Source organism: Dendrobates tinctorius, unplaced genomic scaffold (assembly GCF_039654945.1).
Source record: "Dendrobates tinctorius isolate UK_male_01 unplaced genomic scaffold, ASM3965494v1 ptg000121l, whole genome shotgun sequence".
Lineage (NCBI taxonomy): Eukaryota > Metazoa > Chordata > Amphibia > Anura > Dendrobatidae > Dendrobates > Dendrobates tinctorius.
The window spans coordinates 7111588-7243185 of NW_027361789.1; the positions used below are offsets into that span (position 1 = coordinate 7111588).

At 45.2% G+C, this 131598-nt stretch overlaps 1 protein-coding gene across 1 annotated transcript; it reads left to right on the forward strand.

The window, feature by feature from the left end:
- Nucleotides 1-35758: 35758 nt before the first annotated feature.
- LOC141046841 (phospholipid-transporting ATPase VA-like) lies at nt 35759-121348 on the forward strand. Its single transcript, XM_073541494.1, has 2 exons — nt 35759-36411; nt 121104-121348. Exons 1-2 carry the CDS (start codon nt 35963-35965, stop codon nt 121339-121341), a joined length of 687 nt encoding a protein of 228 aa, XP_073397595.1. The 5' UTR covers nt 35759-35962; the 3' UTR covers nt 121342-121348.
- Nucleotides 121349-131598: the final 10250 nt, after the last annotated feature.

A 131598-nucleotide genomic window follows, 5' to 3' on the forward strand; every position in this document is an offset into this window, starting at 1 on the left:
GTCTTCCCCTCCAAGCTTCCAGAGACAGACTAGACAAGAGGAACCTGTGGGTGAAACAACTCAACCACCTATGACTGTCCAGCCATCACCTGTTCCACAGTCTGCCGATGCGGCCTCCCGTGCAAGATCCAAGAGGTCTAAAAAGAAGAAGCGGTCCAAGTTGCAGCCGGAATCTGGCCTCTGCCCTGTGAAGCCTGTACTCCAGAACCCTGGGCCAGTAGAAGAGGCTGCCCCTGGTGAGAGTACTCCCTCTCCATTAAACTCTTTAACTGTTTCTCTGCCTTCAGGGAGCTTTGGTGTGTTTAAGTCGCCAGTCTTACAGAGTCATTGTGTGGTCTCTGTCATACAGCTCCAGAAGCCGGCGAGGGAGTTGTCTCGAGGTGGCCGAGCCCTATTGGAGAACAGTCTAGTCCTGCAAGGACAACTACAGCTCCAGGTCGGAGCTTTATACATGAAGAAGTTCATCTTCCACTTGCTGATTGGTATGCCCATGCATGGGTCATTCTGATCCAGAGATTCTAGCACCCATTTATGTCTGGAAACCTAGCAGGGCACCGCGCTTGAAACAATCAAGTGACAAGAGGTGTCTGGTTCCCTTGCGTCGCATTCAGTCAGCAAGGTCGTCTTCTTCGCCTGGTTTGCTAGTCGCCGAGTCAAGGTGTGAGGATGCCTCTGAAGAGGGGGAGGCGGTCTTAGTCTCCTCACACATCCCCAGCGACTATACCAGTGTTCTGCTCCCAAGAGCACCCCTGCTGCTTGATTGTCTTCCCCAGGATAAAGGGCTGAAGATGGATCCAGAGTGTATGCCTTCAGCTCCCCTGTGGCCTAGAGGTGAAGGTCCCAAGACAGAGCTTCACTCATCCTCTAACCAGGAAGATGTGGTCCAGTTTTTTCAGGGTAACAGGCTGAAGTGGCTCCCTGTATGTATGCCTCCAGCTTCCATTTGGCAGGTGGGTGAAGAGGTTGGAACAGTGACCTACGTATCTCCGTTTCTCACCAACCGGGAGGAGGAGGTCCAATTTTTCTGGCATGTCGGGCTGAAGTTGGACTCAGTGAAGGTGTCTTCTGTTTCTAGCTGGCCGGCTGATGTAGGGGTCAAGTCTGAAGCTTCCAGGTCCCTGCCTTCTGCCAATCAGGAGGAAGAAGTCCTTGTACCCTCTGTGTTGGAAGCTGTTGGGCACCAAGAAACTTGGCACTCGGTGATTCCGGATGACACACCTACTTCGTCTCACCAGAAAGATGCCCTGTCAGCCTGGACTGTATGTGGTCCCATACTCCTTCTTCTGGTCATTCTGGCAGGCTTGAGGAAGAGGGGCCGTAAAGGGGGGTACTGTAACAACCCTGCTGGCATCACTGCATGGCCTCCCATCCCCCGCACACCAACTTACTTTCTTCAAGCCATGCTGTGAATTCTGTCTGTTGCCAGCCCTGAGCTCCATGTGCTATGCCTCTTGTTTTCCTGCTTGCTCTCCATGTTTCCTGACTGTGTGTATAGGGGGCGGCGCCTGAACTCTCTGGTTCTTATGCAGTCAGGGTGCACCTGTGTAATATGTCCCTGACGAATCGCTTAGAGCCCTTGACTATTTAGTTTCGCCACACCCACTGACCTTTGCCTGTGCAATGTCTAAACTCAGTTAGCTCCTTGCTGCTGAGCTAGCCAGGCCGTGTCCTATGTCTTGCCTTCTCTGAAGGCTCTTACTGCATATTCGTGTGTCTTGGTACCTTGCCTAGCCTTTCTCTGTCCGCCTGCCAGGAGGGAGAATATCCTGGCCCTTGAGTCTTGTTCCCAGTGCCTTGTCTGTTCTCTGTCCGTCTGCCAGGAGGCAGAATATCCTGGTCCTTGTGTCTTTGTCCCTGTGTCTCTGTCTGAACTCCGTCTTACCTCTGTCTGTCAGTCTACTTGTCCGTGGCTTCCTTCCCTGCGGTGTCTTTCCTTGTGTCCTCTCTGTCTGTGCATCTGCACCCTCGCAGCTCTGCCTGTTCGGCTCCCTAGCCGCTCTGCCTGTTCGGCTCCTTAGCCGCTCTGCCTGTTCGGCTCCCTAGCCGCTCTGCCTGTTCGGCTCCCTAGCCGCTCTGCCTGCACGGCTCCCTAGCCGCTCTGCCTGCACGGCTCCCTAGCTGCTCTGCCTGCACGGCTCCCTAGCCGCTCTGCCTGCACGGCTCCCTAGCCGCTCTGCCTACTCCACACTCCAGCCTATATCTGTACCTGCAGCTCCTGTGTGAACAGGTCCAAATACTGTTCCAACATACACCACTCCTTCCTGCCTACACCTCCTGTGTGAACAGGTCCAGATCCTGTTCCAACATACACCACTCCTTCCTGCCTACACCTGCTGTGTGAACAGGTCTTTACCTGTCCCTTCTCTTACCACGCCCACCTGTCCTGTGTCTCAAGCCGTCACCTACCTGCTCTGTGTCTCCAAGCCGTGCCCGCTTGCCCAGTGTCTCCAAGCCGTGCCCGCTTGCCCAGTGTCTCCAAGCCGTGCCCGCTTGCCCAGTGTCCCCAAGCCGTGTCTCCAAGCTGTGCCTGCCTGCCAGTGTACCAAGCCGTGCCTGCTTGCCAAATGTCTCAGCCTGCCTGTTAGTCACACCTGTCCAAGTGACTTGTCCCCGAGTGGGATCAGCAGCCACAGCCAGACACCACCCTGGAGTGGCACCCGACAGCTACCTGCCGCACATTCCTGACCTCACCATCAGAGGCTCCAGTGAAGACCGAGGTAGCTGTCGTAGTCACGCCCCTTCCAGGGTAGTCTGGTTTGTGGCACAGTGGGGCCACAACCCCCCGGTTCACGCCATCCAGCCAAGGCGCGAGCGTGACACAATGGGATATATACCAAGATAAAAAATGTTTTGGGCCAATGAAAATGTCACGCTGTGATGATATTCAGTAAGGAGGAGAGGCCTCAAACTGTCCCTGGAGCTGGGACCCTAACTATCCCTGTCCTGAAGGTCCTCAGAGACCCAAGTCTCCGACCTTACTATGCTCCTGTAAAAAATCCAATCTGTCCCCTCCTCCACCTCTTAGGCATGGGACAGAAATGAAAGGTAAACCAGACCCAAGGCAAAACAGGGATAACAGAAAAGCTCTATCATTCAAAAGCACAAAGCAACAATATGGATGAGAATAGGGAAGAATAAATTAAATGGGGAAAAGGGAATAGGAAATAAACACACACATACAACAGCAAACTACAGAACACCACAACTCCAACTCCAAATTTCAACTACTTAGCATTAGCACATAAAGATGAATCTCCAATAGCAACAACACACTCCTATTCAGAACAGAGCTTTCACCAGCAGGACAGAGAGAGTCTGGCCAGGTCTTATAGGGAGAGTTAAGGACCAGATTAGAAGCAGCTGAAATGGAGCTGTAAGTTTCTGACCAGCATAGAAAGGGTTGTTAACCTCTTCAGCACTAAAGGAAACTAAACTAATCTAATATGGCATCTAAATACACAGGCTCAATGAAAGATCTGCAATATGCAGTGATCTTCTTCCCCCTAGATGTCCCAGTTTGGCGTGACATGCTCGAGACAATGTAATTCTGTTAGGACTGTTTTTATTATCAGCGTGGCTTTCTGTTGGCCGTACATGTGTACCAACTGTGTGTTATTGGTGTGCCATCCGTGTATTCGTGAGTACCATCTGTGTGACATCCGTATGTCGTGTATGTGCCATACATATCACAAGTACTGGAATAGAAAGCAGAATAGAAAGGACAGATTTTTAAGTAAAAAAACACACACACTTAAAAATACTTTATTGAAATAAACACTCCCAGACACGTTTCCTGGTTTCCTTTATTAAAAAAAAATCCCACGTAGGTCCGACGTAGAATAGCGAATCCGAAGAAGTCCAAGCGAATCCAGTGAAGTCCATCATATCCTCTGTACAAAGCCTGTGAAGCCTGACTCTGATGCTCCATAATCTTCGCAAACAGCCACTGTCGAGTCACGCTGTGCTGTGTGAGACCAGAAGGCTCTGAACAGCGGTGACATCAGTAAAGTCACACTAATCAGAGTTACACTGAACTCTGCGAGATCCGGCGACTGTGCAGAGCAGTAACGTTAACTGACGTCACCACTCTTCAAAGTCGACAAGTCTCGTGGAGTGCAGGGTAACCCAGGAGTGGCTACTGCTAAAACTTTTGGAGCCTCAGATCGAGGCTTCAGACAATGGATTCGGAGAATGTCGTGATAAGCGCTGGACTATGTCGGACCTGTGTGGCAATTTTTTTGTAATATATTGGTGAACGATGGATAGTGTCTTGTTTTTGCGCCTCTCTTTTTATGTTTTTCAGGTTTCTATTTGTAGACTACATTGGATTTCCTGGACTACGTCAGACCTGCATGGGATTTTTTTTAATAAACTGGTGAACCAAGGAAAAAGTTGTTTTTTTTGTTTTTTTTTAATAAATCATTTTTGTGTGTGTGTTTTTTCAGTTTAGTATTTATCAGGATCCTGTCAGCGCTGGCGGACTGCAGCGGCTATGCAGGGTCACTCACCCAGACTACGGAAGGGCCCGGGGTCCGAAACTGCAGGGAAAATTCTGAGCACAGGACCTGCAACACTAAAACCACAGGGGGGGTGGCTTAGCGTCCTGCTGCAGTAGATGACTGTAGGATTCTATTACAGGAATCCTGGAGAGAAGATTAGGGGAACAAAGGTCAGACAAGCGGGGGGTCATACACAGAGAGGGCAGAGTGGTAGCAGAGGAGCAAGCCGAGAATAGTCAGAACGTAAGCAATGAGTCATACACAGAGATAGCAACGCGGTACAAGGGAGGCAGTCAGAGAGTAGTAAGGTCCAAGGCAAAAGAGTCATACACGGGAATAGCAGAGCAGTACAAAAGGAACAGGCAGAACTCGTAACAGGGACAGAACCGGGTCAAAACCAAACAAGCATAAAGTATCACAGTCACAAAGCACACCAGGGTCACAAACACTCGGCCAAGGATCTGAGTATAAGCAACGAGGAATGAGTCCACAATGAGGCTATAAAAAGCCTCCCACAATCTCAGAGTGAGGCCGTCCAGATTAACCTCTGAACTACCTAATCCCATGAACTAAGCAGATCATGACAGTATTGTGTTAGTAATGGGGGTGTCTGATACAGACTTGTGATGACCGAGCACTTAAATGCTTGAGTGCTCGGTATTCGAATAGAGCAGGTAGGATGCTTTAGTGGGCTCAACTCGAGTAGCTAGTGTAATGGAAGTCAATGGGAAACTAAAGCATTTTACTGGAAAACCCTAACAGGAGTGCTGGGAAGGCAGGAAAATTGATCAAATGGTTGGAAACAGCACTCAAATGGATTGGGAACAGCATGGGGAAGATGCCTGGATGTATCTCTGACTCCCCAGATCACTTCTGGGTACAATGTTGTCAGAATATTACAACACCTTTTTAGACTGACAATAAAACATACAAAACCGAAGAAAAAATGGATTTTACAGAAAAAAATGTTAGGAAACATTCTTTCCTGTACAATGACTTGTATATAAGGCAAAATTTAAGAGGAAAAAAATCGCCTCCTCCACCACTTAATAGCTGGGCCATCTCTCACCATATTTCCCCGTTGCCTATGACTAGAGTAGATGACACCGGTAAATGTAATTTTAACATTTTACTACCTTATCTGGTCATGTGGTGTTTGTGAGATGGTCAGAAACATCCTGTTTAATTTATGAAGGAGGGACTCTGAAACTCACAAATCCTATTCAGACAATACAAGAACTGCCAAAGATTAGAAGAAAAATGGACTATGATACACTCTGTATTAGACATAAAGGAGGGCCTCATACTCATTGTACTAAAATTGTTAGGTAGTGGGACACCTAGACTCAAAGCCTATGCCCTCAGTGCAAGGCCCGCCAAAAATTAGATGGAGGGACTGCAATACACCCTGGAAGACACATTGAGGAGGGCCTCAGAAAATTTTTTTCACATTTTTAAGGAGTGGGACTCCTAGACTGGTAAAGCCTATGCACGAAGTGGAAGGGCTGAAACACATTTACTCTAGGGGGTATGTAAATATATGTGTAAGAGAATTGTAGAGGTAGGTCTGACACACATCCTGTAAAAAAGTAGGAAGGAGGGCATCATATACACCCTGGAAAAATTAAAAGTGTGGGTCGTATGATGAGCCTATAATATTATGAGCGAGGGCCACTTGTTTATACTCTAAAAATTATGAGTGAGGGCCAACTGATGACCCTCTAAAAATTATGGGCGAGTGCTTGTTTACCCTCTAAAAATTATGAGTGAGGGTGGCATGGTGACCCTGTCAAAATTATGAGTGAGGGCCGCCTGTTTACCCTCTAAAAAATGAGTGAGGACCACATGATGACCATGGTAAAGGGGGAAGAGGAAGACAATAAAAAACCATGAACCTTATATCCTTTTTTGGGTGGGAAGGAGTGCACAGCAATGCATTAAAAAAAGGACCATTTGAATTGCCTTTATGTTCTGCTGCTGTTATCCAGTGGGGTTGAGAAGTCTGGGCAAATCCAGGCCTTGTTCATTTTGATTAGAGTTAACCTATCTGCAGGGCCGGACTGGGACTAAAATTCAGCCCTGGCATTTGAAGTTACACAGGCCCACTAGTCACATGGTGACTATATAATATCTTTGTACAGTGGTAGTTTACAAGAAGTGAGAGGAGATTAACACGACTATATAACATGTAGTCACAGCTGTGCCCAGTATTTCAGCTCAGTCCTATTTATTGCTTTTAGGTACAGTACTCCTCCCAAAGCGCTGTCCCCTTTTGTATGCATGATTACAGAATTCCTGGCAGAACTGCTCTCTATTGGGCAACCAGACCCCCTGGTCATAGCCGCCCCTATCATACCTCCCAACTTTTGAAGAAGGGAAAGACGGACAAAGACTGCGACCACGCCCAACCACACCCATTTCACAACTAGTCACACCCATGTCCACACCTAATCGCACCCATTTAGCACTGCTGATCACACTGACTGGTACTGAGGGCACAGTGGCTGGCATTATGGGCACACTGACTGGCACTAAGGAAGAGAGAAAACAGAGAGAGAGAGAAAAAAGAAAACAGAGAGAGCGAGAAAGAAAGGGGAAAGAAAGAAAGAACAGTGAGAGACAAAGAAAGAACAGTGAGAGACAGAGAAAGAACAGAGAGAGAAAGAAAGAGGGGAAAGAAAGAAAGAACAGAGAGAGACAGAGAAAGAACAGAGAGAGAAAGAAAGAAGTAAAGAAAAGAAAGAAAGAACAGAGAGAAAGAGAGGAAAGAAAAAGAAAGAAAGAGGGGAAGAAAGAACAGAGAGAGAAAAAAGAAAGATCAGAGAGAGAATGAAAGAACAGAGAAAGAAAGAAAAAGAGAGAAAGAAATAAAGAAAGATTCTACAAAGATACTATAGCAGCCCGGCTCCCATTGTAGTGCCCACCTGAGCCTCCCGATGCAGGACCTATCATGATCCGCTCACATGGCCGACATCCCCGATTCCAAGGCGATCCTGCTGTCTGCGCTGTCGGAGGAGGACACGGTGATGGATCTGAAGCATTCCTGGTTCCGTCACAATCTCCTCAAGAAATTATCTCATTTCCGGTCAGCTTCCAGCACATCACTTCAGGTGGAACGTCATGTGTGTGTTTTAAAATGCTCCTCGGGGCTCCGCCGTGTACTCCTGTGTCAGTGGGAAAAGCCCGCTTTGTATGCTTTGTACACACTTGGCTCCGCTCCGTACATCCCGTACACATATGACTCCACTCCATACATACACGGTTCCACTCCGTCCACCTTGTACACGCGTGGCTCCTCTCCGTACACCTCGTACACGCGCGGCTCCTCTCCGTACACCTCGTACACGCGCGGCTCCTCTCCGTACACCTCGTACACGCGCGGCTCCTCTCCGTACACCTCGTACACGCGCGGCTCCTCTCCGTACACCTCGTACGCGCGCGGCTCCTCTCCGTACACCTCGTACACGCGCGGCTCCTCTCCGTACACCTCGTACGCGCGCGGCTCCTCTCCGTACACCTCGTACACGCGCGGCTCCTCTCCGTACACCTCGTACGCGCGCGGCTCCTCTCCGTACACCTCGTACACGCGCGGCTCCTCTCCGTACACCTCGTACACGCGGCTCCGCTCCGTACACCTCGTACACACACGGCTCCGCTCCGTACACCTCGTACACACAGGGCTCCGCTCCGTACACCTCGTACACACACGGCTCCGCTCCGTACACCTCGTACACACACGGCTCCGCTCCGTACACCTCGTACACACAGCTCCGCTCCGTACACTTCGTACACACACGGCTCCGCTCCGTACACCTCGTACACACACGGCTCCGCTCCGTACACCTCGTACACACAGCTCCGCTCCGTACACATCGTACACGCACGGCTCCTCTCCGTACACCTCGTACATGCGCGGCTCCTCTCCGTACACCTCGTACACGCGAGGCTCCTCTCCGTACACCTCGTACACGCGCGGCTCCTCTCCGTACACCTCGTACACGCGCGGCTCCTCTCCGTACACCTCGTACACGCGCGGCTCCGCTCCGTACACCTCGTACACACGGCTCCGCTCCGTACACCTCGTACACACGGCTCCGCTCCGTACACCTCGTACACACACGGCTCCGCTCCGTACACCTCGTACACACGGCTCCGCTCCGTACACCTCGTACACGCGCGGCTCCTCTCCGTACACCTCGTACACGCGCGGCTCCGCTCCGTACACCTCGTACACACGGCTCCGCTGCGTACACCTCGTACACACACGGCTCCGCTCCGTACACCTCGTACACACACGGCTCCGCTCCGTACACCTCGTACACACACGGCTCCGCTCCGTACACCTCGTACACACACGGCTCCGCTCACCTCGTACACACGCGGCTCCTCTCCGTACACCTCGTACACGCGCGGCTCCTCTCCGTACACCTCGTACACACACGGCTCCTCTCCGTACACCTCGTACACACGCGGCTCCTCTCCGTACACCTCGTACACACACGGCTCCTCTCCGTACACCTCATACACGCGGCTCCTCTCCGTACACCTCGTACACGCGCGGCTCCTCTCCGTACACCTCGTACACACGCGGCTCCTCTCCGTACACCTCGTACACACACGGCTCCGCTCCGTACACCTCGTACACACAGCTCCGCTCCGTACACCTCGTACACACACGGCTCCGCTCCGTACACCTCGTACACACACGGCTCTGCTCCGTACACCTCGTACACACAGCTCCGCTCCGTACACATCGTACACACACGGCTCCGCTCACCTCGTACACACGCGGCTCCTCTCCGTACACCTCGTACACGCGCGGCTCCTCTCCGTACACCTCGTACACACACGGCTCCTCTCCGTACACCTCGTACACACGCGGCTCCTCTCCGTACACCTCGTACACACACGGCTCCTCTCCGTACACCTCATACACGCGGCTCCTCTCCGTACACCTCGTACACGCGCGGCTCCTCTCCGTACACCTCGTACACACGCGGCTCCTCTCCGTACACCTCGTACACACACGGCTCCGCTCCGTACACCTCGTACACACAGCTCCGCTCCGTACACCTCGTACACACACGGCTCCGCTCCGTACACCTCGTACACACACGGCTCCGCTCCGTACACCTCGTACACACAGCTCCGCTCCGTACACATCGTACACGCACGGCTCCTCTCCGTACACCTCGTACATGCGCGGCTCCTCTCCGTACACCTCGTACACGCGAGGCTCCTCTCCGTACACCTCGTACACGCGCGGCTCCTCTCCGTACACGCGCGGCTCCTCTCCGTACACCTCGTACACGCGCGGCTCCGCTCCGTACACCTCGTACACACGGCTCCGCTCCGTACACCTCGTACACACGGCTCCGCTCCGTACACCTCGTACACACACGGCTCCGCTCCGTACACCTCGTACACACGGCTCCGCTCCGTACACCTCGTACACGCGCGGCTCCTCTCCGTACACCTCGTACACGCGCGGCTCCGCTCCGTACACCTCGTACACACGGCTCCGCTGCGTACACCTCGTACACACACGGCTCCGCTCCGTACACCTCGTACACACACGGCTCCGCTCCGTACACCTCGTACACACACGGCTCCGCTCCGTACACCTCGTACACACACGGCTCCGCTCACCTCGTACACACGCGGCTCCTCTCCGTACACCTCGTACACACGCGGCTCCTCTCCGTACACCTCGTACACACACGGCTCCTCTCCGTACACCTCGTACACACACGGCTCCTCTCCGTACACCTCATACACGCGGCTCCTCTCCGTACACCTCGTACACGCGCGGCTCCTCTCCGTACACCTCGTACACACGCGGCTCCTCTCCGTACACCTCGTACACGCGCGGCTCCTCTCCGTACACCTCGTACACACGCGGCTCCTCTCCGTACACCTCGTACACACACGGCTCCTCTCCGTACACCTCGTACACACACGGCTCCGCTCCGTACACCTCGTACACAGCTCCGCTCTGTACACCTCGTACACGCGGCTCCTCTCCGTACACCTCATACACGCGCAGCTCCTCTCCGTACACCTCGTACACACGCGGCTCCTCTCCGTACACCTCGTACACACACGGCTCCTCTCCGTACACCTCGTACACACACGGCTCCTCTCCGTACACCTCATACACACGGCTCCTCTCCGTACACCTCGTACACACGGCTCCTCTCCGTACACCTCGTACACACAGCTCCGCTCCGTACACCTCGTACACACACAGCTCTGCTACATCCACACTGTAAATCCTGACCCCACACATACTTACCTCAACCAGCACCATGACAACAGCAAAGCAGAGTCTTGCAGACGGTAGAGGCAAGGCTGTGCGCACAGGACCTGTGATGAGGTCACAGGAGGGGCGGAGTCAGGGGTGATATGATCGGGGGTCTGGACAAAGGCTCCTGATCATGTGACCCCCTGACTCCTCCCCTCCTGTGATCTCATCACAGGTCCTGCGAACAGAGCGAGCAGGCAAGCGAGTGCGACGCTGTGAGTGGCTGCGGGGGGAGGGGGTCTCATGCTACGGCGAGGATGGGGTGCGTGGGGGGGCGTGGCGGCTTATCTCCCTGCAGTGCGGGAGGAACTTGAATCTATCACCGCCGTGCCCGCAGAGGGCCGGCGGCAGGAGCCACAGTGGCCGCAGCAGCTGGCAAGCGGCCCACGTGACAGCGGCCCAGCGGGAAAATGCCCGGTTGGTTATATTGCCAATCCGGGCTTGCCTATCTGTATTTTCAGTTGACAGGCAGAAGCACCTATCAGTTATTATGCCCCCAGCAGCACTAAAAAAAACGCTCTAACAAAACACTAGCAGCAGGGCAGGCCAGCACCTCCAAGGTGTAGAGGAGCAATTCATGCAATGTGTCCAGCTTGGATACCCAATGTGTACAGCACAGAGAAATCATGGAGGACACTGGATAGTTGGCTAGGTACTCTTTTACCATCTTCCAAAACTTTTCCCTCCCTGTCAGACTACACCGCACATCAGGGCCCGGGCACTGGCAGGGTGTAAGAAAACTGTCCCAGACCCTTTACAGTGTTCTCTTGCCTCTGTTAGACCTGATGTGTGTCTCTCTCATCTCTTCTCCTTGATTGCTCAAGGAACTATGACCTATGCCTTCCCGCATCATGTTCCCACATGCTGTATGCATCCATTAGCCCTCTGTGTCTGTACTGTCACACACTTAACATTATGGCTGGTCCATACAATCAGGGCAACTGTTACCACCCACCTTTCGTGTCTACCTCTTTCCTCATAGACTGTAAGCTTGCGAGCAGGGCCCTCATTCCTCTTGGTATTTGTTATAATCTACTGTATGTGATTATTGCTATGCTGTAATGTCTATTGTCTGTACAAATCCCCTCTGAAATGTAAAGTGCTGCGGAATATGTCGGCGCTATAAAAATAAAATTTATTATTATTATTATTATTATTATTATTATGCCTCCAGCATTATCAGATGGCATTTTTTGTACTTATTATTCGAATAGGGCCTTCTGGTATTGCACCATTTAACTAGCCCTATCTGCTGCAGTTTTCCTTGTAGAGTGGGTCGAGAAGGATGAACAACCAGTTATCAGTGTTGGCCAAAATGCGTATAAGGGTCATGAGGGTCATGGGAAAGGCAGCAGAACATAAAGTCAGCCATGTGAGCCAGACTCGCAACAGGGAAGACTTCTCTGTCCTCACCAGGAGTATGACTATCCATCTCTTCCCCCTCCACAGGCAACCATCTCCTGTTTCTCCTCCTCCTTCTCAGCCTTCTCCTCCTCATTATCAACCAATCCACATTGAGAAAATGAGATGAGGCTGGGCTGGGTAGTATCACCCTGTGTACTTTCTTTCTCTGTCTCCTCCTGGTCCACATGCAAAGCCTCCTTTTTAATTGTGAGCAGCAAGCGTTTGAGTAGACACAGAAGCAAGATGGTTATGTTGATTTTGATTATCATGTCACCGCCGCTCACCATCTTGGCTGATTCCTCAAAGTTTTGTACAACCTCACAGATGTCAGACATCCATGCCCACTCATCGGTTGTTATGTGTGGAGGCTGACCAGAATACCAACGGGCATGTTGTAGCTGGTATTCAACTAATGCCCTCTGCTGCTCACAAAGCCTTGCCAACATCTGTAATGTGGCGTTCCATTGCGTGGTCACGTCACACACCAGTCAGTGAGCTGGCACTTGCAATCACTGCTGCAACACTGTCAGACCAGTGGCAGCTGTGGCTGACTTGCAGAAATGGGCACACACGCGGCGTGCCTTCACAAGTAGCTCATGCAAATCTGGGTAGGTTTTCAGAAACCGCTGAACCACTAAGGTGAGCATATGGGCCATGCATGGTATATGTGCAAACTTTCCAAGCTTCAGTGCCGCCATCAAGTGATGGCCATTATCTGTCACGGATGTGTCAGAGGGTGCAGACCGTTGCATTGCATCTGTCTGCAGAAGATCTCAGGCTGGTTTCACACTAGCGTTTTAACACACAGCGCATCGTACACTAACGATCGCACGCGCAATTGTCCCCTATCTTTAAAATGGCGGGCGCACTGTCCAGCGATTGCACACATGCCTCAGAGTTTGAGTGCGCTGCGCATTTTCCAGGTGTGCGATCAAACGCGCCCGACGCTACATGTTGCATTTTTTGTTCCTGCCCACGTCGTTAAAAAAAAATCGCATGCGCACGTCAGCTCATGCAATGCGCAAAAAATTAGCATTAGAGTCTATGGTGGCGCTGACGTGTTCAATAGTGTATGACTTGTGTATTGTCATGCGGTATATTTCATGCTACACTCTTGTTCCTGATTATACTTGTGTGTTTATTGCAAGTCATATACTTGCAGTAAACACACCAGTATCCTCTGGTTCAATAGTGTATGCTTTGTGTATAGAATTATTTAGGAGGCTGCATTGAATGTTTTACATGGTCACTCAGGTTTGTGTGTTTCTACAGATGTCATTGCATTGTCTAATTTTTTAATTTTTTATAATTTTTTCAACAGTGAACAAAGTCCGCACACATTGGCGCTCAATGAAGGACCGCTTCAACACTGATGTTCGGGCTGAGGGACAGGTTTGCAGTGGCTCAGCGGCAAGGACAAGAAAAAAGTACCGCTACCATCGCGCTTTGGAATTCTTACGACCGGTCCTTGCCACCAGAGTGTAAGTATATAATGTGTTTTTTTGTTTTTAATTGAACTAATTGGTGGTTTTATATTCCACTGGTGATTCTTCATAATGCATGATACTACTGTAATGTTTTACTTTTGTTTCCAAAGCACCTGGAGCAGCACCCTGCAATCTGTCCCTGGAGCGGTTCTTCATCGATTGACCTCGGACCCGTCCCAGCCATCTGACAGCCAGGAAGCAAGTGGCAGGTCAGCAACACAGACAGCTGGTGAACAGGAAGCTGGTCAATCAGGTGTTCCCCTGTCCAAGGTCTCTGCCACTGGTTATGCCGGCACTACGCGCCAGCGGCAGAGGGCCTCGGACAGGCCTGTCTTGCCCGAGTTCATGCACATGAGCGAGGCCTTTCATGCCAGTCTCAAGACGCTGCCCGAAAGAGTGGAAAGTGGTTTCTCACTAATGGAACGTGGTTTTAACCACATGGAACACCTCATCCACTCTTCCGACCAGCGCCTTGAACGGCTGGAGGCCGACCTCAATAGACCAGCGCACCATTTCTTTAGTAAAAGTGAACGGGGCATGGCGGATCACCTTAGTCCTGTGCAACAGCTGAATGTGTTACACACCTGCAACACTGCTTTCTTGCAGGCTATGCAGCAGAATCAGTACGTGCAGCAGTCAGTGTTGTCATTCCCACCTGTGCCACCACAGTCTCGCTTCACCACAGTACCGACTTCTGCTGCATATCACTACACGGCCACATGCATTCCTAGCCAAGCCAGAAACCACTATACAACACCAATGCCGAGTGCTGCTGGTCACTCCACCCCCGCCACCACCATGTCAAGCGCTGCGCCTGTCTGGAACACCAGTACTGCCACCGTTACCTCATCTTGGCGCACCACAAGCGCAAAATCTGCTTGGTCCACCGCCACCTCTTCTCCTGTTCGGAGCACAGAGTGTTAGGGCTGGCGGAACGCACCAAATTATAAAGTAGTAGTAGGTGCGTTCGAAGCCCGGGTCCACCGTGCAGAGGTGGTACACTGCTGCTAGACAATGGCGGAAGAATAGAGCGGCGTGAAAACAGTCACACGTGGGTTACGTCACCCAGTGTGAACAGGAGTGGACTCTGTTAATTCACAGAGCTGCACAACCGCTGAACGTGGATGCCGGAGCCTGTTTAGCTCACAGAGCCCGGCCAAAAAGCGCACAGCAAACGGCCACAGAACTCTACCCCAAGGACACGGGGTTAGAATCCCTCTAGGCCCACTGAGCGCGTGGCGTCACTGCCACGAACGCCGCTATAGACGCTGGCTATGGAGTGTGGAGCACTTGCACTGAGGCGTGCCGAGTCACTGATGAAGACTAATGCCTGACTCCGACTCTGACGTACCTACACCTAAGCCTGGGCGCTAGCAGGCTAGGCTGCACAACACATGCGTACCAAGGGTAGGGGTTTCATAATGAGTCAGTCACCAGAGACATTCATACGTGCATACATCACTCACTCCTTATAGTCTGAAAATACAGTCTATCCTAGCGCATGGCCGAGCGGCCATGCGACCCTTTTATAGCCGCGAGCATCCGGGACCTTCCTGGCTTCTCAGATGGGCCAATCCGAACAGGAGCAGGACCTGAGCACGTGACCTTCGATCTCCAATGGGAGATCACTCCACGGGCATGCTCAGTGGCCCGACATGAGGACTTAGTCCCTGGAGAATCTCGCTGCTGAGCAGCATGTATTGCCATAGCTGAGCCAGAGGTGGCAGCAGCAAGCAAACCCACGGAGCTGGTCTGGGCAGAGCGCCGGGACCGACGAGTTTGCTGAGCAACCTCCTCTGCGGCTGGAGAATGGGAGACCACCTGAAGTAAGGCTCGGGATTCCTGCTGTGCAGCGACAGGAACCCGACGCCTAACACAGAATCACCATCATCTCCAGATCGGAGCACTGCCACTTCTCATCATTATGAGAGCACCGGCACAAATCCTCATAATTCAAGGAGCACCTCCACCGCTCATCAGAGGAGCACTGCCACCACATCTCATAGGAGCACCGCCACCACTACTCTTCACAGGAGCGTCGCCTCCTCATAGCACCGCCAACACTCCTCATCAGAAGAGCACTGCCACCACTTTGCCTGATAGGAGCACCGCCACCACTTCTCCCACCAGAAGCCCCGCTCACACTTCTCCTTCATTGAGCACCGTCACCACAATTTATCCTTCAAGGAGCATCACCAGCGCAACCACTGAGCAGCCTAGGGGAGACCCACATTTCATATTTTATTCTTCCAATTCACGGTCCACCATCTCTAGTCGGTCAGCCAATGTAAGGCGATCATACGGTGTTCGGTCCAGGCAGGTGACTCCTGCCCCAAAGAAGAAGAAACAAAAGACTTTGTTAGTCAGTCCCCCCTCTCCTTCCAATTTTTCTCAAACTGCCTCCGTTTCCATCCTTGATCTACCTTCCCCCAGTACTTTAGTAGCCCCTTCCCCTAGAACCCCTTACTCAATTTCCAGCCGTTCCTCGTCTCTCCACACCCCCAAAGTATCCCACTCTTCCTCCAAACGTCCTTCAAAAGGAAAATAATTTTATTTTTGTAAAAAAACAATAAAAGTACTATTTTTATGGTTCAAAAAAAGGTTTAAATGTGTCTTTCGCCGCCTACACAAACTGCGGCGTACACACACTGCACCATACATTTGCCGTTTTTGTCAACACATAGCTCCACTACGCGTGTCAATGTTTGAGCTATGTGTAGTCAAAAACTCTAATCTATATGACTTTTATTTTCCACAACAGTCTCTTCAGTAAGGTAATATAGCACATACTGAATAGAGGATGGAGTTGAGTGCAAGGCCTATCTATTGTTACCTTTACTTGTATCCTAAACAGTTAATTGACTATGGTGTGTTTTAACATCATTTAACTTTTTGGGATACAATCCAAGGTTATTGTAGCTATACCATGTGTTGCAGGTGACCATGTAGATTTTCTTCTCTTCCATATTGCTATTGCTGATGCAGTCTATGATGGGTGGAAACTGCTTCTCCAATCCCCCAATATATATATTTATTTATATAATTACCTTGTAATGTTTTCATTTCCTGTTCTGTCCAGATGTCACGGTATCCCAGAGTTCCAAGTGGAGGAAGTTTACCGACCGCCATATTGGGACACCCAAGTGATGGGTGTCTGTTATGATTAGGTCACCGAGGAGGATAGCCGGTGAATAACCTAAGTAACGAGAAAACCAGAAAGGTTGGTAACTAAGCGGATTGCAGACCCCTAAAACTAACAACACAACTAGAATTAGCCGTGGGACGTACCTACGATGCCCTAGATGCCTCGGCACAGCCAAAGAGTTAACTAAGCCTAAAGCAAGAAAGGAAAGGAGAAAGCTAAACTGCCCCGGAGTAGAACCCCAAAGGAACAGATAGCCCCCAGACATATATTGCCGGTGAGACAAGATGAGGCACAAACACAGGCAGAAAATAGAGTAAGCAAATGATGGGGCCCAAACTGTCTAAATAAAACAGGACAGGAAAGACACTGTCTGCAATCACGCAAAAAACCCTAAGAAAAATCCTACACGTCTGATATGCAAAAATACTGAGGCCACACGACCTCTTCCTCACTAGATCAGCAATCTGGTGTGAACTGGAAGCAAAGCAAAAGATACTGATATAATAGGGGACTAGCAATACTGAACAAACTGACATAACCTGTGGCATATGGAACTGGGTCCAGCACTGGTCCCAGCAGGGAACAATGCTGAACCCACACAGCAGAGCAGAAAGCAGAGAAAGGCAAAAACTGGATCAAAGATTCCAGCAAACAAATAACTTATCTGAGCTATTCAGGACCAAGCAGGGGTAAAGCGGACTTCAAAATGCACAGCAAGAAAACCAAATCACCAGCAACAACTGAGAGAAGCTTGCTGACTAAAATCTTCCCAGTCTGTAACACCTGGCCTCCAATCATCGTCTTCAGGTGATTGACTTCTGTCAACCAGACCAGCTCCATTACCCGCAGCAACCACCAGAGGGAGCCCAATCTCAGAGGTCAGGGCAAGAGGTCACAACAGGTGTCTCAATATGGAAACTGCTGCTGGTACCAACCTATTGCGCGGTACCACCAGCGGAACACCATCGCACCACACACATACACACGCACTCCATATGCCTTACGCACATGTCATTGAGACACATATATATATATATATATATATATATATATATACACTGCTCAAAAAAATAAAGGGAACACAGACAACAGAATATAACTTCAAGTAAATCAAACTTCTGTGAAATCAAACTGTCCATATAGGAAGAAACACTGATTGACAATCAATTTCACATGCTGTTGTGCAAATGGAATAGACAACAGATGGAAATTATTGGCAATTATCAAGACACCCTCAATAAAGGAGTGGTCCTGCAGGTGGGGACCACAGACCACATCTCCGTACCAATGCTTTCTGGCTGATGTTTTGGTCACTTTTGAATGTTGGTTGTGCTTTCACACTCGTGGTAGCATGAGACAGACTCTAAAACCCACACAAGTGGCTCAGGTAGTGCAGCTCATCCAGGATTGCACATCAATGTGAGCTGTGGCAAGAAGGTTTGCTGTGTCTGTCAGCGTAGTGTCCAGAGGCTGGAGGCGCTACCAGGAGACAGGCCAGTACACCAGGAGACGTGGAGGGGGCTGTAGGAGGGCAACAACCCAGCAGCAGGACCGCTACCTCCGCCTTTGTGCAAGGAGGAACAGGAGGAGCACTGCCAGAGCCCTGCAAAATTACCTCCAGCAGGCCACAAATGTGCATGTGTCTGCACAAACGGTTATAAACCGACTCCATGAGGATGGATTGAGTGCCCGACGTCCACAGATGGGGGTTGTGCTCACAACCCAACACCGTGTAGGACACTTGGCATTTGCCACAGAACACCAGGATTGGCAAATTCGCCACTGGCACCCTGTGCTCTTCACAGATGAAAGCAGGTTCACACTGAGCACATGTGACAGACGTGACAGAGTTTGGAGATGCAGTGGAAAGCGATATGCTGCCTGCAACATCCTTCAGCATGAACGGTTTGGCAGTGGGTCAGTAATGGTGTGGGGTGGCATTTCTTTGCAGGGCTGCACAGCCCTCCATGTGCTCGCCAGAGGTAGCCTGACTGCCATTAGGTACCAAGGTGAGATCCTCAGACCTCTTGTGAGACCATATGCTGGTGCGGTTGGCCCTGGGTTCCTCCTACTGCAGAACAATGCCAGACCTCATGTGGCTGGAGTGTGTCAGCAGTTCCTGCAAGTTGAAGGCATTGAAGCTATGGACTGGCCCGCTGTCACGTGTACCCGTCCTGTGAGACACGACCTGCAGGCCGGTAACTAGAACAACAAGACATGGCACGTGGGGGAAGGGGAAACAGTTACAACGGTGGGCCCTGCGATAGGAAACGGGGACCTGGAGACCTCCTGCACTCCCCTGAGCCAGTGTCTCTACACTCCTAACGATCGCTAGGCCGGTTCCACACTGGGCGCCGATCAGGATACCTGAAATCCCTAGCACACCCTACACCTATCCCTTGCTAGGGAGCTGGGTGGTGCAGGCACTGGCCCCACCGCTGTACTAATACACTCCAGGGAAAATACAAACAGGGAAACACCACTTAGCTTTGCTCTGTTGCTATTGCTCCCAGCAACAGAGTCCACCACCAGAATGCAGCTTTCCTCAGACTAGCTGCTACTTCTCCAAGCTTTGTCAGAGCTTCAAGGAACACCTCTGTAATTCCTTCCTTCACCAGACTTTACACCAGAGCTCCCCTGAGCTGCTCTCTGTAGTTCCTTCCTTCACCAGTCTTGGTTGGAAATGAGCAATATCACCAACACCTGCTCATAGACCATGTGACCCTATATAGGAAAATGGAATGGTCAAATCATCAGGGACCAAAAGCTGCTATAATCCCAGTGACCACCGGGGGCAAAAGGCAAAGCAAAGAAAACATCAAGTGCAATGACCCTAACGGCCACCGGGGGAAAAACTAGAACTGAAACCACCACAGTGCAATGACCCTAATGGCCACCGGGGGCAAAACCAACTCCAAGCACACAGCTTAAGGAAAAAAAAGGTTACTAGTGCTTTTTATCTGTCATGATCCAGCATGGATCATGACACCCGCCCATTCCCCAGACCTGAATCCGATTGAGCAAATCTGGGAAATCATGTCTCGCTCCATCCACCAACGTCACATTGCACCACAGACTGTCCAGGAGTTTGTGTATGCTTTAGTCCAGGTCTGGGAGGAGATCCCTCAGGAGACCATCCGCTGCCTCATCAAGAGCATGCCCAGGTGTTGTACAGTAGGGAGGTCATACAGGCACGTGGAGGCCACACATAATACTGAGCATCTTTTTCTTGTCATGAGGCATTTCAACTGAAGTTGGATCAGTCAGTAATTTGATTTTCCACTTTGATTTTGAGTATCATTCAAAAAAGAGATCTCCATGGGATATTCATTTTGATTTACATTGATAATTGTTATGTTTTATGGTTCTGAACACATTCCACTATGCAATGAATAAAAATTTGTAACTGGAATTTTTCATTCAGAGATATCTAGGATGTAGTATTTTAGTGTTCCCTTTATTTTTTGAGCAGCGTATTTATATTTCAGAGTTCTACATAGCATAATAGCCGCTAAATCAATTGTCGGCTTCTGTAAAATTAATATAAAACCCGACATGAAATAATCGCACAAAGTTTTTGACAAAATGTATTATTCTGCTAATCCAAAAGAATCCCTTGTTGTCCTGTAAAAATACAAAAAAAACAACAATATCCATACCTCTCCGCCGTTCAGTCAGGTCCCCCGCTGCAATTCATCACAAGGGGTTAACTAGTTTACAACGGGGACCGGTGCTAATGTTACCGGCCCTGCTGTAAACCACTGGAGAATTAATGAATTCATCTCTGTGCAGGCACTTCAGGTGACCGGAGATGAACTAATAAGAGTGGGAAAGTTTCTGAACTTTTCCCCACGCTGTCAGTTCACCTCCGGTCAGCCGGGGACTCGGCATAACCTCAGTAAAGTCAGCGGTTGTCAGTGAGGCTGCACGGAGTTCCAGCCTGGCCTGAGGTGAACTCAGGAGAGTGGGAAAAAGTCCAGAAACGTTTCCACGCTTATTAGTTCATCTCCGGTCAACCGGGGTGCCTGCGCAGAGATGAATGAGTCCCCGTTGTAAATTAGTTAAGCACTTGTGATGGATTGCAGCAGGAGACCTGACTGAACGGTGGAGAGGTATAGATATTGTTGTTTTTTTATTTTATTTTTTTTTACAGAACAAGGGACTCTTTTGGATTAGCAGAATAATAAATTTTGTCAAAAACTTTGTGTGATTATTTATTTAAAGGAATTTTTAAATAATGTATGTCTTTTTTAACCCTTTAATACTATAGGATTAATAATGGAGAGGTGTCTTATTGACACCTCTCCATTTTTAACCCGGCTTAATATCACCTTTCAATAGCAAGGTGACTTTACCCCATTATTATTAACCAATGAGCCACCGCTAAAGGCAATGGGAATAGAGAGGCTAAGTGCCAAAAAAGGTGCATCTTATAGATGCGCCTTTTCTAGGGTGGCTGGGGGCAGATTTTTTTAGCCGGGGAAGGGCAAAAATAATGGTCCCTCTCTCTAGGCTATTAAAATCTACCCTCACTCACTGGCTTTCCCTCTCTGGCGGAGAAATTACCGTGGGAGCCCACACAAATTTTTTCAACGAATTTACCCATTAATTTAACACCTACGTGTCCAAAATTTTACACACATACCCTAATCTAATTATTAGTCAAAGACATATAAAAAAGTAAGTGAAATGAAATGGTTTACTCTAAACATGTAAACCATGTGTCATTTCATGTCGGCTTCTGCATTGATTTTACAGAAGCCGGAAATTGATTTAGCGGCTATTCTGCTATGGACACATATACACAGTGGGGAAAAAAAGTATTTAGTCAGTCAGCAATAGTGCAAGTTCCACCACTTAAAAAGATGAGAGGCGTCTGTAATTTACATCATAGGTAGACCTCAACTATGGGAGACAAACTGAGAAAAAAGAATCCAGAAAATCACATTGTCTGTTTTTTTTTCATTTTATTTGCATATTATGGTGGAAAATAAGTATTTGGTCAGAAACAAGCAATCAAGATTTCTGGCTCTCACAGACCTGTAACTTCTTCTTTAAGAGTCTCCTCTTTCCTCCACTCATTACCTGTAGTAATGGCACCTGTTTAAACTTGTTATCAGTATAAAAAGACACCTGTGCACACCCTCAAACAGTCTGACACCAAACTCCACTATGGTGAAGACCAAAGAGCTGTCAAAGGACACCAGAAACAAAATTGTAGCCCTGCACCAGGCTGGGAAGACTGAATCTGCAATAGCCAACCAGCTTGGAGTGAAGAAATCAACTGTGGGAGCAATAATTAGAAAATGGAAGACATACAAGACCACTGATAATCTCCCTCGATCTGGTGCTCCACGCAAAATCCCACCCCGTGGGGTCAGAATGATCACAAGAACGGTGAGCAAAAATCCCAGAACCACGCGGGGGGACCTAGTGAATGAACTGCAGAGAGCTGGGACCAATGTAACAAGGCCTACCATAAGTAACACACTACGCCACCATGGACTCAGATCCTGCAGTGCCAGACGTGTCCCACTGCTTAAGCCTGTACATGTCCGGGCCCGTCTGAAGTTTGCTAAAGAGCATTTGGATGATCCAGAGGAGTTTTGGGAGAATGTCCTATGGTCTGATGAAACCAAACTGGAACTGTTTGGTAGAAACACAACTTGTCATGTTTGGAGGAAAAAGAATACTGAGTTGCATCCATCAAACACCATACCTACTGTAAAGCATGGTGGTGGAAACATCATGCTTTGGGGCTGTTTCTCTGCAAAGGGGCCAGGACGACTGATCCGGGTACATGAAAGAATGAATGGGGCCATGTATCGTGAGATTTTGAGTGCAAACCTCCTTCCATCAGCAAGGGCATTGAAGATGAAACGTGGCTGGGTCTTTCAACATGACAATGATCCAAAGCACACCACCAGGGCAACGAAGGAGTGGCTTCGTAAGAAGCATTTCAAGGTCCTGGAGTGGCCTAGCCAGTCTCCAGATCTCAACCCTATAGAAAACCTTTGGAGGGAGTTGAAAGTCCGTGTTGCCAAGCGAAAAGCCAAAAACATCACTGCTCTAGAGGAGATCTGCATGGAGGAATGGGCCAACATACCAACAACAGTGTGTGGCAACCTTGTGAAGACTTACAGAAAACGTTTGACCTCTGTCATTGCCAACAAAGGATATATCACAAAGTATTGAGATGAAATTTTGTTTCTGACCAAATACTTATTTTCCACCATAATATGCAAATAAAATGAAAAAAAAAAACAGACAATGTGATTTTCTGGATTTTTTTTTCTCAGTTTGTCTCCCATAGTTGAGGTCTACCTATGATGTAAATTACAGACGCCTCTCATCTTTTTAAGTGGTGGAACTTGCACTATTGCTGACTGACTAAATACTTTTTTTCCCCACTGTATATATATATATATATATATATATATATATATATATATATATATATATATATATATATGCAGAGGTGTAGCTAGGGTTTTGGTTCAGGGGGGGCGAAACTTCTGAGTGGGCCCCTAACCAGGTAACCTTGATTACAACTCGGTGACGCACCTAAATAGTGGATGTAGGAGACGACTGCGCCGTTACTGAAAATAATCTCTATATAAAGACTAACATGGATATTACCACCATATGGTCAGTGGTAAATACCAGTCCTACAAAACATACAAGTGATTACTGCCCAGTTATAGTTGGTGACTTACTGCTGACGTTCTTTCTGATGTAATCGTTCACTTTTCACGTCTTTTCCATCTGGCTCAGACCGACATGACAGCTCCTTCAGCTAGGATTCAGCTGCAGAGAATACAGCAGACACGTTTCACTTCTCATATTCCAGCCCCATCACCATGTATCCCCAACCTGCACAAACCCCTCATCCTGCTGATACCCCAATGCTGAGCCGCTGCTGCCATATGTGTCCGTATTACTACACCTGATACCCCAATGTTGAGCCGCTGCTGCCATATGTGTCCCTATTACTGCACCTGATACACCAATACTGAGCTGCTGTTGCTGTATGTGTCCCTATTACTGCACCTGATACCCCAGTGCTGAGCCGCTGCTGCCGTATGTGTCCCTGTTATGAACGAGTCACCGTAGGAGGCAAAAACAGAAATGCTAGCTAAGTCCAGAAAACCAGAGAGGTTGGCAGCTATCGGATTGCAGACCCCTGAACCTAGCAACTAGCAACTAGCAGTAGCCGTGGGGGGTTCCTACGATGCCCTAGACCCCTCGATCACAGCCGGAGAACTATATAGCCTAAAGACAGAAAGGGAAATCTAAACTGCCCCAGAGCAGACCCCAAAGCAAAAGGCAGCCCCCAACAAATAATGATGGTGAAGCAAGAAGAAAGAACACTAACACAGACAGAAAGATAGACTGAGCAAAGACGGGGCCCAAGCTAACTAGATAGGAAAGGACAGGAAGGCTGCTGTCTGCAATCCGTGAAAAACCCTATGAAAATAAGAGCCAACCAACTGACAGTGAAAAAGGCCCTGAAGACGCTAGGCTTCAAAAAGCTATGTCAGTGCTCAGGAATATTCTGAAGACAGAGCAACCTGCAAAAGAAGATTCAGCTCACCCCAGCAGGGAATGGCAGAATCCAGAAAAGCAAGGCAAACAAAAACAAAACACAAATGCTAACAGGCAAAGCAGAAAACTTAGCTTTAGAGGAGCAGGAATCAGACTGGTCTCACAGAAGTCCACAGAGAAGTCACACGCAGGGCAGAAGGGCGTCGGCAGCCTTATATGCAGTCCGTGACTCCACTCAGCCAGTCATCATAATCAGGCTCAGGTGCCTGATAATCAGGCTCATTACCTTCCTTTACCAGAATAGGGAGTTCACCAGTCCTCAGTGACGAAGGGGAAAATGAACTCACAACATGTCCCTATTACTGCACCTAATACCCCAATGCTGAGCCACTGCTGCCATATGTGTCCCTATTACTGCACCTGATACCCCAATACTGAGCCGCTGCTGCTGTATGTGTCCCTATTACTGCACCTGATACCCCAGTGCTGAGCCGCTGCTGCCGTATGTGTCTCTATTACTGCACCTGATACCCAAATGCTGAGCCGCTGCTGCTGTATGTGTCCCTATTACTGCACCTGATACCCCAATACTGAGCCACTGCTGCTGTATGTGTCCCTATTACTGCACCTGATACCCCAGTGCTGAGCCACTGCTGCCATATGTGTCCCTATTACTGCACCTGATACCCCAATACTGAGCCTCTGCTGCCGTATGTGTCCCTATTACTGCACCTGATACCCCAGTGCTGAGCCGCTGCTGCCGTATGTGTCTCTATTACTGCACCTGATACCCAAATGCTGAGCCACTGCTGCCGTATGTGTCCCTATTACTGCACCTGATACCCCAATACTGAGCCGCCGCTGCTGTATGTGTCCCTATTACTGCACCTGATACCCCAATACTGAGCCGCTGCTGTTGTATGTGTCCCTATTACTGCACCTGATACTCCAGTGCTGAGCCGCTGCTGCCGTATGTGTCCCTATTATTGCACCTGATACCCCAATACTGAGCCGCTGCTGCCGTATGTGTCCCTATTACTGCACCTGCTACCCCAATGCTGAGCCACTGCTGCCGTATCTGTCTCTATTACTGCACCTGATACCCAAATGCTGAGCCGCTGCTGCCAAACGTGTCCCTATTACTGCACCTGATACCCCAATACTGAGCCGCCGCTGCTATATGTGTCCCTATTACTGCATCTGATACCCCAATACTGAGCCACTGCTGCTGTTTGTGTCCCTATTACTGCACCTGATACGCCAATACTGAGCTGCTGCTGCCGTATGTGTCCCTATTACTGCACCTATTGTGTGGTTCTGTGTGACCTCTAAATTCTAAAGCAACTCTCTAGAATATACAGTAGTAATGCTGGGTGCATGTGCCCTAGAAAACAGTGCCCACATATTGTCTCCTAGAATGTAACATTGCCCTGTGTGTGCCCCCTTGACAGTCACAGTAACCTGAGTTCCCCTATAACAATAAGTGCCTACTTTACATTTAATAATGTCCTGAGTCTCCCCCCTGTACGGCTCCCCTATACAAAGTATAATGCCCCTTCACTGTATACATACTGACCCCTTAATATCCCCCAATGATGGCTCAAACACTGTATGATGGCCCCCTCACTGTAATCCCCACACTCTATGATGGCCCCCTAGATAGCCTCCATATAGTATAATACACCAGATAGTCCTCAATATAGTGTAATGCAGCCCCCATAGGCAAACTCTACAGTATAATGCAGCCCCCCCATAGGTAGACTGAATAGTATATTGCAGCCCCTCCCATAAGCAGACTGTAATATAAGGCAGCACTCCCCCCATAGGCAGACTGTAGTATAACGTAGCACCCCCATCCCTTATAGGCAGACTGTAGTATAAGGCAGCCCCCCCATCCCTTATAGGCAGACTGTAGTATAAGGCAGCACCCCCCCATCCCCTATAGAAACAGAGAGAGAAAGAAAGAAAGAAAGAAAGAAAGAAAGAAAGAAAGAAAGAAAGAAAGAAAGAAAGAAAGAAACAGAGAGAGAAAGAAAGATTCTATAAAGATACTATAGCAGCCCGGCTCCCATTGTAATGCCCACCTGAGCCTCCCGATGCAGGACATATCATGATCGGCTCACATGGCCGGTATCCCTGATTCCAAGGTGATCCCGCTGTCCACGCTGTCAGAGGATGTTAGGAATCTGGGTCCTTCTATGCCTATGCAGCAACCCAGATTCTCACATTTATCTCCAGAGGCTAAGTCCTTTCTCCCAGCTTCTGAGCATGCTCACGGGACGAGCTCTCATTGGAGTTCAGGAGTCAGGTGCTCAGGTCCTGCTCCTGATTTCATTGGTTCTGCTCTGGACTCTGGAGATTTCCGGAAGGTCCCGTACGCTATAAATAGTGCGCATGGCTGTTCCGTCATGCGCTAGTATTTTCATACTGCTGCTGTGTGTATGGTGATGGATGCTTGGACTGGTGACTGACTCATTAAGAAACCCCTTCCCTCTGATAATACATGTGAGAGAGTGTGGGATTCAGTCTCTAGCAGCGCTAGCGCCAGTGCGCTCAAGCCTCACCTGTTGCAGCAGCCTGCGCCCTGCATTGCGCCAGCGTCTTTGCAGCACTTCTCCAGCAGCTCTGTTCTTGCCGCGCTGCAGTTGCAGCCCAGTGTGCGCTCGCGGTTGCAACGCCGCTGCGTCAGTTATCGGTAGGTCTAGACGGAGTCAGGCCTGTCACTCTTGGCAACTCCTGTGACCCTATACCACGTCTGTCAGGCTGAGCCTCTGTGAGGTTAAAACAGACTCAGCGTTTTTGTATATGTGTTTTGCTTGCAGCTCTGTGTGTGAAACAGACTGCTTCAGCGATTACTTTACGTATGTTTATGCTTGCAGCTCTTTAAGTACAACAGAGCTTGCTTTTGTGCACCAGGCACAGTTTTACCCTGTACACATTACCGTCCTTGTGCTCTGCCTCTTTAGCAGCGGTTTCTTCATCTGCCGCACGGTGGACCCCGGGCGGCGAACACGCTTTATTTATATTTTTATTTAGCGTGTTCCGCCGACCATAACATAATACTAGCGCCAGGGTCTGGCTAAAGATGGCAGACCAGCAGCAACTGTTGCAGTGCGTGCAACAGCTCGAGGCTCGCTTGGCTACTCTTGAGAGGGCCCTCACAGCTTCGCAGGCCACAGATGCTGCTGTCCAGGCACTTACGGACGCGGTAGGGCATATGTCCATGTCTGCCCTTGCGCCGACAGTTACCCGCCTCCCGCTGCCCGGAAAATATTCTGGGGATGGCGCCTCCTGCAGGGGTTTTATCAGCCAGTGCTCGATCCATCAGGAGCTGCTGGCTGCGCAATTCCCTACAGAGCGGGCCAAGGTGGCCTTTATTTTATCCCTACTATCGGGCAAGGCGCTGGAATGGGCTACGCCACTATGGGAGCGTGGTGACCCGGATGTTCGGACCGCGGCTAATCTGCTAACAGCTATCAAGCAGGTGTTTCTCGGTCAACGGGTGACACACGATACCTCTCTCCAACTGCTTGCCTTGTCTCAGGGATCACTCTCAGTCAGCCAATACGCCGTCCGTTTTCGGACACTGGCGTCTGAGTTAGAGTGGTCTGACAAGGCTCTGATCCCAGTTTTTTGGAGCGGATTAGCAGAGCACGTGAAGGCTGCTCTCTCCACTAGAGAGATTCCTACCACTCTGGAGGAGATTATCTCCATCTCCTCCCGTATCGACCTCCGTTTTTCGGAGCGTGGTATGGCGCGTGCTCACTCCAAACGGAGAGGTACTCCGGTTCCCAAATTTTTTGAGCCCCTGGACCTGCCCGAGCCAGAGGTTCTACCTCCCGAGCCCATGGAGGTGTCTCGTGCCATTTCTGAGACATGTCCGGCTCAAGAGTCCATATGCGGTTGTCACCATCCACTCGCTGCTTCCCAGGAAGACAGCGCCCCGCAATGGTCTGACTGTGAGTCGGTAGGCGAGACTTTTGTTCCTCCTCGCCAGCAGCCTAAAGTTCTTGCGTGGGCACACGCGCCAAATGCGGATGGTCATCGTGGCTATATGCAGACCACAAAGTCACTGGCCGGTTCGTATTGGTGGCCGCACAGGGCTCGGGATGTAAAAAAGTTCATTCGGGCATGCACCCTATGTGCTCGGGACAGCCTTCCCGAATGGAGTGTGGCTACATCCGCCGATACACGGCGGCGTCTTCCTAAAACTCCCGCTCCCATTGTCTCCCGGGTGTCCCTCTTGAGACCTGGCGACCTGGCCTCCGCTGATACCGTCCGCGTGTCCCGGTTTTCGGTTTCACCTACCGGGACATCAGGCTCGCCTTTTGACGAGTCTGAGGTTTGTGCCACTGTCAGGCACGGGCTGGTGGATCGGAGGGTTCTGGGGGGAGGGGGGGTAATGTTAGGAATCTGGGTCCTTCTATGCCTATGCAGCAACCCAGATTCTCACATTTATCTCCAGAGGCTAAGTCCTTTCTCCCAGCTTCTGAGCATGCTCACGGGACGAGCTCTCATTGGAGTTCAGGAGTCAGGTGCTCAGGTCCTGCTCCTGATTTAATTGGTTCTGCTCTGGGCTCTGGAGCTTTCCGGAAGGTCCAGTACGCTATAAAAAGTGCACATGGCTGTTCTGCCATGCGCTAGTATTTTCATACTGCTGCTGTGTGTATGGTGATGGATGCTTGGACTGGTGACTGACTCATTAAGAAACCCCTTCCCTCTGATAATACATGTGAGAGTGTGTGGGATTCAGTCTCTAGCAGCGCTAGCGCCAGCGCGCTCAAGCCTCACCTGTTGCAGCAGCCTGCGCCCTGCTTTGCGCCAGCGTCTTTGCAGCACTTCTCCAGCAGCTCTGTTCCTGCCGCGCTGCAGTTGCAGCCCAGTGTGCGCTCGCGGTTACAACGCCGCTGCGTCAGACGGTTATCGGTAGGTCTAGACGGAGTCAGGCCTGTCGCTCTTGGCGACTCCTGTGACCCTATACCACGTCTGTCACGCAGAGCTTCTGTGAAGTTAAAACAGATTCAGCGTTTTTGTATGTGTTTTGCTTGCAGCTCTGTGTGTGAAACAGACTGCTTCAGCGATTACTTTACATATGTTTATGCTTGCAGCTCTGTGAGTACAACAGAGCTTGCTTTTGTGCACCAGGCGCAGTTTTACCCTGTGCACATCACTGTCCTTGTGCTCTGCCTCTTTAGCAGCGGTTTCTACATCTGCCGCACGGTGGACCCCGGGCGGCGAACATGCTTTATTTATATTTTTATTTAGCGTGTTCCGCCGACCATAACAGAGGACATGGTGATGGATCTGAAGCATTCCCTGAAGTGCCTCCATGGTTCCGTCACAATCTCCTCCCAAAATTACATCATTTCTGCTTCCAGCACATCACTTCCAGTGGAACGTCACGTGCAAGTTCTAAAGTGCTCCTCGGATCTCCGCCGTGTACTCCTGTGTACGCGGGAAAGTAAGCTCCCGGCCGGGACAGCGGGGCAGACTCTCAAAATCGGGACTGTCCCGCTATTGTTAGGTATGCTCCCCACCATACATCTTGTACGCGCACAGCTCCACACACCTCTTACGCGGTTCCGCTTTGAATGCTTCGTACACACACAGCTCCGCTCCGTACACCTTGCACACACATGGCTTCACTCAGTACACACATGGTTCCACTCCGTAAACCTCGTACACACACGGCTCCGCTCCGTACACCCGACACACACACACGGCTCCACTCAGTACACACATGGCTCCACTCAGTAAACCTCATCCACACATGACTCTGCTCTGTACACACACGGCTCAGCTCTGTACACTTCGTACACACATGGTTCCGCTCCGCACCCCTATACACACACAGCTCCGCTCTGTACATCTTGTACACACACGGCTCTGCTCCGCACACCCCATACACACACTGCTCCGCGCACCCCATAAACACGCGGCTCCGCTCAATACACCCTGTACACACGCGGCTCCGGTCCGCACACCCCGTACACACGCGGCTCCTCTCCATACACCTCGTACATACACTGCTCTGCTCCGTACACCTTGTACACAAATAGCTTCGCTCACCCCATACACACAGGGCTCCGCTCCGCACACCCTATACACACGCGAATCCGATCCTCCGTACACCTCATACACACACATCTCTGCTCCGTACACCTTGCACACACATGGCTCTCTGCTCTGTACACCTCATACATGCATATCTCTGTTCCTACACCTTGTACACACACGCTTCGCTCTGTACACCTCATACACACATGGCTCCGCTCTGTACACCTCATACACACGCGGCTCTGCTTCTCCGTACACCTCATACACGCATATCTCTGCTCCGTACACCTCGAACACACACAGCTCTGCTACATCCACCCTGTAAACCACTCCTGACCCCACACATAAACTTCACCTCATCCAGCACCTTGACAACCAGCACAGCAGTCATTCATAGAGGCCCCTGATCATGTGACCACCTGACTCCGCCCCTCCTGTCACCTCATCACAGGTCCTGTGCTCACAGAATAGCCCGGCAGCAATGTCATTGCTGGCAGTGAGGTTGGGGCCCACTGCTGGCACCGGGGCCCCCTGCCTGCTCAGGGGCCCATAGCGGCCGGGCGGCAGAGTAGGGAGATTGATTCTCCCTGCTCTGCCACAGAATGTAACTGTATGGGAGCGCTGCTCACGCCGATAGTTACATAGTGTAGCTCCGGGTGGGCCCCCTCAGAGCGTGGGGCCCGGGGCCACCGCCCGCTCTGCCCCCCCAGTAGCTACTCTACTGTATATATGTATTGTATGTGTCTACATCTATTCTTTATTAAACATGTCAGTGTGATTTTACGGTATCGCAAAATGAATTGCCGGCTTTTGATAAAGGACACCGGTGTGTATTTCTCGCAAGTCACACTTGTAGTCCGCATGTAATCCGTTTTTTTCTCGCACCCATAGACTTGCATTGGTGAGTCTCGGCTGAGAATCGCTGACAATTGCAGCATGCTGCGATTTTCTCAGCCCGTTTAAAATGGGCGAGAAAAAAATCTGATGTTAGCTGCCCCATAGATTAACCCCTTAATGACTGCCGATACGCCTTTTAACGGCGGTAATTAAGGGTACTTAAACCACAGCGCCGTTAATTCACGGCGCTGTGATTTAAGTGAATAGCGCCCCCCAGTGTCGGATTTTCTCCGGGGTCTCGGCTGCCAGGGGTAGCCGAGACCCCAGAGAACATGAATCTGTCGGTTTTTACCGACCCCCGCTTTTGCGATCGCCGTTATTAACCCTATAACGGCGACCGCAAAAAAAAAAAAAAGCCGCGATTTTACATTTAATTTCTCTTTCCTCTGATGTGATCGCACATCAGAGGATAGAGAAATAGGGTCCCCGATCCCCTCCCGGTACCTCTCCCTTGTCCTCCGTCCCCTCCCGGTGGTCCCGCGCCCGCCGGCGTCATCCGATGGGCGCCGCCATCTTGAAAATGGCGGGCGCATGCGCAGTGCGCCCGCCGGGAATCTGCTGGCTCCGGCTGGCAGATTCCATTCATTATTTTGATCACTATGATAAACGATCATAGTGATCAAAATAATAAAAATAGTACATAACCCCCCCTTTTATCACCCCCTTATTCTGGCACACATAATGAAATAAAAAAAATATTTTTTTTTTCAGTTTTCCATAAGGGTTAGGGTTAGGCTAGGGTTAGGCTAGGGTTAGGCTAGGGTTAGGCTAGGGTTAGGGCTAGGCTAGGGTTAGGCTAGGGTTAGGCTAGGGTTAGGCTAGGGTTAGGCTAGGGTTAGGGTTAGGCTAGGGTTAGGCTAGGGTTAGGCTAGGGTTAGGGTTAGGCTAGGGTTAGGCTAGGGTTAGGGTTAGGCTAGGGTTAGGCTAGGGTTAGGCTAGGGTTAGGCTAGGGTTAGGCTAGGGTTAGGGCTAGGCTAGGGTTAGGGTTGGGCTAGGGTTAAGGGTTAGGGTTGGGCTAGGGTTAGGGTTGGGCTAGGGTTAAGGGTTAGGGTTGGGCTAGGGTTAAGGGTTAGGGTTGGGCTAGGGTTAGGGCGAACTAGGATTAGGGTTAGGATTAGGGATTAGGGTTGGGATTAGGGTTAGGGTTGGAGCAAGAATTTAGGGGTTTCCACTATTTACCAACTTTGGGGGTCTAAAAATTGGGGTCTAAAAAATCACTTTTGTGGAAATAAAAAAGACTTTTTATTTTCACGGCTCTGCGTTTATAAACTTCTGTGACGCGCTTGGGGGTTCAAAGTGCTCACCACACATCTAGATAAGTTCCTTAGGGGGTCTAATTTCCAAAATGGGGTCACTTGTGGGGGGTTTCCACTGTTTAGGCCCATCAGGGGCTCTGCAAACGCAACATGATGCCCGCAGACCATTCCATCAAAGTCTGCATTCCAAAATGGCACTCCTTCCCTTCCGAGCTCTCCCATGCGCCCAAACTGTGGTTCCCCCCACATATGGGGTATCAGTGTACTCAGGACAAATTGCATAATAACTGTGGGGGTATGATTTCTCCTGTTACCCTTGTAAAAATAAAAATTTGGGCGCGAAAAGATCATTTTTGTGGAAAAAAAATGGATTTCTTATTTTCACGGCTCTACGTTATAAACTTCTGTGAAGCACTTGAAGGTTCAAAGTGCTCACCACACATCTAGATAAGTTCCTTCATGGGTCTAGTTTCCAAAATGGAGTCACTTGTTGGGAGTTTCCACTGTTTAGGCCCATCAGGGGCTCTGCAAACGCAACATGATGCCCGCAGACCATTCCATCAAAGTCTGCATTACAAAATGGCACTCCTTCCCTTCCGAGCTCTCCCATGCGCCCAAACAGTGGTTCCTCCCCACATATGGGGTATCAGCGTACTCAGGACAAATCGCATAAAACTGTGGGGGTATGATTTCTCCTGTTACCCTTGTAAAAATAAAAATTTGGGGGCGAAAAGATCATTTTTGTGGAAAAAAAATGGATTTCTTATTTTCACGGCTCTACGTTATAAACTTCTGTGAAGCACTTGAAGGTTGAAAGTGCTCACCACACATCTAGATAAGTTCCTTAATGGGTCTAGTTTCCAAAATGGGGTCACTTGTTGGAGGTTTCCACTGTTTAGGCACATTAAGGGCTCTCCGAACGCAACATGGCATCCGATCTTAATTCCAGTCAATTCTGCGTTGAAAAAGTCAAACGGTGCTCCATCCCTTGCGAGCTCTGCCGTGTGCTGAAAAAGGGGTTTACCCCCACATATGGGGTATCGGCGTATTCAGGAGAAATTGTACAACAAATTTTGTGGTTGATTTTCTCTTTTAACACTTGTGAAAATAAAAAAAAATTGGTTCTGAAGTAATTTTTTTCCAAAAAAAAGTTAAATGTTAATTTTTTCCATCCACATTGCTTTCGTTCCTGTGAAGCACTTAAAGGGTTAATAAACTTCTTGAATGTGGTTTTGAGCACCTTGAGGGGTCTAGTTTTTAGAATGGTGCCACTTTTGGGTATTTTCTGTCATGTACACCCCTCAAAATGACTTTAAATATGATGTGGTCCCTAAAAAAAATGGCTTTGTAAATTTTCTTGTAAAAATGAGAAATCGCTGGTCAACTTTTAACCCTTATAACTTCCTAACAAAAAAAAATTTTGCATCCAAAATTGTGCTGATGTAAAGTAGACATGTGGGAAATGTTATTTATTAAGAAATTTATGTGACACATCTCTCTGATTTAAGGGCATAAAAATTTAAAGTTTTAAAATTGCAAAATTTTTTGCCATATTTCTGTTTTTTTCATAAATAAACACAAGACTTATCGAAGAAATTTTACCACTAACATGAAGTACAATATGTCACGAAAAAACAATCTCAGAATCAGCAGGATCCATTAAAGCGTTCCAGAGTTATAACCTCATAAAGGGACAGTGGTCAGAATTGTAAAAATTGGCCTGGTCATTAAGCTGCAAACTGGCTCTGTCGCTAAGGGGTTAACATTGGTCCGAGTGCAATGCGATTTTTTAATTGCATAGAACTTGTCCGTTTTTCTCGATAGTGTGACGCCGGCCTAAGGCTGGTTTCACATTTGCGTTAAAACAACGCTGCGCCCTGCGTCGTTAAGCCCCGCCCCGAGCCGGCTCCCTGCCCGCCCCATCCGGGATCACCGCCTACTTTCGCATTTGCACGCATGCGATCGGCGCACCCTATCTTTAGCATAGGGTGCGCAGATCATGCGCTGCCAGAGTGAAAGTAGCGTGCTGCGCACTTTTGACGGTGCGCGCCGAAATGCAGCATGTTGCATTTCGGCGCGCACGGCGCACCGTCAAAAGTGCGCAGCACGCTACTTTCACACTGGCAGCGCATGATCTGCGCACCCTATGCTAAAGATAGGGTGCGCCGATCGCATGCGTGCAAATGCGAAAGTAGGCGGTGATCCCGGATGGGGCGGGCAGGGAGCCGGCTCGGGGCGGGGCTTAACGACGCAGGGCGCAGCGTTGTTTTAACGCAAATGTGAAACCAGCCTTGGAGTTCTAACTGAGCGTCATCCGTTTATTACTATTACATTGCTAAGAGTCATTGCATAAAAAATATCAGACGGTTTATCTGCTTCAGTAAAAATAGAGAAAAAAAAGGACGCACCCAGGATGCAACGACGATGGCTCCTGAGAAAAATTGCTGCTTCTGTCAGTAACACCCTCACGTATGTGTAAATGGAGCCTTAGGGTTTGTTCACACTGAGTCTTTTTGCTGCGTTTTCGGAGTGTAGGCGTTTTGAGGAGGATTTTGAAGCGACTTTGGCCAATCCCGGCGCTGTGCACCAAATGCAGTACTATGGTGACACAGCTTTCCATGGAGCAGATGGGTGGCGGTAACTGCGCCTCGGCCATTTTGGCGACGCTGGTTGTGACTGTCGGGGAAACACAACAAAATTATATGGCAAATTCAGAGTGGTAGAAAAATGGGTGACTTTTAAGCTATTTTACGCCCGCGTTAGGATCTTAATGAACCTTCCCGCTGGATCCACTTCTAGGATTCGCTACATTTGGGGTCTCCTCCTCACTGAGGTGATGGAACGAGAGCAATGGGGGAGGAGACCACTGTTCCGGCTGCAGGTGTAATCGGAGTTGTCACCTTGTTTTATGTCATTTGTCACAAACTACAAAGAAATGATGGCTAAAAGAAAAGAACATCACAAAAAAATGCTCTGGCGGTAATATCCTCCTTGGTGTAAGCCCACCCTGCAGGCAGCGGCCACGGAGATAACACTGGTGTGTGCACGGTGCCGGTCGCCGCGCCACCATCTTCCCAGTCAGGGCTGTGCTGGAGCGGAAGCTGGGCGGCCGGCTGCCATTGGTGACGAGGCCGCGCTCCGCTCATAGGGAGGACGAGGGCGGGACTTAGAGGAACACTCAAAAGTTTGGAGACGAAAGTTCAAAGCGGGAACCCGGAATATCAGAGGAAAAAAACCCAAAACAACGGGTGATGCGGCGGCGCCCCGTCACGTCACAGGCGGGAGGATGAGAGCCGGCCGGCCTGTGTCTGCAGCGGGACATGAGGGAGCAGTAACTTGTCCTCCGCCTGCCCAGAGTTCGTAGGAGGATGCAGGCGGCCGGAGGAGACCCAAAGTGCCAGGTGGCAAGAGAGGAGCAGGGCACCGTGAGGAGGAGGAAGAAGCGGAGGAAAAGTAAGAAGGAGAACAAGGCGAGGACCGTCCGCTCCAGTCTGCTCTATGAGGCGACCGGCAAGACGGCGGCGGAGAACCCCAACCGGCAGCACGCGGGCAACGCCATCAAGACCACCAAGTACACGGCGCTGTCCTTCCTGCCCAAGAACCTGTTCGAGCAGTTCCACCGCCTGGCCAATGTCTACTTCGTGTTCATCGCTCTGCTCAACTTCGTGCCCGCGGTGAACGCTTTCAAGCCGGAGCTGGCGCTGGCCCCGGTGCTCTTCATCCTGGCTGTCACCGCCATCAAGGACTTGTGGGAAGATTACCGCCGCTACCGCTCCGACAAGGAGATCAATCATATGGACTGCCTGGTCTACAGGAGGTGAGTGGTGGCACTGGCAGACTGGGAGGGCACTGGTCTGTTGGTGGAAGATGAGGATAATGGTGGTTATACTGGTCTGCTGGATGTGAGTGGTGGGAGATGGGCGATGGTGATGATATCCAGTTCTTCTTTTCAGTGATGTTGATGATAATAGTGCTGGTGGTGGGAGATGAGGATGAAGGTGAGTGGTGGGATATGGTCATAATGGTGGTGGGACTGGTCTACTAGAGGTGAGGGATGGTGGTGGGACTGGTCTACTAGATGTGAGGGATGGTGGTGATACTGGTCTTACTGGTGGTAGATGGGTGATGTGGATGATTTACTTCTAGTTAGTGATGAGAGCTGAGGGATTTGACTTCATGGTTTCTTCACATCTTATGGTGATTGTCAAGATGATCAAAATCCCATCAGTATGTGTAATATTGATTCTTGACAGATCTAGAACTTGCATTAACGTCCTGTTAAATTCTCCGATTGAGCCTTTTAGTCAGTGACGTTTTCTAAGAATTAATTTCTCAGCAGTTCTCTTGAGTGATCTTAAGGCCGGGATCACACGAGTCTCCCGCATCAACACCCGGCGCTGCCGCTGGCACTCAGGATCGGAGCTGCGGCTCCATGTATTTCTATGCAGCCACAGCTCCGGTGTTGATGCGGGAGACTCGTGTGAGTTTCACACACGGTAGTGTGATCCCGGCCTAATTTTCCACTTTAAAAAACAATTCCTTTCGATGGAAATGTCAGAAGCTTAAAGGGAATCTGTCACCCTTTTTTTGACCTTTCACCTGCCGGCATAGACATCGGGGGCTTATCTACAGCATTCTGCAATGCTGTAGATAAGCCTCAGATGTAACCTGAAAGAGAAGAAAAACACATTATATTATACTCACGGAGGTGGGCGGTCCGGTCCGATGGGTATCGCCGTCCCATCCGGCGCCTCCCTTCTTCATGCGATGACGTCCTCTTCTCCCGTCCTGTAATGGCTCCGGCGCAGGCGCATTGCTCTGCCCTGTTGAGAGCAGAGCAGAGTCCTGCAGTGCGCAGGCGTCGGGAGAGGTCCGGCGCCTGCGCACTGCAGAATTCTGCTCTGCCCTCAACAGGGCAGAGCAATGCGCCGGAGCCATTACAGGACGGGAGAAGAGGACGCCTGCCTGCAGCCACTCGCGGCCGTTGCAGCTCCACTCCCGTCAACGGCTGCGGATTGTCCACTGCCGCCTGCAGCCGCCAGCGCCCCACTCCAGTCCGCAGTAGGGGCCGGCCCGTCGCCCTCCGCGGGTCCCCTAGTGCAGCCGCTGGCTGCGCCGGTGGCCTACCAACCGCCACTCAGCACCGCTGCTGCCCTCCCCTGTCTGGGGGCTGCGGCCTCCACTCTCCCACTCCCAGGCGGTAACCCGCTGCCTCCGCTGGGGGGGACATTCTGCCAAAGAACTCTTCTAGGGCCTGTTGTGCCCCCTGCTTCGTCTGGGTGTTGGAATGCCAGATCCTCAGCGGCTGGGCCCAACGCTGCGTTGCCGGAGCACCACCGAACGACACGCCGAGGGACGTCAGGAAGGCTAAGTGACACATAATAACTAAGGACCCGTAGTCGGCCATACCGCGTCCCTATAGTGACCGGCCTTTGCCAGAGTAGTCGTGTTCTCCTAATCAGTGTTTTCTTGTATTTGGTCCCTGCGAGGACAATTGTTATTTTGTTTGGTTGCTTAGGATAGCCCTACTGTCATCTATCTATAAAAGTTACTACCTAAAGTTTAATCCGTCTCGCGTCTTGTCACTGCATCCCGCGTACCTGCCATCACCACAGAAGCGCCATGGCAAGACAAGACACCTCATGGGATGTACCATCGACAGATAATGGAGGTGGCTGACAAGGAGAAATCCAACCAATGACTGGAGAAGGCTGGACTCCAAGACAGGACAGAGGCACTAATCATACACCCTTGAAGGCACCAACTGTAGTGTCTCATTCAATTTTTGTGAACAAAGTATAGTTGTGATACTCCTACACTCATAAAAGCTCTGCATGCAGTGCAATGACTGCCAGTAATTACAAGTAGGGTCAGCCATACACCCTTGAAGGCACCAACTGAAGTGCCTCATAAAAAAAATTGAAAAAAGTGTAGTTGTGGTACACTCATAAAGGCTTTGCGCCTGCGCACTGCAGAATTCTGCTCTGCCCTCAACAGGGCAGAGCAATGCGCCGGAGCCATTACAGGACGGGAGAAGAGGACGTCATTGCATGAAAAAGGGAGGCGTCGGATCGGACCGCCCACCTCCGTGAGTATAATATAACGTGTTTTTATTTTCTTTCAGGTTACATCGTAGGCTTATCTACAACATTACAGAATGCTGTAGATAAGCCCCCGATGTCTATGCCGGCAGCTAATAGGGGAAAAAAAGGGTGACAGATTCCCTTTAATGGGATGGTTGTATGGTCTGTGTCTACAGCAATAGCCTGTGAAGGCTGGCAGACTGCATTTAAAGGGGAGCTCTCAGCAGGATTTTGTTATGTATTCAGAGGACAGGAGGAGAAGGCAGCCGAGACACTGAATTCAGCAGTGTATCAATTAGGCTGTGTGCTTTTGTTTCCATACAATGAAGGTTTTATTACCAGTAGATTATTACTGCTTGGATCAGTGTATGTGAGCCCTGGTCCAACCACGCCTCCTCCTCTGATCAGCAGATCACTATCATTAGACAATGTACCTAGAAAACTGTGGTGTGAGCAGGGACAGCTTTCTGAGCTCTGCTACAAGAAATCTGAATGTGTCACAGCCCTGGAACCAGGCTCACTTGTGCTATATTAAGCTATTCTCAGATTAAATGGCAAAAACCTGCTGATAGATTCCCTTTAAACCCCTTCACGACCTGTGCCATACTAGTACTGCGGAGGTCGCTTCCTTTCCTTTGATGTGGGCTCCGGCGCTGAGCCCACATGTTTATCGGGATATGTCTGCTCTTTTGAACAGCTGACATGTGCTTGCAATAGGTGCAGGTGGAATCGCGATCCACCTGCTGTTATCAACTAGTTAAATGCCGCTGTCAAACTCTGACAGCGGCATTTAATGCGCACTTCCAGCCGCCGGGCCAGAAATACGCACATCGCCAACTCTGTTGAGGGCAGAGTAAAGTACTGCAGTGTGCAGGCGCCGGGAAAGGTCAGAGAGGTCCAGCGCCTGGGCACTGCAGTACTCTGCTCTGCCCTCAACAGGGCTGATAAAGTACGCGTGTGCAGGAGCCGAGGTAGAAGCAAGGAGGAGGACATCTTGGTATGAGGATGGGACGGCGACACCCATCGGACCGAACGCCGGGGTGAGTATAATCTCTCTTTTTTTTTTTTTTTTTCTTCTTTTTTTTTCTTCTTATCTTTCAGGTTTCATCGGGGGCTTATCTACAACATTACAGAATGCTGTAATGCCTAATGGCGGTGGCTGCAGCTGATAGGCCAAAAATGGGGTGACAGATCCCCTTTAAATTCTGCGCCAATATCACGGATTACGGCAAATCCGTGCGGCAGGAGACGACCCGCGGCAACCGTCGGGAGATCGGCTAGCGCTGCAGATCTCCCGACGGTAGTGGTGGTGTGCGTCGTTCGAATTCCACACCAACTCGCGGCCGGACTACGCCGGTCGCTGATTGGTCGTGGCCGGCCTCAACCAATCAGCGGCGTGGGATTTCCGTTACAAACAGACAGAATTAGACGATTATATAGTAGATATGTTACTTGCATTTTTTAAAAGAATATGCTGTGTCAAAAACTCATCCTAGGAACAAAGCCTATGAAGATCAGGATTTCCTTAAATGAAATGTGTTCTCCCAAGAAATACTCTTCTCTACAACTGTCTTTTAGGTCACATATGCAAGATGGTGGTCCACTACCTCCAACTCTCACTCTTGTCACTCATCCCCTTTTGCTATCGAAAAATTAGATCGCATTTGGCTGTGAAGGAGAGCCAGATTTTTATCTGGGAATAGGACCCCTAGCTTTTAGTAGTGTTGAGGGTCCAATAGGCTTGCCCCATGTCAATCACACTTGTATAAACCTGTCATTTCATAAAAAATAAGTTGCGGGAAAACCCCGTTTAAACCTTTGCGTTTAAGGGCACCAAAGACCCTAAGAACCATTGTATGAAAAGTTTCTGGAGAAGTTTCTGTACGCTGGAGTGAGCTGTACAAGAGACCCAGACCTGCGTAGATTCCCGCTTATCATGCTTTCCCACATGGTTCTCAGCTGACATTCAGTTATACACTGCCTTGTGGAGCTCAGCTGTGTGGGGGTTAAATAGAAGCCCATTCTAGTCCGCCTCCATGTGATCTGGAAACAAGAAGCTACTTAGTAGAGTCTGCCACGTTTTTAGCCTTGCTTCTAAGTACTGTGCTTCCCATTCATAGGAGAAGGGGAGGGACATGGGCAGTGCCGCCTCTTTCACCCGCTCTCCCTAACCTTATTATTCTGTATACTAGTGCCAGTCTGGGACAATGTTTGTTTTTTTGGCTGGGGAGGCTCATTCATGGCCTTTGGTGGGAGTCATATTATCAGCAGCACAGCACGTGTAGGTTTTGTTGTGTCACTCCCATCCTGTCTTGACAATGCATAGCTCTGCAAATCCTATAGCCGGAGGGCTGTGAGCCCTGTAATAACAAATGTACCTTTCCCTATTGTGTATGTACTCCTTGCTGTGGGAATGGGTGTGAGATACTGGGACCTCACAGTAGCATCTGACATCTGCTTTAGATTGCTGTCCTGTATTTCAGTGGAACATTTGGTTCTACACCCATTCTGGTGTCCAGGAGTGTGTGCCTGGGAGAGGCTGTCTGATCGCCAGCTCTTAGAAATTCCATTTCCACTTGTTTGATCCAAATGAAACTTGGCAGTTTTAGAGAGATTTTCCAGCATCGCAAACTGGTGTTTAATGCATCAACAAAATCATCTTCGAGCTGTGAGCCTGTCAAGTGCAAAGTGATAATTAGCTACACATTACTTACTAGAATCTACCATACTTATGACTACGGTATTCTTTGTGTGATGTTTTCTCGGCTACATTTTTGTAATATTGCTTTCCGACTGGTTAGTGACATATTTATTCCGGATTAAGATCTAACAGTCAAATGGAAGTGTTTGCGAACGTTGGTCTGATTCACGTCCTCATAGCAAGTGTATTTTCTTGTTGTTCTTATTCCAGGGCTACATGGTGACTTTGGCGATGGCATTTACCCAAAGTTTGCTAGGTGGTGCTACACCCTGACGCATTAAAAGTGAAAGGATTCACACTTTGACACCTACAGTTCCACAACACACAAAGTTAAAAAAAACTTTTTTTTTTTTTTTTAAACTTGCTTGTTGCACTACTGTATGTGTTGCAATGCGATCCCATTCACTTCTGTAGCACAACGATGTAGCATCACCACAGAGCGAACTTCGGTCATGCCACGCTGGTGCGATCAAAGTTGCTGTGTAGACCAGGTCTATGTTCACACGTTGCGTTTTTTATGCAAATTTTCACCTGCATTTTACAGTATCGGCATCGTGTATGAGATTTCAGAAATGTAATGCACACAGCTTGGTTTTCTTGTCTCCAGTATTTTGTGCAAAACCTTGGGGTTTGCAGAATGCAACATGTCACTTCTTTCAGTGTATTTCACCCATTGAATGCAATGGGTGGTGCAAAAAACGCTGAAAAGAGCAGGTATCTGTTTTTGGTGCCAAAACCTGATGAAGTAAAAATCGTGTTTTTTTTTGTTTTTTTTTTGTTTTGTTTTTTTTATATGCGCTAAATTTTATCAGCATGCACAAGAAACAAATGTACCTTGATAAAAACGCAGCAAAAAAGGAATAAAAAATAAAAACTAAGCAAAACCTACTTTTAAGCAGCAAGTTTTTTACTGGCAGGTTTTGCCTGTGGAAAAAGAAACGTAGTGTGTGAACATATCCTTAGAGCTTCAAGTACCTGCCTCATTGCCAGTCTCATGACCCAAGTTAATGGCCTCATAAGCATACATTCATACCCACATCCATAAGACAAAAAAAGAGAATACAAGTGCATGAACTAGCCCTTTTAGGCTAAGTGCAGACGTACTTTTCAGCCCTGCGGATTTTTCCGCACAGTATTGAAGAAATCCGCAGGTCAAATGACCTGCATTTTTCCTGCAGATTTCTTCCTTTTTTTCTTGCGGTTTTCCCCTGCGGATTTGGAGAATGGAGCAGGTGGAAACCCGCACAAAAGTGGTGACATGCTGCATATTTTGAACCACAAGAAAACCGCACAAAAAAATCTGCAGCGTCTGCACAGCGTTTTTTTTTTTCAATTGACTAACATGCTACTGTACATCACATTGTGGATATGCAACGTTTCTGCACGGAATAATCCGCTGCGGATCTGCTGGATATCTGTATCGTGTGCACATGGCCTTATTAGGATTTAGTCCATCAACTGAAGCTCCTTGACTGTTGCATAATGTTGTGAGCTACTCACACAAGGATGCCTTTAACTTTAGAATATTGCAGCACTGTCTTGAAAGTTATATTAAGGAACTGGAAAGCAGATTAGACTGTTCTCATCACATTTTGTAAATTTGGTTTATGCAACAGAAAAACTTTCCCATGTACTGAAGGTTCATTGGTCCCCCTGTAACATGTGTGATCCCTTTGGCTTGCGAGTCCTCTGATCGCTTATACATTCAAAATATGATTTTGGCCTAATAACATCTTTTGACAAGCTGTTACTTTCTGCTTCAGGCTGGGATCACACATGCAAGAAGCTCAGATGAGTCTCACTTGTTAATACCCGGCACTGACGCCGGCACTCCGGAGCGGGTGTGCGACTGCATGTGTTTCTATGCAGCCGTGCGATCCTCTCCGAGTTTCTCGCATGTGTGGTCCCAGCCTCATAGTAAAACTGGGACTGACTCTTGCCTACATAACAACCCTGCCCTAGTTTCCCTGGGGTAACAGCTGCTCTATGCAGTGGGAGGTTGCAGGTGAATGTGTGTGCAGCATGGTGGCTCAGGGCTTAGCACTGGTTGTGTGCAGCGTTGGGTTCCTGAGTTCAAATCTCAGCAAGGACAAAATCTGCAAGGAGTTCACGTGGGCTTCCTCCCATATGCCAAAGATATCCAGATAGCAAAATTGCTGTAGATTGTGAGCCCCAATGGGGTCAGCGATGATGATGTGTGCAAAGCGCTGTGGAAATTAGTGATGCTATACAAGCAAGTTAAATAATATGCACATTTGTATCTCTTATGACTTTTCAAATGACTGCCTGACCACATAATACATGAGTCCACCAGAGCGAGAGCAATGGCACTCCCGTCTAGGAGATTGATATCCCCCTAAAATGTGTACGGAGGTTTTAATGAAATCGGAAGGTATGGTAACAATTAGGTGTGCCGTGGTCTTTATACACTAGTGTAAATGAAAAAACTGCAAAACCACATACTTAAATACCAGTGACATTACCACAGTTTTGTAGTCCCCACTGGGAAGAAATGCAATAAAAACTTTTTTTTTTTTTTTTAACTATACGAAAATTGTATATACCACGTGGAGTATTTATTTTTTTCATGGGACTCAATGACAGACATTTGGAACTGTATAGGCGTAATGCTGGATATATCGGAGATATATATTCAGCAGACAGTTTAAAATATCCCGCAAAATGGAACCTGGTCTGGAACAGAGCTGGGCAGAGTGTGTGCCTAGTTTTGCAATTCCTTACATTTATTATGAGCAATGTGATATATTATTAATGAATAACTAAGATATTAAAATATCACAGAACTTTGTGATAAATCTGCCATTCTCGGATTGGATTGAAATGAAGCCCTGTGCTAATCATCTGGCTCCTATAAGGTAGTGTGATGTGTGTCCCTTCTATTCTGTTTCACTTGTTTGATATTGATGGCTCTTTTTTTTGTCTTGTGTTGACTGCAATTTGCAATTCTGTTAAGAGTGGAGACACCCATTGCTTGTCTGGTTTATGTAAACAGGCTCATTGTCTCCTGCACAAACCTCCTTATCCTAAAGCAAAACATGAAACAGATAATAGTCTAATTGGTAGCTGTCCCTGGTTAGATAATACAGTACATATATAGGTTTGCTGTAACTGGTTAGATAAGCAAACATGATCATTGTTTTAATAATAAAGGTTCCTCATACATGTTAATTAGCTGATGGCTCTTGGGGTCTATCTCTCCTGATTTCCCCCATACACATGAACATTCAGCTCTGCCTAAGTAAATGTTCACTTGTTTTCAAAGGGGAGAATGGAGAAAGTGGCTGACAGGGTTCTGGCAGTGACTTATCTCCTATTTCTAAAAAAAAAAATTGGGCATTACAGGGGTTGTCTGGTCTTAAGTTACTGATGATGTGTCCTAAAGGTCCCCATACCTTTTCGACTAATGTCGGATGATATTGATGGGTTTTAATGTTTCTAGGGGCATCGGCTCAGATTGTCAGGGGACGTGTCTATCGGACACGTCTGGTTTTGGACTACCAATTGCATTATATTCCAGTATTTGAGCCCACTTGTCAACCAGCGACTTTTTCATAGAGAAGACAGGAACTCTCAGCCAAACGAGCACTACTGTGTATGGGAAAGTCGTCTGAGGTGGCTGACCTTTATTTGTATTGAATAAAGGTTATTTGTAATATTCCTAAAAAAAATCTTTCTGGTTATGTATCTTTTTTAGGTAACTAAAATAGTTAATAACATTTCCCACATGTCTACGTAATAATAATCTTTATTTTTATATAGTGCTAACATATTCAGCAGCGCTTTACAGTTTGCACACATTATCATCGTTGTCCCAGATGGGGCTCACAATCTAAATTCTCTATCAGTATGTCTGAAGATAGAGTTAAAATTTGATCAATAATTTCTAATTTTTTTTCAACAAATATTGCAAAACTTTTTCTATTTTTTTTTTTTGAGGAGGGGGACCGCATCATTTTTGAAGTGACTTTGGGGGGGGATTTATTTGACAGAAAATACCCAAAAGTGACACCAGTCAAAAATGTATGCATTGTTGAAGAAAAAGATGAACTCCTTACTTTTTTAACAAAATGTTTTACTTTAGCCACAATTTTTTTTCACAACTGTAGCAGGAGTAAATGGAGCCCCAGATTTGTAGTACAATTTCTCCTGAGTATACAGATAACCCATATGTGGGTGAAAACTACTGGTCGCACTGCAGGGTTGGGAAGGGAAACAGCACCATTTGACTCCGGCATCGAGAGCGTGATGCCATTTCACATTTGGAGAGCCCCATTTGGGAAACTAGACCTCTCAAGGAATGTATCTATTTGTGTGGTGGGCACCTTATAGCGTAGAGCCATGAAAATCATTTTTCCCATAAAAATGGCTTTAGACCACAATTTTTTTTTATTTTCACAAGGGTGACAGGAGAAAATAGAGCCTGAAATTTGTTGTGCAATTTCTCATGAGTACACCAATACCCCTTATGTGGTCAAAAATCACTTTGAAGGCACAGTGCAAAGCTCAGAATTGAAGCAGCGCCATATTAGAGTTCAGAATTTGGTGGAATGATTTGAGGTGCTACATCACATCGGCAGAACCCCTGAGGTGCCAGAACCTAGTAAATATGCCTGTTTGGTTGATATTAGGAATGCAAGCCCTGGACGGGGATCACTACAGCAGGATGTTGCTACTAGCAACCAGGAAAACTGCTGTAGATAGGAGGGAGATAGGAGTGCAGCAAAGGCAAGACAGATGTTGGTGGTAGGGGACTCTATAATTAATATGAAGTAACAAATATACACTGGCGCTTCCTAGTGTGCAAAGGTTGGATATATATATAAAAGGTAACCGCTGCTGGTAAATATATATTGGGTCTGTGCACACCCAAAAGAACAAACAATAGGCAATAGAACAAAATACCTGCTCTGGTTAACTATATCCAAATATAGGAATACTAGACGAATCCCTTTAAGGGACAAAAAGAGCATAAATGAAGAATCAAAAATCAAATGCAGCATAAAATAACCTTGATAAATATGTATAATAAGAGCCATCAATTAGGTGAATGTGGGTTAATATGCCACTTACTTCATATTGGTTGTAGAGCTGCAAATAGATCCAGCGTGTGCCGCATGGAATGATGGCTGTATCGCGGTAATGGGAACAGAGACGCGACACCAAGGAGGCGTCCCTCCTGTAGATGGTGGTGTGCACGCGTCTCTGGGGTTAACAGCCGCTGGATGTAAAAAAAACAATGGCGCACTCCGGCCAAGAGGCGTCGCCGGCGTGCAGCGGCTGGAGCAAGGGAGGGGAGGTCAGGTGACGTCACCGGAGGGAAAGGATGGGAGCGCGTGCAGGCCAAAATAGATGCCAACGCGTTTCTAAGGTCTACGGACCTTCTTCATCAGGGCTCCTGGTCCTGGTGCACATCAGTACCAATGACAAGGTGAGAGGGAAGTGGAAGGTCCTTTAAAAATGATTAAAGGGAACTAGGAGAGATGTTGAAAGCCAGGACTTCCAAGATGGTGCTTTCAGAAATACTGCCGGTGCCGTGAGCGTTACAAGAAAGACAGCAGGAGCTTAGGGAGATAAATAAGTGGCTAAAGCTGGAGTGAGAGAAACAAAATAGGAATCTTGTGGGTATGATACCTTTTAATGGCTAACAAATAATAGTGAATGTTGTTACAAAGCAAGCTTTCGGGACTGCTTATGTCCCTTCATATCCCTTATCCCCATATGTCCCTTGATATCAGCCTGATGAAGGGACATAAGCAGTCCCGAAAGCTTGCTTTGTAACAACATTCACTATTATTTGTTAGCCATTAAAAGGTATCATACCCACAAGATTCCTATTTTGTTTCTCTCTCTGAGAGCACTTTATATATTTTTTTCTACTGGCTAACACGGTACCAAACCACTTTTTTCATTTTAAAGCTGGAGTCACACATAGCGACTCACCAGTGATCCCGACAACGATATCAACGTGTCAGGATCGCTGGTGAGTCGCTACATGATCGCTGGTGAGCTGTCAGACAGCTTCACCAGCGATCAGCACAGCGACGCCGAGCGCGCGGCATCGCTGTGTACGTTAGTTACCAGCGCGCTGATGCAGGGAGCTGGTAACTAAGGTACACATCGGGTATCTAAGGGACGTGCGTCCCTTGGATACCCGATGTGTACGTTAGTTACCAGCTGATCGCTGGTCTCCCGCCTGTCACACGCAGCGATGCGTGCTGGCCAGCGGGAGACCAGCGATGGAAGAAATGTCCAGAGGTTTCCAAGAGCGATCAGCGATACCGGCAGGGAGGCCGATCGCTGTCAGACACAGCGATCTCGCTGGTGAGATCGCTGTTGTGTCACAAAACTTGTGTGACGGGGCCTTTAGAATTTGGTGCAGTAAGGAAGGGTTTGGGTTAATGGAGTACTGGGCTGACTTCTCTGGCTACAGGCTCTACTGTAGGGCTGTGCTGCACCTCAATGGTGAGGGTGAAGCTGTGCTGGGGGGGGGGGGGAATGGTCAGATGGATGGAGTAACTTTTAAACTAGAATCTGGGGGAAGGGTTGTTGTGCTAATAAGGGGATAGAGTAGATAAAGAGAGTGAGACAGTAGGGGTCAGTGAGGATTTAGGAAAGGCTAGGATATGCAAGGAAAGTAGGGAGCTGAGTAGGAGTATTAGGCCGCGGTCACACTAACCGATGCAAAATACGATCCGTAGTTTACATGCGTAATACAGATGAATGACCCCTAAATAGTGCTCCGTAAGCAAGGTGTGGTCGCGTATTTTGCACATGTCAGCATCCGAAAATAATCCGTATGGCATCCATATGCCGAGATTTTCTCGCCGGCTTGCAAAATGGACATATAATGGAGCCCTATGACAGGGTTTCTAACAGAAACGAAAGAATAGATTTAGACACATAGAATGCATATACATACATGTCATTGAGACACATATATATTTATATTTCTCAGAGTTCTTCATAGCAGAATAACCGCTAATTCAATTGCCGGCTTCTATCAAATCATTCTCCAACCTGACATGAAATGACACATGGTTTACATTCAATAAATCATTTCATGTTTTTTTTTATATTAATTAGATGAGGGTTTGTGTGCAAAATTTGGGAGGCATAGTTGTTATTTTAAAGGGTTAATTCGTTGTAAAAAAATGCGTGGGCTTCCGCAGTAATTGCCAACCAGAGAGGTTAAGCAGGTGAGTGAGGGCAGATTTTAATAGCCATGAAAGGGACCATTGTTTATTTCCCACGGTCATTAGTTCATTCACAGATCAGCCGGGGGACTCCCGCTGACGTCACTGAGGCTAATTCTATTTCTATAATTATAAACAATATTTTTCTGTAGTTTTGTTGGCTCTGGTTGACAGTATCCTACAGGTTTATAATTGTAGACATTGGGGCTTATGGAAGAACTGGAGACTCTCGAGTCTTCAATTCTTTCATTATGGGTTGGCGGCTGCGCAATAACCAGTTGGACCTACCACCACCACGTCAGCTTCCAGTCTCCAATCAAGAATCTGTGCCTTATGTCCTAGTGGGGGTTGAGGCCTTTCAATTAGCCAGGCATGTAATGAGGCCATATCCGTGAAGAAACCTGGACCACCGGCGCAGGATCTTTAACTTGTGCCTATCACGTGCCCGACGACTGGTGGAGTACGCCTTTGGCATTCTTTGTGAGAAATGGCGGGTGCTCCAGTCAGCCATTCAGCTGAGTGAAGCGAACGTAAATGAGGTCATCAAAGCTTGTGTGGTCCTACATAACTTCACTAGATTTAATGATTGTTCATCATCTGATGTTGGTGAAGGTGTGGTGGACAATGGGGATAGGCCTAGCCCACATGTGATCCCTTTACGTCGTCCGCTCTCATGACTCAAAGTCCGTAATGTGTTCACACAGTATTTTGTTTCACCTCAGGGTGCTTCTACCTGGCAAGATCAGGCTGTATCTATGTTGTAATGTTCATATGTGTGTCTATATAAATATCATTTTTTTTCTTTAAGTTGTTTTGTGTGTTCAGCTTTGCTTACAGATTTTTTTTTTTTTTTTTTTTTGGGGGTTCCTTAAGGAATTAATGAAAGAAGAGTCAAAACTTGGCAAATTTAAACTTTGTATAAAGCCAAAAAGTAACTGTTTGATACTGAAGACCATTTTTGTGTCTCATGGCTTTTTTGGCCCTAAAAATTGGCCACTTTTTTGTCACAAGATTTGTACAACCAAATATAACAAAATCAACATAAATTTGCTAAAGCAAAAACAGAGAAATATAAAATTATTTACAATTCTTGGTATGTTGGTGGAGGTGAGGGGGGAGACCAGCCTCTTTGTTGCTGGCTTGGGTGACCAGCTTGACCATCACCCTGTTGGGGTGCATAATCTAGGCCCTGAGGTAAGATGTGGCCATAAGGATTATGCTCCTGGGGATTATGGTAGCCACGTGCATCATACCCCCCAATATGGCCATGTCGTCCAAATCCAGGTTGGGGCCAGCCTCCAACACTGGGTCTGTAAAAGTGGCCATATTTGGCAGGTGGGTTATAGGCTGCCATTTGGCCCTGTTGTGGCCAAGGTTGGTTGGGGGGGGGGGGATAGGTTGAGGTGTAGGCACCCGTGGAGGAGGTGCCTCAGATCCTAAGACAGCATGCACATCTGGGTGAGGGGGTAAGGCGGAGAAGGTTACGGGGTGAGAGCTGCCACCTCTCCGGGAACTCAAATACCTCATATGGCGTATTGGGGTGTGTGCATGCATCAATGAGGATCTGAATGGATTCTCGCACACGTAGCCTCACCTCACGGGGTAGGGGACGGAGGTACCGGGCTAGACTACAGGAATATGCCTCTTCACCCTCATCCAGGGCAGCCCTGGACAGGTAACTGAGCACCCCCTTGTCACCATGCCTCTGGGTATCAGAGGCAGGGATCTCTCGCCTTCCTCTGCCACGGCGGGATATGGTAGCAGGCTGGGGGGAGCCCTCCAGACGTACAGTAGGGCTGCTGCAGTTGCCTGGTTCCTCAAGGCTGCCGGGTGCTGGTGCAGCTGATGGGACAGATCCTGCTACAGGAACTGGTGCTGGTGGAGCTTGGGGGTTGCAGCTGGAAGACTCAGAAGATGGGCCTGCCACCTCTTCACCACCCCCGGCCGGGTCTATAATGGCCTCAGAATCCGACCCTGTCTCCCTCTGTGAGGTTGGACTGAGTTCTGTTAGGAAATGTAATAAAAAACAAAAAGATTGGTGATCTGATCCTAAACACCATATGTGTAATGTGGTGTGATGTATGTACTTACGGTCTGAGATCCATAATAGGAACCAAAAAAGCAAGGCGGTCAAAATTGTACTTCCGCTTGGTCGGTGCTGTAGTCCCACTCCTGGCCCACTGCTGACGTTCCCGCCGGTACTGGTCGCGGATGCTGCACCAGCGTCTCATCACATCTTCAACTGCAATTTGACAGAAAAAAGTCTTATTACATTGCTGAAATTTGTCCAAACAGTTTCTCAACACTTCACATAGTCATGTGGCCTAGTAGAGTGTCAGTTTAAAAACAAATTCTCTCTTAATAATAATAATAATACATTTTATTTCTATAGCGCCGACATATTCCGCAGGGGATTTGTACAGACAATAGACATTACAGCATAACAATAATCACACAGATTATAACAACTACCAAGAGGAATGAGGGTCCTGCTCGCAAGCTTACAGTCTATGAAGAAAGAGGTAGACACGAAAGGTGGGTGGTAACAGTTGCCCTGATTGTATGGACCAGCCATAATGTGAAGTGTGTAACAGTACAGACACAGAGGGCTAATGGATGCATAAAGCATGTGGGAACATGATGCGGGGAACCTGGTTATGGTAAAACTTTTGGCTGTGCCACACAGGGATAGATTAGGTTAATGTGTTGAGGCAATAGGCCAGTCTGAATAAATGCGTTTTCAGGGCACGCTTAAAATTGTGGGGATTGGGGACTAATCGTATTGACCTGGGAAGTGCATTCCAAAGAATTGGCGCAGCACGTGTAAAGTCTTGGAGACGGGAGTGGGAGGTTCTGATTATTGATGATGCTAACCTCAGGTCATCAGCAGAACGGAGGGTGCGGGTAGGGTGGTATACTGAAACAAGGGAGGAGATGTAGGGTGGTGCTGAGCCATGGAGGGCTTTGTGGGTGAGGGTAATAAGTTTATACTGAATTCTGGAGTGGATGGGTAGCCAGTGTAATGACTGGCACAAGGTAGAGGCATCGGTGAAACGATTGGTGAGGAATATGATCCTGGCAGCAGCATTCAAGACAGATTGGAGAGGGGAGAGTTTGGTAAGAGGGAGACTGATTATAAGAGTTACAATAGTCGAGACGAGAATGAATAAGAGAAACAGTAAGAGTTTTTGCAGAGTCAAAAGTAAGAAAAGGTCGAATTCTAGAAATGTTTTTGAGGTGCAGATGACAAGAGCAAGCCAGTGAGCGAATGTGGGGGGCAAAGGAAAGCTCGGAGTCAAGTATGACCCCAAGACAGCGGGCATGTTGCTGGGGAGTAATAGTGGAACCACACACAGAAATGGCAATGTCGGGTATAGGTACATTAGTAGAGGGAGGAAACACAAGGAGTTCAGTCTTTGACAGGTTCAGCTTCAGATGTAGTGAGGACATGATGTTAGACACAGCGTTTAGACAATCGTCGGTGTTTTCTAGAATGGCTGGCGTGATGTCAGGAGAAGAAGCATATAATTGGGTGTCCTCAGCATAGAGATGGTACTGGAAACCAAATCTACTGATTGTTTGATCAATAGGGGCAGTGTACAAGGAGAAGAGGAGGGGGCCTAGAACCGATCCTTGAGGAACCCCAACAGTAAGGGGAAGGTGAGCGGAGGAGGAACCGGCAAAAGATACAGTAAAGGAGCGGTCAGAGAGATAGGAGGAGAACCAGGAGAGAACGGTGTCCTTGGTGAGAGGAGGAGGAACCGACAAAAGATACAGTAAAGGAGCGGTCAGAGAGATAGGAGGAGAACCAGGAGAGAACGGTGTCCTTGAGGCCATTGGAACGGAGCATAGTGAGAAGGAGCTGATGATCCACAGTGTCGAATGCTGCAGATAGATCCAAGAGAATTAGCATGGAGTAATGACCATTTGATTAAGCTGTTAGTAGATCATTAGACTTTAGTGAGGGCAGTTTCAGTAGAGTGTAAAGAGCGGAAACCGGATTGGAGAGGGTCAAGAAGAGAGGTATCAAAGAGCTAGCGGATAAGACTGGAGTGGACCAGGCGTTCCAGGAGTTTAGAGATAAAGGGAAGATTAGAGACAGGTCTATAGTTAACGCCACAGTTTTGGTCGAGGGATGATTTTTCAAGTAGTGGATGTATGATGGCATGCTTAAATGAGGAGGGAAAGATACCAGAAGAGAGAGAGAGAGAGAGAGAGAGAGAGAGAGAGAGAGGTTAAATATTTTCGTTAAGTGAGGGATGACAGCAGGGGAAAGAGACTGGAGGAGATGTGACGGAAATGGGTCACTGGTGGAAGTGGTTGGGCGAGAAGATGGAAGGAGCCTGCTTACTTCTTCTGTGACTGGTTCAAAATCAGAGAGTGAGCTAGATGCAGTGGGGGAGGGAGGACAGTGCATGGTATGAGGTGATTGGGAGATAATTTCCTGTCGAATCTGGTCAATTTTTTTCTTTGAAGTAATTGGCCAGATTGTCAGCTCGGAGCTCCGTGGTTGGGGCGTTTACTCTTGGGTTGAGTAGAGAATGAAAAGTGTCAAAGTGAGGTGTTGAAATAGGTCGCTTACAAACAACGATCCCAAAATATACATATTAGGATTTTAGGGGCTACTGGGAACACTTGTAATTTCTTGCATTTAAGATGATTGTTAATAAATTAGATAACTTACTCATTTGTTGCTGTTCCTCACGTGTACGTTCCACAAACTCAGGAAACATCTGCCCACAGATGCGTCTCCATGCTGCCCCTTTTCTGGCCCGGTCGGAGTAATGTGCATCCCTTTGGTCCCAAAGTTCGGGCGTTTCCTGGACCAAAACGAGCATCTCTACAATAATGTGGGTAGACATGCTGCAGGACTCCGTGGAGGCGTTCTTCTGGGATGTCTGGGAGCACGTTTTGAGCTAATTAGCATGTCTAAGCTTCCTTATAATGGATTGGCCCATTTCCTGTCACCTGGAGGTCTTGTGTATTTCCCACAAGTCACACGTGGTCCGTGTGTAGTGCGTATTTTTTGCGCACCCATAGACTTGCATTGGCGTATTTTGGCTGTAATACGCTGAAAATTGCAGCATGCTGCGATTGTCTCGGCCCGTAAATACGGGCGACAAATACACGGATTATGGCAACTGCCCCATAGAGAAACATTGGTCCGAGTGTAATGCGTTGTTTTTACGCCTCTCGCTCATCCGTATTTCTCTCTAGTGTGACGCCGGCCTAAGGCTGTTATGTAGTTCCATATCAAATGCCTTTGCAAATTCCAGATAAATAACATCAGCTGCATTACAACATCCAGATTTGCACTTAACTCCTCATAGAAACCCAACATATTAGTTAGACACGACCTATCTTTCATGAATCTGTGCTGGTAATCAGTTATTATAATATTCTCTGCAATATATTTCTGCAGGTCATCTCTTATAATGCCCTCAAAAATTTGGCGCACTACTGATGTTAGGCTTACCGGATGGTAGTTGCTTGGCTCCACCTTGTTACCTTTCTTAAATATCGGTACCACATTAGCCATCCTTAAATCCTGTGGCACCAACTCTATTACAAGAGAGTCTAAGAATATAAGACACAGCAGTCTGTCAATTACTGAGCTCAATTCCCTCAGTATCCATGGATGAATGCCATCTGGGCCAGGGGATTTGTCAATGTTTGATTTGCTCAGACGCAGGCCTTCTTCTTGCTCTACTTGCTCGTTGTTAGGTCCTATTTAAGTGATTTCTTTATTGAGAACAGGTGTGGCAGTAATCAGGCCTGCGTGTGGCTAGGGAATTTGAACTCCGCTTCTCAAAGATGTGATAAATTAACTGTGGCTTATGTTTTAAGGGGGCAATCACTTTTTCACACAGTACCCTGCAGGATTGAATTTCTTTTTCCCTTACTAATAATGCAGTTTTTAAATGAAGGTCTTTGTGTTATCTTTGTCTAATATTTAAATTTTGCTTGGTGAACTGAAATATTTAAGTGTGACAAACATGCACAAGAATAGGGAAAAATGAACGGGGCAAACACTTTTTAATAAAAAAAAAAAAAAAGAGAAGCCAGCGCTGCTTGTGGTTAGAACGCATAACATGAAGTGCATATGCACATATTAACATCTAACTGTATTCAAAATGAGACATTTGGCAAAATATTGATCAATAAATTGAGCCACCCCGCAGCGCCAAGGCAATCTCATGTGGGGGGTCCTACTCTACATTTTTATTATTCACTGTGCCATTACGGCCTCTTAAATATTTTAAAAGCAAGACCATATCAAATGCAATCCGTACCTGAAGCATATCTGCATCACTCCCCTGCAGCCAGATGAAGCAAGTGCAGATAACGGCCAACCAGGTCTGAACATAGACATCTCAGGTTTGACCTCCACAAAATGCCTGACCAGCAAACACAGATGAATGGCGATGCAGGCTCAGACACAGGTGCACAAATTAATTAAAGCCTGAGGCAGGGCGGGGCTGCTGTGTGTGTGCGCACAGCAGCCTAGATCCATCACAATGAACACAGCAAAAATGGCGAACATAAACATCTAACCATATTAGATGTTAATATGTGCACTGCACTTCATGTTGTGCGTTCTGACCACCAGCAGCGCTGGCTTCTCTTTTTATATTGGCAAACACTTTTTAACTACATTTTTTTATTAGTTAGTCCCTTTGTTAGTCTTTCACCTTTTACAGTCTGATCATGGTTATAAAGCATTACAATGCAGTGCTTTATAACTGTCAGTTATGCACTAACACACAAGCTTAGAATCATAGAATCGTAGAGTTGGAAGGGACCTCCTGGGCCATCTGGTCCAACCCCCTGCTCAAAGCAGGATTCGCTAAATCATCCCAGTTAGATGTCTGTCCAGCCTCTGTTTGAAGACTTCCATTGAAGGAGAACTCACCACTTCTCGTGGCAGCCTGTTCCACTCATTGATCACTCTAACTGTCAAAGTTTTTTCTAATATCTAATCTGTGTCTCCTCCCATTCAGCTTCATCCCATTGCTTCTAGTCTTTCCTTGTGCAAATGAGAATAAAGTTGATCCTTCTACAATGTGACAGCCCTTTAGATATTTGTAGACAGCTATTAAGTCTCCTCTCAGTCTTCTCTTTTGCAAACTAAACATTCCCAAATCCTGCAACCTTTCCTCATAAGACAGGGTTTGCAGACCGGTCACCATTCTGGTCGCTCTTTTCTGAACTTGCTCCAGTTTGTTGATGTCTTTTTTAAAATGTGGTGCCCAAAATTGGACACAATATTCCAGATGAGGTCTGACCAAAGAGGAGTAGAGGGAAATAATTACTTCACGTGATCTAGACTGTATGCTTCTGTTAATACATCCTAGAATTGCATTTGCCTTTTTTGCTGCTGCATCACACTGTTGACTCATATTCAGTCTGTGATCTATTAGTATACCCAAGTCTTTTTCACATGTGCTGTCACTTAGCCCTATTCCTCCCATTCTATATATGCTTTTTTCATTTTTATTGCCCAGATGTAGTACTTTGCATTTCTCCCTGTTAAAAACCATTCTGTTAGTTGCTGCCCACTTCTCCAGTTTATTTAAATCTTTTTGAATCCTCTCTCTCTCTTCTCTAGTATTAGCTATCCCTCCTAGCTTTGTGTCATCAGCAAATTTAATCAGTTTACCCTCAATTCCTTCATCTAAATCGTTGATAAAGATGTTGAACAATACAGGGCCCAGGACAGAGCCCTGTGGTACCCCACTTGAGACATTCTTCCAACTGGATGTGCAGCCATTTACGACCACTCTTTGGGTCCGATCACTAAGCCAGTTATGAATCCACCTAACAGTTGCCTTGTCCATTCCATACTTAGTCATTTTTTCAATAAGGATTGTATGAGAGACTTTGTCAAATGCTTTGCTGAAGTCAAGATATACTATATCTACAGCATTTCCTTGATCCACCCAATCAGTAATACCATCATAGAAGGAAATTAAATTAGTCTGACATGACTTATTAGTTACAAACCCATGCTGACTCTGTTTAATCACTTCATTCTTATCCAAGTATTGACATACATGTTGTTTAATAATTTGTTCAAAGATCTTTCCTGGTATAGAAGTCAGACTCACCGGCCTATAGTTGCCTGGGTCCACCTTCTTCCCCTTTTTGAAGATAGGAACAACATTTGCTCTTCTCCAGTCTTCTGGCACTTCTCCTGTTCTCCAAGAATTTTCAAAGATTATGGAGAGGGGTTCAAAAATTTCTTCTGCTATCTCCTTCAGTACTCTGGGGTGTAATTCATCTGGACCTGGAGACTTGAATTCATTTAGGTTAGCTAAGTGTTTCCTCACTATCTTTCTGTTTATAAATATCCTGGATTCTTCTATTCCCTTAATAGGACAGTGAAGAACAGTTGATGTTACATTTCCTTTCTGAGAGAAAACAGATGCAAAATAGGAATTTAAAAGTTCAGCCTTCTCAACATCCTGTCTTACCATTTCATCATTTTCATCCTGTAAAAATCCTATAGCATCTTTGACTTTTCTTTTACTTTTGACATATCCCCAAAATCCTTTATTATTGCTTTTGACATCTCTTGCAAGTCTCAATTCATTTTCAGCTTTAGATAATCTGATTTGTGCCCTGCAGGTTCTGCAGACAGCATTATATTCTTCTTTAGATATGCCTCCCTCTTTCCATTTTATAAACATTTTTTTTATTCCTTTTTAGCATGTGCTTAAGTTCTGTGTTCATCCATCCTGGTTTCCTTAAATGCTTCCTATTCTTCCCTCTTTTCGGAATTGTTAACAACTGTGCTTTGAGAATTTCATTTTTCAAGATTTCCCATCCTTCCTGGACATTTTTGTCTTTAAGGATATCCAGCCGTTGGATCCCTCCAATTCTCTTTCTGAATCCCTTAAAATCTGCCTTTCTGAAATCTAACCTTGACGTCTGAGTCTTCACAGGTCTTCCGCCTCTAGTTATCCAAAATTCTAAAATAGCATGGTCGCTACCTCCTAGGGTCCCAGCCACTTTTACCTCCTCAACCATTTCCTCCCTGTTTATAAGGATTAGATCCAAGGTAGCAGTTCCCCTTGTTTTCTCCTTTACCTTTTGGAAGATAAAGTTGTCAGCAAGAGAGGATAAGAATTTCCTTGACCTGTTAGTTTTGCCTGAGAGAGATTCCCAACAAATGTCTGGATAGTTGAAATCTCCCATGACAACTATGTCATATTTTGGCCATTTGATGCATAAAGAGTTCATCCATATCTACAGCTTGCACAGGCGGCCTGTAGTAAATGCCTACAATGGTGTCCTTTCCATTGTTCTGTCCTTGTATTCTTACCCAAACAGTTTCCACAGAACTCCCAGTCTCTGAAGCTTCAATCTCTGTGCAGATATACGCGTTTCTAACATACAATGCAACACCTCCTCCTCGTTTATCAAGTCTGTTTCTTGCAAATAAGTTGTATCCTTCTAGTCTTGTATTCCAGTCATGTGTATTGTCCCACCAAGTTTCAGTGATTCCAGCTTGTTAGACTGTGATCTGAATATGGTCTAGCAAGCATGCTAGCCTGGTGGTGAGTTGTCAGAACGTCCTCAGGTCACCATAGCAGCGATTGGGCCCTCGTGATGTGGCGGGAGCGCAGAATCGGAGGAGAGGGAAACCCTCTCTCCCTGCCTTCAAAATGCTGTTATCGATATTGAATGCAGCATTTATGGGGTTAAACTGCTGGGAACGGTGTGGGCACCTCTGCTAGCAGTGAGAGCCAGGTGTTGGCTATGATGTTAGGTGAACACCTTCAAGCGTTCGCATGCACACGTTTCCTGTGCATGCAAAATCAATATAACTTACCCAGTACGTCCAAGGTTGGGAAGGGGTTTAAAGTGCTTCTGAACATTTAGCTCTGCTACAACTAAAGTGCCTGTGTTCTGACTCTGCTCTGTTTTTCTTGGGAGCTCTCAGCTACTTTAAGTTCGCTTTCTGCTGTTTCTAGGAACCATATGTACAGTGAATTCTATTTGCTAGTCCAATATACTAGTCTGAACACTTGGCTCTGCTAGTCCAATATACTTGTCTGTTGTCTCAGCTAAACTGTTACTTTGTGCTGTCCTCACATTCTGCTCATTCTCAAGCCTGGCTACTTGTTTCTACTGTTCAAAGGTTCTGTCCACACAATTGACTTTGCTTTTACAAGGTACGTGCATGTATCTCCTGCTCTGCTAAATCTCTAACATTCAGAATTTCCTATTAGTGCTGTTTGTTCCACGTGCCAAGTGGCTTGTCCAGCTCCACCGCATCAACGCCTCGGGTTCCTGCCGCTTACTCTGACTCCTGTGGCGAATCCATCTCACCAGATGAGCTCATAATATAAGTTAGGCCTCTTTCACACAAGTTTTTTGCCATCAGTCGCAATCCGTCGTTTTTAGAAAAAAAAGGATCCAGCGACTGATGACGCTGGATTTGTTTTTTTTTTTCCTTATAGACTTGTATTAGCGATGGATTGCGACGGATGGCCTCACATTTGGTCCGTTGTTCACTGGAGCCGTTGGAAATTTTGTGCGTCGGGCGGTGACGACGGACAAAGTAACGTTTTTTTGTCTCCATTGAAAAGTCAGACGAGATCCAGTGCCGTCCGTCGTTGGCTATAATGGAAGCCTATGGGCGCAGGATCCGTCGCTGTCCATCAAATGATGGAATCCAGAGACAGATTCCGTTTTTTTTTTAACTGAGCATGTTCCAATTATCATTACCAGGTAGGGCAGTCAGATCCAGCGAAAAAACTGATCCGTCGCATCAGTTTTTCACAATCTGCGACGGATCCGTTTTTTTCCAGAACTGCAGGATTGCGACTGATGGCAAAAAACTGATGTGTGAAAGAGGCCTTAATAGTACCACCAAAATAAAAGAAAAATTGCTGTACCACACACCTGAAAGTGCAAACATATACTCCCCTTACCTTACAAGTTTTATTAAAGGCACCAGCCACACTATAAACCTAAAAAATAGTCAATAGATAAAGCAAAAAAGATCAACAAAAATGTATTGAAATTTGTTGGGTGCTCCAAAAATTAATAATGCACCAAATTGCATGGCAAACCCATACAATATGTCACCCCATAATGTTATATGTATGACTTAAAACCGATCTCCTAAATACAAATATGCATAGAATAATACTGAGTAACCAAAACAATAGTGTAAGGCAGCGTTCACACGTAGCGTTTTTTGTGTGATTTTGCTGCGATTTTAAACGCGCTAATTTGCCGCGAAAACGCAAAAAAAAGCGTCCTATGGGATTCCGCAATGCTGTGCATTTTCCCTCGGTGGAATCGCATCGCGGTAAAAAATGCAGCATGCTCATTAATTTTGCGGAATTGCGGTGATTCCGCCCACATAGGAATGCATTGTTCTGCTTACTTTCCGCATGTGGCTGTGCCCACCATGCAAAAAGTAAGCAGAACATTTGCCGATGGTAACTTTTGCGGGAATTCCGCTACGTGTGAACTTAGTCTAATATTTACATAAATGTTTAGGTCAAATAAAAAAGCCATAATACACAATGTTGTTATGGTATAGAAAATAAACAAGGCCACTCCAGATCAATGAATATATTCATGTGTGACTTGCAGGACTGTGGAGTCGGTAAGCCACAGTTGCGACTCTGACTCCTGGATTTTATCAGGCTCCGACTCCGGCTCCGACTCCTTCATAAATGGCCAATTCATAACAACAAATTTACTGTTGTAAAATATTAAACATCGTGCTTATTCAGTTTCTCACCATCATATAAGTAATCAGACCACTTAGAGCAAAAACTACATTTATTAGAATACAATTAGAATATAGCAAATAACTTTTATAAACTTTTCTAAACTGTAAGTAAATATGCAATAAACACTTTTATGCAGTTAATAAGAAGAAATCTATAAATTTGTCCTCAGAAAAAGTATTGCCTCTGTCAGATCCTCCTTCATGGATGCCCTCAAATCTGATCTAATTATTTTGAGAGCAGAGAACAACCTCTCTACACTAACTTGTGTTGGTGGCAAAGCAGTAACCACTCGGGCAACATCTCTGACAATGTCAGGATACAGAGGAATCGCTTGTTGCACTGTTATTTTTGATGAACGGTCAAATTTCTCAATTTCTTTTAGTGCACATGAAAAATTCTGCTGAAATGTACTGGCTATGTTCCTTGATGGGGATGACTCTTCTATGCGGGAACGCTTTGCACGGTCCTTGTGATCCAAATATTTTTGCGAAATTAAATTCTTCATCAGTTGATGATGAGGGTGAAGATGTGGCAGGACGGCCAAATTCTTCTTTTACTCCTGACTGTTCTGCAACCCTTTCATCCTTACTGCTATTTCAAACAGAGCTTCTTTTCCTTTACTTAGCTGTTGATCATCTAGAAGAATCCGATGCATTGGGTCTACAGTCATGGCTAAAAGTATTGACACCCCTGCAATTCTGTCAGATAATACTCAGTTTCTTCCTGAAAATGATTGCAAACACAAATTCTTTGGTATTATTATCTTCATTTAATTTGTCTTAAATGAAACACAAAACACAAAAAGAATTGTCCTAAATCCAAATTGGATATAATTCCACACCAAACATAACAAAGAGGGTGGACAAAAGTATTGGCACTGTTCGAAAAATCATGTGATGCTTCTCTAATTTGTGTAATTAACAGCACCTATAACTTACCTGTGGCACCTAACAGTTGTTGGCAATAACTAAATCACACTTGCAGCCAGTTGACATGGATTAAAGTTAACTCAACCTCTGTCCTGTGTCCTTGTGTGTACCACATTGAGCACGGAAAAAAGAAAGAAGACCAAAGAACTGTCTGAGGACTTGAGAAACCAAATTGTGAGGAAGCATGAGCAATCTCGAGGCTACAAGTCCATCTCCAAAGATCTAAATGTTCCTGTGTCTACCGTGCGCAGTGTCATCAAGAAGTTTAAAGCCCATGGCACTGTGGCTAACCTCCCTAGATGTGGACGGAAAAGAAAAATTGACAAGAGATTTCAACGCAAGATTGTGCGGATGTTGGATAAAGAACCTCCACTAACATCCAAACAAGTTCAAGCTGCCCTGCAGTCCGAGGGTACAGTGGTATCAACCCGTACTATCCGTCGGCATCTAAATGAAAAGGGACTGTATGGTAGGAGACCCAGGAAGACTCCACTTCTTACCCCGAGACATAAAAAAGCCAGACTGGAGTTTTCCAAAACTTACCTGAAAAAGCCTAAAACATTTTGTTAGAATGTTCTCTGGTCAGATGAGACAAAAGTAGAGCTTTTAGGGCAAAAGCATCAACATAGAGTTTACAGGAGAAAAAAGGAGAAAAAAGAGGCATTCAAAGAAAAGTACACGGTCCCTACAGTCAAACATGGCGGAGGTTCCCTGATGTTTTGGGGTTGCTTTGCTGCCTCTGGCACTGGACTGCTTGACCGTGTGCATGGCATTATGAAGACAGAAGACTACCAACAAATTTTGCAGCATAATTTAGGGCCCAGTGTGAGAAAGCTGGGTCTACCTCAGAGGTCATGGGTCTTCCAGCATGACAATAACCCAAAACACACTTCAAAAAGCACTATAAAATGGTTTGAGAGAAAGCACTGGAGACTTCTAAGGTGGCCAGCAATGAGTTCAGACCTGAATCCCATAGAACACCTGTGGAGAGATCTAAAAATGGCAGTTTGGAGAAGGCACCCTTCAAATATCAGGGACCTGGAGTAGTTTGCCAAAGAAGAATGGTCTAAAATTCCAGCAGAGCATTGTAAGAAACTCATTGATGGTTACCGGAAGCGGTTGGTCGCAGTTATTTTGGCTAAAGGTTGTGCAACCAAGTATTAGGCTGAGGGTGCCAATACTTTTGTCCGGCCCATTTTTGGAGTTTTGTGTGAAATGATCAATGTTTTGCTTTTTGCTTCATTCTCTTTTGTGTTTTTTCATTTAAGACAAATTAAATGAAGATAATACCAAAGAATTTGTGTTTGCAATCATTTTCAGGAAGAAACTGAATATTATCTGACAGAATTGCAGGGGTGTCAATACTTTTGGCCATGACTGTACATAAACAGCTGCCAAAAGAATGTTATTTTGTAATAGTAGCTCCTCTCTCCGTTTCATTGATGTAGCAATACCACTTGCAATTAACCCTCCTCTTTGGGACAGGCGAAACATCAGGTTCTTCCACTCCTTTAAGAAAATACCTGGAGTTAAGTCCTCTGCTTGTAATTTTTTAGTCACTGTAAATGGGTGCTCTAGCAATTTTTCCAGCTCAGTCACCTGATTCCACTGACTTTCATTTAGCGTCAGTTGAGGGTTAGCCATGTCTACAAGAAAGGTTTTCAGTTCAACCAAGCGCTGAATCATTAAGTAAGTACTGCCCCATTGTGTGGCTTGATCAATAATTGCCCCTTTTCCAGCACGTCTCTTCAAAATTGAGTCAACTTTAGGGGTTCTGGCAACAGTAGCCAATTTTCTCACCTTGCCAATCAGTGCAGCAGCATGTCCTTCTTGCAGACTGTCTTATAGCCAGCTGTAGCGTATGCACATCACAGCACATGTGATGAATGAAAGAACATAGACACAGTTTCAACAAGATCATCTAAGCTGTTCATCTGAAGCAACTTCAGTTTGCTCCTCAGTTACAATACTGTGTTCCTCTATTTCAAACATTTCTGTGTCTGTGGACCCAGAATGTTCTTCTAGCTGCTGGTCACCATCATTACTCTCATTCATTAGCTTAATAGTACTTATCATATTTGAAGCATTGTCAGTTACGACAGAACTTGCTCTTTTTTAAGTTCATAGTCTTGCAGAACCTTTTCCACCAAGACCTGGAGAAACTCACTGGTGTGATGAGCTTTGGTGTCTTTTACTGCCAATGTCTTGGTAACTATTTCATTTTTGTCACAAACAAATCGGACATTGATGGCAAAATAGTTCACTCTGTGACGTGTGCAGGCATCCATTTTAAGAAACAGAAAGCGTCCCTTGAGAGTTTTTTTAAGTTCTTCCTTTTGTTTAAAAGCTTCTTCGATTACTAATTTTCTAATGCTCTCTCTCTCCAGAGAAACACCAAGCTTGCGGGCCATTTCCCCATTCAGACACACAAAAGCTGGTCGTGAAAATAATGAAATAGGCACACTATCCTTTACAACAAGCTCTATGATCTGTTTTTTAAATGTATCTACTGTCATTGTCACAGTAACTTTGTCACTGACAAAATATCTTGCAACTAATGGCTGCAAAGTTCTCTGCTCCTTTGTTTGGCTGGAAGAGCTGGGCACTGGTTCATTGGTTTGGATGCAGTCTCTCTCATCCACTGCTTTCAGTACTTCTGGATGAAAGCGCTGTAAATGTCTCTTTAGATTAGAAGCTCTGGTAGGAGCATTTTTATCTTTGCCTGAATATGCACTCATCTTTGCTTCACAGCATTTGTTTTCGTCTGGATCATTTGTCATACACTGACAGACATAATGTTTTCTATCTTGAGTGATGGTGAAATGTTCAAATACAGCTGATCTAATGTGATGCTTCTTTGACATTCTCAGGTTTTTAATTCTGCATTCACAATCCAAATGACAATTGTTTTTCCTAAAAACAATTGTACAAAATTATTGCCAGGTCGTACAACTGATATAGTGGTCAGTAATACTGTTGTTATTCCTCATGTATTCACAGTTAACTGATGCAAAGTTTTTTGAAAGTTTAATACTTCTTAGTCTTCCTCTTCTGAGTAGCAGGCAGCTGTGAGATGCTTGGAAGACGCACACCTAGTATGATCTAGTCTAGAGGAGGAGCTTTACTACTAAGAATTTGCAACACATTTTCACTTTCAGTTTCATACATTGTAAGTAGGGGGGTTGGGGCAGCATGAGGTTAACCAAGTATAAGATTAGATAAGGGCAGTGGAGAACAGTGACACACAAGAAGTAAGAAATGTCTCTATCTCCAGCAGAACTGCTTATCACTGTTGTTCATAGTTTGATAGAACACATATATTTGAGTAACATTTATAAAATTCATATGAAAGTTCAATTATGAAATATTAATACATTTTTTTTAAAGCTGGAGTCGGTACATTTCTACCGACTCCGACTCCAACCAAAACTAACTCCGACTCCACGACTCCGACTCCACAGCCCTGGTGACTTGTAGTGCTACAGAGGGAATAAAGGGGGTTTTACACATAGCGATATCGCTAGCAATATCGCAAATCGTCACAGATTTTGTGACGTTATAGCGATATTGCTAGCGATATCGCTATGTGAGATACTTAACTCCGACCGGCTCCCCCGCTGTCCATCGCTGATCGCGCGGCTCCATTTCTCGTCGTCTGCTTCCTGCTGTGTGAGACGAGCGACGCGTGGAGGCGGGCGGGAGGACGTCTGGATCGCTGTGTGTGAAAGGTAAGTATCGTGCGCTGCGTCGCTGCTGCATCGCTATGAGATCTTTCTGTGTGAAAGCTCACTAGCGATGCACCAGCGATCCTGACCGGGTCGTATCGCTGGTCGGATCGCTGGTGCATCGCTAAATGTAAAAGGGCCTTTAGAGGAGAAAGTACGCAATCCATAAGCATTAGGCTAAGTGCACACGTTGCAGAAAATTTCTGCACAAAAACCTGAATCCCTTCCCAGAAACCGCACCTATTTTTCCACAGCGGTTTTTGCGCTGTTTTGATGCGTTTTTGATGCGTTTTTTACCGCAGCGGTTTCTAAAAGCATGGGAGAAGCCTAAACCGCGGAAAAAAAGCTAAATTAATGTGCATGCTGCGGTTTTTACCGCGATGCGGTTTTTTTGCGGTGAAAAACGCATCAATGTGCACAAAAAGTGCAAAATGCATAGAAATGACTGTGCACCTTATTTTTAGCGGTTTTATAGTGAAAACCGCGGTAAAAACCGCTAAAAAAACGCTGTGTGTGAACACAGCCTTAAAGGGAACCTGTCACCGAGTTTGGCCGATATGAAGTAAGGCCACCATCTTTCAGGGCTAATATACAGCATTCTATAGTGCTGTATATAAGCCCCCATCCCAACCAGTAAGAGAAGAAAAATCTTTTATTATACTCGCCTGCGTGGCGGTCCGGTCTGAGGGGTGTCACTCTTCTTCGTCCGGCGCTTCCCATCTTCTTGCGATGCCACCCTCCTGCTTGCTTCGTGCGGATGTCGGCTCCTTGCATCATCCAAACAGTCTCCTGGGCATCGCGCTTCTGCGCAGGAGGGCAGAGCAAAGTACTGCAGTGCGCAGGTGGAGGGAAAGGTCAAAGAGCCCTAATAAATTGTTGAATTGGCAGCTAAGTAAAGGCCCCTTTACATTTAGCGATTCACCAGCGATCCGACCCGATCAGGATCGCTGGTGCATCGCTAAATGATCGCTAGTGAGCTGTCACACAGGCAGACCTCACAGCGATGCAGCAGCGACGCAACGCACGATACTAACTTTCACACACAGCGATCCTGACGTCCTCCCACCTCCACGCGTCGCTCGTCCGCGCCAGCAGGAAGCGCCCGACGAGAAATGGAGCCGGACATTCTCGCGCGATCAGCGATGGACAGCGGGGGAGCCGGTCGGAGGTAAGTATCACACATAGCGATATCGCTATAACGTCACCAAATCGGTGACGTTATAGCGATATCGCTATGTGTAAAACCCCCTTAACTGCATGTTAGTACTGTAAATTTTGTGAAGAAAAAAAATTGACACTGCAAGGTTATTTATCCTCCCCCCCCCCCCCCCCCCCACCCCTGCACTGCCCACAAAAAGAAAATTTACTAGGTATCACCGTAATCGTACGGACTACTGACCCAGTAGAAGCATATACTGCCAGGTCGTTTTTACTGCGCAATGAACGCTGTTAAAACCAGAAACGATGGGATTGCAAAATGATTTCACCCCACTTGATTTTTTTTCTTCTCATTTTTCAGTTTGTTACATAAAAAAAATAAATAGTGTAATTGAAAGCTACAGCTTATGCCACAAAAATACAATCCCTCATATAGCGATATTATCATATAAATAAAATAGTTTTTGTTTTTGGAAGAAAGGGAGGTGGGTAGGGAAACAAAAGCGAAAAATCACAGTCATTAAGGAGTTAATAGACTTTTTTTTTTTTTTTCCCTATGGAGGACCTCCATAAATACAAGGATATATCTGAATCCCAAGGTGATGCCACCTGGAGTGAATGAATGGAATAACCCCACAACTCTTGAATATAAAGTGCGTTATCAATACAAGAAAACAAGGGAGCGTTTACACGGATAGGTGATTAGTTGGTTTAACCTGCTCACAGAATGTTAATAAAGAGAACGCTGAAGCTGTCAATAGAAAAGAAGTGACTACACTACACCAATGTGTACATACACAAGTGCTTAAAATACTATACCTACAAAAAAAGTATGTGAATGCGGGCTCCTTCATGTGGCTATCTTTCACTTGTGTTCCATCTGTTTTTCACGCATAAAACGCATATCCATAATTGTCTGTTAATTCTGTTATGCTGCTAACTTGTCTTTTTTTTTTTTCATTTTTTTTTTTTTTTTTTTTTTAAACCGAGTCTGCTGAAAAAAATCATAAACATGTCTGTTTTATATTTGGTTCAGGGCTCAAAGTCAATGATACAATTCTACTCTTTGAAAATCACATAGAGAACACTAATTGAAAAAGCAGACACTCTGCTCCAAAGTGCTGATGACAAATTTCAGTGAGGCCTTATTGAAAGATTTAAAAGTGAACAATTCCCTAGATTCATGCTGCCTGAACCACATGCAGCAGAAATTAGAGTCTGGCTACGTGACTGTAGCCTGGTATGTCTTTCTCTAAAATGCTGCAGCGTTTCAAACCTAGTTTGTAGTGCTGCAGGAGAAGAGTCATGACTAGTCTGGCGCTGTCACCAGCCCTTTCTCTCTGCCCTTGTCACGCTGATAGGCTGGTCTCTCCCTATTTACACACATACAGTGGGGCAAAAAAGTATTTAGTCAGTCAGCAATAGTGCAAGTTCCACCACTTAAAAAGATGAGAGGCGTCTGTAATTTACATCATAGGTAGACCTCAACTATGGGAGACAAACTGAGAAAAAAAAATCCAGAAAATCACATTGTCTGGTTTTTTTTTTTTCATTTTATTTGCATATTATGGTGGAAAATAAGTATTTGGTCAGAAACAAGCAATCAAGATTTCTGGCTCTCACAGACCAGTAACTTCTTCTTTAAGAGTCTCCTCTTTCCTCCACTCATTACCTGTAGTAATGGCACCTGTTTAAACTTGTTATCAGTATAAAAAGACACCTGTGCACACCCTCAAACAGTCTGACTCCAAACTCCACTATGGTGAAGACCAAAGAGCTGTCAAAGGACACCAGAAACAAAATTGTAGCCCTGCACCAGGCTGGGAAGACTGAATCTGCAATAGCCAACCAGCTTGGAGTGAAGAAATCAACTGTGGGAGCAATAATTAGAAAATGGAAGACATACAAGACCACTGATAATCTCCCTCGATCTGGTGCTCCACGCAAAATCCCACCCCGTGGGGTCAGAATGATCACAAGAACGGTGAGCAAAAATCCCAGAACCACGCGGGGGGACCTAGTGAATGAACTGCAGAGAGCTGGGACCAATGTAACAAGGCCTACCATAAGTAACACACTACGCCACCATGGACTCAGATCCTGCAGTTCCAGACGTGTCCCACTGCTTAAGCCTGTACATGTCCGGGCCCGTCTGAAGTTTGCTAGAGAGCATTTGGATGATCCAGAGGAGTTTTGGGAGAATGTCCTATGGTCTGATGAAACCAAACTGGAACTGTTTGGTAGAAACACAACTTGTCGTGTTTGGAGGAAAAAGAATACTGAGTTGCATCCATCAAACACCATACCTACTGTAAAGCATGGTGGTGGAAACATCATGCTTTGGGGCTGTTTCTCTGCAAAGGGGCCAGGACGACTGATCCGGGTACATGAAAGAATGAATGGGGCCATGTATCGTGAGATTTTGAGTGCAAACCTCCTTCCATCAGCAAGGGCATTGAATATGAAACGTGGCTGGGTCTTTCAACATGACAATGATCCAAAGCACACCGCCAGGGCAACAAAGGAGTGGCTTCGTAAGAAGCCTTTCAAGGTCCTGGAGTGGCCTAGCCAGTCTCCAGATCTCAACCCTATAGAAAACCTTTGGAGGGAGTTGAAAGTCCGTGTTGCCAAGCGAAAAGCCAAAAACATCACTGAACTAGAGGAGATCTGCATGGAGGAATGGGCCAACATACCAACAACAGTGTGTGGCAACCTTGTGAAGACTTACAGAAAACGTTTGACCTCTGTCATTGCCAACAAAGGATATATCACAAAGTATTGAGATGAAATTTTGTTTCTGACCAAATACTTATTTTCCACCATAATATGCAAATAAAATGAAAAAAAACCAGACAATGTGATTTTCTGGATTTTTTTTTTCTCAGTTTGTCTCCCATAGTTGAGGTCTACCTATGATGTAAATTACAGACGCCTCTCATCTTTTTAAGTGGTGGAACTTGCACTATTGCTGACTGACTAAATACTTTTTTGCCCCACTGTAGGAGAGACTTGTAAATCACCTTGAGCAGGGAAAAGCACTCCAAGGGCTTTTTTAAATTGTGGAATTTTAGAGAAAAATGTACCTGGCTGCAATTGTACAGCCAGCCTCCGATTCCTGCTGCCCATGGTTTGAGCAGCAGAATTCTAGTGACCTGTTCCCTTTTAGTTGAATTGCATGCTAAACATGGTTAAAAACATACCGTATACACTCGTGTATAAGCTGACGACCCCCCCCCCCCCAAAATTTAGCCACTAAAAACTGGGAAAACTGATTGACTCGCGTATAGGCCGAGGGTTAAATGGTGGTCCAAGAAGATGCTGCATAGATGAACCCCCCCATTTGCTGCTGCACAAGGGTTAATGCTGGCCCAAGAAGATGCTCCATAAATACCCCCCATATGCTGCTGCACAAGGGTTAATGCTGCCCCATAAGATGCTCCATAAATACCCTTTATTTGCTGCTGCTGCAAAAAAAAATGACATACTCACCTCTCCGTCGCTGGGGGCCAGGTGCCTGTGTCCTGAGCCCCTGGCATGCTGACTGTCATCGCCCCCTCTGCCGCCACAGCAGGAGGACCCGGACACACAGCGGTGCACGGCTTGGAACGGGGACAGGTGAATATCACTCTGCCCCCGTCATACTCATCCCTCCTAGCGCAAGGTCTTCTCTACAGCGGCAGTCCCTGCGTCTCCCTCTGCCGTCTGCTTCCTGCATTCAGCTGGTCATGTGCTACCACCCATTAAACTCATAAATATGTGCATATTCATGAGTTTAATTAGCGGTACCACGTGACCGCTGAATGCAGGAAGCAGACGGCAGAGGGAGATGCAGGGGCTGCAGAGAAGTGCCAGGAGAGGTGAGTATGGTCTCTGACCCCACCCTGCCGGTATATAACTCGCGTATAAGCCGGGAGGGGGGGGGGGGGGGGACTTTAAGCCCCAAAAAATGGGCTGAAAATCTCGGCTTATACACAAGTATATACGGTAGTTAAAAATAATTATTGTAGAATAATATATATTTTATTTTGTGAGCTGTGAATTGCAAAAGCGTATTTGGCATTCAGTATAGCAATTGCAGAAACTGACGTTGTTGAACTTTTGTGTGTCTAGAAGGTTGACTCCACAAACAAAATCAGGAAATGTGTGTTCCTGGTAGCTTTATAAGGAAATAGAAATGCTTTTGGGATGATGGGAATATTGGTGTTCTTACAGAAAAGTGCCTTCCAGGGAAATCTCAGAAGACCATTCAAGCAGGCACACCTTGTTCAATAAGTATATAAATATATAGGCAAGAGTAATATATAATTAATTATACAGGGTGAGCCATTTATATGGATACACCTAAATAAAATGGGAATGGTTGGTGATCTCAACTTCCTGTTTGTGGCACATTAGTATATGGTAGGGGGAAAATGTTTCAAGTGGTGACAATGGCAGCCATTTTGAAGTCTGCTATTTTGGATCCAAAATTATTTTTTTCAATGGGAAGAAGGTCATGTGACATGTAAATGGCTGTAAACAAAGAGAAATCTGCTGCAATGACCCGGGTACTGCGTTTACCAGAAAATAACAGATTTTTTATCCACCACTCACGTGTTAACCTCTGCGACATGTCAATGGCTGTAAACAAAGAGAAACTTGTAAAAAAAAAAAAAAAAAAACTCATGAAAGAATAAAGTTGCGTTAAAACCAAGCACACCATTGTTTTCCTTGTGAAATTCTCAATAAGTTTGATGTGGAAAAGAACTCTGACCTCCTAAATGACATGGTTTCCTTCATCACTGCTATGGATCAAGTTTTTGATGACCCAAATCCTTGTGCTACAGCTGAAACCAAATTGCATAACCTATGTCAAAGGTGGCGCTCTGTACCTGAATATACCTCCGAATTTCGCCGCTGGGTGGCAGGCACCACATGGAATTTAGCTGCCCAGAGGAGTCAATTTCGACTAGGATTTTCAGAGCTAATTAAGGATGAGCTTGCAAAGGTCGAGACCCCTGATAACCTAGAGGACTTTATTCAACTATGCATCCGAATGAATCAGAGATTCACGGGACGAAGAAAGGAAAGACTGTGAGTGTTTGGAAACACTCCTAACTACTCCCTTACTCAATCCGCATTAAAAAACCAACAGGAAAAGGAAAGTGTGCCTGAACCTATGCAAATTGATGTAATCCGTAAACCTCTCTCTGCAGTAGAGAAGGAAAGGCCCATATTTTGCCCATTCTGCAAATTCAGCACGCCAATCTGGGTCACCAACCATTCCCATTTTATTTAGGTGTATGCATATAAATGGCTCACCGTGTGTGTGTGTGTGTGTGTGTGTGTGTGTGTGTGTGTGTGTGTGTGTGTGTGTATATATATATATATATATATATATATATATATATATATATATATATATATATAATATTATGTGCCCGAAAATGGTACCAGTAAAAAAGTCAACTCGTTCTGCAAAAAAATAAGTGCTTTTGTGACTGTTGGCAGAAAGGTAAAATAATTGCTGCACCTTTCAGGCCTGATGTACAGCATTCTGTAATGCTGTATATATGCCCCCAACCTAACCTGCAAGACAAGAAAAAAATCTTTCATTATACTCACCTGCGGGGTTGTACGGTCCAAGGTGTGCTGCTGGTCAAAAGCCTCGGCACATGTGTACAGCAGCACTTTGCTCTTCCCTAGTCAGGGCAGAGAAGTACGCCTGCACAGTAGTGCGATGCCAGTGAGACTGTGTGGATGGCATGAGGACAACATTGCAAGAAGAGAGGAGGTGCCGAACCAAAATCAGTGACACCTCTCGGACCAGACCGCCCCACAGGTTAGTATAATAAAAGGTGTTTTTCTTTTTGTTGCAGGTCAGATCGGGGACATAGACTACATTCTATAATGCTGTATATATCAGGCCTGAAAGTTGGTGGCTGTATCTTGTTGAAACCTGGTGCCAGCTTCCCTTTAACTTCTTCACCCCCAAGCCCGTTTTCACCTTCATGACCAGGCCAAATTTTACAATTCTGACCAGTGTTACTTTATGTGGTAATAAATCTGGAACACTTCAGCGGCTCCCACTGATTGTGAGACTGTTTAATTGTGACATATTGTACTTCATGACAGTGGTAACATTTTTTTGGTATGACTTGCGCCTTATTTGGGACAAAAAATGAACATTTGGCAGAAATTTTGCAATTTTCATACTTTTTAATTTGTATTTGTACTTCAGACCCAATTTTTTTTATTTTCACAAGAGTAACAGGAAAATTGGTCCCCAAAATTGGTTGTGCAATTTCTCCTTTGCATGCCGATTCCCCATATGTGGGGAGGAAACCACTGTTTGTACGCACAGCAGAAATTGTAAGGGAAAGAGCGCCATTTGACTTTTTGAATGCAAAATTTGCTGAGGTAATTAGCAGACGCCATGTCGTGTTTGGAGAGCCCCTTATGTGCCTAAGGCTGCGTTCACACGTTGCGTTTTATTCGCGTTTTCGCGGCAGTTTGTAACACGCGATTTTGCCACAAACGCAGAAAAAACAGCATCCCATGCAATCCTATGGGATTCTGCAATGCTGTGCTAATGCTGCGGATTTTCCCGCAGCGGAATCGCATCGTGAAAAAATATGCAGCATGCTCATTAATTTTGCAGAATCGCAGAGATTCCATCCACATAGGAATGCATTGTTCTGCTTACTTTCCGCATATGGCTGTGCCCACCATACGAAAAGTAAGCAGAACATTTGTGGATGGTACCCAGTGGGTAAAGGAGAGGAGACTGTCCTCCAGGCCCTGGGTACTATATCCCTGTAAAAAATAGAATTAAAATAAAAAATCTGGTTATATTCACCTTCCGGCGTCCCGCGCAGCCTTACCGATGCTCCCGCCAACTCCCGTTCCCAGTAATGCCTTGCGGCAAGGACCTGTGATGACGTAGTGGCCTCGCGAGATTGCTACAGTATCGCGAGACCGCTACGTCATCAAAGGTCTTGCAAGGCATTACTGGGAACGGGAGCATCACGATGATCGGGAACGCTGCGCGGGACGTTGGAAGGTGAGAAAAACACGATTTTTTATTTTTTCATATTCTTAACATTAGATCTTTTTACTACTGATGCTGCATAGGCAGCCTCAATAGTATTTGACGAGTGTGACCAACTTTTTACTATGTTTGACGAGTGTGACCAACCTGTCAATCAGTTCTCCAAGCGATGTTACAGATCGCTTGGAAAACACTAGCATTCTGCAAGCTAATTATGCTTGCAAATTGCTAGTTTTTCCACGGTAAAATCAAGGGAATTTAAAATGCGGTTTTCCCACGGAATGGAATTCCGGAATTCCCACGGTAACTTCCGCGGGAGTTCCGCAACGTTTGCACATAGCCTAAACGGTGAAAATCCCCCACAAATGACACCATTTTGGAAACTACACCTCTCAATGTATTAATCTAGGGGTGCAGTGATGATATTGATACCACGGGTGTGTCACAGAATTCATACCATTTGGGCAGTGAAGAAAAAATAACTACTTGTTTCCACCAACATTTTGTTTTAGCCCTAGATTTTACATTTTTACGCAAGAAGTGGGTAAAAATGGCGCCATAAAGTGTCCCACAATTTCTACTGAACGTGGCAATACCCCATATGTAACTGTACAGTACTACTTTGCCATATGGAGACGCTCAGGAGGCTATGTGCTCCCTGGAGTGCAGATTTTCCTAGAATAGTTTGCGGACTCCTTATACAGAGCCCCTAATTTCTAGAAGAGCAGAATCCACCTCAAGTGATCCCATTTTGGAAATTACACCCCTCTGGGAATTTATTTACAGTTGTAGTGACGATTTTGACTCTATGGGTGTTTTCCAGAAACGGGCAGCAGTGGATGTTGCAGAGTGTAAATTGCAAATTGTAGTGATCAGTACGTTGCTGTCACCAGTACATTATGCCCAGCTCATGCTTCTGGAGACATGCACCCATAAGTTAGGCTGGCTCTCATCGTTTCAGAAATGACAAACGTAGATGCTATATGTGGTTTAAGTACCCTCTGTGGCTCAGAATGGGGGGGGCTTTTGGATTTGGGATTGCAGAATTTGCTGAATTTCTTTTGGGCGGCGAGGAGGAATTTCGCTTTTCCAGAGCCATTGTTTACCAGTAACATGGAAGTCCCCTATATTTCCGTTAACAGATGACAGACCTGAGTGGGGACTTGTTTTTTTTGTGTGTGGATTGATGTGAAGCTTTTTTTGCGAACATGTTACATAACATTTTGGATCACATTTATTCGGCTCTCTACGCAGAGCACTTACTCTGGGGTATCCATCTAAGGGTATTTCTCCACGTTGCGTATTGTCATCGCTTTGAACGCAGTGGATACCCACCCCGCCCAAAGCGCTGCTCCCTTTTGTATGCGCGGTGATTCCGCATGTGTTCATTGAACAGGGGGTTAAAGTGCCGGGAGTGGTGCGGGACCGCTTCTGGCACTTAGTGACAGGTGTCAGCTGTCAGAATCAGTTGACACCCGGCAACAATCGCTCGTGTGCACACAAAATCGCTGGGACGCATCCATTCGTCTAGGGTAAATGAGACCCACGTCACAGGGATGTATAGATACTTCTCAGGTGGGAAAGAGGTTAACATTGCTGTGCACTGTGTTCATTTTTTTTGTGGCAGGTTTGCGGTTGCCTTACAAGCAAAATCCGGCCAAAGACGTCTGGATATCCTCTTAATAGAGCTTTTTTTCTGCTGTTTGGGGTGACGGAGATAGCAGGAAATTGAGATTGGTAAGGCTGTGTTCACAACTGGTTTTTTATTTCCATTTTTCTGTGTGTTGATAGCAGAAGAATGAAAATAATGGCACAGGCAGACATTACAAACATCAGTGACAGACTGGACTGACTATAATAGGGTCCATTGGGTTTCTGTCATGGCGCCTGTCATTTTACCAGCAAAATAAAACTGCATGCCGTGCAATATTTTTTCCATTAATGATAGAAACTGCGATGGAATTGACGTAGATGTGAACCTAGCATTTAATGTGAGTTATAGGGTTTTTGCTTCATCCTGTAGATGTGTATTGGCTGTGAAATGAAACTGTTTTGTTTTCTTCTAGTTTCTTTCCACTAATACATTTCTTGGGGGATTTCCAGCTAAGTTTCTAGAATTGATATGAACAATTTTGTGCTTGCATCACTGAATCATTTAAAATGGGACAGGATGAAATGTTTGCTGTTTTAAAATTTTTCCTTGGAATAGGCTAATAATGTTTATTTAATATGTTGGTGTCTGATCAGGATGCTCATGGTCAGTAAGAATTCATCCCTTTCATGGTTTACACAATTCCCATCCTTATGACTTAATTGCTGGTTACAAGACTGGAAGGGGTTATTTTAGGGTTTTACTTTTCCTATTGGCTAAGAACTAAAAGGCAGGTGTCTATTCTTTAACAGATTTAATCACACACTGGCTGCTCCTGCCCCTGCATACCATTCACACCTCTCTGCTACAATAACCTCACCCCCTGCTGCAACTTGTCAACTGAGCCAGGGTCTGTTCTTCATAAGTACCCAGGTTGCAAAAGAACTGGATAAGATCAAAGTTTTGAAGGCTGCAGGTCCTGACTGCATCAGTGCAAGGCTAATCAAAACCTGCGGGCACCAGCTGAGTGAGATCATTACATATCTGTTCAATATGAGCCTGAGAATAGGTATAGTACCACAACTGTGGAAATTATCGTGTGCGGTACCAGTTCCGAAGAAACCTTATCCGAAAGACCTTAATGACTATAGACCTGTAGCATTGACATCACACCTGATGAAGGTACTAGAGAGACTGGTCCTCTAGTGAGCTCGGATATGGACCCTCTCCAGTTTGCCTACAGGCCGGGCATTGGTGTGGATGATGCCATTATCCACTTTCTAGATAGGACTCTCTCTCACCTGGAGAAACCTGGGAACACTGTGAGAATAATGTTCTTCGATTTCTCTAGTGCTTTTAATACCATACAGCCAGGTCTACTGAAAGACAAGCTGGGTCTTGTTGGAGTGGACCTCCAACTCTCCACCTGGATCCTTAACTACCTCACGAACCGACCTCAGTTTGTAAAGGTTCGGGACAGTGTGTCAGACACGATGATCTGCAATACAGGGGCACCTCAAGGTACAGTTCTTGCCCCTTTTCTCTTCACACTGTACACTGCGGATTTTAAGTGCAACTCATCTAGCTGCTACTTGCAGAAGTATTCTGATGACTCTGCAATAGTAGACCTCATCACAGGAGGAGATGAAAGAGAGTACAGAAATACTAAACATGCTTTTGTGGAGTGGTGTCAGAGGAACCATCTTAGGATTAATTCCGGGAAGACCAAGGAATTGATGGTGAACTTTCGCAAGGGAAAAAATCCACTAGTAGTGGTGAACATTCAGGGAAATGACATTGAGATAGTCGACACCTATAAGTACCTTGGTGTGAGCCTCAATAATAAGCTTGACTGGGCCCATCACTTGGATACAGTGTACAGGAAGGGCCACTGTAGGCTTTATCTGCTCAGAAGGCTGAGAGCCTTCGGAGATAGGGGGGCACTCCTTGCATCCTTCAACTCTGTTGTGGCATCAGTCATCTTCTTTGGTGTGGCGTGCTGGGGTAGTGGCATATCAACCAAGGACGGGAGTAGGCTGGACAAACTGATTAGAAGGGCCAGCTCTGTCCTGGGATGCCCCCTTGATCCAGTTCAGAAAGTAGGCGACAGGAGGATCCTGGCCAAGGTGAGCTACATGGTGCAGAATGATTCCCATCCCATGCATGAGACTGTGACAAAGATGTGCAGTACTGTCAGTGACCGGCTACTTCATCCTAAATGTGAGAGGGAGCGCTATTGAAAGTCCTTCCTTCCTGCTGCAGTTAGGCTGTATAACCAGCACTGTCCAAAACGGAGAACGACCCAAACAGTGAACTGATAGATCCAAAGTTGTGATAGTCCGGTTATATCCTTTTTTTTTTTTTTTTTTTCCGTATATGTACCTACCTACTGTCAATGTAATGCTGTTATGCATCTGTATCTGTACTTGTTCCTGCCTTGCTGCTGTAATGCTCTGAATTTCCCCATGGTGGGACGATTAAAGGATTATCTTATCTTATCTTATTATCATAACTACTGGTTGTTCTGCCCTGCGACAATCTGCTCCAGTCCAAAGCGATCACGGATCACTCTTGGCAGTGATTTCTCCTTCTAGAGACATTACGTTGACCGAGCAGCGTCTTCTCTTCCCCTCCACTCTGCTTTGTTGATGTGGCATCCCTATCGATACCATGCTGATTGACAGCTGGCTGCCTAACTGCGAGGACCTGCCTGTCAATCAACAGGATGTCCACAGTGATGCCCTGTTGACAGAGTGGAAGAGCTGCTCTGTTGACGTGAGGTTAAAAAGAGCAGAGAAGTCACCTCCTGAACCGTGAGATGATGATGATGATACATTTTTTTTCTATAGCGCCAACATATTCCGCAGCACTTTACATTTCAGAGGGGACATGTACAGACGATAGACATTACAACATAACAATAATCACACAGATCATAACAGATACCAAGAGGAATGAGGGCCCTGCTCGCAAGCTTACAATCTATGAGGAAAAAGGTAGTCACGAAAGGTGGGTGGAGAGATTTCAGTAGGGCAGAACAGGCAGTTGGCTGCTGGTTAACTGCAAGTTTTTAGCTCAGTAGGACCGAAAACGTCCCAGATAACCCCTTTTTAACCTGTAGCAGTGGTTAAAAGAAATCGGTCAGCAGGTTTTTAGAGACTAAATGAACAATCTGTGTAAAGCAACTAAAATGTTTATAAAGTCCATACCTTTTTTATTATAGGCCCGTTTCTCAATTTTGTAGAAATCTGTCAGAAAATGAGCTCTCAAGTATAGGAGGCTTGGTCTTCTCATGCAGCTCTCTGGCTTCTCTTCCTCCTCCTGCTACCGGCCTCTTGTCAGTGACTGACGGGTTACTCTTTGCTGTGCCTTGCTTGCCCGTCCAAGATCCTGTGCAGGCGCCGTCATGCCCAAGAGTGGCATATGCTCAAATTGATAGTCTGGCACTCACAACCTCATCCGGACCTTTATTTACTAGCTCATTTGCAAAAACGTTGGCTGACTGATTTCTAGAAAATGGAGAAACTAACTTGCATGCAAAAGGGTATAGACATTAATCAACATTTCAGATGCTTTGCATAAATTGTTAGTTTGGTGTCAAAACCTGTAATAGGTTCCCTTTAACTACAATCCAAATTTTATCTTATTTTTTTACTTCTTTTTAACTGAGGAAAAGCAAAAATAGTTTGCTTACAATTAGACACCTCACTGTATTAAATCAAATATAGCAATAGTGAGTGTTAGGCCGGGGTCACACTACCGTAGAATACGGATGAGTGATATGCGAGAAAACATCGCATAGCACTCGGCCCTGTGTTAATCTATGGGGCTATCATGATCCATTTTCGGATCTGTGGCAGAGTCTGGACTCTCTTATGTAAACTTTTTTCCTTTCTGGCCTCTGGGGTTAATATGGAGTTTTGCCCTCCGGTGGCCGCTGGTGTTACAACATGTTTAATTAGTCAGCAGGTAGTGACCTCCCCCCTCCTTCCTATAAAAGGTCGTCAGCTGTTGCTACTCCCTGTTGGTAATACTAGTCATTCACTAACCAACCTTCGAGAAGAGAGGAGCTATTTGGAGCAGTTCTGTTGCAGCTTATCTGGAACCTTGGTGTTTCTGCTGGAAGCTGTGTTCGGGTGCTGTACTCTGCTGCCTCAGGAGCATTGGCAGCAGAGAAAGTTAAGTTGTTTTGTGTTTCCCTGTCTGTTGTCTTCCCTGGTGTTTTACTAGTACAGCGGTGAGGACCAGTGTCCGCACTTGCCAGTTCCCTAGTAAGGGATAGGTGCAGGGCAGGTGAGGGACTGAGGTATCCTGGTCGGCGACAGGTTGAAAGAACCTGTATAGGGAACGTGAGGAGAGTTCAGGGCCCTTCCTTAGGGAGTGCAGGAGGTGTCCACTTCCCCGTTCCCTATTATAGGGCCCACTGTTGTAATTGTTTACCCGGTGTCCCCTTGTCTGTCTTGTGGTTTGTGACCGACCGATCGTCGGGTTGCGTCACGCAGGGCCAGACATACCGTGACGGGCAGCTCACATCAGCGTTTATTTTCTTGAGCATTATCCAGCGTGCGTGTAAAATTGCAGCATGCTGTGATTGGCACCGAGACTCGGCCGAGTCTCGGCTCACTCGCACCCATATAAGTCTATGGGTGCAAGTGACACAATGCACATCACTCTGATATCATCAGAGTGCTGTGCAATATACGCTGGCAATGGAGGAGATGGAGAAAATATTTTCTCCGCCTCTTCTGCAGCTGTGCTCTAATTCTCTGTGTGAGAGGATTGGAGCACAGTAGCATGACACTCGGCTGGAGCTCGCAGCAGAGCAGGAGCCGAGGGTCATTAGCATATCGCATCGGATGCTATACGCTAGTGTGACCCCGGCCTTACAATGAGACTTAACATTTAATAGTTCGATAATTAATAATCACAGTGCTGCCTAAAAAGAGTGCAGATGCTCCATCCAAGGTATAAGTGACCTTTTGTGTGATGTGGGGTAAAAACAAGTTGTAAAATGTTTAAAAACAATAATTTAGACTACCTTGCAGTAAGGAGGTCCAAATCATGAATCCAAGGAGTTGTCATGGAATGAGTAGGACTCCGGGACAGTTAGGTGCTCACTGCCCAAGGGTCTACCCCATCCAGGAAACAATAATTTTCCCTTCACCCTTGACGGCACACCTGAGAGAGGGATCGCCCAGCCAGGACAGAAAATAAGAGCGGTACCCCTCCCTTGCTTCTGTTGGGCTTCCTGTCCTGACGGGGACCCTCGTATTGACAACCGGCGGTGGAAGCTGCGTCCATGGTTCCTGTGGGGTCTTGACATACGTGCGGGCGAGTGGCGGCACAGTCATGGGTACAGTGACTCTTCTGTGGCCGCTATGCTGCTCTCCCTCCTGCCTGAACGCTGCTCCATGAGTGAGCCGGGCTTCCAAGGAGTGCGCCGCTAACGTTGCGCGCGAGACAAGCTGGGAATGGGCGCGCCTGTGTAATGTCAAGAGGTGTGCGCCGGATCCAAGATGGTGGCGCCCAGGGCGAGAATGACGGCTGGGGCGCGTGGATCCTGGGTGCGTCCTGGCGGGGGGAGTGGCATAGAACGGTAACCGGAGGAGGCGGGGAGCACAGTTGATCCCTCTTATAAGGAGGGATGACCACAGAAGAGAAGCGTCTGCTTGAGTGGCAGGAGTGGCTGCCATCCCGATCAGAAGTGGAGGGACATGGTTCATATCCCTGATCAGCATCCGAATCCCGTACCCTTGATTGACAGCGGGTGGTGAGTAATCTACGAGAAAGTCACCTTGGTTGTAATAGGGGTCATTTTCTGCTTAAACACTAGGGGCCTAGGAAGGCTAGCGCCAAGGCAAACAATAAGGAGTGTGCCCTTTGCAAATCCCCACTGGCAGTTCAGTGGCGGGAGAATCTCTGCGCTGACTGCATATAGAAAACATTACGGGAAGAGACCCCCGAATTCGCCACTAGCCTTAGGGCCATTATCAGGGCGGAAGTGAAAGGTTCCCTAAAGTCAGCTTTGAAAAAGGGAAGCAAGAAACCCCGGGGGCTTATCATGGATTATGAGGCCTCACAATCCGGGGGGGGGGGGGAGAAAGTATCATGTGGAATCCCCGTCTCCCTCCTCCTCCCAATCCTCCTGCTCCTCCTCGGACAGTGATGTAGGCGGCTGACCTTGCTTTCCGGCCGAGGACACGGATAGACTGCTTAGCGCAGTCAGGTGTACAATGGGCCTAAAGGAGGAGAAAACACCTAAACCCTTAGAGGATATTATGTTTGGGGGCCTAGAGGAAAAAAGGAAGTCCACCTTCCCAGTTAATACTAGTGTGAAAGCGATCATAGAGAAGGAGTGGAAGAAGCCGGAGAGGTCTGGTAGTCTGCCTTTTCCTTCCAAAAGGAGAAACCCCTTTGAGGAAAAAGACTCAGTGAGTTGGGATCGACAGGGCAGTGGCTAAGTCTTCTAAAATTTGTCCCTGCCTTTTAGAGGACTCTGTTATGCTGAGAGACCCATTGGACAAAAAGCAGATGGGTTCCTGAGGTACACCTGGGAGGCAGCCGCAGGGGGTCTGATGCCGGCGATAGCCGGGATGTGTGCTGCCCACTCACTCATAGTCTGCAACAGATGGAGGAACAGCTGAGGAGTAAGGTCCCAAGAGAAGATATCTTAGCCAATATGACTCTGGTGCAAGGGGCATCGGCCTTCTTAGCAGACTCCTCGGCAGATTTGGTGAGGTTGGCAGCTAGGGCGGCAAGCCTATCTAATGTGGCTAGACGGGCCTTGTGGCTTAAAGGGTGTCCGGGAGTCCTGCCTTCGAAAAATAGACTCTGCTCTATTCCGTTTGACGGTCAGTTTCTCTTTGGTCAGAAACTAGCGGACATCTTAGAGAAGGCAGGGGACAGAAAGAAGGGGTTTCCCGGGTGAGACCATAAAACCTTTTTGGAGGAGGAAATTTAATAGAGGTTGTCCCCCTGAAGATAGAATGAGCTGGGACTTCAAAGACAGAAAAGGGTCTGGTTATATGTTCAGAGGATCCGCTACATTGTCAAAAAGCCCCCCCCATGACGTCAGGTCAGAGAGAGGGGGGAGGCTTTCTCTCTTTGTCCCTGCCTGGGTGAACATCTCCCCCAGTCGCTGGAACTTGAGTGTCATCAGGGATGGTCTAATGATAGACTTCACCCATCCACCCTGGCAGACTTTTGTATCAACACCTCGCAGGAAGTCTCCAGGAGAACAACTAGCTCTGGAGGCGGAGGTTTTAGCACTGGTTCAAAAGCAGGTTTTACGAGAAATCCCAGTGGAAGAGGAAGGAAGGGGATTTTATGCCCCCCCCTTTTTTTTTTTTTTTTTTATTTAAAAGCCGGACGGTTCTCTAAGAACTATAGTCAACCTGAGGAAGCTCAAGCTATGGGTCATGAATTACTCTTGCAAGATAGAATCGGCCAACACGGGTATAAATGTGTTGTTCCAGGACAGCTTCATGGTGGTTGTAGACTTGGGGTATATGCACTGCACATGTGGCGTATTATACTGCGGAATTTCCTGCAAATAATCCACATCTCTTGGCAGAAAACGCTTGCGGTTTTCCTGGGGAATTGATGCGGATTTTAGTGCGTTTTTGCTGTGCGGATTTGGTTTGTGAATTTTATCCCATCCCTTGTGCTTCTGGAAAAGAGAGAGGCCACAGCTGCGGATCCGGAAAAAATAATTGACATGCTCCGATTCTGCGCGGAATTTTGCACAGCTTGTGCACAGCGTTTTTGCATTTCCCATTCATTAACATTGTGTGCACTCTGCACTGCGGATTTGAGGAAATTCCGCGCGTCTGGAAATGCATCAAAATCCACAACGTGTGCACATACCCTTAAAAGCTGCCAATTGCCACATCCCAATGGATGATCAAAAGTTCCTAAGGGTGACTTTGCATGTCCAGGGACAGGTCAGGCACTACCAGTATGTAGCCCTCCCATTCGGGCTGTCAGTAGCTCCGAGGGTGTTTACCAAGGTGATGTTGGCGGTAATGTCCTACCTTTTGTTCTTGGGATGTTATCATCCTGTACCTGGACGTCTTCCTTATAGTCGTGAGGTCGAAAGATCACTGTGTACATCAAGTGAGGGAAGTGACTATGACCCTAAAGGAGCTAAGCTGGGTGATGTATACCCTCAAGTCAAGTTTAACACCGGAGAAGATACAATTAGAGTTGAGCGAAACAGGTCGGCCAGATTCATAAGTCGCCGACTTACGGCAAGGTCGGGTTTCGCCGACCGAAACCCGACCACAGCGTGAGGTCGGCCATGCGGTCGGCAAAGCGAGCGCCAAAGTTGGATTTGCCAGAATGCTTGCACGTGACTTTTTTTCAGCCACTGAGCAAGGACGTACACTGTGGGAAACGAGATGACGTGCAGCAGAGAGAGAGCGAGAGATATATTTTGTGTGCGCGCATTTTAAAAAAAGCGGTCCGGCATGCAGGTGTGTTTACTGCCTCCAGTCCCTGCCGACTTTGCTTCCCCATTGACTTGCATTGGGTTTCGTGTTTCAGTCGGACCTTCGACTTTTCACCAGGGCTGTGGAGTCGGAGTTAGTTTTGGATGGAGCCGGAGTCGGTAGAAATGTACCGACTCCGACTCCAGCTTTAAAAAAAAATGTATTAATATTTCATAATTGAACTTTCATATGAATTTTATAAATGTTACTCAAATATATATGTTCTATCAAACTATGAACAACAGTGATAAGCAGTTCTGCTGGAGATAGAGACATTTCTTACTTCTTGTGTGTCACTGTTCTCCACTGCCCTTATCTAATCTTATAGTTGGTTAACCTCATGCTGCCCCAACCCCCCTACTTACAGTGTATGAAACTGAAAGTGAAAATGTGTTGCAAATTCTTAGTAGTAAAGCTCCTCCTCTAGACTAGATCATACTAGGTGTGCGTCTTCCAAGCATCTCACAGCTGCCTGCTACTCAGAAGAGGAAGACTGTAAGAAGTATTATCCTTTCAAAAAACTTTGCATCAGTTAACTGTGAGTACATGAGGAATAACAACAGTATTACTGACCACTATATCAGTTGTACGACCTGGCAATAATTTTGTACAATTGTTTTTAGGAAAAACAATTGTCATTTGGATTGTGAATGCAGAATTAAAAACCTGAGAGTGTCAAAGAAGCATCACATTAAATCAGCTGTATTAGAACATTTCACCATCACTCAAGATAGAAAACATTATGTCTGTCAGTGTATGACAAATGATCCAGACGAAAACAAATGCTGTGAAGCCAAGATGAGTGCATATTCAGGCAAAGATAAAAATGCTCCTACCAGAGTTTCTAATCTAAAGAGACATTTACAGCGCTTTCATCCAGAAGTACTGAAAGCAGTGGATGAGAGAGACTGCATCCAAACCAATGAACCAGTGCCCAGCTCTTCCAGCCAAACAAAGGAGCAGAGAACTTTGCAGCCATCAGTTGCAAGATATTTTGTCAGTGACAAAGTTACTGTGACAATGACAGTAGATACATTTAAAAAACAGATCATAGAGCTTGTTGTAAAGGATAGTGTGCCTATTTCATTATTTTCACGACCAGCTTTTATGTGTCTGAATGGGGAAATGGCCCGCAAGCTTGGTGTTTCTCTGGAGAGAGAGAGTATTAGAAAATTAGTAATCGAAGAAGCTTTTAAACAAAAGGAAGAACTTAAAAAAACTCTCAAGGGACGCTTTCTGTTTCTTAAAATGGATGCCTGCACACGTCACAGAGTGAACTATTTTGCCATCAATGTCCGATTTGTTTGTGACAAAAATGAAATAGTTACCAAGACATTGGCAGTAAAAGACACCAAAGCTCATCACACCAGTGAGTTTCTCCAGGTCTTGGTGGAAAAGGTTCTGCAAGACTATGAACTTAAAAAAGAGCAAGTTCTTTCTGTCGTAACTGACAATGCTTCAAATATGATAAGTACTATTAAGCTAATGAATGAGAGTAATGATGGTGACCAGCAGCTAGAAGAACATTCTGGGTCCACAGACACAGAAATGTTTGAAATAGAGGAACACAGTATTGTAACTGAGGAGAAAACTGAAGTTGCTTCAGATGAACAACAACATGATAGTTTAGATGATCTTGTTGAAACTGTGTCAATATGTTCTTTCATTCATCACATGCGCTGTGTTGTGCATACGCTACAGCTGGCTATAAGAGACAGTCTGCAAGAAGGACATGCTGCTGCACTGATTGGCAAGGTGAGAAAATTGGCTACTGTTGCCAGAACCCCTAAAGTTGACTCAATTTTGAAGAGACGTGCTGGAAAAGGGGCAATTATTGATCAAGCCACACGATGGGGCAGTACTTACTTAATGATTCAGCGCTTGGTTGAACTGAAAACCTTTCTTGTAGACATGGCTAACCCTCAACTGACGCTAAATGAAAGTCAGTGGAATCAGGTGACTGAGCTGGAAAAATTGCTAGAGCACCCATTTACAGTGACTAAAAAATTACAAGCAGAGGACTTAACTCCAGGTATTTTCTTAAAGGAGTGGAAGAACCTGATGTTTCGCCTGTCCCAAAGAGGAGGGTTAATTGCAAGTGGCATTGCTACATCAATGAAACGGAGAGAGGAGCTACTATTACAAAATAACATTCTTTTGGCAGCTGTTTATGTAGACCCAATGCATCGGATTCTTCTAGATGATCAACAGCTAAGTAAAGGAAAAGAAGCTCTGTTTGAAATAGCAGTAAGGATGAAAGGGTTGCAGAACAGTCAGGAGGAACAAGAATAATTTGGTCGTCCTGCCACATCTTCACCCTCATCATCAACTGATGAAGAATTTAATTTCGAAAAATATTTGGATCACAAGGACCGTGCAAAGCGTTCCCGCATAGAAGAAGAGTCATCCCCATCAAGGAACACAGCCAGTACATTTCAGCAGAATTTTTCATGTGCACTAAGAAATTGAGAAATTTGACCGTTCATCAAAAATAACAGTGCAACAAGCGATTCCTCTGTATCCTGACATTGTCAGAGATGTTGCCCGAGTGGTTACTGCTTTGCCACCAACACAAGTTAGTGTAGAGAGGTTGTTCTCTGCTCTCAAAATAATTAGATCAGATTTGAGGGCATCCATGAAGGAGGATCTGACAGAGGCAATACTTTTTCTGAGGACAAATTTATAGATTTCTTCTTATTAACTGCATAAAAGTGTTCATTGCATATTTACTTACAGTTTAGAAAAGTTTATAAAAGTTATTTGCTATATTCTAATTGTATTCTAATAAATGTAGTTTTTGCTCTAAGTGGTCTAATTACTTATATGATGGTGAGAAACTGAATAAGCACGATGTTTAATATTTTACAACAGTAAATTTGTTGTTATAAATTGGCCATTTATGAATGAGCCGGAGTCGGAGCCTGATAAAATCCAGGAGTCGGAGTCGTAACTGTGGCTTACCGACTCCACAGCCCTGCTTTTCACAATAGTTGCGCGGTGGTGGCTTATAACAACCACCAGGGGGGAACGAGGTCCGATACCCTTATGGGGGCAGCCAACATCCTGTTCCAGCTAGCAGAACAACACTTGCTGTCTCACGGCACTTCACATAAGGGGTATAGAAAACACGAAAGCAGACTTCCTGAGTCGAGACAAGGAGAATGGTCCCTAAACCCTCGAGTGTTCCAGCAAATAGTGCAGGCTTAAGGTAGGCCAGAGATAGACCTGTTTGCCAGTTTACAGAACAGAAAAGTGAGGAACTTCTGCTCGTTAGATGCAACTGCAAGGGAGAATCCATTTGCGGTAGAAGCCCTTCAAATCTCTTGGAAGTTCAGAATGGCCTATATGTTTCCCCCTATAGCAATGATTCCAGCGGTTGTAAGGAAGATCAGAGAGGATCAGGCGAGAGTAATTCTCATAGCTCCACTTTGGCCGTGGAGACACTGGTTCTCCCTTCTAAGGTGGGTGTTGGTTACTGATCCATGTATCACGGACCGCGTAATAGGTACCCACCGGTACGTATGCTTCCTGTGCAGTGCAGACAAATGGGGTGCACAGCCCCTGGGAAAGAGCACCTGAAGCAGGAGAGTAGTCAGGGCCAAAGGAGTCAGGAAACTGGGAGAGGCAATAACGGTACCAAGGGGACAGACAGAGCGGATAGTCAAATCACGCAGAAGTCAAAGAACCAGACGAGCAAGCAGACAGTACCAAATCAGAAGGCAAATACAAAACGGGAAACAGACCGGTTGAGAACCAAGATATGGGTCATTCCATGGTAACTTATGTTACATTCACAAGCCAAAATCTGAGTTAATAATGGCTACAGACTTCTTTGAAGGCAGGCACAAAAATGAGTGAATGTATATTGTACATTAAACTATACTCAATAGATTTCAACACAGTTTGATTTTTCAAGAATGCAAACTAAATACAAAATACAGTGTTATTACTTGGTAACTTGCGTTACAACACAATGTAGTAACTTACGTTACAAAGCTAATGGTAACTTGCGTTACAATACCATTACTTCATAGGAGAAGTAAACTTATTTTAACGTAAGTTACTAACTGTTGTGGTGTAGTGACCACTGTGTCTGCTAGGAGGCAATGTGTGGGTGTCCCAGGACGAACGGGTAGCCTTGTCCAGAGTGGTAACAGGAGCAGGGTGCTAAAGGATCGTTATGTATCTCAAGGTGGGTGGCCTTGGGATGGAGGCTTGCTTATGTGCTGATCAGCAGAGCTGATCTTTCGTTCCAATGTGTCAGGGAGAAGTCTCCAGGTAGCTGGTGAGACAGGCAGGATCAGTTACCTACAAACCCACCCAGGGGGTGTGTTTAAGAACGCTATTGTAAAGTGTGTATGAGTGGGTGAAGGACCTGTGATGAGGTCATAGCCATGTGACCCGGTGGGCGTGGCTACGGACCATATAAGGTGGCCAGGGTAGGTCACATGGAGTGAATGCTAGGACCTGGATGGTCCGTTTTGGAAGGTCCCGTCTGAGAGAGATGGGGCTGTCTTCCTGACAGGAAGTGAACGCTGTGTTTAATGGCTGCACGTGCCTGATAGTTCCCTGGAGGGAATGGACGTCTGCAGCGTGGTGAAGCGGCCATTAGGTAAACCCAGAGAGGGGATATAACTGGGAGGTTGAAGAGCCTGCGTATGGAACATTGCATAACCTGTGTGACCACAGGGATAACAGAGGTAAGCTCTGTCATGGACACTATGCTGTTGATATGAACTTTGTGTTGCTTGTCATGGTTTGATTCCTAAATAAACCACATGGACTGTGATTGTTTTATGGAGAACCCGTGCCGGATGTGGTTATTTGGCTGCCAAGCGAGTATCCCCTACCCGAATGACAGCGCTACCTCACGCTGTGTTGTAGCGTAAGTTACCATGGAATTACCCATATCGCACACGAGAACAGGCACAGGCACACAGGGGTCAACTTAACTTAGCCGAGGGCAGGAGTATAACTAACAAAAATTTGAGCAACCCGAGGGTATAAAAAGCCTTCCCAGATCCAGAGAGGCCACAATGATTAACCCCTGGCGCACCATTCCCAAGACAACCATAGGATCATGACACCATGGATTCTACCAGAGATCCTGGACCTGCTTACCCAGGGACCAGTGTGCCACGCTCAAGTGAAGGGCTTCCATCTGGCAGCGTGGAATTTGAGGCGGCGTTACTGAGTCGGCAAGGGTTCTCATCAGGGCTAGTCTCCACCCTGTTGTAAAGTAGGAAACCGATTACAGCAAAGATCTATGGTAGAACGTGGAAGAAATTCCAGGAGTTTTTAGGGCAACCTGTGGGGGATGAAGCTTCGGTAGGGGCTATTCTAGAATTTCTACAGTCGTAGTTCCAACTAGGGTTAGCAACTTATACTCTCAAGGTGCAGGTGTCGGTCTTGGGTGCCTTGTATAATTGCAACCTAGCATCCAATAGGTGGGTGTCCCGATTTATTAAATCCTGTAGTAGATCTAGACCGGTTATAGTTCTGAAAATTCCTCCATGGGACCTGAGCCTAGTTTTAGAGGCAATAACTAGGGAGCCATTACAGGAAATATCTGCAAAATTGCTCACACTTAAAACGGTGTTGGTAGTGGCCTTAACATCAGCCCATAGGGTGAGTGACTTACAAGCCCTGTCTATATGCCCCCCATACATGCAAGTGTTTGAAGACGTTGGTTTTAAGACCAAATCCGGCATATCTCCCCAAAGAAGTTCTTAAATTCCATAGGAGCCAGGAGATCACCTTGCCCTCATTCTGTGATAACCCTAAAAATCCAGGGGAGGAAAAATTCCATACTTTAGATGTGAGGAGATCCATGTTGGAATACATGTCCATGACTAGTCAATAGAGGAAAGATTAGTCACTATTTGTAGCAGAAAGGGTGCGGGATATTTAAGAGTACCATTGACAGGTGGATCAGGGAGGCCATTAGCTTATCCTACTCCACGAGCGGCACTCCGGTTCCTGAAGGCATCAAGGCACATGCCACCAAAGCCGTGGTTACTTCCTGGGCAGAAAAGGCAGAGGTATTGATTGATCAGATCTATAAGGCCGCTACCTGGTCCTCACCATCTACTTTCTTTAAGCACTACAGACTGAACCTGTCCTCCTTGGCTGATCTAACCTTTGGTAGAAGGGTGCTGCAAGTGGTGGTCCCTCCCTAAGGTGTTTTTCAATCCTCCAAAAATTTCCCAGGTGTGCTGTCATGGGCGAAGAGAAAGCACCAAGGTTACTTACTGGTAGCTGTTTTTTCCAGAACCCATTACAGCACCTGTACATTCCCTCCCCCTTATCACTCCTTCCGTGTGCACTATAGTTTGAGTGCCTTTTTTGTTGATATAATGTGGTGTTGGTTTGCCATGTAAAACTAACCGGAGGGCCTCTCATGCTCTGTAACCCAACTGAAGCGAGAGAGAGGTACCACCCTTTTTATTTTCAGTAGGTGTCCTGGCTGGGTGGATCCCTCTCTCAGGTGTGCTGTCATGGGTTCCGGAGAAACCGTCTACCAGTAAGTAACCTTGGTGTATCCTATTGCAAAAACATTTATAGGACAATTGTTCAAATATCTGTTTCAACCCCAGATATCACTATCATGAGTCAAGTGCTGACAGTGGTCAGACTATTATAGAAACAGGCCAGGGTATACAAATCAGACCATGCCAAGTGGCAAGCAGATGGATTCAAACCAATACATGGTAGCTGATGTATTGTAGACCACACAATGTGTATGTATATATGTGTGTGTGTGTGTATATATATATATATATATATATATATATATATATATATATATATATATATATATATAATTTAAGGAACATTCTCACCCATTCCTTGTTCTTTGCTGCAGGTGGGAGTGTATCTCATGCTGGTAGGAATCATCCATGAAAGAAAAAGGTTAAGTCTAGCCTTACTGACAGACCCCTAAAGTGGCTACATTTGGCTCAAACCACAAATACTCCCGCCCTGACAAGGGAGATATTTGAACAATTGTCCTGTAAGTGTTTTTGCAATAGGATATGGTTTCCTAGATTGGGGTGGACCCTTGGGCAGTGATCACCTAACTGTCCCCGTGTCCTACTCATTCCACGACACAACTCCTTGGATTCATAATTTGGACCTCCTTACTGCAGGGTAGTCTAAATAATTGTTTTTGAACTTTGTTTTACTAGGAGAAGTAGACCTCCCCATCACACAAAAGGTCACTTACACTTTGGGAGGAGCATCTGCCCTCTTTTTAGACAGCACTGTGATTATTAATTATTGAACTATTTAAAGTTACGCCTTATAGTAGGTCTTGATTGCTATATATGATTCTTTTTAACTACTGTAACTAAAGCAAATGGTATACACATTACAAGACTGATGCAAGAATACAGGTATTGGCCTTGAACCCTACAAACAAGTCTCAGAATTTAGGATCTATAGCCATAGTTTTTAACTAGAACCATTGGTTACAGTGGCATCAGAGACCTGCACTCGGCATTTCTACTTGAATTTTAAATTTAAGTATGTGCTTAAGAAATTGAACTTTTTTTCCATCTTAAATAATACACTGCTCAAAAATATAAAGGGAACACTTAAACCACAAAATGTATCTCCAAGTCAGTCACACTTCTGTGAAATCAACACTGATTGTGATTCAATTTCTCCTGCTGTTGTGTCAATGGAATAAACAAAAGGTAGAAATGATAGAAAGGTCACTAACATCCATGTGTTTGCTCAGTAAGAGTGTCTGGTGTTCACTTTATTTTTTTGAGCAGTGTATATACAGGGTGGGCCATTTATATGGATACACCTGGATGGGCCATGTATATGGCTACACCTAAATAAAATGGGAATGGTTGGTGATATCAACTTCCTGTTTGTGGCACATTGGTATATGGGAGGGGGAAAACTTTTCAAGATGGATGATGACCATGGCGGCCATTTTGAAGTCAGACATTTTGGGTTCTAACTTTATAAATGGCCCACCCAGATGTATCCATATAAATGGCCCACCCTGTGTATGTATGTATATATATATATATATATATATATATATATATATGTATATGTGTGTGTGTGTGTATATATATATATATATATATATATATATATATATATATATATATATATATATATTATAATCTCTATCTTTCAAAACTGAATTTTTTAACATGGCTAACCTTTTTAACCCCTTAGCGTCCAATGACAGACTTAGCCCGTCATTGGACACCTCTCCCTGTTTGGTGCGGGCTCCAGTGATGAGCCTGCACCTTTTCCGGGACTTGACAGCTGATCTGATAAGCTGACCTGTTCCCCTGACAGCTGTGGGTGGTGGTTGGCACTCATAGCATGTGTGCATTTGATACATAGAGCAGAGCTGCATCCCTGCTCTATGTATCAGGCAATCAGGCAAGTTCAGCTTCAAGTCTCCTATGGAGACTATTGAAGCAAGTAAAAAAAAAAAAAAAGTTTTTAAAAATATTAAAATAAATAAAAGTTCAAATCACCCCCCCTTTCACCCCATTCAAAATAAAACAATAAAAAAAATCAAATATACCCATATTTGGCATCGCCGCGTTCAGAATCGCCCAATCTATCAATATATAAAAAATTAATCGAATCGGTAAATGGCGTAGTGAGGAATAAATCGAACGCCAGATTTACAATAAATAAATTACAATAAAATGCAATAACGGGCGATGAAAAGAACGTATCTGCACCATAATGGGTTCAACAAAAACAGCTCAGCACACAAAAAATAAGCCCTCACCCGGCCCCAGATCCTGAAAAACGGAGACACTACGGATCTCCGAAAATGGCAACTTTTTTATTTTTTTTTTATTTTACAAACTTTTTCGCCACTTAGATAAAAAATAACCTAGACATCTTTGGTGTCTATGAACTCGTAATTATCTGGACCTGGAGAATCATAATGGAAGTTTTAGCATTTAGTGAACCTAGTAAAAAAGCCCAACAAAAATCTAGTGTGGGATTGCACTTTTCTTGCAATTTCACCGCACTTGGAATTTTTTTCCCATTTTCTCTTACAAGACATGGTAAAACCAATGGTATCGTTGAAAAGTACAACTCATCCCGCAAAAAAAGAAGCCCTCACATGGCCATTTTGACCAAAAAATAAAAAAGTTATGGCTCTGGGAAGAAGGGGAGCAAAACATGAAAATGCAAAACCAAAAATAGCTCAGGTTGTTAAGGGGTTGAGCAATTCCACATTGTTTTCTTGTGAAGCCTCTACATTCCAGCTTCTGAGAATACAGAGTATTTGGCTGGTGATCCGCTCTACCTTCTGTTTCCTGCCACACAGTCTGACAGGACTTTATGCAAACAAATATTACATTGTATCTGTCACAGGCACATGAAAATATTATTATAAATGTTGGCTTTGTTGCTGGTAGGAACATGGTTAACATTTTGGATAATTTTGGTAATAATCAAAAACGTTAGTTTTTGACAAATTATTTAATCATTATTTTTTTTCTTGATAAAGTAAAAATATTTTTTAATAAGTGTTAATTTAATAGGAAAATAAATGCCAATATTGAAGCACAAATAAACTGAGCAAGAGAATAACCACATCTGCACCTGTTGGCTGGCAAATCATGATACAAGTGTTCTTTTACTGAATATGAATAGCGGTCATGTTCTTTAAAGCTTTCCAGAAAAAACTTAGTGTTTAGAACACAATGGTGGGTCGCAGCCCACCTTAGTCACGTCAGCCGTCATCCATGTTGTCTGTGATAATTTGTTTTTAAGGTTTGTCTAAATCAATGCTGCAAACAAACCCAATAAACTTTGTAAAGCTGGAGTCACACATAGCGACTCACCAGCGATCCAGACACCGATATCAACGTGTCAGGATTGCTGATGAGCTGTCACACAGACAGCTTCACCAGCGATCAGCACAGCGACACCGAGCGCGCTGCGTCGCTGTGTTAGTTACCAGCGCGCTGATGCAGGGAGCTGGTAACTAAGGTACACATCGGGTATCCAAGGGACGTGCGTCCCTTGGATACCCGATGTGTACCTTAGTTACCAGCAGATCGCTGGTCTCCGCCTGTCACACACAGCGATGCGTGCAGGCCAGTGGGAGACCAGCGACAAAAGAAATGTCCAGCGGTTTCCTACAGCGATCAGTGATACCGGCAGGGGGGCCGGCCGCTGATAGGTGTCACACACAGCGATCTCGCTAGCGAGATCGCTATGTGTGACGGGGTTATGTGTGACGGGGCCCTAATATCTAACGTTTCAGATGTCTTTCCCCTATGCCAGTGGTTCCCAAACTCCAGTCCTCACTGACCCCAACGGGTCATGTTTTCAGGATTTCCATAGTGTTACACATGTGAGAGAATTCCTGATGCCTTGATGATACTTCCATCACCTGTGAAATACTAAGGAAATCCTGAAAACATGACCTGTTGGGGTTCGTGAGGACTGGAGTTTGGGAACCACTGCCCTATACCTACCTACTTTTTATTTATTTTTTTTTTTTTTAGCTGCTCAAAATCTCTGCACTCAGTGAAAAACTAGGGAAATCTAGAAGTAATCAGAGTTTCTCACTTTCTAGGTGTAAACAAATTGTATGACAGATGCTTGTCCATAGGGAGCCTGAAGCACACTTATGGAGTTATGAATACCATACCTCTTTTCAAAGAGTAGCCACAGTCCACAGAATAGATGATAACTTGCAGATCTGTCGGGGTCCGACCACATGGACTCCCAGAAATCCCTGTAACGAGGCTCTAAACTGTGAAAATGCTGTAGTAGTGGAACTGGTGGAAAAGCAAATTTTCTCGGCTATTGCTTTCTCTCACCATTCTGGTCCTTTTTTTTACAATGTGACCTCCAGTGAGTCTAGATGTGTCATACTGGGTCTTCTATGTGGACCGGAAGTCTCTATGTTCGATTCTATGAGCCCCTCTGCTGGTCTGTGTGAAAAATAAACTACAGCATGCGCTAGTCTGGTACCATTTATAGCACCTTGCATTGGTTTTATCCCAACTACCCAAATGATGCAAACATTAAGAATTGTTTTGGTCCTTACTCATTTTTTATTTTATATTGGGACATTTTGTATTTTTATCCATATGACTAAACTTTGAGCTCCCTAGCTAGAGCTCTCTTAATCCCTTCCCAGCCAATTTTAGTTACGGTGTTTGCGCTTTTGTTTCTTCCTCCTTTTTCCAAAAGCCACATTTTTTAATTTTTTCGTCAACCTAGCAATATGAGGGCTTGTTTTTTGCAGGACTAGTCGTAGCTTTGAATGATGCCGTTCGTTTTATCGTTCAGTGTAGTGGAGAATGAGGAGGGGGGGGATTCCAGGTGCCCTGAACTTGTGGGAAAAATGGTTTGCATTGCCATTTTCCGAGACACATAACCATTTTATTTTTCTATTGATTGAGCTGTGTGCTGGCTGTTTTCTTTGAATAAGAAGCTGGCTGTTTTATTGATGCCATTTTGGGATTCGAATATATGGACTGTTTTAGATTTTGATCAGAATTTTATGAACATGGCTACTCTAAATATTTTTAATTTGAGGAAAGAGGGTGATATTATAAATTATATACATTATATACAGTAGATGCATAGGAGATATGCTGTTGATAACCACAACATTCTATATGCAGAACGTCTGTGCAAATGATAGTATAGTAATCAGACAGATTCAAGTCTCCGGGGGGGGGGGGGGATAATTATATATAGATAGATATAGATGCACAAAATTAGAAAATCATCAAAAAGTTAGTTTATTTCTGTTCTTCAATACACAAAGTGAATCTCATATATTATATACCGTATATACTCGAGTATAAGTCGACCCCCCTAATTTTGCCAAAAAAAAACTGGGAGAACTTATTGACTCGAGTATAAGTCTAGGGTGGGAAATGCTCCATAGATTATTCCCCCATATGGTGTCCTCAGAAGAAGCTCCATAGATTGTTCCCTCATATGCTGCCCCCACAAGAAGCTCCAGATTATTCCCCCACAAGAAGCTCCAGATTATTCCCCCATATGCTGCCCCCCATAAGAAGCTCCATATATTGTTCCCTCATATGCTGCCCCCACAAGAAGCTCCATATTGTTCCCCCATATGCTGCCCCCATAAGAAGCTCCATATTGTTCCCTCATATGCTGCCCCCACAAGAAGCTCCATATTGTTCCCCCATATGCTGCCCCCATAAGAAGCTCCTTAGATTATTCCCCCATGTGCTGCCGCTGCTGCTGCTGCATGTAAAAATAAAAAAAATTACATACTCACCTCTCCGTCGCTGGGTGTCAGATTCTCACCTGTCCTGCGTCCATGGCTGGTCACCGCTATCTGCATGTCATCAGTCAGTGACATTCAGACAGCAGGGGGCGCGGCGCGCACTAACCACGTCGCCGCGCCCTCTGCTGTCTGAAGTCACTGACCGATGACAGACAGCAGCAAGCAGCCATGGACGCAGGACAGGTGAGTATCGCTATACTTACCCGTCCTGACGCTGTCTTGAGCCCCCAGCTTCTCCGCGCTCTCTCTTCCTGCCTTCAGCGGTCACGTGGTGCCGCTCATTAAAACTCATCAATATGCGCATATTGATGAGTTTTAATGAGCGGCACCACGTGACCGCTGAAGGCAGGAAGAGAGAGCACGGGGAGAAGCTGGGGGCTCAAGACAGCGTCAGGACGGGTAAGTATGACCTGACACATCCGCCCCCTCCGACCCCTTTGTATATGACTCGAATATAAGTCGAGAGGGGGACTTTCAGCCCAATTTTTTGGGCTGAAAATCTCGACTTATATTCGAGTATATACGGTAGTCATTACAGAGTGATCTATTTCAAGCGTTTATTTCTTAATGTTGATGATTATGGCTTACAGCCAATGAAAACCCAAAAGTCGTCATCTCAGTAAATTACAATATTTTATAACACCAGCTTGAAAAAATAATTTTAAAATCTGAAACGTTGGCCTACTGAAATGTATGTTCAGTAAATGCACTCCGTACTTGGTCGGGGCTCCTTTTGCATCAATTACTGCATAAATGCGGCGTGGCATGGAGGTGATCAGCCTGTGGCACTGCTGAGGTGTTATGGAAGCCCAGGTTGCTTTGAAAGCAGCCTTCAGCTTGTCTGCATTGTTGGGTCTGGTGTCTCATCTTCCTCTTGACAATACCCCATAGATTCTGTATGGGGTTAAGGTCAGGCGAGTTTGCTGGCCAATCAAGCACAGTGATACTGTTGTTTATAAACCAGGTATTGGTACTTTTGGCAGTGTGGACAGGTGCCAGGTCCTGCTGGAGAATGAAATTTCCATCTCCAAAAAGCTTGTCGGCAGAGGGAAGCGTGAAGTGCTCTAAAATTTCCTGGTAGATGGCTGCGCTGACTTTGGTCTTGATAAAACACAGTGGACCTACAGCAGCAGATGATATGGCTCCCCAAACCATCATTGATTGTGGATACCATTTTTATTTACATTCGTCTTTTTGATCTCTTTTTATTCACTTTTTTCCCAGTGGATTTATGATGAAAAATCATATCATAGTTTGCCATGTTTTTGTTTTTTTTAATTTTCTCTTTTATGGCATTCACTTAAGGGGTTAAATAGTGTGACAGTTTTATAGATCAGGATGTTCCGAATGTGTCGGTACCAAATATGTGTACTTTTTTTTTTGTTCATTTTTTTTTTTTTTTACATAAAAATGTGTTTATTGGTGTAATATTATTATTTATTTATTTTTTTTTTTAAACTTTACCACTGTGGGATTTGCACTTTTTTTTTTTTTCACTTTGATCGGTGCCCCGTTCAGTGTCTGGCACCGATCAAAGTAAAGAAAGCATGGTCTTAAGGTGCTTTCCATAGCTTGGTGGCTCAGGGGTTGTTATGACGACCCTGGGTCACTATGACAACAATCGGGCTCCCGCGATGACCTTGCAGGGTGCGCCGATCTGAAGGCAGAGGGAGCCCCTCCCTCTTAATGCCTCCTAGATGCTCCAGTTGGTCTTGAGCACAGCATTTAAGGGGTGGTGTTGGCAGAGTTCCTGGCTGTCACAGCAGGAGCTCAGTCATTAGCAGCACTGAGCTACTGCTATGATGGGGTGGAAGGTGCTGATATTTCCTGCGCTTTCATGCTAAGATCAGTCAGATTGACTGAAGGAGCATAGCCAAGTGCGGGGACTGATGACATGGGTCCGCGCACCTCTTCCCATACCGCTCAGCTGTCAGTACAAAACTGCTTAACCCCTTACTTACCGCTGACGTAATACTACATCAGCGGTAAGTAATCCCTGCTTTGAGGTGGGCTCCAGCGATGAGCCCACCTCAAAGCCGCGACATGTCAGCTGTTATAAACAGCTGACATGTGCCTGCAATAGGCGCGAGCGGAATCGCAATCCGCCCACACCTATTAACTAGTTAAATCCTGCTGTCAAACGCTGACAGCGGTCATTTAACTAGTACTTCCGGCACCCGGCCGGAAATTAACGCATTGCCGTCACGTGATCGAGGGTCAGCGATACATTGTCTTGACTACCAGAGGTCTCATAGAGACCTCTATGGTTGTTGCCGGCAGATTGCTATGAGCGCCACCCGGTGGTCAGCGATCATTGCAATGCAGTTAATCTGCTACATATAGGCGATCTGAGCTTCGCCTATTTGTAGCAGAGCCGATCAAGTATGAGATACTTCTAGCCTCCTATGGAGGCTATTGAAGCATGCCAAAAGTTAAAAAAAAAAAAAGTGTTTAAAAATTAAAAAAAAAAATACATAAGTTAAAATCACCCCCCCTTTTGCCCCATTCAACATAAAACAATAAAAAATCAAACCTACACATATTTGGTATCGACGCGTTCAGAATCGCCCGAACTGTCAATAAAAAAAGAATTAACCTGATTGCTAAACGGCATAGCGAGGGAAAAAAAATCAAAATGCAAGAATTTAGGAAACTTTGGAATTTTTCTTCACCACTTAGATAAAAGAGAACCTAGACATATTTTGGTGTCTATGAACTCATAATGACCTGGAGAATCATAATGTCAGGTCAGTTTTAGCATTTAGTGAACCTTGCAAAAAAGCCAAACAAAAATCTAGTGTGGGATTGCACTTTTTTTTTGCAATTTCACCAGACTTGGAATTTTTTCCCCATTTTCGAGTACATGACATGGTAAAACTAATGGTGTCGTTCAAAAGTAAAACTCGTCCTGCAAAAAAATAAGCCCTCACGTGGCCATATTGACGGAAAAATAAAGTTATGGCTCTAGAAAGAAGGGGAGCGAAAATCGAAAAACACTCCTGGAGTTAAGGGGTTAAAGTCATGACTGACCTAGCACGGTCATGGTGCAAAAACTGACACCCGCTCATGACGTGCTATGTCAGTCATTCGTCGTTAAGGGGTTAAGCAACTTCATCATAACCGTCTTCAGTGGTCCTTGGAATTTCTAATGCCTTAGAAATTTTTTTTGTATCCTTCTGTTGACTCAACACTGAGATCCCTTTGCGGCCATGGTTTTGTCTGTAAAATCGGATCACAAGAAAAAATGAATGGCACTCACCGGGTAAAATGTGCAAGGCTTTATTAAGAAATCTTCAACGTGAGAACGGGAGTTGGAGAACAGGAGCGCGAAACGACCGTCGCCACTCCTGTTCTCAAGCTCCCGTTGAAGCTTTCCTAATAAAGCCTTGCACATTTTACCCGGTGAGTGCCATTCATTTTTTTTCTTGTGATCCGGCTTATGTATTTGTTTTTTTTTTTTTTCTTGTGAATGAGCACCTGCAGGTTTTGAGTTATTTTGCCAATGTGCAGGAGCCGCAGCCGGCAAGTCCGGAGATGTGAGCTTTGTTAGCTGTTTCTCTTTGGACAATCCATTTGTCTGTAAAATGTAACTAGGAAAATGTCAGTAAAATCCTTCCATAAGTTAAACTTTTATATGGGGCTAATCCTTGTAAATGATGGCAGCTGTCTACTGACTGTTATTTAACATGAGTGTAAATTTTATTAGCTAATTCTGAACACAACCACATCCCCAATTATAAGAGGTTGTTCACACTTGTGCAACCACATTATTTTTCGTATTTTTATTTTCCAACTCAGTGATTTCAGTTTATTTCCAAATGGATTTGTACAGATTTTGGGTGATACTAATGATTACAAAAAGTATGGAAATTCTTCTTCTTGGTATTTATTTATTTTTTTTTACATGACAAAAAACCTGACATTTTAGTACGGGTGTGTAGACCCTTCATACCCTGTGTGTGTTTATCTAATCTATTATTTCTAAACACTGTTTTTCAGTGATTCCTTTGTATCCCCGTTCATACTGCACCCACACACTGATACACCATTTGAAAGGTAAACTTGCCCCCTTCCGCAAGAAAATAGCCAAACAACAACACATCCAAGATTTGATCGCAAAATACAGTTTAAACATTAATTTTCATAAACCTGCAGTAAGAAAAAATGACCTGCAGGTGGCACCACAGTACCCCAAAGCATACTGCCAACACATTTATAAACATGCACTAGTTTTTCGCTGATTACTTCGCCACACATATACACACACGATACACAATTTCAAAGATAAACTTGCTCCCTTCAGCAAAAAAACAGCCAAACAAACCACACATTCATGATTTTATCACTAAATACAGTTTAAACATTCATTTTCATAAACCTGCAGAAAGACACAATGACCTGCAGGTGGCACCTCAACCGGAAAACATTTTTTGGCCTCTACTTATCAAAACAATTTATTGTATTACCAATCTACATATATAAATACCTGTCTGTGTTCATCATCTCATGAGATACATTTACATTTGATCAGCTTGCTTTTTCTGAAATTGCCTGCGCCCCCGACGACCGATGTGCAAAAATTTTGCACGGGCAAAGCTAGTATAATTATGTAATAATATATATATTTTCCCTATTTAGGAAAATGTAGGTCTGCTGCTTTTCCTTTATGAATATGATACATTAAAATAAAATGTATGCTGCACACTATAAACTGTATCAGGGGCTGACACTGACAGCTTGTAGCCCCTGTGAAAGAAATGTCTGGGCCCCCCTCCTTTTATGGTGACAAAGGATACATTTAAAACTTTGTCGCCTTAAAAGGAGTGGGGCCCAGACATATTTATTTCACAGGCAGGGGCCCCAAGCAGTTAGTATGTGTATATAATATATATAACTTCTCACCCTCCACTGGGGGTGGTCTTTGTTGTCCTTTCTCATTCTCGGGTCCTCTACCAGAGGCCTGGGAGTTTGAGGGTTCTGCGCAGGATTTTAGTTGTTCCCAGTATTGCGCGTTTCTGGACAGAGAGCTCAGATGTTGCTCCTGGGATTTGTTGTAGCCATTTTACCAACTTAGGGGTCACTGCTACAAACATTCCTTTCACCACTGGAATCATTGTTGCCTTCACCTTCCACATCTTCTCCAGTTCTCCTTTGAGGCCCTGGTATTTCTCCAGCTTCTCATATTCCTTCTTTCTGATGTTGCTATCACTTGGCACTGCCCCATCTATCATTGCTGTGTCTTCTGATCCTTATCTACTATCACAATGTCTGGTTGGTTAGCCAACACCTGCTGATTGGTCTGGATCTTGAAGTCCCACAGGATTTTAGCCCTTTCATTCTCCATCACTTTCTCTGGGGTCTCCCACCTGGTCTTAGGGGGACTTAGCCCATATGCTGTACAGATGTTCCTGTATACAATTCCCACTACTTGGTTGTGGCATTTGGTATACGCTGTTTCCTGCTGGCATTTTGCATCCCAACACTAAGTGTTGAACTGTTCCTGAGGTTTCTTTGCATAGCCTGCACCTTGGGTCTTGTGTGGTATATTCCTGCTTCTATGGATCTGGTACTTAGTGCTTGCTCTTGTGGCGCTAGGATTTGTGCCTCTGTGCTGTCTGAGTCTAGCCATTATCTGTTGATGGTACATCCCATGCAGTGGCTTGTCTTGCCATGGTGCTTTATGTTCCTGTTCTTCCTTCCAGTTCTGTTGTTGTTCCTGCCTTAGGCTTTCAGCATCTCATCTTTTGGTGCCATTTTCCTTATGTATTCCTGGATACTCCTTGTTTAATCCATGATGGTGGCTTGGATGCTTATCGAGCCTCGGCCACCCTCCTTTCTGGTGGTATACAATCTTTGGATGTTAGACTTAGGGTGGAGACCTCCATGCATTGTGAGGAGGTTTTGTGTCTTCACATCTGCAGCTTCCATCATTTTTTTTTTTTTTGGCCAGTATACTATGTGTTAGTGTGGGTGGTCTGGAGAAGGAACCTCCGGGAGTGGACCCTCTGGACCGTGGCACCGTGGGGCCCCGGGCTAGCTGCCAGATGGAACCAACCCCTATACAGGGACCGTTAGGAGCAGGCCCAGGGGTTCGAGTACGGTAGCCGTTACCGAGAGGGGCGGCTCAGGATTGACCGGAGTAAGACTGAGACTGGAGTAGGACGGCAAGGACACTGAAGGCAGGACTGGAGTAGGACAGTAGGAACACTGGAATCTGGACTGGAGCAGGACGGCAGGAGCACTGGAGGCAGGACTGGAGTAGGACGACAGGAACACTGGAGACAGGACTGGAGTAGGACGGCAGGAACACTGGAGGCTGGACTGCGGATGAGAACAAGAACAAGGAACACAGGTAGCAGAACTGAGAGGCTGCTGCTGGGAGCAGCCGAGGACGGAACTGCAGGAGCAGAGAGCACACTATGAAGCGAGACCAGAGTGCTAGGAAACACAACGATAAGGCGCCTCCCTCAGGGGGAAGCGGCCTGATATGGCCCAAAGGTGCTTCCGGGTCAGGGCACAGTCGGAGCATAAGAAGCAGGAAGGAGGCGTGGCTGCGGCCTATGGCGCATGCGCATAGCTTGCAGGGAAGGCATCGGTAGCGAGCCCGTCTCTGGTGACCGCCGCGGCCGTCAGGTGGAGAGAGGCTGCGGCGTGGGAGCGGAGGTCGGGTGAGTATGGCGGAGCGGTGTAACACTATGCCAGCAGGGTATCTGATATTTGGCAGGGCATATGTATTGATCGTGAGGATTTTATTCTTCCTTTTGAGCTGGCTCTTTAGGACTTGTCTTACCCTTTGATGGTATTTGGATGTTGTTGCTTTCCTTGCCTCCTCATTCTGGTTGCCGTACTTTTAGCATGTCTGTACATCTTCTATGTGCCCTGCTGGTAATTCCACTCCATTAGCCTTTACTGCCTTGCCTTTCTTTATTACCAAGCGGCTGCACTTCTCCAGTCCGAAGGACATCCTGATGTCTTCGCTATAGATCCTTGTCGGGTGGCACAGTGAATTGATGTCTCGTTCGTTTTTTGCATACAGCTTGATGTCATCCATGTAGAGGAGGTGGCTGATTGTGCTTCCACTCTTGAACTTGTATCCATAGTCAGACTCTGTAATTATCTGACTGAGAAGGTTCAAGCCTATGCAGAACAGCAATGGGGACAGTGCATCACCTTAGTATAGGCCACATTTGATGGTCACTTGTGCTAGTTGACTCCCAGTGTTTTGTTCTCCATAGCCCCATTAAGTTTCTGAGGAAGGTTCTTAAATTTTTTCTGTTGATATTGTAGAGAACCAAGAATTTACAGATCCATGTGTGTGGCATTGAGTCACAGGCTTTCCTGTAGTCAATCCAGGCTGTGCTGAGATTGGTCTGTCATGATCTTGAGTCTTGAGTGACTGCTCTAGCTACTAGGAGCCGGTTCTTATAGCCTCTGGTGTCAGTGCAAATGCCTTTCTGAGCTGGATTCATGTACTGGTTGTTCTGCAGCTTGGTGGCTATGATATGATGCCTGACCGGAGTTTCCATGATGTTGTAAGGCAGGTAATTGGGCAGTAGTTGGATGGAACTGTTACTTTGTGAAGACCCTTCATGATCAGCACTGTTTTTCCTTGTGTTAGCCAAGCTGGGTAGTGGCCTGATTCTAGCAGTTGGTTCATCAGCTTTGCCCTAGGTGAGGCGAGATATGTGTCGCAAAGGTTGCTTTCCTGCGTGATGTGAAAGCCATAAGGCTATGTGCACATGGTGCAGAATTACCGGTACCTGCGTTTTTTTCCGCGTGGAACTGCAGGTAAAACTGCAGGTAAAGTGACCTGCGGTTTTGCCCTGCGGTTTCACACCTCTACTATGGTAAAGGTGTGAAACCGCCCAAACAATTGACATGCTGCGGTTTGTAAACCGCAGCAAAACCGCGCGGAAAAAAACGCATCGTCAGCACAGCGTTTTTGAAACCCCATAGGGTTTCATTGTACTGTACATGGTCAGCGGAACTGCTGCGTTTCCGCAGGGCCAAAACCACTGCGGTAACGCAGCAGAATCCGCACCGTGTGCACATAGCCTTAGTGTTTTCTCCAACATGATATGTGCTGAGAGCAATCCAGTCACTATATGGGCCTGTCTTTCATGGTGGCTGGTCAGAGATGGGTGGGATGCTTACCCACCATATCTCCACCTCCAGGGTTTGGTTGGAGGAAGTTAAATGTCCAGCCTGTTTTTTCTCTGTTGTGTGGAGGAGAGGAAGCCTCCAGACCTTCAGCTCCTTTGAGAATGGCCATATGTGGTGTTACAGAGGAACTGTGCAGGACTGTGTATGAACTTTTTACTTCTTTTTAAGCCAGAAAGGCTGTTTTTCTGTTACCAGTTTGTATTTTTGATTTATGATGCAATAAACCACCCAGAGATTTTAACCACACGTGTGCCTGTGTCTACCTCGTGGAACAGCTAAGTGAACCGATCTTCCACTATAAATGAATGCAAAATTCAAGCAGGAACAGCTTACTGTATACCAAAGGCCACAACCAAGTAACGGGAATTGTATACATTATTGCCCTCTCCACCACCCCAATCACTGTTCTCCCCACCACCTCCATCATTGCCCTCTTCCCCACCTCCATCATTGTTCTTCCACCACCCCAATCATTGTTCTCTCCACCACCTCCATCATTTCCCTCTCCCCCACCACCTCCATCATTGTTCTTCCTCACCACCACCATCATTGCCCTCTCCCATTAGAGGGAACTACTTAACGTTTCATCTTTTTTTTTTTTCTTTTTTGTTCATTCGAGATGTGTATCAGATGCTTTTAGTATTTATTTTTTTTTTTTTGACAGAAATTGGGTTTTGTCGTTTTATCATCTACTGTGACCATAAAATCTGCTGAGGTATAAATCATTTGGTATTTCTTCTAAAAGTGTCGGGAAAATCCTAATTTTTGTGTTGGCCTGAGGAAGAAGTTATACAAATACTTCTATAACTAGTATGATGGACAGAATATATCCATGCATGGAGAGCCAGCAATCGGGCTCTTCATGGAAGTGTTGTGACAGTGAAACAGCCACGACCCATGCAGCTTAGGCGCCGGACAGCTGATCAGCAGGAGTGATCCAGGTAGCCGGGTTCCCTCTGCAGCTTATTCAGTACTAGAAAAAGGCCTGATGCTATCGCATCGCAAATGCGGTGAAATTTGCATCTGTGTATGCTTAGTGGTGCTGACAGGAGCAGCGCGGTTGTGACTGTTACTGCGTGGGAATTGCGGCCACGTACTGCACCTGCGCAAGTGACATACACGTCACTGCTATTCCCAGGCATGCGTAGTAACGACGCGGCTGTTACTGCTCCTGCATGGAAATAGCTGAGACGTTTACCGTGTATACTCAAGTATAAGCCGACCCGAGTATAAGCCGAGGCACCTAATTTTGCCATGAAAAACTGGGTAAGTCCCTGTCCTGGTATGTGTGGCTCTCCCGGTCCCTGTCCTGGTATGTGGTGCTCCCCCTCTTGTATGCGTGGCTCCCTGGTCCCAGCCTGTATGCGTGGCTCCCTGGTCCCAGCCTGTATGCGTGGCTCCCTGGTCCCAGCCTGTATGCGTGGCTCCCTGGTCTCAGCCTGTATGCGTGGCTCCCTGGTCTCAGCCTGTATGCGTGGCTCCCTGGTCTCAGCCTGTATGCGTGGCTCCCTGGTCTCAGCCTGTATGCGTGGCTCCCTGGTCCCAGCCTGTATGCGTGGCTCCCTGGTCTCAGCCTGTATGCATGGCTTGCCTTGGCTCGGCTCCCCCGGTCCTCACTCGTCCTCCTGCGTCCTCCCCGGTCCTCCTCGAGCAGTGGCTGCAATGTCCCTGCATCTCTCTGATTTCCCGGCTTCCAGCAGCACTTGCTGTATTCAGCAGTCAGGTGACACCGCTCATTAAAGTAAAGTATTACATTAATGAGCGGTACTACTTGACCGCTAAATACAGCAAGTGCTGCTGGAAGCCGGGAAATCAGACAGATGCAGGGACGTTTCAGCCACCGTGCCAGGAGTGGGTGAATATGCTGTCACAGCTGCTCTCTCCTGCCGCTCCCCCTCCCCCGCTGGCTTGCTTACTTTACTCCTGGTGGTGACTATAGCATCTGTGGGGAGGGGTCCTTGCGGCGGGGGAGTCCCAGCGGCGGGGGTCCAGCGGTGACCCGCTGGTGGTATTGCACAAGGGGTTGGTACAACCAGCGGGTGCCTATTGGAACATCCATTACATGGGTGTTCCAATATGGCGGGCAGCGTACTTCCAGTCAGCGCGATGAATGATGGGATTCGAGGACATCCAGACAGAAGTGGATGACGGACAATTTTAGGTAAGTATATAATAGAAGTGCTATAGCTTGCCGCATAAGGAGGGAGCTGAACAAATTTGCTCATCTCTACTTATGAGCGAACGTGCTTGCATAAGGTGTTATCCGAGCATGCTCATGTGCTAACCAAGTGTTCGAAAAATATGTTCGAATCCCCGTGGCTGCATGTCTCGCTACTGTTTGACAACCGCGAGACATGCAGCTGCGGGCAGGGCTGTGGAGTTGGTAAGCCAAACCTCCAACTCTGACTCCTCAATTTCCATGTCTCCAAATCCACGACTTTGACTCCCTCATACATGGCTCATGTTTAAGTGATAAATTTACTGTAGTAAAATGGTAACATCAGGCTTTTAATCATTATTATGATACAATAATCAACCATTTAGATAGAACATAAAATATATTTATTAGACTACAACTTTAGAACAAAAAAACTTTTGCATATTTACAATTTATTATACACTATGCAGTAAGTGGGGGGGGGGGGGAAACTATTTTCAACATAAACGTACTGAATAATATTTGTGCAGTTTATGAATTTGTTCTGAGAAATAGTATCGCCTCCATCAGATCCTCCTTCATAGATTACCTCAAATCTGACGTAGTTATTTTAAGGCCAGAGAACAACCTCTCTACAATAACTTAGGTTGGTGGCAAAGCAGCAACCACATGGGTAACATCTCTAACAATTTCAAGGTGTAAAGAAATTGCTTCTTGCACAGTCAGTTTTGATGAACGATTGAACTCTTCTATTTTGAGAGCAAGTGAAAAATGTTGCTGCAATATGGTCAATCTGTTTTCGATGGGCGTGTAATCTTTTTCTATGCGGCAACGCTTTGCCTGCTTCATGTCATCCAAATACTTTTCGAAATCAAACACCTCATCTGATGAAGATGAAGAAACGGCAGCAGCAGCACTGGCAGGACCCAAGTCGTCTTGCTCTTGGCCGTCCTGTAGCCCACTCATCCTAACTGCTACCTCAATCAGAGCTTCCTTTCCTTTAGTAAGCTGTTGATCATCCTGCAATATATGATCACTCGGGTCCATATAAACAGCTGACAGAAGAATTTTATTTTCTAATAGCAGTGTCTCTCTCCGTTTCATTGAAGCAGCAATGCCATCTGTGATTAAACCTCCTTTTTGGGGCAGGCAAAACAACAAGTTCTTCCATTATAAAAATGCCAGGAGATAAATCCTCAGCTTATAACTTTTTAGTCACTGTAAATGGGTGATTAAGCAATTCAACAACCTGTGTCCATTGACCTTCATGTAGTGTTACCTGAGGGTTGGCCATATCTATAAAGGTACTGTCACACTTAGCGATGTACCAGCGATATGACGCGGTCAGGATCTCTGGTACATCGCTAAGTGTCGCTAGTGAGCTGCCACACACGCAGATCTCACCAGCAACATCGCTGGGGACGGGGGTCGCTACTTATCTGTCACACCAGGCGATCCTGCGTCCTCCACGCGTCGCTCGTCGTCACAGCAGGAAGCTGACGACGAGAAACAGTCCTGGACGTTCTCGCGCGACCAGCGATAAGCAGCAGGGGGAGCGGGTTGTAGGTAAGTATCACACACAGCGATATCGCTAGCAATATCGCTGTAACGTCACTAGTTATAGCGATATTGCTAGCGATATCTCTTAGTGTGACATGCCCTTAACCCCTTCCTGCCATCCGACGTACTATCCCGTCCACGGTACCCGGGCCCGTATGACCGGGGACGGGATAGTACGTCGGCGCGATCAGCGGCGCCCACGTGGTGAGCGCCGCTGATCGCGGCCGGGTGTCAGCTGATTATCACAGCTGACACCCGGCACAATGTGTCAGGGGCGGTCACGGACCGCCCCCGACACGTTAACCCCTTGCACACCGCGATCAAACACGATCGCGGTGTACCGGGGGTTAAAGGGAAGCATCGGCAGGGAGGGGGCTCCCTCCTTGCTTCCCTGAGCCCCCCACGGCAGCGCAATGTGCAGCGCTGCTGCGGGGGAGTCCCTTCCTCCAGGCCCCCGAATCCAAGATGGCGACGGGGGCCTTCGGGGGCCTGCGGAAGCTGGCTTCCTCAGTGCCTGCAAAGCGCAGGCATGAGGAAGCCTTCTGCAGTGCCTGTGTCAGATCACTGATCTGTCACAGTGATCTGTGATGTGACAGATCAGCGATCTGTCACAGGACAGTGATGTCCCACCTGGGACTATTTAATAAAGTAAAAAAAAATCAAAAAAAGTGTAAAAATAATTAAAAAAAAATCGCCAAATAAATTAGAAAAAAAAAAAAATATTCCCCCAATAAATCCATTTTTTGGAAATAATAAAAAAAAAAACAATAAAAGTACACATATTAGGTATCGCCGCGTCCGTAACGACCCGCCCTATAAAACTGTCCCATTAGTTAACCCCTTTAGCGAACCCCTTAAAAAATAAAAATAAAAAACGAAGCAAAAAATAATGATTTATTATCATACCGCCAAACAAAAAGTGTAATAACGCGCGATCAAAAAGACGCATATAAATAGCCATGGTACCGCTGAAAACGTCATCTTGTCCCGCAAAAAACGAGCCGCCACACAGCATAATCAGTGAAAAAATAAAAGTTATAGCTCGCTGAATAAAGCGATGCAAAAATAATTATTTTTTATATAAAGTAGTTTTCATTGCATAAAACCGACAAAAACATAAACGACCTAAATGAGGTATCGCTGTAACCGTACTGACCCGAAGAATAAAACCGCTTTATCAATTTTACCGCACGCGGAACGGTGTAAACGCACCCCCCCCAAAAGAAATTCATGAAACGCTGGTTTTTGTTCATTCTGCGTCCCAAAAATCGGAATAAAAAGCGATCAAAAAATTTTACGTGCCCGAAAATGGTACCAATAAAAACGTCAACTTGTCCCACAAAAAATAAGACCTCACATGACTCGGTGGGTCAAAATACGGAAAAATTATAGCTCTCAATATGTGGTGATGCAAAAACTATTTTTACAATAAAAAGCGTCTTTTAGCGTGCGACAGCCGCCAAACATAAAAACCGCCATAAATAGTAAATCAAACCCCCCGTTATCACCCCCTTAGTTAGGGAAAAATAATAAAATTAAAAAAATATATTTATTTCCATTTTTCCATTAGGGTTAGGGCTAGGGTTAGGGCTAGGGGTGTGTTGGGGTAGGGTTAGGGTAGGGTTAGGGCTAGGGGTGTGTTGGGGTAGGGTTAGGGCTAGGGTTAGGGCTAGGGTTAGGGCTAGGGTTAGGGCTAGGGTTAGGGGCGTGTTGGGGTTTGGGTTGGAGTTAGAATTGGGGGTTTCCACTGTTTTGGCACATCAGGGGCTCTCCAAATGCAACATGGCGTCTGATCTCAATTCCAGCCAATTCTGAGTTGAAAAAGTCAAATGGTGCTCCTTCCCTTCCAAGCTCTGCTATGCGCCCAAACAGTGTTTTACCCCCACATGTAGGGTATCAGCCTACTCAGGACAAATTGCAAAACAATTTTTGGGGTCCAATTTCTCCTGTTACCCTTAGGAAAATAAAAAAATTGGGGGCAAAAATATCATTTTTGTGGAAAAAAATGATTTTTTTATTTTCACGTCCGAGTGTTATAAACTTCTGTGAAGCACTTGGGGGTTCAAAGTGCTCACCACACATCTAGATAAGTTCCGTGGGGGGTCTATTGTCCAAAATGGGGTCACTTGTGGGGAGTTTCAATAGTTTAGGTACATCAGGGGCTCTCCAAACGCACATGACACCCGCAGACCATTCCATCAAAGTCTGCATTCCAAAACGTCACTGCTTCCCTTCCGAGCCCCGAAGTGTGTCCATACAGTAGTTTTCTCCCACATATGGGGTGTCAGCGTACTCAGGACAAATTGGACAACAACTTTTGGGGTCCAATTTCTCCTGTTACCCTTGGGAAAATGAAAAAATTGGGGACTAATTGATCATGTTTGTGGAAAAAATACAATTTTTTTATTTTCATGCCCTGGCATTATAAACTTCTGTGAAGCCCTTGGGGGTTCAAAGTGCTCACCTCACATCTAGATACGTTCCTTAGTGGGTCTAGTTTTCAAAATGGGGTCATTTGTGGGGGGTTTCCACTGTTTAGGTACATTAGGGGCTCTCCAAAGGCAACATGACACCCACAGACCATTCCATCAAAGTCTGCATTCCAAAATGTCACTACTTCCCTTTCGAGCCCCGACGTGTGCCCATACAGTAGTTTTCTCCCACATATGGGGTATCAGCATACTCAGGACAAATTGGACAACAACTTTTGGGGTCCAATTTCTCCTGGTACCCTTGGGAAAATAAAAAAATGGTGATTAAAAGATCATGTTTGTGGAAAAAATACGAATTTTTTATTTTCACGTCCGGGTGTTATAAACTTCTGTGAAGCACTGGGGGGGTCAAAGTGCTCACCACACATCTAGATAAGTTCCTTAGGGGGTCTAGTTTCCAAAATGGTGTCATTTGTGGGGGGGTTCCACTGTTTTGGTACATCAGGAGTTTTCCAAACGCAACATGGTGTCCGATCTCAATTCCAGCCCAAAACGTCAAATGGCGCTGCTTCCCTTCCGAGCTCTGCCATGCGCCCAAATAGTGGTTTACCCCCACATGTGGGGTATCAGCGTACTCAGGACAAATTGCACAATAACTTTTAGGGTCCTGTTACCCTTGGGAAAATAAAAATTGGGGTGAAAAGATCATTTTTGTGGAAAAAATATGATTTTTTAATTGTACCGCTGTACGTTATAAACTTCTGTAAAGCCCTTGTGGGTTCAAAGTTCTCACCACATATCTAGATAAGTTCCTTGGGGGGTCTAGTTTCCAAAATGGGGTCACTTGTAGGGGGTTTCCACTGTTTAGGTACATCAGGGACTCTCCAAACGTGACATGGCGTCCAATCTGAATTCCAGCTAATTTTGCATTGAAAAAGTCAAACGGCGCTCCTTCCCTTCTGAGCTCTGCCATGCGCCGAAACAGTGGTTCCCCCCCACATATCAGGTATCTGCGTACTCAGGACAAATTGCACAATAACTTTTGCAGTTCAATTTCTCCTGTTACCCTTGGTAAAATAAAAAAAATTGAACCTGAAGTATTTTTTTTATGAAAAAAAGTTAGATGTTCATTTTTTTTAAAATATTCAAAAAAATTCCTGTGACGCACCTAAAGGGTTAATAAACTTCTTGAATGTGGTTTTGAGCACCTTAAGGGGTGCAATTTTTAGAATGGTGTCACTTTTGGGTATTTTCTATCATATAGACCCCTCAAAGTGGCTTCAAATGTGATGTGGTCCTAAAAATAAAATGGTGTTGTAAAAATGAGAAATCGCTGGTCAACTTTTAACCCTTATAGCTTCCTAACAAAAAAAAATTTTGGTTCCAAAATTGTGCTGATGTAAAGTAAACATGTGGGAAATGTTAGTTATCAAGTTTTTTGTGTGCCGTATCTCTGATTTAAGGGCATAAAAATTCAAAGTTGGAAAATCGCGAAATTTTCAAAATTTTCGCCAAATTTCCGTTTTTCTCACAAATAAACGCAAGTTATTTGAATGAAATTTTACCACTAACATGAAGTACAATATGTCACGAGAAAACAATGTCAGAATCACCTGGATCCATGGAAGCGTTCCAGAGTTATGACCTCATAAAGGTACAGTGGTCAGAATTGTAAAAATTGGCCCGGTCATGAACGTGCAAACCACCCTTGGGGGTGAAGGGGTTAAGGAATGATTTCAGATCAAGCAATCGCTCAATCATCAAATAGGTGCTGCCCCGCCGAGTCACTTATAAAATATCTTGTAACTGATGTTTGAGATTCTCTTTCCTCCTCCTTTGCCTGGCGGGAAGTGCTGGGCTCTGGTTTCTTGGTGCTGCTGTGATCATTTTCAATCACAGCTTTGTAAATTTCTGGGTGGCAGCATTGTAAATGTCTTTTTAGATTGGAAGCTCTTGAAGGAACATTTTTATCACTGCCTGAGTAGGCAGTGATTTTGACATAATAATAATCTTTATTTTTATATAGCGCTAACAAATTCCGCAGCGCTTTACAGTTTGCACACATCACTGTCCCCGAAGGGCTCACAATCTAAATTCCCTATCAGTATGTCTTTGGAATGTGGGAGGAAACTGGAGTACCCAGAGGAAACCCACGCAAACACAGGGAGAACATACAAACATCACAGCATGTTTTCATCTGAGTCACTTATACACTGACACACAAGATGTTTTTTGTCTTGAGTCACTGTGAAATGTTCAAATACAGCTGACTTCATAAGATGCTTCTTAAACATTTTGTAATTATGTAATTTCGCTCGAAAAATAATTTTGTCCTGTAAAAAAAAAAAAGTTATATTGAAATTCTTACAAGAATAGGGAATCATGCACTGTATAGTTTAGGATATAATTAAAACAATCTTTGGATAAATCAATAGGACAGATAAGTATAAAGTTTGTAAAATATGTTGTTACATAGCTTTACTCTGAACTTTCAATATCAGGCTTGTCTCAGGGTACAGCTCACTAAATGCTTAACATCATATTTCTTCACAGTCTATGAAGAGGAGGGAGGGAGTATGTTTGTGCTGAATCATGTTCTAGAACACACACAAAAATATACTGTATACCGTTGTGGCCAAAAGTATTGACACCCCTGCAATTCTGTCAGATAATACTCAGTTTCTTCCTGAAAATGATTGCAAACACAAATTCTTTGGTATTATTATCTTCATTTAATTTGTCTTAAATGAAAAAACACAAAAAGAATTGTCCTAAAGCCAAATTGGATATAATTCCACACCAAACATAAAAAAGAGGGTGGACAAAAGTATTCATGTGATGCTTCTCTAATTTGTGTAATTAACAGCACCTGTAACTTACCTGTGGCACCTAACAGGTGTTGGCAAAAACAATACTTCACGTGATAAAATGAATTTTGTCATTCTTTAGTACAACTTGTCCCGCGAAAAACAAGCCCTCTTGTGGCTTTGTGGACAGAACAATCAAAATTTTTACTTTTTTTTTTTTTTTTTTTTTTTTTTTTAAGAGAGGGGAAAAAAAGGTGCAAAAATGGAAATTGTCCCTGTCAGGAAGGGGTTGAAAAAACTGGATGTAATATCTCTTGAAAATTTTTCTCAGGTTATGAACCTGTATGCCAAATAAATTCAGTAAAGCTTAGAATAGCAAGTTAAACTATATTGAAGAGTGTGCACATTTTAGCTTGTCACTGTAAAAAGAAAACAATTGCACACTGGTCCGGCTGTTATCGGCCCTTCTCAGTACGTGGCTCTGCCCTGCACTCTATTGTGACTCACAGCAAGGAGTACCTGCTTTTTGCTGTGATCTTACGTCTGTATTTTGGGAGGGAGCAGTGGCATGAAGGCAAAATTCATTGTTCAAAACCCTGTATCTGTGGCCACGGTAAATAAGCCAACGTTTGTTAATCTTTCCGCCCATTGTTAGGAAATGTTTATTAACTGTATATCCAATTTATGTCACAATAGTGTAAAATAAATATTTTCTTTTTTAGCATGTAACTTGTTCTTTTTAACTCCTTATTGGTGCTGTAGACTACCCGTCTGGTTAACCCTTTGTAAAGATATACAAGATCTATATCCTTTTCTATTTATTTTTCACATTGCAAATGAAGAATAGAATATAGCAATGAGTATTAAAGGTGAACAAATAAAAAGAACAACTTTATTCATGGTAGAGCTTGGAATCCATAAGTGGCACAAGTAGGTATCTGTGTTTTTCTGTGAGTATATTTATTTCTATGGGTGAGACAGATGAATCATAGAATCGTAGGGTTGGAAGGGACCTCCTGGGCCAACTGGTCCAACCCCCTGCTCAAAGCAGGATTCGCTAAATCATCCCAGTCAGATGAGAACTATTACCTTGTATGATTTTTGTCTTGTTTCCATTTATTTCGCCATTTAGCTTTTTCTCTTTTCACCCCACTTTAAGGCTGTGTGCCCACGATGCGATTTTAAGCGTTTTTGCTGCGATTTTCGGCGCGAAAACATTTAAAAATCGTGTACAGAACGCCCCCCCCCATGTATTCCTATGGCATTCCGCACATGCTGTGCTAATGTTGCGCTTTTTTCCACAGCGGAATCGCCTCGCGGAAAAAATCGCAGCATGATCATTCTTTTGTGCGGAATCGCAAAGAATTGCCGCGATTCCGCACCCATAGGAATGCATGAGAATCGCTTACTTCCCGCATGTGGCTATGCCCACCATGCGCAAAGTTAAGCGTCTCATGTGCGATTGGTACCCACGGTGTGGAGGAGAGGAGGCTGTCCTCCAGGCCCTGGGTACCATACCCCTGTAAAAAAAAGAATAAAAAATCAGGGTATATTCCCAGTAATGCCTTGCGAGACCTGTGATAACGTTGGTCTCGCGTTGCTATAGCGATCTCGCGAGACCATGTCATCACAGGACCTTGCCGCAAGGCATTACTGGGAACGCTGAGGCCGGGAATGCAGCGCATGACGCCGGAAGGTAAATATACCCCGGTTTTTTTTATTTTTTTATTTATTTATTTTTTTTTTTACAGGGGTATGGTACCCAGGGCCTGGAGGACGGTCTCCTCTCCTCCACACCGTGGGTATCAACCGCACATGAGACGCTTAACTTCGCGCATGGTGGGCATAGCCACATGCGGGAAGTAAGCGATTCTCATGCATTCCTATGGGTGCGGAATCGCGGCAATTCTTTGCGATTCCAAACAAAAGAATGACCATGTTGCGATTTTTTTTTTTTTTTTCTTTTTTTTTTTTTTTTCCCGCGATTTGATTCCGCTGCGGAAAAAAGCGCAGCATTAGCACAGCATGTGTGGAATGCATGGGGGGCGTTCTGTACACTATTTTTAAACGTTTTTGCTACGAAAATCGCGGCAAAGACGCTTAAAAATCGCTACGTGGGCACACAGCTTAAAAGATGGTAACAAATTGCAAGTTTTCGAAATGACTCAGGTCTTTTCATGCCTGATGCAGAGACTGTGTACTGTCGAAAGCTCAGTTTGTTACTATCTTTTCAGTTAGCCATTTAAAAGCATCAACCAATGAGGACTCTCAAATTTTAATATTTTAGTAATGAGGCAGAGACTTTAGGTAAATCACTAATCCACTTTCACATAAAAAAAACTTTTGGCGTTGATTACAACAAAAAGTTTAGAGCAAGTGTTGCCCATCCCCAGTTGGCCAACCTCACTAATGCTCTGACAACTAAACACACATCACTGCCGCTGTTCAAGACAATCCTCTTCAATACCTGACAATTGACTAATGAGTTTGGTATTTGGTGTTCGATGTCAATACTTATGTCCCAAAAAAATGAGAAGTATTCAAGGAGTTGTGACACGACATACAGTGCCTACAAGTAGTATTCAACCCCATGCAGATTTAGCAGGTTTGAAAAGATGCAAATAAGTTAGAGCCTTCAAACTTCACACAAGAGCAGGATTTATTAACAGATGCATAAATCTTACAAACCAAAAAGTTATGTTGCTCAGTTAAATTTTAATAAATTTTAAACATAAAAGTGTGGGTCAATTATTATTCAACCCCTAGGTTTAATATTTTGTGGAATAACCCTTGTTTGCAATTACAGCTAATAATCGTCTTTTATAAGACCTGATCAGGCCGGCACAGGTCTCTGGAGTTATCTTGGCCCACTCCTCCATGCAGATCTTCTCCAAGTTATCTAGGTTCTTTGGGTGTCTCATGTGGACTTTAATCTTGAGCTCCTTCCACAAGTTTTCAATTGGGTTAAGGTCAGGAGACTGACTAGGCCACTCCAACACCTTGATTTTTTGCCTCTTGAACCAGGCCTTGGTTTTCTTGGCTGTGTGCTTTGGGCCGTTGTCTTGTTGGAAGATGAAATGACGACCTATCTTAAGATCCTTGATGGAGGAGCGGAGGTTCTTGGCCAAAATCTCCAGGTAGGCCGTGCTATCCATCTTCCCATGGATGCGGACCAGATAGCCAGGCCCCTTGGCTGTGAAACAGCCCCACAGCATGATGCTGCCACCACCATGCTTGACTGTAGGGATGGTATTCTTGGGGTCGTATGCAGTGCCATCCAGTCTCCAAACGTCACGTGTGTGGTTGGCACCAAAGATCTCGATCTTGGTCTCATCAGACCAGAGAACCTTGAACCAGTCTGTCTCAGAGTCCTCCAAGTGATCATGAGCAAACTGTAGACGAGCCTTGACATGACGCTTTGAAAGTAAAGGTACCTTACGGGCTCGTCTGGAACGGAGACCATTGCGGTGGAGTACGTTACTTATGGTATTGACTGAAACCAATGTCCCCACTGCCATGAGATCTTCCCGGAGCTCCTTCCTTGTTGTCCTTGGGTTAGCCTTGACTCTTCGGACAAGCCTGGCCTCGGCACGGGAGGAAACTTTCAAAGGCTGTCCAGGCCGTGGAAGGCTAACAGTAGTTCCATAAGCCTTCCACTTCCGGATGATGCTCCCAACAGTGGAGACAGGTAGGCCCAACTCCTTGGAAAGGGTTTTGTACCCCTTGCCAGCCTTGTGACCCTCCACGATCTTGTCTCTGATGGCCTTGGAATGCTCCTTTGTCTTTCCCATGTTGACCATGTATGAGTGCTGTTCACAAGTTTGGGGAGGGTCTTAAATAGTCAGAAAAGGCTGGAAAAAGATAATTAATCCAAACATGTGAAGCTCATTGTTCTTTGTGCCTGAAATACTTCTTAATACTTTAGGGGAACCAAACAGAATTCTGGTGGTTTGAGGGGTTGAATAATAAATGACCCTCTGAATAAACTTTTCACAATTTAAAAAAAAATTAAACAAAGAAATAACATTCTTTTTTGCTGCAGTGCATTTCACACTTCCAGGCTGATCTATAGTCCAAATGTCACAATGCCAAGTTAATTCCGAATGTGTAAACCTGCTAAATCTGCAGGGGGTTGAATACTACTTGTAGGCACTGTACATTTATGAGGAAGCTGCTCATCCAAAGTAAACCCCATTATGCAGTTTTATATTTAGCAACACCCTCCTCTATTTTCTCTTCACAATGTAAATCAGATTAGTCATTTTAAGAATGATTCAGAGTAATAGTTACCCCACATGTACTAGTGCGGCTATGTGCCCACGATCCAGAAATAGCAGCGTTTTGGATTCAGCGTATTTTCGCTGCCGTCTATTGAAAGCAGGTGAATCCGTATGTGTTTACTGAACCATGCGGATTTGTCACATCCAATATATTCTATTGTGGAAACTTCTGTTGCGGAGGAATAGCGTCTCCGCAAGAGAAATTGACATCTTGAAAGACGTGCCACACGTCATTTTCCGCAGATGATCCTCAGGTGCACATACACGTATAGTGGACATGGAATTTCTAGAAACCACATCCGCTAAGCTGTAACATATGGCCGCTGAGGTTTTGATGTTGCATAAATACGCAGCGTTAAAGCTGCAAAAATTCCTGATTGTGGGCAGGTACCCTAACAGCCCATATAAAGCTCATACTAGAACTGTACCGAAGTCCACTAAGTCACTAAACTTTGGGGGGTAGACATACTTCCTATGAGGTCAGTCTCACGCGTCCAGATAATTCCGGTACCAGAAAAAATGGTACTGGAGCTGTCCGCGTGGATACGTGGTACATCCGTGTGGCAACCGTGTGCCGCATCATGACCACACGGACGGCCACCGGGGAAGAAGCGCTACAGTAAGCGCTGTTTCTCGGCGGCTGGTGCTGAACGCTGCTGTCATTCTCTCCTGCTCTGCCAGCAACAGTAATCAGGAGAGAATGAATGAAAACCTGATATGGGGTCCCCCTCTGTTTGTGAACCAACCTGGCAAAACTCACAGCTGGGGGCTGCTATTCTCTGGCTGGTAAGGGGCCATTGGTCTTGGGGCCCCCCCCCCCCCCAGCCTAAAAACAGCAGCCTGCAGCTGCCCAGAAAAGGCGCATCTATTATATTCGCCTATTCTGGAGCTTTGTCAGGTTCTCACCACTTGCCCTGTAGCGGTGGCAAGTGGGGTTAATAAGGGGTTAATGTCACCTTGCTATTGTAAGGTGACATTAAGCCCCGATTACCTCTCCCATCTATTACTAATCCTAGAGTTATTCAAGGGTTAAATAAACACACACACAATAAGAACAAAGTATTTTCATGAAAGAATACACTACACAGTTTTAAAATCTTTATTATACTCCTAATTCCATATCGAAGCCATTGTTCTCCTGTAAAAAAAAAATAATAAACCAACAATAACCATACCTGTCCGGTGTGCAGTTAAGTCCCACGGCGTAAATCCATCTGGGGGGGTTAATCAGTTTACAGCCGGAGCGCTGCTAATGCGACCGCTCCGACTGTAAACTACTGGGGAATGAATGGAATGTCCGTCCGTGAACACGGAGGACAGTGTGAACTGTTCTCTGTGTGCACGTGTTCAGCACGTTTTGCAGACCGTGCGCTCCCACAAACACTGACATGTCAGCATGTTTTGCGCACAGACTGCGTGTCCTTGAAAACACGATTACATGACGAATCTGTCACTACACGTTCCGGAGCCACTGACATGTGAAACTGGCCTAAAGCAGTGTACTTTGGGAACACTTTTTTTAAAGAATCCAAGAAACTGTTGCTGTGAACATTGGCGACAGTCATTTTCTTTTATAAAAAAAACCTGATATGGGGAACCAGAATTCTGAGAACTGTTAAAACTTCCTTTACTGTTTGTTAGAGGGTATCTACACAATTAACATCACATATCGCGGTCCCGCTCAGCTCTTAACATTATAGTCTGGTTCTAATACTAGAGGATAGGACCCTTCCCGACTGGGTACACCTTGGCACTGGTAGGATGGCTTTTATGCTTTTTTTTTTTTTTAAATCAAAAACAGTGTTTACTTTAGTGCTCTGTTGTTTATATGCACTATGCTTTTTTACTTATAGCAGGGTATATATTCAGTGTGTTCTGATCTTAGATGTGTCTCATTTATGGCCAGTATATGCGCCTACATTTTTCATGTATACCAGCTTATACTCCAGTTCATTTATTTCAGTTTAGTTCATGCTGTTAGGGCATGCTGGGTTTTGTAGTTATTTAAATGTATCTGTCTCTGTAACTAGCGGATGACTTGCGCATAAGGAACCGTTTAAGGCTGGTTTCACATTTGGGTTTTTTAGCGCAGCGCATCGTGCGCATCCATGTGCTTGCGCCATGCTCCCCTATGTTTAACATGGGGGCATGGTCTAGCATTTGCACGCGTTCGTATGCGTTTTCGTGCACATGCGTTTTTTGTAGTGTGCGCCTAGGTGCGCTCGACGCAACCTGTTGGATTTTTGGGTCCATCCAACGGCGTAAAAAAACGCATGCGCACGGAATGCGACAAAATAACACATTAGTCTGTGCATGGACATACACACGCCTGTGATTGAAATCGCATGCGGTTTAAGAGTTGACATGGCTAGAAACTGGTTAAAATGCATGCGCCTAAAAACGCAAATGCATGCAAAACGCATGATGTGTTTTTTGCATGCGTTTCTACTCTATTGCGCACAAAGCGCAGCGCTAAAAACGCTAATGTGAAATTAGCCTAAGCTATGTTCCCACTATGAGTTTTTGATGTTGCAGATATTGTGCGCCTATTAAGAAAATCAGGTATCTTTCACTTCGTTTTTGAGTGGTTTTTTTTTTTTTTTTTTTTTACATGCGTTTTTATCACCTTTTTGACACAGATTTGTCTCTTCTCGGTATGTCATAACTTAACCCTTTCCCTACATGACCAGTTTCCTTTTTTTTTTTTTTGCCCCTCCCCTATTCTCGAGCCAGAGCTTGAAGGCTTGTTTTTTGCAGGAAGAGTAGTACCTTTGAATGACACCATTCATTTTACCACGAATTGTACTGAAGAAAACAGGGAAAAAAGTGCAAGGAAATTGCAGAAAAAAAAAGGAATTCTGATATTGTTTTTTGCTGACTTTGTTTTTTACGGCATTGCATTGTGTGGCAGAAAAGGACCTGGCAATATGTTTCTCCTCATCAGTACAATTATGGCAATATAAAACGTGTCCAATTTGTTTATTATTTAATGATGACCAAAAAAAATCAGAAACTTGCCAAAAAAAAAAGTTTGACACCTTTTTCTGAGACTCATAATGTTTTTGGTTTTTGTTCATAGAGAATTTTATCAATACTGTTTTGGGATATATATATATATATATATATATATATATATATATATATATATATATATATATATATAATATATATATATATATATATATATAATATATATACACAGTCATGGCCAAAAGTATTGACACCCCTGCAATTCTGTCAGATAATACTCAGTTTCTTCCTGAAAATGATTGCAAACACAAATTCTTATATATATATATATATATATATATATATATATATATATATATATATATATATATATACACATTTTGATTGCTTCTTGCAGCATTTTTTGCTGTATTGCGGCGACATCCCCTGCACCACTCCCCCCCACCCCGCAATTTTGGTGTTTTTTTAAAATTTTTCTTCTGATTAGTGTTTTTTAGTGATGACCAAGTATGCTCGTTGCTCGGGTTTTCCCAAGCATGCTCGGGGTGGTCTCTGAGTATTTGGATGCACTCGGAGATTTAGTTTCTGTTGCAGCAGCTGTATGATTTGCGGCTACTTGACAGCCTGAATACATGTGGGAATTCCTTAACAAACAGGCATTCCTCACATGTTATCAGGCTGTCAAGTAGCTGCAAATCATGCAGCTGCGGCGACAGAAATTAAATCTCCAAACACGCCTAAATAATCAGAGACCGCCCGAGCAGCGAGTATACGCGCTCATCACTACTGTTTATCAATAGGGTTACCGGTAAATATTTTTATATTTTGATGTATTGGACTTTTATGGCTTTGGGGATCCCACATGTTTTGGGGGGGATTTTATGGAAGGAAAAAAGGGATGGTACTTCAACTTTTTTAAAATTAAAAAAAAAGAAACATTTTTGTTTTAATTTACTTTCTGATGTACGGTATTTATTAGTCCCCCTAGCTAGATGAAGTATTTTATTAGTACAGTGTGTATAACAGGTGGAAAAAAGGAGCTTGCACACATTTTACATAATACATGATTTTACATGCCATGGTAGTTGTGATAATTTTAATTAATATCTGAAATTTTATGATTTGATATCATTAATTTCTATGACTTATCTGAAGATCTGTACATTTGCTTCTTTAGGAATGAAAGAAAATATGTGGAAAGATTCTGGAAAGAAGTGCAAGTTGGTGACTTTATACAGCTGCGCTGCAATGAGATCATCCCTGCTGACATACTTCTGCTCTCATCCAGTGACCCAGATGGGCTCTGTCACATAGAAACTGCTAATCTGGATGGGGAAACCAACCTGAAACAAAGACAAGTCGTAAAGCAATTTTCAGAGCTGGTAAGGAAACATCCTTTATTCCTCCTCCTGTAACAAAACACTGGGCATTTGTTGTGAAACAGACAAACTTTACTCATAAAGCCAGGAATTAATTACCGTATTTTTCGGAACATAAGACACACTTTTTTTTTCCTCCAAATTTGGGAGGAAAGTGTGGGGTGCGTCTTATGGTCCGAATGTAACATGGGAAGGGGGCAGCAGCGGAGTGGGATTGCACTCGCAGGAGGCAGGAAAATGCTGCTGCAGGAATCCTACGCTGGGTTAACCACGTGGTTTCGATGATTAAAGTGAAGGAATATTCATTAGCTGCTTCCCCACCCACCGGTTAGTGCTAAGCAATGGGTGGGAAGCAGCAAATGAATATTCCTTCACTTAAACAGCGGACCCACATGGTTTCCCCAGCGCCGGATTCCTTCTGAGGCTGGGGAGATCGTGTATCCGGTGGAGAAGGCGGCGGCAGGAGCAGGGTGCCACAGGAGGGAGGGATGCCGCATACCTGACAGCACAGTGCGGGCTGTGCTGATGCTGAGAGCTCCCGTCATTATAGGACCTGTGGTGAGGTAATGAAGTGGGCGGGCTGGAGCATCACATGACAGCACAGAGCCCTCCCTCTTCATTATGTCACCACAGGTCCTGCAGACACCGCACTAGAAACAATGCAGCTTCCTCTTACCGGACCTGTGGTGAGGTAAGAAGAGGGAGGGCTCTGCGGTCATGTGATACTCCAGCCCTTCATTACCTCACCACAGGTCCTGTCAGCTGTAGAGAGAGACACTAGCTAAATATCAATGCTAATGGTGGTCATCTGTTAATGCTGGGAAAGACCACTCCTAAGAAATAAATTTCCCCAGTGCAGGTGACGTCTAACATGACGTGGTGGACGTGCATTCTAGCATAAAGTGCAGACTGCTCCCTGTGATGTCAGTATACAATAAAAAGGTGTATGAGCAGGGCCCTTTATAATATAACTGAAAATAAATCAGCTCTACAATATGACAGTGAAGGAATTGCGCATCTCAAAGCCTTTTAAAGGCAAAAAATTTAGAGCTAGTCATGTCTTCTATCCACATTCCCCAAAATTTATCTGGACCTCTGATGGCTTTGTGCAGTGCCCTGCGAAAGTATTCACCCCCCCTGGAACTTTTAAACCTTTTCCCACATATTATGCTTCAAACATAAAGACACCAAATGTAAACTTTTGGTGAAGAATCAACAACAAGTGGAAAACAATTGTGAAGTTGAACGAAATTTATTGGTTGTTTTAAATTTTTGAGGAAAGTCAAAAACTAAAAAGTGGGGCGTGCAATATTATTTGGCCCCTTTACTTTCAGTTCAGCAAACTCACTCCAGAAGGTCATTGTGGATCTCTGAATGATCCAATGTTGTCCTAAATGACTAATTATAAATATAATCCACCTGTGTGTAATTAAGTCTCCATATAAATGCACCTGCTCTGTGATAGTCTCAGGGTTCTGTTTGAAGCACAGGGAGCATCATGAAGACCAAGGAACACAACAGGCAGGTCCATGATATTGTTGTGGAGAAGTTTAAAGCCAGATTTGGATACTAAATGATTTCCAAAACCTTAAACATCCCAAGGAGCACTGTGCAAGCGATCATATTGAAATGGAAGGAGTATCATTCCACTGCATTTCTACCAAGACCCGGCCATCCCTCTAAATTTTCATCTCAAACAAGGAGGAGACTGATCAAAGATGCAGCCAAGAGGCCCATGATCACTCTGGATGAACTGCAGAGATCTACAGCTGAGGTGGGACAGTCTGTCCATAGGACAACAATCAGTCGTACACTGCACAAATCTGGCCTTTATGGAAGAGTGGCAAGAAGAAAGCCATTTCTCAAAGATATCCATAAAAAGTGTCATTTAAAGTTTGCAACAAGCCACCTGGGAGGCACACCAAACATGTGGAAGAAGGTGCTCTGGGCAGGTGAAACCAAAATCGAACTTTTTGGCAACAATGCCAAATGATATATGTTTTGCGTAAAGGCAACACAGCTCATCACCCTGAACACACCATCCCCACTGTCAAACGTAGTGGCAGCATCATGGTTTGGGCCTGCTTTTCTTTAGCAGGGACAGGGAAGGTGGTTAAAATTGATGGGAAGATGGATGGCGCCAAATGCAGGACCATTCTTGAAGAAAACCTGTTGGAGTCTGCAAAAGACCTGAGACTGCGACAGAGATTTGTCTTCCAACAAGACAATGATCCCAAACAAAGCAAAATCTACAATGGAATGGTTCACAAATAAACGCATCCAGGTGTTAGAATGGACAAGTCAAAGTCCAGACCTGAATCCAATTGAGAATCTGTGGAAAGAGCTGAAAACTGCTGTTCACAAACTATCTCCATCAAACCTCACTAAGCTCAAGCTGTTTGCCAAGAAAGAATGGGCAAGAATTTCTGTCTCTCGATGTACAAAACTGATAGACATACCCCAAGCGACTTGCAGCTGTAATCGCCGCAAAAGGTGGCGCAACAAAGTATTAAGTTAAAGGGGCTGAATAATATTGCACACCCCACTTCTCAGGTTTTCACTTTCCACAAAAATTTAAAATAACCAATAAATTTCGTTCAACTTCACAATTGTGTTCCACTTGTTGATTCTTCACCAAAAATTTACATTTAGTATCTTTATGTTTGAAGCATGATATGTGGGGAAAAGGCTGAAAAGTTCCAGGGGGCCGAATACTTTCGCAAAGCACTATATATTCACAAAGAAGTGAAATGAAACTGGCTGAAAGTTCATGTGCGGACTCTCCTACTTGCAGCTTCTGTTTAATTAATTTAAAGAGCTGACCGATTGATGTCCCCCCCACCTTGAATCTTAGTTACAGATTATTAACAAATGGTGGCATTCTCATTTGCTTCCACCCTTCCTGGTGATCAAGCACATGCCACTCAGGTGGTCAGTCATAGGACTGTTCCTTTCAGATGTTCCTGAAATGCTGAAGCCCATTATGGGATGTCATCCTGTTCTACTTGCCTGATTGCCGCAGCCCGTTGCAGGGTTCAGCAGTCCAGTCACCATAAACCAAAGTCGGTGTCGATCATTTTTTTTTTTTTTTTTCTTTTTAATTTATAGCAATCCTTTAATGTTGTAAACCAGTATTGGCACAGGGACTCAATCCTTTTAATTGCGGTCTGGTTCCCACATGCATATAATTCATAATTATCTGCTTATTGTGTAACAAATAATATGTTACTGTGATTTTGTTCACATACCATGTTATAGTTCCATCCATGATCTAGCAGTCACAAGGCTAAACAGCGGTGCTCTTCATTATTGATATTACAAATGATTGTTGCAATACAAAATGTAATGGCGGTCATAGTGTAGTATCATTGGATAGAAGTGCCATCATAGAGGAGTAGTAGTACCATCATAGAGGAGTAGTAGTGCCATCATAGAATAGTAGTGTCATAGGATAGAAGTGCCATCAGAGTAGTAGTGTCATAGGATAGAAGTGCCATCAGAGTAGTAGTGTCATAGGATAGGAGTGCCATCAGAGTAGTAGTGTCATAGGATAGAAGTGCCATCAGAGTAGTAGTGTTGTAGGATAGAAGTGCCATCAGAGTAGTAGTGTCATAGGATAGAAGTGTCATCATAGGGTAGTAATGTCATCATAGAGTAGAAGTGTTATCATAGGGTAGTAATGTCATCATAGAGTAGAAGTGTCTTCATAGGGTAGTAATGTCATCATAGAGTAGAAGTGTCTTCATAGGGTAGTAATGTCATCATAGAGTAGAAGTGTCTTCATAGGGTAGTAATGTCATCATAGGGTAGAAGTGTCTTCATAGGGTAGTAATGTCATCATAGAGTAGTAGTGTCATAGGATGGAAGTGCCATCATAGAGTAATAGTCTCATAGCACAGTAGTGTCATCATAGGGTAGTAGTGTCACCCTATTGTAGTGTCATAAGGTACACATGTCCTCACAGTGTAGTAGGGTCATCATAGTGTCATACTGTAGTAGTGTCATAGTGTAATCGAGCTCTGTGTGACCCTTACCTCAGCGATTGTCACATCTGTATGTAGCTGAAGTATTTCCCAAATTGTAATGTACCTCCTGTTGGAAGCTTCCAATTTATAGAATGAGCAGCCATACCTTGGCAATCATTGTTGGCTATTTTTCTTGTTACTTTCTGTGTTTTTCCAATCACTGTGTTTATTTACTGATTAGTGTTGCTATTACACATTTGTAGTGGAATCTCGTGACATAAGTGATTAGACATGGAAAATGCAGAGCTGTTGATCACTGTACCCTGCTGATTTTCTGGGAGTAAACATTGTCTGCTTTGTTACACTAAACATAGTCCGCCTGTGCACAGCAGGTGTCAGTAACTGGTACACAATAGCGCCGATGCGTTTTGTTGCCCAATAGCATGTTTCGGGAACTTCATCTAGAGACTAAGAGTTGATATTCTACAGAGCTTGAGTACTTGTATTGTGAATTATTACTTGAACATGACAGAATAGACATTAACATTAGCTTTTACGTTACACAAGAACATTCCATTGCTCTAAATAAAAAAAATATTAAACCTGCAAACCTTTCCAGTTGGAACCATGGAGCAGTGGAAATATAGAAAGCAAGTATGGACATACTACATCATGTACACTACCTTCTTAAATCGCACAACACCTCATACAGCCAGACACCGTCGAGAAGGCCGTATGTGTGCTTGTCCATATAAAGAAGTCACACCTGATATTATTTTTAGCGTGCCATTGGTTCCATGGTGCTGTACATGAGGAGAGGTTGCATACAAAATACTAATATAACTTCCAGTGAGCAAACTAATAGTAACAGATGGGAGAGGACGCTACCTTTTATGTCCTTACATTCTACAGGATAATGGGGAAGGAGGCAGTACATTGAGGGATCTTAGCAATTCACGTGTTTAGTTGGCAATGGAGCCATTGCAGTCTGTTAGCTGTTCTGAAGAGATTGGTGATCGAACTTGTTGGGGCTCAGAATTCCAGAGGATGGAGGGATACTTGGGAGAAGTCTTGCAGGCAATTGGGTGAGGAACGAGTGTGGAGAGAATGAGGTTTTGGGAGGACCAGAGATTGATTACATGTGGGGAAATATCGGGAGATTAATTCAGAGAGCTATGGAGGAGACCTATTATGGACGGCTTTGTAGGTCAGTGTTAGTAACTTGAAGTGAATGTTGGGCAATTGGGAGCCCATGTATGGAGGATATGCAGAGAGGAGAGGTGGAGAAGTAGCAAGTAGTGAGGTCAGTGTTAGTAACTTGAAGTGAATGTTGGGCAATTGGGAGCCCATGTATGGAGGATATGCAGAGAGGAGAGGTGGAGAAGTAGCAAGTAGTGAGGTGGATTAGTTGGGCAGTTAACGATGGACTGGAGAGTCGAGAGGAGTGAGTGTTAGGCCGGGATCTCACTACCGTGTGTGATGCGAGAGACTCGCACAAGTCTCTCACATCAACACCCGGCGCTGCCGTCTGCACTTAGGACCGGAGCTGCGGCTGCTTATTTCTATGCAGCCGCAGCTCCGGTCCTGAGTGCCGACCGCAGCGCCTGGTGTTGATGCGAGAGACTCGTGTGTGAGTTTCTCGCATCACACAGGGTAGTGTGATCCCAGCCTTAGCAGGAGGACCACAGAGGAGGATATTGCAGTTGTTGAGGCGGGGGATGATGAGGGCATGCACTAGTATTTTAGTAGATTGAAGGAACCAATTCGGGAAATATTTTTGAGTTGGAGGTGGCGAGGACTTAGATGTGTGCTTTGAACGACAAGGCAGAGTCGAGAGTTACTCTTAAGCCGCGGACTTTACGTACAGGGGAATATAGGTGATGGAGGAAAGATGATGAGCTCAGTTTTGTTTACGTGGATCTTCAGGAAGCAAGAGAGTAGGAGGATATGGCTGATAGACACTCTGGGAATCTGGACAGCAGAGATGTGACATCTCGGCCAGAGAGGTAAATCTGAGTGATATCTGGTCCCACTACACTTCTGTGGGTCCAACTAAACCCAGTTCTACCATGACCGTTACAGGGAAGCTATGCGCACACACGGCATAATACAGGGCTCTTTCACCTTTAGAGAAATCATTCTAACATTGTGGTTTTGGCATTTTACCTTTTTTTTTTTTTTTATCCCATTCATATTCCTTATGTAACATCTCTGAAATCCTTATTTTTTTCTAGCTTAACATGCAGTCAAAACATGTTCTGCTGGTGGAAAAAGTGAACTAGATTGGTTTACGAGCTCTGTAATGTTCTAATATGACTGTGCACCTTCATTTATGTTGTGATAGTGCTTTTTTTAATAATTATGGAAAGAACAAGTGGGAGCAGAGGATTTCTGCTGTTGTCAAAACATCAGGTTTTTTTCTCTGACCCACCTAGCTACATTCCAATCAATTGGAGTTTACTGAACTATTAAACAGGACCTGTATTGTGAGCAGGACCTCAATGCCTTTTCTGTATTGCAAGTATTTTGCTACCGCACCCATAACTGCATATGGAATGTTTTGCTCATATCTCCAGTTAGTCTTCAGCTTGAGTGCAGTCTGTGAATGTGCGCACTGTCTGCACTGCAGTAATGTTACGGCCTGGCAGTCCTCTTCTGAAGGCATACCTACCTCCTCCATATGCTTTCTCAGTGTATACAGTGTTTTCTGCTAGGATTGAGCTGCATTATACCCTTTTAGATATTTTTAGAACTCGCTGAGTCAGAATAGAGCCTTGAGCATGTGGATGGGTTTATTTATTATTCTTGTATGTTATTGGGTTTATTTTCTATTTTTAATCTGGAAATTCGTATGCCTTCTGGTGCACAGGAAAAATATGTACTCAAGGGAACGTTGAACCTTTCTTCCTAATTTATTCAGTCTCCTTATAAACTCTAAAAACAGACCTAGCATACCTTAACCAAAGAGGAAATGTGATGTCTAAGATCTGAGGACATTCACTTGTATTACTTCTGTTTCCTTTGTCTGTTAAAGGAAGGGAGTGAGCCCCAATTAAGATCTTGAAACAATAGTAATCCCATGATTTAAGACATACCGTAATATCCAGGGCTGTGGAGTCGGAGTCGGTGCTCATTTTGGTGGAGTTGGTATAAAATGGACCGACTCCGACTCCTAAAATATATAATAAATTGGGTAGAGTAGTTCAATGCAGAATGTGCTGAATATTTTTTCATAGGAATTTAGGAAAGTTATAAAATGTCCTATAAATGGCTGTTCTATTCCAGATCTAAGGCTACATTCACACACAGCATTTTTGCTGCGTTTTTTGTGGATACGTTTTTCAGCTGCAAAAGCAGATCAGCTTTTAAAAAAACCGCATCACCTGATAGGTTATTGAGCTCATAGATAATGTTTTCAATATCAAAAGCAGATTAGAAATCTGCTCTATCTATCCATTTATCCATATCTGTCTATCTATATCTTATCTATACCAAAAAGAATGAAAGCTGGGTAGCACACAGACTAAGGCCCCTTCACATTTAACGATGCACCAGCGATCCCGACCACGATACGACCCAGTCAGGATCGCTGGTGCATCGCTAAATGGTCGCTAGTGAGCTGTCACACAGGCAGATCTCACAGCGATGCAGCAACAATACAGCGGTAGTTACTTACCTTTCAGACGCAGCGATCCTGACGTCCTCCCGTCCACGCGCTGCTCGTCGGCACCAGCAGGAAGCGCCCGACAAGAAATGGAGCTGTGCGATCAATGACAGACAGCGGGGGAGCCGGTCGGAGGCAAGTATCAGATGTAGCGATATCACTAGCGATATCGCTGCTGCGTCACCAAATCGGTGATGCTTTAGCGATATTGCTATGTGTAAAACCATCTTAACACTTCCTGTCAGGCAAAGGAGGAGGAAAGAGCGTCTCAAACATCATTAACAAGATATTTTGTAAGTGACAAAGTGACTAACAATGGCAGCAGATATGTCTAAAAGACAGCTCATACAGCTTGTTGTGAAGGACGGTGTACCTTTATCATTATTTGCACGACCAGCTTTTACAGCTCTTAATGGAGAAATGGCCGGCAAACTTGGTGTTTCTCTGGAAAGAGAAAGTATTAGCAAATTAGTGATTGAAGAAGCCCTTAAACAAAAGGAAGATCTTAAAAAGACTCTCAAAAGTTGCTTCATGTTTCTTAAAATGGATGCCTGCACACGTCACAGAGTGAACTATTTTGTCATCAATATTCGATATGTTTGTGACAACAAAATTGTTACCAAGACACTGGCAGTAAAAGATAGTAAAGCTCATCACAGCAGCCAGTTTCTCCAGGCCTTAGTGGAAAAAGTTCTGCAAGATTATAAACTCAAAAAAGAACAGGTTCTTGCTATTGTAACGGACAATGCTTCAAACATAATAAGTACAATTAAACTGATGAATGAGAATAATGAACAACAGCTAGAAGAAAATTTAGGATTCAGTATGTTTGAGATGGAAGGCCACAGTGTTGTTCATGTAACTGAGCAACAAACAGATATTACAACAGAAGAACAGCAAAATTATACTGTAGAAATAGATGATCTTGTTGAAGCTGCTTCAAAACACTTTCCTATTCATCACATGCGCTGTGTTGTGCACACGCTGCAGCTGGCAATAAGAGATAGTCTGCAAGAGGGACATGCTGGAATCTGATTGGAAAAGTGAGGAAATTGGTTATTGCCGCCAGAACCCCTAAAATTGATTCCATCTTGAAGAGACGTGCTGGGAAAGGGGCAATTGTCGATTAAGCCACTCTGTGGGGCAGCACTTATTTAATGATTGAGTGATTGCTTGAACTAAAACCGTTTCTTATAGATATGGCGAACCCTCAGGTAACCCTAAATGAAGGTCAATGGACACGGGTGGCTGAATTGAAGGAATTGCTTAATCACCCATTTACCGTGACTAAAAAATTACAAGCTGAGGATTTAACTCCTGGCATTTTCATGAGGGAGCGGAAGAACTTGCTATTTTGCTGTTTAATCGCAGATGGCATTTCTGCTTCAATGAAACGGAGAGAGACACAGCTTTTGGAAAATAATTTTTTTCTGGCAGCTGTTTATGTGGACCCAAGTCATCGTATATTGCTTGATGATCAACAGATTACTAAAGGAAAAGAAGCTCTGACTGAGGTAGCAGTTAGGAAGAGTGGCCTACAGGAGGACTGCCAGGCGCAAGAGGACTTGGGGTCCTGACAGTGCTACTGCTGCCATATCTTCATCCTCATCAGATGAGGAGTTTGACTTTGACAAGTATTTGGATGATATGGAGCAGGCAAAGCGTTGCTGCAAGGAAAAAGATTTCACTCCGTCTCCTATAGCAAGCAGATTGACCATATTTCAGCAAAATGTTTCACTTGCTCTCAAAGAAAAAGAAAAATTCAACCGTTCATCAAAACTGACTGTGCATGAGGCAATTCCTTTATACCCGGAAATTGTTAGAGATGTTGCCCATGTGGTTACGGCTTTGCCTCCAACCCAAGTTAGTGTAGAGAGGTTCTTATCTAGCCTTAAAATTATTAGGTCAGATTTGAGGTCCTCTATGAAGGAGGATCTGATGGAGGCAATTCTATTTCTTAGAACAAATTCATAGACTGCACAAATGTTATTTAGTATGTTAGTTTTTGTTGAAAACTGTTTTTTGCCACTTATAGTTTCTTACATAGTGATATATATATATATATATATATATATATATATATATATATATATATACATACATACATACATACATACATACATACATACATACATACATACATGCGCACACACACACAAAATATATGTAATCGATATTACTTAGTGTATTACATATTTACAATTTATTACGGTTTTTTTTTTTTGGGTTCTAAAGTTGTATTCCAATAAATATATATTATAATATCTTGATTATTGTATCATAAAAATGATTTAATGTCTGATGTTTACATTGTACTACAGTAAATTTTTCACTTAAATATAAACAATATATGTGGGAGTCGGAGTAATGGAAATTGAGGAGTCGGAGTCGCAGGTTTGGCTTAGCGACTCCACAGCCCTGGTAATATCCACTACTATGCATCAGGTTTGGCTTAGATTTTATAGGTTAAAGCCATCTTTAGGCAACACAAAGGAAACTTCAATTAAGCAGTGTCTTGAAGACTTGTATGATCTTATTCTCCTCTTTATTGGTGTTCCACGCAGTAAAGACCTCTGTGTCACAAAGAAATGAATACCTTAAGGGAATCTGTCAGCAGTTTTTTGTCATGTAATCTGACAGCAGCATGAGATAGGGACAGAGACC

What these genes read in the sequence shown, in the direction of transcription:
- LOC141046841 (XM_073541494.1), top strand. Translation starts at nt 35,963, where the DNA reads ATGCAGGCGGCCGGAGGAGACCCAAAGTGCCAGGTGGCAAGAGAGGAG. An exon ending in GACTGCCTGGTCTACAGGAG is followed by an intron (nt 36,412 to 121,103) that starts GTGAGTGGTGGC and finishes TTGCTTCTTTAG; the next exon opens with GAATGAAAGAAAATATGTGG.